Raw genomic sequence first — 144,179 nt, 5'->3', positions numbered from 1 at the left:
CTATTCTCTCATGGCCCCATCTTCTTTCTTGCTCTCTTCTCCTGCCTCTTCCATTCCTGCAACTTTTAGCCTATGTTCAATATCTACTAAGGTTTTCCAACATTTTTCTTCTTTTAGTGTATTAGTTCATTTTCACACTGCTAATAAAGACCTACTGGAGATTGAGTAATTTAAAAAGAAAAGAGATTTAATGGACTCACAGCTCCACATGGCTAGGGAGGTCTCACAATCATGGCAGAAGGCAATGGAGCAGGAAGACACGTCTTACATGGTGGCAGGCAAGAGAGAGCATATGCAGCGGAACTGCCCTTTATAGAACCATCAGATCTCATGAGACTTATTCACTATCATGAAAACAACTTGGGAAAAATTTGCCCCCTCCAGGTCCCCCCATGATACATGGGGATTATTATAATTCAAAGTGAGATTTGGGTGGGTACACAGAGCCAAACCATATCATTTAGTCGTCACTTTTGTTCCCTATAAAGTTAGCTATGTGTCCTAAGAGGCCTAACAAAAGCAAGTTATCTCAATAATTCAAGTAAAAATATATCATACAAACTGGTAAGAGAATATGTACTTCTTTGTGTTATTGTACATGTGTATTTTTAATATAAAAGTTCAAATTTAACTGTCAATATAAGTTAAAATCAACAACAAAAAGTAAATATGAACTCTAATGCTTCCAAAGCAGTGCTACATAACAATTAAAATACATCTGAAATTTTGCACCTCATATATATTTTTTTCTTTTCTTCACTCTACTAGGTAGACAGGTACTAATACAATAAGAATAGTTGATAACAATGAAACAGTAATATCAGTGAAAATTAAGCCTAAATAACTTTTTAATACTCATAGGATATAATATAGTTGACATCATAGACTATTAATATTTTATGAGTATAAGGACACTTAGTCAATTCCTGAAATATAATTAAATGTAAAAAAAAATGATTTGTATTTACTGATGCAGACTGAGCATCCCTAACCCCAAAATCTAAAATCCAAAATGCTCCAAATTTTGCAACACATAAGTACTTAACAGAAACTTTCTTTTATGCACAAAATCCTGACAAACTTTATGTAAAATTACCTTTGATCTATGGGTATAAAGTGTATATAAAACAATAATGAATTTTGTGTTTAGTCTTGAGTTCCATCCCTCAGATATTTCATTATGTATACACAAATATTTCAAACACTGGAAAAATCAGAAATCCAAACTTCTGGTTCCAAGCATGTCAGATAAGGGGTATTTGACCTGTGTGAATCCCAACAACAAATTGGTAATACAATTATTTATCAATATTCTAGGGGATTTTCTTAAAATTTGTGAGTGATTTACATTCACACTTACCTTTATGCTATAGCCTAAAATAATATAAAAATTGAAGAAATGATGTCAAAGTGCTAGAGCAGCTTTGATAGTCTACATGCTGTTACTTTATACTTAGTGAACATGATGCAATAAAGCAGTTGGTGTGTTTCGCAATTGCAAGCTTTTCCCAGTCGTGTTACAGCATTTTACCTCACGTGTGCATGTATGAGTGTGCATATGTGCATTTATGGGTGTTATACTCCTTTTTTTATCAAAAATACAAACATTTGATTGAGAAAATAAAATAGTAAAATCCCCAAGCAATTTGACCCCAATGAGTTAAAACTGAATTAGTTATGTAAGAATAAATATAACATTTTTGGGGGACATGCAATAATTGATATAGCATTTCAGAATTATTTCTTGAATCATGGTAAGTTTTTAACTGAGTGAAGGCACAGATAATTCAAATAGTTATGTCCAAGTAACTTCTATTAGGGCCTTGAGAGGTCTAAAAGTTATTATAAGGAAAGTGTTTTAATGATCAAAGAAACAAACGTTAGAATTTGGAAAAGAACTTGAATTATCCCTAAGTTTGTCACTGTAGCATAGAAGTAATACAGAAAAGAAGCCCCTACAAACTATTTTAATAGGAGTTACTCAAGAAATTAAAGTGTTTAGCATTGGGAATAACCTAATTTGCTCACTATTTCCAGAGTTTCTGGGACAATAAGCTCATTACAGCTGAAAGGCCAACTGAAGGATTTTTTTTTAATGAGAAGACTGTACTTGTCATGACTGGAATAATTGGTAGCATTTTATTTAGAAACTTTTTTTAAAGTAAAACACAATAATGATTCAGCTATATTGCTCTAAAATCTACACTAAAATTAAGCATTTAGTTATATGGCATTATATACCTTTTAATCTTACTGAGAAATAATAATATAAAAATTCTCTTACTTCTTAAGAGTAAAATTGCCATTAACCAAGATTAATAATAGAGATGAAAGTATTAAATGCTAATACACAGAAGACCTATGAGACTTTCAATACACAGATAGCTAATGCCAGACTGTTTTAATAACTTTTTAATTGTGTGTTAATTATTTATTCATTAAATTGTTTATTCTAGTACTTCATCCAGAGTCTCTGGTGGTCCTGGATGAAGGAATTTAAGCCCTTCCTTGCTTGTAAACAACCAAGTAGGCATTTTTATTGCATTTAAATTAGTTGTGATGGGAAAACGTGTGAGAATAGGCATGGAACTCTATCAGACTTCATGAGCTTACACTTACCCCTGAATCATAAATCTCAACATTTAAATGTTAGCTCTAAAATTAATATGATTATGTCGACTTCATTTTTGGACCCAAACTAGATTATATGAATTTATAGTAAATGTATGTCATAGAACTGGGCATGGTGATGCACACCTATTGTCCCAGCTACTCAAGAAGGGTGAAGCAGGAGGATCACTTGAGCCCAGGAGTCCTGAGTTATAATGCACAATAATCACACCTGTGAATAGCCATTGTACTCTGGCCTGGGCAACATAGTAAGACCCTGTTTATAAAAATAAATACATAAATGTATATCACTGGAAGATCAGGACATATTATTTATAATCAGAATTTTCTCTTACATGGAACCATAACTAAGCAAACAATATATCCTTTCTTTTACAGTTACTTATGAGTGAAGGATATGGACTAATACAACATGATCTCTTTCCTTGATGTGATCATGATCTAGTGGAAGATACAGTGGTGAAAACAAAATACTAGAATATGATGAGATAATGGTAGAATATTGTGAATTTACAAAGGAGAAGGCAGAGTTTGGAGATTAATATTCAAACTAGCTTTTGAAGGATCACCAGGATTTAACCAAATTAAAGAAGTTATTCCCAAGGAAATGCCCAACAGCTTTAGAAGATGTTTTAGGAGCAGCAAGATTAAAGGGAATAGAGTATAGGGACATATATACAGAGAAGAAGATAAAACTGAACGTAAGTGTGCATTTCACTAGTAAATAGTAATTTTCATCAATGTTAAATTTTTTATTTTGTTTCATAGATAGCAAACTATGACTCTCAGTTTGTTATCTGCAAAATAAAATTTTAAAATATACTGCAAAAAGTTGGTAAATTGTATTTTCCCTTTGCAAAAATAATTCTTGTATCAAAGGAAAATATGGATGAAAATGCTGATTTCCTTGAGGGTAAGGAGAACAGAGAGAATAGATAAACACTATAGATAAGAGATAGTTAAGGTCTGAGCAAGGAAATGGCAGTGGGGTTGAAAGGGAGCAGGGCAATTTTAGGAAACTCTGCTGAGGTTGTTAACTGATTCTACGTGGGTGCAAAGTGGATAAATTGCCAAGTATAATTCTTAAGTTTTTAGCTTGGGGTTATAATGAAGCTATTAACTAACATGAGGGATTACACAGAAGTGGAATTAATTTTAATCGTGCTGGAGGTGCTTACGTTTTTGTGTCCTAATATATCCAAGGACTTAGATGTGCCTTTTCTTTTCCATTGGATCCTATTACACTGGAGCACTGGGTGGGCAGCACTAGAATTCTAACAAGGACTTTCACTAGTTTTTGTAGTCGAAAAAGTCCCCTGGGTCATGTACAATTTACAGAATGGGGAAAGGTAGTATAAAAAGATCTGAGATTTAGATTTTTGACAAACTTGTGAAATTACCTAACCTCAAGTTTCATAGGGAAGTTAAATTTTCAGTATATCAATTTACATCTATAAAAGTAGAAAGTCATTTCCAAAGAAGTTTTTCAGTCATGCAGAAAAATCAGGAAACATTCAATGTAAGTGTATACACAAGGGTCCAGAGATCAGGAGGTCATAGGAGGCAACGAGAAAAGCACATACCCGTAAGGTGAATGCCAATTACTTGGTAAGTATGCTTGACCTTTGTACTGTGTGATGCTGCACTCAGCACCCAGCAGAGGTGATCATGCACTTTAGAATATCGTTATGCTTGTCACTATACACTGTGACTTTAATAAGTTATGTAGGAACTATGAAAGAAAATATTTATTAAATGGATTATTTAGTTATCAGGGAATAGAATACAACTACTTGTAGGATCATAAACTTCAGAAAATAATTTCAATTTGTATCAATTAGATGACAGCGATCTACACAGCTCATGAATTATTGAATAAAGTAACTTTTGATAATATATAAAGTATAAAAATTCATTTAAGTAATTGCTAATACAATTTAATTTAATTTCAAAATAATTGTCATTAAAATACATTTATTTACTATCAACTTTTTTGTGTTTTAAGCATTTTATATTATCCCAGAAAACAAATTGTATGTTAAGAACAGATTTCACAAAAATAAGTTTTTAGATGTTGTCAATTAGGTTGAGATGCTAACCCCAAATTTTGTGGAACTGAGGCATTCATTAAAAAAATTACAATTAGGTTATTTTTAGATTACAAGTGTTTATTATTTTATTCTCCTACACACACACATGTGTGCGTGTGCACACCCATGCACAAACACACATGCACACATTATGTAAGTATATAAGCAAGGTCCAAATGGAAGTTCTGAAAAACAAAATTTTAAGGAGCCAGCTAATATTCATTTACTTTTGAATTTGCATAATCTTTGTCAATGCTTTGGAAGCATTTATTTGTTCTCAAAATATCAGCCCTGGAAGAGCTCCAGATGTATGAACTAATATTCCACGTAATTTTTTGATATAAAAGAATTAATTTTTTAATGCAAGGTGATTTATTTGGGAAAAGTACTTATTTTGACATTAAGAATAGTTCACTGCAAAGGTGTGTGAGTTCAAACGCATTTTGCATCTAGTCTCTTGGACATTGATGATTATTTCTTCTTTAAGCTGAAGAAGAAAAATAAACATGAAAATTTTAATTTGATTGCTAAAAGATATTTACATTGAAAAACTCTAGGAAAAGAGTAAGTTCTCCTTAAATATTTGATTATAAATGTAATCACAGTCCTTGCAAACAGGAAACTTAAATTTATAAAACGGTACTGCCGTGAAAAAATGTCACCATATAGATTTAAATATTTGTCTCACTACCATCTTGGACATTGGAAAACTGACTCTGTAACTTTTTGCTTTGTTTTGTTTTCTATTTGGCCAATAGAAAGAAAAGAAACCAACATCTAGAAGTGAAATATATTTATTTGTTTCTGGTCACGGAGAATATAAAATTTTTGTAATAACTTCTAAGAATGTTTTGTTAGCAGTTTCATAACTTCGTTATTTACCACGTCATTTTTAAACACTTTGGAGCTAAATGATTTTCTAAATGTCCATGAATACAGAAAACATCTCAGATAAATGATTGGAGACATACTCTGTTTCCTGTAAGTCATTTAAGTGTTTTTTGAACAATTATATATCATTTTTATTTATTTCTTCAAATAACAAAAAATTGTTTCTCATATTTGTGGTTGCATCACCATCAACAAGTACTACTTTGTATGTACTACAATTACTAGAACTAATATTAGCTAATATATATTGCTTCCTATTCTGCGCCTAGGTCTTAATTTATGAAGGTGACTGAATGACAACTGGGAGAGATCAATGCCATGAAAGTTTAACGTTACTCACATTCCCCCCAGAATCTCAAGGTGCAACACACCATGCAAGATCACAAGGGAAGCATCAGATTTTGGTCAGGAAACAGAAGCAGGAGTCAGGGGAAAGGCTTAAGCCAGAGCCTTTAGTGGTGTTTCTGCAGGAATACACAGTTTAGAATTGGCCACTTTGAATAATTCTGGCAGGCTTTGGGCTTTGAGAGTGGTCTCTATGAGAGTGGTTTTCTATATAAGAGTGGTTTGGTACCTGGCACTGAATTGATTTACTGCAGAGAAGATAGTGGTTTGTTGTGTGAGAGATAAGGAGTTGAGGGGATAAAGAGCCAGGGGGGCCTGGCCTTGGATTAGCCAGTTTGATCATAAAAGACATGCTCCAGGCAAGTTGTCTACCACCCCCAAGAATTAGCTAGGAGAGCTAGTCATTTCCCAAGTCTGGAAGGTCCTCAAGAGATGTCAAAACATCATAAAATATAGAAAATAATAAAACATAATGAATATACTTATTCAGTGAAGATACTAAGCATCTTACGGGGGTTATCTCTTTGGTATTCATTTTAAGTGTATAATCCATTATAGTATATAAATATTACATTTCAATTTCAGTTTTCCGATTAAAAACTGAGGCTTAGAGAAGTTACCTTATGTGTTCCAGTCTGCACAGTAAGTATGGTGGAGGAGCATGGGTTCAAATCCTTACCTATATAGCACAAAATTCAGGCTCTTTGTCACTGCACTGTACTGCTTTCCCCAACTATGTAAACATAATATTCTAAAAACAGGCAGATAAGAAATAGTCAATTTGTGGAATATCTCATAGTAAAATTAATAAATAAGATCTAGAAGAAAAACATCCTTGATTGATATTATTAAAAATCCATGCATAAATTTCTCTAGGCATAGGAACCCATGGGGATTCTCATTCTATGTTTTGGAGTAGATATAGCAACCTGAAATAATCAATTTAGATTCTGGCATACAGTTCTTTCCATGTTTTTTCACTCCTTATCCTGGCTATCACTAGTTTGTTGAGTGGTCATAATTTAAATAATTAAAATTGCTTACAAAAGTATTTTGACATATGAGAAAATGATCTTGGTTTAATGTTTCTCCTGTAAATACATATATTTATGTTTACAGAAACCCAACATATGCACACAAACATGCAAAAACTAAGAATAACCTGGACTTATAAGAAAAGGACACATGGGGCATCTTTACACAACTTTAATAAAACTCTATCTTGAAAACTATTGACAGAAATATTTACAAATATGAAACAATTTGTTTTACTTGGCAAGATCATCAATCAATAATGACAATAAATAAATAATTACATTTCACATATTCACAGAAATTTTTCATTGACGTGAAGTTCAAGTAATTTGATTATTATAAAATTTCCTGTTTCAATCAGAATAGGCCATGTTATTCCAAAGTTGCTTGAAAAACAAGATTTATTTATTATTTATATTGTGTGTTCATTATGAATTGTCTGGGGCCTCTGTTTTAATTCCATCTAAATGCAATGGGATGTGACTTCTACCATTTGGAATAACAGTCACCTTGGCAAGGGAAAAGGATCTGATGAGTTCTCCATGGATGCTGAAATGTTTGTACTTGCAAATTACATAGAAATTCTGCAGTTATTCGGTTGTCCAAAGCAAGTTACATGGTCTTGACTAACTCAAGGATGTATGTTGAAGTAAGGGAGATTATTTGTCAACAACCCTAAAAAATACATTTTCGTTTTCACCAAATCAAAGAAGAAACATTAATGATAAACCAAATTTCATGTTAAATTTGTTAAAATATATAAATATATAAAAATCTATTTAAGCATAATAGTAATGCTAAATCTAATGAGGAGTTTTATCTTAATATGCTTTCTGGTGACAAACAGCACTTAGGGCTCCAGGAAAAATCTTCTCCACATCACTTGCTTTATATTTGAAAAGAAAGTTAATTACATGCAAATATCTTGAAATGTGGGTAATGCTGCCACTAGTATTGGAGACAAACAATACTTCAAGTTACAAGGAGGATGTGAACAGCAGAATCTTTTAAATTACAGAATTACAGCACCATTTATTAAATAGGGTTTTTCTTGTTTTTGTCAGGTTTGTCAAAGATCACGTGGTTGTAGATATGCGGCATTATTTCTGAGGGCTCTGTTCTGTTCCATTGGTCTATATCTCTGTTTTGGTACCAGTACCATGCTGTTTTGGTTACTGTAGCCTTGTAGTATAGTTTGAAGTCAGGTAGTGTGATGCCTCCAGCTTTGTTCTTTTGGCTTAGGATTGACTTGGCGATGTGGGCTCTTTTTTGGTTCCATATGAACTTTGAAGTAGTTTTTTCCAATTCTGTGAAGAAAGTCATTGGTAGCTTGATGGGGATGGCACTGAATCTATAAATTACCTTGGGCAGTATGGCCATTTTCACGATATTGATTCTTCCTACCCATGAGCATGGAATGTTCTTCCATTTGTTTGTATCCTCTTTTATTTCCTTGAGCAGTGGTTTGTAGTTCTCCTTGAAGAGGTCCTTCACATCCCTTGTAAGTTGGATTCCTAGATATTTTATTCTCTTTGAAACAATTGTGAATGGGAGTTCACTCATGATTTGCCTCTCTGTTTGTCTGTTATTGGTGTATAAGAATGCTTGTGATTTTTGCACATTGATTTTGTATCCTGAGACTTTGCTGAAGTTCCCTATCAGCTTAAGGAGATTTTGGGCTGAGACGATGGGGTTTTCTAGATATACAATCATGTCATCTGCAAACAGGGACAATTTGATTCCTCTTTTCCTAATTGAATACCCTTTATTTCCTTCTCTTGCCTGATTGCCCTGGCCAGGACTTCAACACTATGTTGAATAGGAGTGGTGAGAGAGGGCATCCCTGTCTTGTGCCAGTTTTCAAAGGGAATGCTTCCAGTTTTTGCCCATTCTGTATGATATTGGCTGTGGGTTTGTCATAGATAGCTCTTATTATTTTGAGATACATCCCATCAATACCTAATTTATTGAGAGTTTTTAGCATGAAGGTTGTTGAATTTTGTCAAAGGCCTTTTCTGCATCTATTGAGATAATCATGTGGTTTTTGTCATTGGTTCTGTTTATGTGCTGGATTATGTTTACTGATTTGCATATATTGAACCAGCCTTGCATCCCAGGGATGAAGCCCACTTGATCATGGTGGATAAGCTTTTTGATGTGCTACTGGATTCTGTTTGCCAGTATTTTATTGAGGATTTTTGCATCAATGTTCATCAGGGATATTGGTCTAAAATTCTCTTTTTTTGTTGTGTCTCTGCCAGGTTTTGGTATCAGGATGATGCTGGCCTCATAAAATGAGTTAGGGAGGATTCCCTCTTTTTCTATTGATTGGAATAGTTTCAGAAGGAATGGTACCAGCTCCTCCTTGTACCTCTGGTAGAATTCAGCTGTGAATCCATCTGGTCCTGGAATTTTTTTGGTTGGTAAGCTATTAATTATTGCCTCAATTTTAGGGCCTGTTATTGGTCTATTCAGAGATTCAACTTCTTCCTGGTTTAGTCTTGGGACAGTGTACGTGTTGAGGGATTTATCCATTTCTTCTAGATTTTCTAGTTTATTTGCATGGAGGTGTTTATAGTATTCTCTGACGGTAGTTTGTATTTCTGTGGGATCGGTCGTGATATCACCTTTATCATTTTTTATTGCATCTATTTGATTCTTCTCTCTTTTCTTCTTTATTAGTCTTGCTAGAGGTCTATCAATTTTGTTGATCTTTTCAAAACAACAGCTCCTGGATTCATTGATTTTTTGAAGGGTTTTTTGTGTGTCTATTTCCTTCAGTTCTGCTCTGATCATAGTTATTTCTTCCCTTCTGCTAGCTTTTGAATGTGTTTGCTCTTGCTTCTCTAGTTCTTTTAATTGTGATGTTAGGGTGTCAATTTTAGATCTTTCCTGCTTTCTCTTGTGGGCATTTAGTGCTATAAATTTCCCTCTAAACACTGCTTTGAATGTGTCCCAGAGATTCTGGTATGTTGTGTTTTTGTTCTCATTCGTTTCAAAGAACATCTTTATTTCTGCCTTCATTTCGTTATGTACCCAGTAGTCATTCAGGAGCAGGTTGTTCAGTTTCCATGTAGTTGAGCAGTTTTGAGTGAGTTTCTTAATCCTGAGTTCTAGTTTGATTGCACTGTGGTCTGAGAGACAGTTTGTTATAACTTGTTCTTTTCCATTTGCTGAGGAGAGCTTTACTTCCAGCTATGTGGTCAATTTTGGAATAGGTGTGTTGTGGTGCTGAAAAGAATGTATATTCTGTTGATTTGGGGTGGAGAGTTCTGTAGACGTCTGTTAGGTCCGCTTGGTGCAGAGCTGAGTTCAGTTCCTGGATATCCTTGTTAACTTTCTGTCTCGTTGATCTGTCTAATGTTGACAGTGGGGTGTTAAAGTCTCCCATTATTATTGTGTGGGAGTCTAAGTCTCTTTGTAGGTCTCTAAGGAGTTGCTTTATGAATCTGAGTGCTCCTGTATTGGGTGCATATATATTTAGGATAGTTAGCTCTTCTTGTTGAATTGATCCCTTTACCATTATGTAATGGCCTTCTTTGTCTCTTTTGATCTTTGTTGGTTTAAAGTATGTTTTATCAGAGACTAGGATTGCAACCCCTGCTTTTTTTTGTTTTCCATTTGCTTGGTAGATCTTCCTCCATCCCTTTATTTTGAGCCTATGTGTGTCTCTGCACATGAGATGGGTCTCCTGCATACAGCACACTGATAGGTCTTGACTCTTTATCCAATTTGCCAGTCTGTGTCTTTTAATTGGAGCATTTAGCCCATTTACATTGAAGTTTAATATTGTTATGTGTGAATTTGATCCTGTCATTATGATGTTAGCTGGTTATTTTGCTCGTTAGTTGATGCAGTTTCTTCCTAGCCTCGATGGTCTTTACAATTTGGCATGTTTTTGCAGTGGCTGGTACCAGTTGTTCTTTTCCATGTTTAGTGCTTCCTTCAGGAGCTCTTTTAGGGCAGGCCTGGTGGTGACAAACTCTCTCAGCATTTGCTTGTATGTAGAAAGCTGAAACTAGATCCCTTCCTTACCCCTTATACAAAAATTAATTCAAGATGGATTAAAGACTTAAATGTTAGACCTAAAACCGTAAAAACCCTAGAAGAAAACCTAGGCAATACCATTCAGGACATAGGCATGGGCAAGGACTTCATGTCTAAAACACCAAAAGCAATGGCAACAAAAGCCAAAATTGACAAATGGGATCTAATTAAACTAAAGAGCTTCTGCACAGCAAAAGAAACTACCATCAGAGTGAACAGGCAACCTACAGAATGGGAGAAAATTTTTGCAATCTACTCATCTGACAAAGGGCTAATATCCAGAATCTACAATGAACTCCAACAAATTTACAAGAAAAAAACAAACAACCCCATTAACAAGTGGGTGAAGGATATGAACAGGCACTTCTCAAAAGAAGACATTTATGCAGCCAAAAGACACATGAAAAAAATGCCCGTCATCACTGGCCATCAGAGAAATGCAAATCAAAACCACAATGAGATACCATCTCACACCATTTAGAATGGCGATCATTAAAAAGTCAGGAAACAACAGGTGCTGGAGAGGATGTGGAGAAATAGGAACACTTTTACACTGCTGGTGGGACTATAAACTAGTTCAACCATTGTGGAAGTCAGTGTGGCAATTCCTCAGGGATCTAGAACTAGAAATACCATTTGACCCAGCTATGTCATTACTGGGTATATACCCAAAGGATTATAAAACATGCTGCTATAAAGACACATGCACACATATATTTATTGCGGCACAATTCACAATAGCGAAGACTTGGAACCAACCCAAATGTCCAACAATAATAGACTGTATTAAGAAAATGTGGCACATATACACCATGGAATACCATGCAGCCACTAAAAATGATGAGTTCATGTCCTTTGTAGGGACATGGATGAAGCTGGAAGCCATAATTCTCAGCAAACTATCGCAAGGACAAAAAACCAAACACTGCGTGTTCTCACTCATAGGTGGGAATTGAACAATGAGAACACATGGACACAGGAAGGGGAACATCACACACTGTTGTGGGGTGGGGGGAGGGGGGAGGGATAGCATTAGGAGATATACCTAATGTTAAATGACGAGTAATGGATGCAGCACACCAACATGGCACGTGTACGTATATGTAACAAACCTGCACATTGTGCTCATGTACCCTAAAACTTAAAGTATAATAAAAAAAATTACAGAATTACAAATTTATGAATATATCAAAGTCTTTCTCTCATATAGCTGAAATCCCTCTACAACTTAGCATTATTTTTCAATAGTGTGAGGTCCCTTATTTATTTATTTATTTGTTGCTTCTTCTATTGTTCCAATTAATGCTACTAGTTCTGTAAATAATATGCTTTAATGCAATACATCAAAAATTGTACCATACAACTGCAGAATACACATCCAGTAGAAACCACACTTTGAATTTTGATCTTTTACTAGGCTAGTGATAATGCAATATGATACTATTTCACAGTGCCCGGCAGTGGCCACAAGCCATTCTCTTTTTCACTTCTTTTAGTGTAGTAATCAATAAATTACATGAGATATGCAACACTTTGTTATAAAATAGAGTTAGTGTTAGTTTTCCCCAATGGTAGGCTAATGTAAGTTTTCTGAGAATGTTTAAGATAGGCTAGGGTAAGCTATGATGTTTGATAAGGTAGGTTTATTAAATGTATTTTTGACTTACAATATTTTCAACTTATGGATTTATCAGAATATAACTCCATTGTAAGTTGAGAAGTATTTGTATAAAAACAGTTGATACAAATAGTTGATAATTATTTTTAGTTAAAATTTATTGAAAATTTATATAGTCAAATACAAGTAAGTTTTATGTATAGATATTCATATTATTATCAAATTAATCTAAACGTGAAAAATTATTACTACATAATTATTGATTTTGTTAAAATGAAGAGAAGATAAACATTTTTTGGAATGCATAATGACTTGTTAAATGCAGCATATTTATTTATTTGCTTATTCAATAACATGAACAAATCATCACAGACATGTATTATAATAATTAATGCTGCTTTTATATTTTGCTTACCAGTAGATAAATCATAGCTTTATTCAAGTTTTTTTTTTAATTTTGTCAATATGGATTCATATTTTTCATAGTAGGTGGATATGTCACCTTTTATGTAACTATTATTTTGATTTTTATATTTTGAATGTTTGGAATTATACTATGTGATCACATTTGTACTTTGTCCCCATTTCTATACAAGCTAGAGGAAGTCAAATTATCTCTTTGCTGATGACATAATTTTATACTTAGAAAACCCTAAAGATTCCTATAAAAGATACTTGGACTTGAAAAATACCTTCAGTAAAGTTTCAGGATACAAAATCAGTGTAAAAATACCAGTAGCAATATTGGATATCAAATTTTGTAACCCATATTGTTGTGTATTCTTAAGATACATATATATGTGTGTGTGTCTTTTAAAAAGGAACGTAAATACAATGGAATAATTAAACATATTATCTCTACTTAATAAAAAATAACAATAAGTTTATTTTTGCCTCATGAAATAGTAAGACATTTTACTCTTTGTTTTTCTTTTCCAAAAACACTCCTCTGAACTGTATCAAGCCTTTAGGACATCCATCTTTTTCTTGATGTATTGGGTAAACTGAATAGGGTCAAAAGTGAAATTCAGTCTGACTTGCAGCTTTGCCCTTATAAATCCTACCTTACACTGACTTCTACTGTCAGTGTAATATGAGGACATTAGTTAAATCTCCTCTGAACAAAAGTGTTTGAACGTGGACTACCTAGACTTTTAATTACTGGCAACTGCAGGTTGGCAGACTTGTATGAATTCATTTCTAGCTGTCAAAAAATGTCCATCCATTTAAGCATAAAGGCTTTTTTGCAGTACAGCTGTTTCTGAATCAGGTGGTTTGCATCCAGGAATTCATCAAATAGGCTATCCATGTCTAAAATATCCACTTCTAATCTTTTCTCATCTTACATAACACTTTTTAGTCTTCTATGATATATCCTTCTGTTACTGAAAACCTTGAATTCTTTTAGTTCCACTAAGATGAGATTTTGAATACCGTATCTTTATTTATGTTCATCGCCTAGAATAAGGGTTGGGTCAAATAGGATACACCATTTGTTTTTGTTAAGACCTGTGATCTAAAATTGTTTGATGATCTCTGAAAAGGCCACAGGGATCCTAGAAAATTTGAACTGACTACAGCTATGTTTTCTGCGTTCTTGGTATGTTTTCACAAAAACCCATTTTGTGAATAAAATCACTCACTTCTTGAAGCATTACTACTTCAGAATTCAAAAAATTTACCCACAATGTTAAAGGAATTTCTCACTTTTTTTTTTTGCTAAAACTGTTGCTAATTTGGAATCCAACTTTGATTTCACAAATTCAAACTATCTCTATGATTTAAAACTATTTTCTCTGAGAATAGATGTTTTATTTATGATGACATCCAATGTGCTTCAGAATATTTTAAAATGAGGATATTTTAGAAATGGATAGCCTATTTGATGAATTCATAGATGCAAATAACCTGATTCAGAAACAGCTGTACTGCAAAAAAAGCCTTTATGTTTAAATGGATGGACATTTTTGGACATGAAATGAATTTTTGGACATTGAAATGAATTCATACAAGTCTGCCAACCTGCAGTTGCCAGTAATTAAAAGTCTCGGTAGTCCATGTTCAAACACTTTTGTTCAGAAATTTAACTAATGTCCTCATATTACACTGACAGTAGAAGTCAGTGTAAGGTAGGATTTATAAAGGCAAAGCTGCAAGTCAGATTGAATTTTACTTTTGACCCTATTCAGTTTACCCAATACATCAAGAAAAAGATGGATGTCCTAAAAGCTTGATACAGTTCAGAGGAGTGTTTCTGGTAAAGAAAAAATGTATTACTGGTAAAGAGTAAAATGTATTACTATATCATAAGTCAAAAATAAACCTATTGTTATTTATTGTTAAATAGAGGTAATATCTGTTTAATTATTCCATTGTATTTAAGTTCCTTTTTAAAAGACATATATTATATATATATATCTCAAGAATATACAAAAATATGGGTTACAAAATTTGATATCCAATATTGCTACTGATATTTTTACATTGATTTTGTATACTGAATCTTTACTGAAGGTATTTATCAAGTCCAAGTATCTTTCATAGGAATCTTTAGGGTTTTCTAGGTATAAAATTATGTCATCAGCAAAGAAATAACTTGACTTCCTCTTTTCCAACTTGGATGCCTTTTATTTTTTTCTGTTACCTGATTGCTGTAGTTAGGACTTTCAGTACTATGTTGAGTAGACATGGTGAGAGTGAACATCCTTGCTTGTTCCAGGTCTTAGGGGAAGTGCTTCTAACTTTTCCCCATTCTGTGTGATGTTGGCTGTATGTTTTTTATAGATGGCTCTTATTATTTTGAAGTATTGTTCCTTCAACGCCTAGTTTGTTGAAGGTTTTTATCAAAAGGAATGTTCGATTTTATTCAGTGCTTTTTTCTGCATCTATTGAGATGATCATGTGGTTATTGTTTTTACTTCTGTTTATTGATTTGCCTATTTTGAAGCACTCTTGCATTTCTGGAATAAAACCCACTTGATTGTGATGAATTATCTTTTTGATGTGCTGTTGAATTTGGTTTGCTAGTGTTTTTTTTTGAGGATCTTTGCATTTATGTTCATCAGCAATATTGACGTGCAGTTTTCTTTTTGTGTTGTGTCTTTGCCTGATTTGGACTTCAGGGTGATATTGTATTTGTAGAATGAGTTAGAGGGGAATCCCTCTTAATTGATTTTTTGGAATAGTTTCGGTAATATTGGTACAATCTCTTCTTTGTATGTCTGGTAGAATTCAGCTGTGAATCCATCTCATCCTGGGATTTTTTTGTTCAAAGATTATTCATTAGGAATTCAGTTTAGTTACTCATTATGGGCTTGTTTAGGATTTCTCTTATTTCCTGGTTCAATTCTTGGGATGTTGTATGTTTCCAGGAATTTACCCTTTTCCTCTGGGTTTCCGAGATTGTGTGCGTAAAGGTGTTTATGGTAGTTTCTGATGGTCTTTTGTATATCTGTGGTATCAGTTATCATTTCTATTGTACTTATTTGAATCTTTTTATCTTGGTTAATCTAGCTAGTGATCAGTTAATTTTGTTTATCCTTTCAAATAACCAACTTTTCACTTTGTTGATCCTTTGTATCATTTTTGTTGGTCTCACTTGTACTTGGTTCTGCTCTGTTCTTTGTTATTTCTTTTTTTCTGTTAGATTTGGGTGTTGTTTGTTCTTGTTTTTCTAGTTCCTAGAGGTGTTGCGGGGAGTCAGGGACCCCAAACAGAGGGACTGGCTGAAGCCGTGGCAGAAGAACGTGGATTGTGAAGATTTTATGGACATTTATTAGTTCCCCAAATTAATACTTTTGTAATTTCTTATGCCTATCTTTACTGCAATCTCCAAACATAAATTATAAAGATTTCATGGACACTTATCACTTCCCCAGTCAGTACCCTTGTGATTTCCTATGCCTGTGTTTGCTTTAATCTCGTAATCCTGTCAGCCGAGAAGGATGTATGTCGCCTCAGGACTATGTGATAATTGCATTAACTGCACAAATTGTACAGCATGTGTGTTTGTACAATATGAAATCTGAGCACCTTGAAAAAAGAACAGGATAACAGCAATTGTTCAGGGAATAAGAGAGATAACCTTAAACTCTGACCACTGGTGAGCCAGGCAGAACAGAGCCATATTTCTCTTCTTTCAAAAGCAAATGGGAGAAATATCGCTGAATTCTTTTTCTCAGCATGGAACGTCCCTGAGAAAGAGAATGCGCACCTAGGGGTAGGTCTTTGAACTGGCCCCCACAGGGCGTACCTGTCTCTTATGGTCGAGACTGCAGAGGTGAAATAAACTCCATTCTCCCATAGTGCTCCCAGGCTTATTAGGAAGAGGAAATTCCCACCTAATAAATTTTGGTCAGACCGGTTGATCTCAAAACCCTGTCTCCTGATAAGACGTTATCAATGACAGTGGTGCCCGAAACTTCATTAGCAATTTTAATTTCGCCTTGGTCCTGTGGTCCTGTGATCTCGCCCTGCCTCCACTTGCCTTGGAGTATTCTATTACCCTGTTAAGTACTTGATGTCTGTCACCCACACCTATTCACACACTCCTTCCCCTTTCGAAAATCCCTAATATAAACTTGCTGGTTTTTGTGGCTTGTGGGGCATCACAGATCCTACCAATGTGTGATGTCTCCCTCAGACGCCCAGCTTTAAAATTTCTATCTTTGTACTCTGTCCCTTTATTTCTCAAGCCAGCGGACACTTAGGAAAATAGAAAAGAACCTACTTGATTTTCGGGGCAGGTTCCCCAAAAGAGGTGCGACATGAAGTTGTTAATTTGAGATCTTCCTATGTTTTTTATGTAGGCATTTAGCACTATAACTTTCTTCTTAGCACTACTTTTGCTGTATCCCAGAGATTTAAGTACATTGTGTCTGTATTTTTTTGGTTTTGAAAATTTGTTTTGATTTCTGCCTTAATTTTTTTTTTTTTTTTTTTGAGACAGAGTCTTGCTCTGTTACCCAGGCTGGAGTGCAGTGGCGCGATCTCAGCTCACTGCAAACTCCACTTCCCGAGTTCACGCCATTCTCCTGCCTCAGCCTCCCGAGTAGCTGAGACTACAGGTGCCCACCACTACACCTGGCTAATTTTTTTGTATTTTTACTAGAGATGGGGTTTCACCATGTTAGCCAGGATGGTCTCAATCTCCTGACCTAGTGATCCACCCACCTCAGCCTCCCAAAGTGCTGGGATTACAGGCATGAGCCACTGCACCTGGCCGATTTCTGTCTTAATTTTATTATTTATCCAATAGTAATTCAGGAGCAAGTTACTTACTTTCCATATTCTTGTGTAGTTTTGAGCATTATTCTTGGTATTGATTTTTAATTTTATTCCACTGTGGTCCAGGAAGATACATGTATGATTTTGATTTTTTTATTTCATTGAAACCATATGCTTTTCTCTAAGCACATGGTTGATTTTGGAGAATGTTCCCTGTGCAGAAGATAAGGAAGTTATCTCTATGGTTGGTGAGTAGAATGTTCTGTAAATGTCTGTTAGGTCCATTTGGTCTATAGTCCAGTTTAAGTCCAGAGTTTCTTGGTTAATTTTCTGCCTTGATGATCTATATAATAATATCAGATCTAGTACGTCTAGTCCCCCACTATTCTTGCATTGTGATCCATGTGTTTCTTAGGCGTAGTAGTATTTGTTTGGTGAATCTGGGTGCTCTGGTGTTCAGTGCATTTATTTTTATGCCTGCTAACACAACATTAATTCTGCAGCCCATGAATCAAGGAGTAATTTCAACTTTCAAGTCTTATTAGTTAGGAAATACATTTTATAAGATTATAGCTGTCATAGATAGTTATTCCTTTGATGGATCTGGGAAAATTCAACTGAAAACCTTCCGGGAAGGATTTATGATTCTAGAGGCAATTAAGAACATCCACGTTTTATGGGAGTAGATCAAAGTATTAACATTAACAGGAATTTGGGAGAAATTAATCCTGAACCCAATAGATGATTTTGAGATTTTGAGGGGATAAAGATTTCAGTAGAGAAGTAGCTGTAAAGAAATAGAAAGATAACTAGAATTAGAAGTAGAGCCCAAAGAGGTGACTGAGTTGCTGCAATCCTATGAATACAACTTGAATGGATGAGTAGTTGCTTCTTATGGATAAGCAAAGAAAGTGGTTTCTTGAGATGGAATCTACTTCTGGTGAAGATACTGTGAACCTTGTTAAAATGACAATGAAGGACTTAGAATATTACATCAATGTAATTGATGAAGCAGTGGTAAAATTTGAGAGGATTGACTCCAGTTTTGAAAGGAGTTCTACTGTGGGTAAAATGCTATCAAATGACATTGCATGCCACATAGAAATCTCTCTTGAAAGGAAAAGTCAGTTAATACAGTAAACTTTATTTTCTTGTTTTAGGAAATAGTCACAGCCACCCCAGCCTTAAGTAACCACAACCCTGATCACTCAACAACAATGAACACTGAGGCAAGACTCTCCACTAGCAAAAAGATTATGACTTGTTGAAGACTGAGATAATTGTTAGTATTTTTTAGCAATAAAGTGTTTTTAATTTAGATTTCTATTTTTTTTATTAAACCTAATGCTATTGCACACTTACATAGCAACAGACTATAGTGTAAACGTAACTTTTATATGCACTGGGAAAACAAAATATTTGTGTGACTTCGAACTAAACTTATCTCCAAGTTATGCCTAGATAGATAGATAGATAGATATTCATGTATATCTATCTCTATATATGTGTACATATATATACTATATATCTATATATAGATATCATTTATATCTATATATGTGTGTGTATATATAGATATACATGTATATATCTACATACATATTCTATATATGTGTACATATAGATATATATATAGCTCTCTATATATTCAAAATCAAAAACTCAAGTTAATATTTTATAGGTATATATGGTTGATGGATGTGTGAAAAAAACAGAGTAGTAAGGAAGTGAATACCACAAAAATAATATTACAGTTACCTATATGTGAAAAGAAACAGAGTAGTAAGGAAATGAATACCATAAAAATAATATTACAGTTACCTATATGTGCAAAGAGAGAATTCTTATTAATAAAGGACAAATAGAAGTTTCTGGTATGTAGTGATGTTTTATTTTTTGACATGGTTGTAGATACATAGAGTTTTTGCACTATAAAGCTACATTTATATGTTTATGCAATTTTGTATATATTTTTCACATTTGTGCATATCACATTACATGTAAAATTTTCATGACAGAAAACGAGAGTCAAAAGTAGTCCCTTGGAAGCCAAGTACAAAAAGTATTTCATAAAAGGGAGTGAGGTGTAATTATTGATTATCTGTAGGTTAGATTGTATTGCTGCTATTTATGGAAAACTGTACTTTCTAATAGAAAGCCCAGAATTTAACATACATATTTATCTTCCCTGAATGTGGGTAGGTCTCTGCTACAGACAGACCTGTCCCTGGAGAAGAAAGAAACAAATTTCCCTCTCTGTGGGCATAGTATTTTATTAATACAGAGCAAGGAGTTCCATGCTTAATATATTCTTCCAAACTTATTAACCTCTTATCCAAAGAGAAAGAGTGGGCACTAAGAGGACTACAGCTCATGGTAGCACGTTTTCAGGAGAGTAACTTCCTAAAATTAGTTATTAAATCAATGGTCAATGGAAAATATGGCCATCCTCCCAAGGGAAAACAAGGTCAGAAGGTCATGGGACCTCTTAAGATTTATTTGTATTTTATTATTCTCTGAGTAAAATCAGATGAGCTATGACTTTTTTTTTTTTTTGAGATGGAGTCTCTTTCTGTTGCCCAGGCTATAGTGCAGTGGAGTGATCTTGGCTTGCTGCAACCTCCGCCTCCTCTGTTCAAATGAGTCTCCTTCTCAGCCTCCCGAGTAGCTGGGACTACAGATGGGTGCCACCATGCTTGGCCATTTTTTTTTTTTTTTTGTATTTGTAATAGAGACAGGGTTTCACCATGTTGGTCAGGCTGGTCTCAAACTCCTGACCTCAGGTGACCTGCCCACCTCGGTCTCCAAAAGTGCTGGTATTGCAGGCGTGAGCCACCACACCAGGCCCAGATGAGCTATTACTTTGTCATGGTATAGATTTAAAAACATGAAATATTTTAATATTTTAATATTTTTTCTGATTTTGTTTAGAAATTAATTGTAAATAATGTGTTTCTTAATTAATTTTAGGTCTTATTATTATTTACATTCCTAATCTATCCCATGTACATATTCTGTTAAGCAAATGGTTACACATTTAATTGTATTATTTTTTATTCAATAGTATTTATTGAACTGCTAATATAGTTCAAGAATTACTCTACATATTGATGTAAATACCACCAGCTTTTTCTTTTCAGGTCAACATTGTTTTACTGTAAATTATACCAGGACCCTTTTGCTAACACATTATTGCTTTAGCTTTTGTGATTCATAAAACAGATGTGAAAAAAAATCAATGTGGTTCTAAAAGTGAACAATACCTCTCAGTCTAAACTACCATCACCATGTGAAACCCATCATTAATGCACAATATTAAAATATCATGAAACCAGTAAGTCTTATTTTATTTTTTTCTCAGGACACAAGGAAAATAATAGAAAGGATTGAAAAGCTATGATTTCTTTTGATAAGTTACTGCTTTTCAAATTAGGTTCATTCTCATCTGATAGTCTAAAGTGAGGTGATTATATTTATTATTATTTTAAATTGTTTTCATAGAAATGTTCCCTACTATATTATATCTCTAGGGAGATGAATCAGTATTTTAAAATATTAATAACTCTTGTTATGTAATACTTAATGCTTTACGTGCTAACCAATTTTACATAGAAAATGATTGGTGCAGACACAACGGAGGAGATGGATTTGATGTGAGATATATCATATAAATAGTTGCTTTATAAAGGAATCACAATAGTATGTGTTATAGAAAATCTTGACTTCATCTTTCTCAACATCCACCTCAATTTATAACAAACTTTTCTAACCTTGTCAAAAAATTATTTGCTCACAAATTACCAACCAGATGTCTTATCCTGAACCTCACCTGAAGTGATTATCTATGGAAAACCTCTAAGGTTATCTTTTTAAAGTTTTGTCACCTGAGAAAATAATGTGTTCTTTGACATAAATGTTGATCTGTGCCAGATATTAAGCATATTGAAAACAAGTAGGTATAGACACAGAGAAAATATGGGATTATTTGTCTGTGGTAAAGCACAATATCACACAAATGTTTACTCAATAACAGGAAAAGGCTGTTAAGCCTGTTAGAAAAAAAAGTTCCGATTATGTTCACATCTATAAATTGAAATAATCATAACTGGTAATTTGATCCTAATTTTGTTTACATATATCAATGTGGAAGTTAAAATTCTAAACATGTACTACAAATTCATTAAAAAATCCATGCTCATGAAGCCTCATATCATTATAGACTCCTTTCCATTTATATTGACACTTGCTTTCAACTGAATCTATAGGCATACTGAATGATCCACCTGCTTACAGTCCCACATACCTACAGAACTAAGTTACACTATTAAGATACTCATACAAATGACCATATTTATAAGTAAATATATAAGCATGTTTTAAAAACCAATCTACGAAAGTCGAAATAGAAAGGAATAATAAATGTACGTTAAATTATGATTATGTAAAACAATGAATGCCCTGTTCTAAATCAGTGGTTCTCAATTATAACTTGACTCTGAGTCACCTGCAGGGCCTGTTAAAACCAGATTCTGCATCCCACCTTCAGAGTTTCTGTATCTTTAGTTCAGGTGTGGGGCTCAAAAACTTGCATTTCTAAAAAGTTCCTAGATAAGGTTGAAGCTGCTAGTTCAATAACTGCATTTTGAATACCACTGCTTTAAAACATTCAAACTGTGATTCCTTTTTTAAAATGTTGCTTTACATGCAACTGTATATAGAATATTAACCATGAAAAAAATAACTCACAGATAATCCTGAATAGTATTCCACATTCTAACTTTCATTTGAGATATCTAGAAACTGAGACATAAGGATATTAAGTGACTCATTCAGCGCATAACTCAATGCATTTTACCCTGAAAATGAATTGTGGATGCATGAGAAGATTCATGGCTATATGGGTTGAAAAGGTGAACAATTAGTAGTAGATAAGAGAAATATTTTGAGAGGTAAGAAAAGATTCAGTGGACTACAGTGACTACACAATATCAGTAAATATATTCTAAATTAACAATGAAAATATTAATTGAAGCTGACTTTTAAGTTTCAGTTTCTACATGTAACAAGATTGAAAACATCAATTGCATCCTTACAGCAAGACAAAAGCTGAACAAATGAAAAATCAAAGACATTTTCTTACTCACTGGAGAATTGAGGACTCTGGGCAAACCACCACCCTGGGATCTATAGAGACAAGAGAATACATAAAATCGCAGTCAAAACCGGCTTATTTGGCCAAAAGCCACTGGAGTCCTACACTATCTGGAACACTTGTATGATTCTTTTCATGAATTCTGAGGACTGTAAACTAGTATGAGAGTAAGAAATTTCTGGGGACCACTGTCTTCGAATACATTTACTTTCATTAGTTCACTTTTGGGAAACCCATGAGGTTCTTAAACCAAGTAAAATCAGAAGCAGAGGAATGAAAACAGTAACCACAGTGAAATAAACCCATATGTTCTCCATAACAAAGGCTTGCGCCCTAATGTAAACACTGTAAGAGCGTTATTGGACATATGGAGCACTGAAAACTCTCATTTACTGTGGGAATACAAAATGGCCTAACCACTGTGGAAGACAGTTTGGTAGTTTTTTCAAATGTAAACCAAGTTTTACCATATAGTCCTGCAATCGTGTTCCTAGGCATTTACTTAAATCATTTGAAAACTATGTCTACACAGAATATATACAAGAATGTTTGTAGAAGTTTTATTCGAAATCACCAAAAATTAAAAACAATCAGGATGCTCTTTGATAGGAGAATTAAGAAACAAAATATGGTACATCCATGCAAAAGAATAATATTCAGCAATAAAAATATGAATTATTAAGCCATTAAGATACGTAGGTGATTCGAAGTTCCTATTTCTAAGTTTTAAAAGCCAATCTGAAAGTCTGCCTATTGAATCTTTCCAATTATATGACATTCTGGAAAAGGCAAAACTATAGAGACAACAAAAATTGGCTTAACTTCCCTATAACATCACCTTGGAGCTTAGGATATCAACATGAATTTTGGAGGGCTACAAATATCCAGACCATGGCATTCTGTAAGTCTGAAACTGTTTACAAATAAAATATATCAAAAATGTTTTAAGCCTCTAGTAAATGGTTACGTTTCATAAATATATTTTTTATCTGAAAATCTTATTTCTCATGTCAAGGTTAAATTGAAATCAGAATCTCATCATTTCCCTAAATACCTGCCATAAATGATGGTAAAACCTACACCCAAATTCTTTAATGCATCTTTAAATTCTCCTGTCTTCTGGAATCAATGCTTAATGGTTTTGCTTTGTGTGTCTCTGTGTTTTTTAATCCTTTTTTCTTTCATCCTAGTCCTCTAACCCTTTTAGAAGCTAAATTTTGTCATTTTAATCTGATGGTAATTACTATATGCTACTCTATTCAGCATCAGACAGGATTGCCTCAGGGAAAAAAAAGAGATAAGTGCCCTGTGGAGTTTAAATAGATTTGTTCTGCAGATATGCCAAACTACATTTTATTTTTAAATCTCTATAAAGTGAATCTGAATCTGTTTCAATTGTTGACTTTTATTGATGGTAAGACTTTTGAATGAGATTGTTTTTTGTTCTACATAGAAAAAAATGAGAAAAAACAACCTTTTGGTATCAGCTACACACATTATATGTCTGATTTTACTGGAAAGTTTACTTAACTAGGCATTTGTGCAGTCATTTTCCTGAATTAAATGGTGATATCTAAATAAAAAACATTTGTATGTTGACCAGTAGCAATTTCTTCTCTAAAGAAGGGTGGTTACAAATTTTAAGGGTAAGTATATGTGTTGCAGTCATTCAAGCTGTATGCTACATTAGACTAATTACATTAACAGAACATATATTTTATTAGATTTAATAGTTGAAAATAGTAGAAACAGAGAAATGAAATCAATAGAATACATTCTTTTTAAAAAAAAAAGTTGGTTAAGATTGAAACCAAGGACTTTTAATCTTAATTATGGGGCAATTTCACCTAATAAAACCTTAATAAAAATAAACAGAACAAACTAGTTATTGGATTATACTTTTCATAAAATCTATTTTCTTCCAATGTTATTTTATTCATTTATTTTTAAAAATTTTATTACTTTATTTTATTCAATAGTTTTGGGAGAACAGGTGGTTTTTTGTTACATGGGTAAGTTCTTTAGTGGTGATTTCTGAGATTTTGGTGCACTTGTTACCAAAGTAGTGTACACTGTACCCAATGTGTAGTCTTTTATCCCTTACCCCACTCCCACACTTCTCCTATAGTCCCCAAAGTCTATTATATTCTTATGCCTTTGTCTTATCATAGCTTAGTTCCCATGTATAAGTGAGAACATACGATGTTTGATTGTCCATTCCTGAGTTACTTCACTTAGAAAAATAGTGTCTAACTCCATCCAGGTTGCTGCAAATAACGTTATTTGTTCCTTTTCATGGCTGAGTAGTATGCCATGGTGTGTGTGTGTGTGTGTGTGCATGTGTGTATATATATGTAGAATATATATAGAGAGCGAATATATGCACATATAGATATATATAGAGAGAATATATATAAATATATAGAATATGCATTGTATATAATTCTCTATATATAAATATATAGATATATAGAGATATATAGATATATAGAATATATATAGACATTCAGAATATATAGATATAAAGAATATACATAGAATAATATAGAATATATATAGAATGTCCACTTGGTTGATGGGCATTCTCTATATAGATAGATAGATAGATCTAGATAGATAGATCTATCTATCTATCTATCTATCTAGATATCTAGATATCTATCTATCTATCTAGATATCTAGATATCTATCTATCTATCTAGATAGATAGATCTATGCATATATATAGAATATATATACAAGTGTATATATATATATCACATATATATCTCATATATATATCTATCACATTTTCTTTGTCCACTTGTTGGTTGATGGGCATTTAGGCTGGTTCCATATTTTTGCAACTGCAAATTGTGCTGCTATAAACATACAGGTGCAAGCGTCTTTTTCATATAATGACTTATTTTTCTTTGGGTAGATAGATACCCAGGAGTAGGATTGCTGGATCAAATGATAGATTTACTTTTAGTTCTTTAAGAAATCTCCATACTGTTTTCCACTGTAGTTGAACTAGTTTACATTCCCACCAGCAGTGTAAAAGTGTTCTCTTTTCACCACATCCACATCAACATCTATTATTTTATTTTTTAATTGTGGCCATTCATGCAGGAGTAAAGTGGTATCTCATTGTGGTTTTAATTTGCATTTCCCTGATAATTGGTGATGCTGGGCATTTTTAAAATACGTTCGTATTTTAATATATTTATTAATGTAATTAATATATTTTTATTTGTTTGTTGGCCATTTGTATACCTTCTTCTCAAAATTGTGTATTTATGTCCTTTGACTATTTTTTGATGAAATTATTTGTTTTTTCCTTGCTGGTTTGTTTGAGTTCCATGTGGGTTCTGGATATTAGTTCTTTGTCAGATGCATAGTTTGTGAATATTTTCTCCCACTCTGTGGGTTGTGTTTACTCTGCTGATCACTTATTTTGCTGTGCAGAAGCATTTTATTTTCATTAGGTCCTACCTGTTTATTTTTGTTTTTGTTGCATTTGCTTTTGGGTTCGTGGTTGTGAAGTATCTCCTAAGCCAATGTATAGAAGAGTTTTTCCAATGTTAACTTCTTGAATTTTTTATAGCTTTAGGTCTTAGATTTAAGTATTTGATCCATCTTTAGTTGATTTTTGTATAAGGGGAGAGATGAGGATCTAGCTTTATTCTTCTCCATGTGGCTTGCCAGTTATCCCAGCACCATTTGTTGAATAGGGTGTCCTTTCTCCCCTTTATTTTTATGTTTATTTATTTATTTATTTATTTATTTTTGCTTTGTCAAAGATCCGTTGGCTGTAAGTATTTGGCTTTATTTCTGGGTTCTCTATTCTGTTGCATTCATCTATGTGCCTATTTTTATACCAGTGCCATGCTGTTTTGGTAACTGTAGCCTTCTAGTACGGTTTGAAGTGAGGTAATGTCTCCAGATTTGTACTGTTTGCTTAGTCTTGCTTTGGCTATAGGGGCTCTTTTTGAGATCCATGTGAATTTTAGGATTGTTTTTTACTACTTCTGTGAATAAAGATGATGGTATTTTGATGAGAATTTGATTATTGCTTTTGGCAGTATGGTAATTTTCACAATATTGATTCTACCCATTCATGAGCATTGTATGTATTCCCATTTGTCTGTGTCATCTATGATTTCTTTCAGCAAGATTTTAGTTTTCCTTATAGAGATATTTCATCTCCTTGGTTAGATATATTCCTAAGTATTTTATTTTATTTTTATTTTATTTTATTTGCAGCTGTTGTAAAGGGATTAAGTTCTCAATTTGATTCTCAATCTGGTTGGTGGTGGTGTAGAAAAGTGCCACTGATTTGTATACATTGATTTGAATCTTTACTGAGTTCATTTATCAGTTCTACAAGCTTTTTGGTTGACTCTATGGTTTTCTAGGTATACTGTCATATCATCATTGAACAGCCACAGCTTGACTTCCTTTTTATCGATTCGGATGCCCTTTGTTTCTTTCTCTCATCTGATTGCTCTGGCTAGGACTTCTAGTAATATGTTGCATAGAAGTGGTGAAAGTTGGCATCCTTGTCTTGTTTCAGTTATCAGGGGGAATGCTTTCAACTTTTCCCTTTTCAGTATAATGTTGGCAGTGGATTTGTCTTGTATGACTTTTATTACTTTGAGGTATGTCCCTTTTATGACCATTTTGCTGAGGGTTTTTATTATACAGCGATGTGGATTTTATCAAAAGTTTTTTCTGCATACACATATCCAAATGATCATATGATTTTTGTTTTTAATTCTGTTTGTATGATGTATCACATTTACTGACTTGCGTATGTTAAACCATCCCTGCATCTCTGGTATGAAACCCACTTGATTATGATGTATTATCTTTTTGACATGTTGTTGTATTCCATTAGCTAGTATTTTTGAGGATTTTTGTATCTATGTTGATTGGGGATATTGGTCTGTAGCCCTTTGTTGTTGTTGTTATGTCCTTTCCCTGGTTTTGGTATTAGGGTGAAAATGGCTTCATAGAATTATTTAGGGAGGATTCTCTCCTTCTGTATCTTTTGGAATAGTTGCAGCAAGATTGGTACCAATTCTTCTTTGAATGTCTGTTAGAATTCAGCCCTGAATTTATCTGGTCCTGGACTTCTTTTTGTTGGCAATTTTTTTATTATGGTTTCAATTTTAGTACTTGTTATTAGTCTGTTCAGAGTTTACAATTCTTTCTGATTTATTGTAGGAGGGTTGTATATTTCTAGGAACTTATCTAGCTCTTCTAGATTTTCTAATTTGTATGTGTAAATGTGTGCATAGTAACCCTGAATAATCTTTTATATTTCTGTGGTATTGGTTGTAGTATCTCCCATCTCATTTCTAATCGAGCTTATTTGGATACTCTCTCTTCTTTTCTTGGTTATTCTCACATGTGGTCTAAAAATTTTGCTTATCTTTTCAAATAAATAGATTTTTGTTTAATTTATATTTTGCATTTTTGTTTGTTTGTTTCGATTTCATTTAGTTCTGCTCTGATTTTCAATATTTCTTTTCTTCTGCTGGATTTGGATTTGGTTTGTTCTTGTTTCTCTAGTTCCTTGAGGTGTGACTGTAGATTGTCTATTTGTGCTTTCAGACTTTTTGATATAGGCAATTAATGGTATAAACTTTCCTCTTAACACTGCTTTTCTGAATTTTATAGGTTTTGATAAGTTGTGTCACTATTATTGTTAAGTGCAAAGAACTTTTTAATTTCCATCTTGATTTCATTGTTGAATCAAAGATGATTCAAGAGCAGAGTATTTTATTTTCCTGAATTTGTATAGTTTTGAGGGCTTCTTCTGGAGTTAATTTCTAGTTTCACTGCATTGTCGTCTGAGAACATACTTAATATGATTTTGATTTTCTGAAATTTATTGAGACTTGTTTTGTGGCCTGTAATATGGTTTATCTTGGAGAAGATTCCATGTGTTGATGAGAAGAATGTGTATTCTGCAGTTGTTGGATACAATGTTCTGTAAATATCTGCTAAGTCCATTTTTTCTAGGGTTTAAATCTGTTGTTTTTTGTTGTCTTTCTGTCTTGATGACCTATCTAGTGCTGTCAGTGGAGTATCAGAGTCCTCCGCTATTATTGTGCTGCCATCTATCTCATTTCTTAGGTCTAGGAGTAATTGTTTTATAAATTTGGGGGCTCCAGTATTAGATGCATATATATTTAGGATTGTGATATTTTCCAGTTGGACTAGTCCTTTAATCATTATATAATGTACCGCTTTGTCTTTTTTAATGGTTGTTGCTTTAAAGTCTGTTTCATCTGACATAAGAATACATACTCCTGCTTGTTTTTGGTGTCCATTTGTATGGAATATATTTTTCCACCCCTTTACCTTAAGTTTATGTGAGTTCTTAAGTGTTAAGTGAGTCTCTTGAAGACAGAAGATACTTGGTTGGTGAATTCTTATACATTCTCCCATTCTGTGTCTTTTAAGTGAAGCATTTATGCCATTTACATTCAATGTTAGCAGTAAGATGTGAAGTGAGATGTTAGCAAGATCTATTGATCTTGCTAGTTGTTGACTGAATACTTTGTGGGGCTTTTATTTCATTGTGTTATCATTTTATAGATCCTGTGAGATTTATGCTTTAAGGAGGTTCTATTTTGGTGCATTTAGAGCTCCTGTTAGTCATTCTTGGTAGTGACAAATTCTCTCAGCATTTGTTTCTCTGCAAAAGACCATATCTTTACTTCATTTATGAAACTTAGTTTTGCTGAATACAAAAATACTGACTCAATATTGTTTTCTTGAAGGAGGCTAAAAATAGGACCCCAATCCCTTCTAGTTTGTAGGGATTCTGCTGAGAAATCTGCTGTTAATCAGATAGGTTTTCCTATATAGGTTAGATGATGCTTTTGCTTCACAGCTCTTAAGATTCTTTCCTTCATCTTGACTTTAGATTAGCCTGATGACTGTTTGCCTAGGCTATGATCTTTTTGTGATTAATTTCCCAGGTATTCTTTGAACTTCTTTTATTTGGATGTCTAGATCTCTAGCAAGGCTGGGGAAGTTTTCCTTGATTATTTCCTTAAATATGTTTTACAAACTTTTAGATTTATATTCTTTCTCATTAATCTCAGTGTCTACTTGCTCTAGTCTATTGTTTAAACTTTCCATGCATCTTGCATTTTTCTAAATGTGTCTTTCATTTGCAGAAGTTGTGATTGTTTTTTCTTTATAATATCGATTTCTCTGGAGAATTTTTCATCCATATCCTCTATTTTTTTAAATTTCTTAAGTTGTTTTTCACCTTTCTCTGGTATTTCCTTGAGTAATTTAATAGTCTACCTTGTGAACTCTTTATCTGAGAATTCAGAGATTTCTTTTTAGTTTGGATCTATTGCTAGGAAGATAGTGTGATGTTTTGGGGGTGTTATAGAACCTTGTTTTGTCATAATACCAGAATTACTTTTCTGGTTCCTTCCCATTTGGGTAGACTGTTTCTTCAAATTGTTCCTTAATATATTTTTAATTGGACTGTTTTTCCCCCCTCTTAAGGAACAGACTAATGTTTACCTTAGCCTAATTTGGTTCTTGGTATTTGTAGGGGTGAAGATTCTGTATGAATTCCTTAGTCATAGAATATCTTTGTGTGCTGGCTTTCCCTGAAGCTGGTTGTAGTGGTTATATTCTTGGTATGCAAGCTACTTCATTGTCTCCTATTGTGTTGGAATAGCAGGAATCTCTCGAATCTTATTTCATTCTCTTGTGGTGTACATTTTGTTTATTTATTCAATTTTTTCCAGTGTTTTATTTACTCAGTTGATGATTCAGGGTTCAGGACAATTGGGGAGGTAACCTTGGGTAGGCACTGGCTGTGGCTAAGGCAGGCAGATTGATGTAATAACCAACAGTGGCCTGAGGTCCCAGCCTTGATGAGGATGGCTGCGGGAGATCTCAGTTAGATGTGCTGAGGTTTTATCAGTGTGATGAGTGGGAACTATCTCAGCTCCCCTGCCCGGTCAGCAGGAAATCTGTTCACCTCGCAGCCTCACTCTTGTTGTAGCATTTCAGCTATTCAGACCAGATAGGCATCTCTTTTCATCTATAGGAATGTTGATGCTCCAAGTAGGGAGGAATTATGACTCTGCCTCTCGTGCAGGCCTGAATCTGGGGTGTGCTCCTCCTGTGGAACTGCTTTCACCCTGGATTTTTTCCGGAAAGGCTGGAACTGCTCTCACCCTGGTTTGTGCCTTCATGCTGCACTGCTTTGGGGGAAGCCCCACCTGTGTCTGCAGTGTGTAGTACCAGAGAGGAACAAGGACCCCTTCTCCAAAGCCCTTAATGTTCACAGAGGCTGCCTGCCTGTTGGGGCATAGGTACAGACTTCACCTGCTGCACCCAGTGCTGCAGTTGTGTCTCTGCTAGAATAAACTACGCACCAATGGAAAGATCTGGAACTCAAGGCCTGCTGTTCAGATACTTTTGTTGTACAGGGTGATCCCTTGATGTGGTGCTCTTCCTCTTCCCCTAGGAATGGGCTTCTTGACAGCTGCACTGTAGTGATTATTATTGCTTTTCTCGGGATAGTCACCCAGCAGGGCTACCAGCTCTGGGCTGGTTCTGGGGAATGTCTGCAAAGAGTCTTGTAATGTGATCTGTCTTCAGGTGTCCCAGCCATGGATACCAGTACCTGCTCTGGTACTGAGGAGAGAAGAGACTGTGAGAATCTTTGGTTGTAGATGTTTTGTGTGCTGGCTTTCTTGAATGCTGATTATGCTAGTAGTGAAATTGTCACATGGACCTCTGGTTAGTGAGGATGCTGCAGTTTGTGGTATTACCTGTTGTTTTCTCCTTCCTGGGAGTAGGATTATTCTGTAATAAGTTGCTATAATGGCCTGAGTTGATTGGCCACTAGCCCAGAGGTGGAGCTTGCAGGAGAGCAGCAGCTGCAGTATTAGCAGTGGGGTATAGGCTTGCCCTAAGTTGGCCGGGGGAAGTATTCTGGTTTCTCAGGGATGAGCAGGACCATAAAGCTTTCAGGATTGCATGTCTTTTGTGTTTGGCTACCAGGGTGGGTAGAGAAATACCATCAGGGTTGGATGGGTCTTAGCTCAGACTCTCCTTGGGCAGGGATTGCCGTAGCCACTGTGGGGGACAAGGGTGTGGTTGTTATGCCAAGGGAGTTATGTTCCAGAGGGGACTATGGCTGCCTCTGCTGTGGCATATAATTTGCTAGGGAAGTAGGGGATAGCCAGTAGTGAAAGGCCTCACCCAGCTCCCACACTGTTGGTGAGTCTGTTCTCACTCCCCTAGTCCCCCGCCAACAATGGTTCAGATCTGGCCAGCCTGAGTGTGGAACTCAAACCTGCCACAGGCTGTAAGCTTCCCCATTGAGCAAGAATGCTCAGCTTTTAGGCGTAACTCCTCCCTGTCTGTCCACAATGTCAACCACGGTTCTTGCACTCATATCTGCAGCAGTTTCTGTTCACCCCTCAGATTCTGCTCAAAAAACTTCATGCCCATTCAAAATTATTACAAAATTCAGCTGGAAGCTTCTTATACCCCATGACCCCTTCCTAACTCCACTGGGTGCCTTCCTCGAGGGCCCTTGTAAGGTGTAGTTAGAGATGGCTTCCCTGGGCTCGAGCTGGAGAATGGAAGTGCCTATAAGGCTCTTCTTGATGCTACTTCTACTTTTATATTTCATGCAGCTCTCTAAATCCATTCCAGCTCTAGGTCAGGTTAAATCCTTCTCCTGTAATCTGGATTTTCAGATTCCCCAGTGGGAATGTGTGTTCGGAGGCAGGTTTTCCCTCCCCCTCGCACTTTGGGAACTCACAGTTTTTGCCTGTCTCATGGAATTTGCAGTGGCGTTGCTGTTTCTTTAAAATAATCTGTGAATTATTTCAGTTTTTCCGGTATGTTCCTGTGATGATTCTTGGAGCAAAAGTTCATAGTGTGAGTCTCCACACATTGTTCTGTCCATCCATGTGGGAGCTGCACATTAACCCTGTTATCTGTCATCTACCCTCACATCTTTTTCTAATTTTAAAGCAATTTATGTTTATTGTGGACAATACAAAAAAAATTAATGATATAATTTTTTAAATTATCATTACCCATATACAAACATTGTTTTAATTTTAAAATATAGTATCTCAATATATTTACAAAAATGTACACACATCTCTTTTATACATGACCATATGTATATTACTATTTACACACAATTTTTCTTTACCTAAATGGACATTTTTCTGTGTCAACAATGTTGTACTTATTTTCTGCTAAATGAATAAATTAATAAACAAAGAAGTAAATGAGAAGACTCATGATTCTTAACTTTTATACCTTTCAGAATTATAGGTAACTATTGACCTGGCGACAAGGAAATTTAACCACTGTCGTTAACTGCTTCTATTGGTATAATCAAAAATTTTAAACTTTTTTTTAAACCTCAGATTAGTATAAAATAAGGGTGTTGGACATATAATCTTGAGGTATTGAAAGAACTGAGTTGACCAATAAAGATTCATGGTGGCAAGTAATAGAAAGCAGTTCTGCTATAATAAGCAGAAACTTAATTCAAAGGATATCATTAAGCTCTGAGAATTCATAGCAAGACTGGAGAATCAGTCTAAGAATAAGGGCAGAGCTAAGGAAACCTAGGTAGAAAATTTGTAGGTATGATGATTGTATTGGTCTGTTCTCACACTGCTGTAAAGAACTGCCTGAGACTGAGTAATTTATAAAGAAAAGTGGTTTATTTGACTCGCAGTTCTGCAGGGTGTACAGGAAGCATGGCTGGGAGGCCTCAGGAAGCTTACAGTCATGGCAAAAGGCAAAGGGGAAGCTAACGTGTCATACTATTGCAGAGCAGGAGAGAGAGAGAGAGAGAGAGAGAAGAGGGAAGTACTACATACTTTCAAACAACCAGATCTCATGAGAACTGTTATCATGAGAACAGCAAGGGGGAAGTTTGCCCCCACGATTCAGTCACCTCACGCCAGGCCCTCCCTTCAACATGCAGGGATGACAATTTGACATGAGATTTAGGTGGGAACACAGAACCAAACCGTATCAATGATACAACTGAAATGTGTGTTTAGAATTCCATTCTGACCTCTATCACTATTACTGGATTTTGCTGCCTTTGGACTTTCCCAGTGCTGCTACCATGAATGATCTCCCCACTTTGATGAAGTCTTTGTGTTAGCTCAGTGGAATTTCAGGTCCTGGGAGGCAGCATCTGACCAGCTAAGAGACTATGTCCACTTTTAAGAGCTAGGGAAGCAAAGTATTTTACATTCATGCAATATAATGCTACTCAAATATCAAAAGAAAGAGAGAAAATAATAAAAAGATTTCAACAAACAGTATTATATATAAATTCAACCCAGAAAAAAATGCTTAAGACAAAAGCTGTAAATTAAAACCCTATAGTAGCTAAAGATTGTTATTAAAATGATTTCATTTCTTGAATAATTATAGTTTTCTTCATCAGGGATGCACTTTTACAATTTCTATGTCTTATCTCCCTTCTTCATGCATATATGCTGCCTTATCCAGACAGCTAATATTTTTATAGAATGGTGCATTTTGTTTCGTTATCTTAGGAGAAATGTGATTCTTTGTCCTCAACATCACAGATAAATTTTGTATAATGTATTCTAGATTTGTCAATAATAGACATGTGACCTTGCACATGTTAACACTTCAGTGTTTCAGCTTTTTTGTCTATAAAACTGATAACGTATTTCCTTCTAGGTTTATTGTAATGTTGCGATAAATCCTTATATGTAAAGTACTTACAATAGTACCTTGCACATAGTAAACACTGTGAAATGTTAGCCATTGTCATGATAATCATGATTATTCTTATTATTACAAAAAAAACCCATGAGGCCAGGCGTCCTGGCTCAATCTTGTAATCCCAGCACTTTGGGAGGTCAAGGTGGGCAGATCACAAGGTCAGGAGTTTGACACCAGCCTAACCAACATGGTGAAACCCCGTCTCTACTAAAAATACAAAAATTAGTTGGGCATGGTGGCACACACGTGTACTCCCAGCTACTCAGGAGGCTGAGGCAGGAGAATCGCTTGAACCCGGGAGGTGGAGGTTTCATTGAGCCGAGATCGCGCCACTGCACTCCAGCCTGGGTGACAGAGTGAGACTCCGTCTCAAAAAAAAAAAAAAAAAAAAAAAAAAACCTCCCGTGAATGTTTATATTTTATAAGAGAATCTCATGGAAGAAAATTCACCAGATTAAATGGGAAATATCTAGATTTGAAAAGGGCATTTTTTTGGCATTGACTTGAAACAGAGTGCCAATTCATATCCTCTCTTCCATCTATTCATGAAGCTTGGCCTGTATTAACTAAATGTATTCTTTATTGTCTGTGCAGTGGACAGGACAAAAGAAAGTGATATTTATAGCCTGAATTGCTAAATTCAACTCTAATTATTTACTGCTTTTGTCAGCTTATCTCAAATAATATTTTAAAAATTAGTATGCTAGACTTCTTTCCCATCATGTGTATTCAGGAGCCATAGGGAGGTTATAAGATGTAAGCCAAAAGATCTGTTATATAATACTTAAATTATTTTTTATACCATTCTTCCTATTAATATTCTTGGATAGCTAACACAGATAAAAAAATTTTTTTAAGTCATAAGGCACATTTCCAAAATTTGATGGACTATTATATGAAATAATATTTTTAGCAATTGAGTTACCTGATAGCATCAGAAGTTTTCAATTTGGTTTATATTCAAAATGTGATTTTTTTATTATAAAACACATATTTTGGGGGGTAAGTCAAAATTCACCCTGTTTTAAACTTAATATTTGAATCACAGAATCTAAAGCAGCACTTTTCTTATATACTATATTAAACTTAATTAAATTAAGTTTGATTACATTTTGCATGATAAATGAATAGATGTTGCCTTTATTTTCTTAAATAAAATAAATATAGATAAAATGTGCCAAAAATACCAAACTTTGTCATTTGGTAAATTCAGTAACCACTATAAAGAAGTTCAAATATTAACTGTTGTAAACCACATTTAATAGAAAAATATTGGTAACAAGATTTTAATTTTTTGCAACTATTTTCTGAAATTTTATTATACGAATAATTCAGGGTTCAGATCTTAAAAAATTAACAATAAACTTCATGGTTAATATTTCATAATTGATGCAATATCAAATATAATATCCATAAATTTTTATCCACAGCATTATCAACTTGGTTTCTCATTTTGCATCAGAGAAAATATATTCCTTTTTTATATCAATAGTTGAAAGGAAAACAAATGCATAGAATTACAAAGAGAAACTAAAAGAGGTAGGTTTTGAGGTAAGAATTAAATAATTTTCTTTATATCAATTAATACAGGGGTATGCATGTTTTGAGAATATACTTTGTTTCACACATTATGAATCATAGCCACTTTTGACTATTAAGAAAAAGACAGGGTTATGATTTTGATGTGTTTGGTGGTCAAAGATAGGAGATGACAAGTAATTTACAAGTTATAGGATTTCCTCTGTTGAGAAGCACAGGTGTTTTAAGACCAGATATTGCACATCCAAATATGAGATTTGTCTTCATTTTCAGATAAATGGGCCTTATTCTGTAGCATCTGAATTGGTCACAGGGAAAAAAGTAAACAAATTGACAAGTAAACACAAATGAAACTTTGATAACTTCTTTCCACCTAGTCTTGTCATCCCTGTGTGCTCCTTCTTAGATACTATACTTTACGGAACACCTGCCCCTAATCTCTTCAAATTATATTTAGGTTCTTCTGAGAAGAAAATTTAGTTACATTTCTGAATATCAAACATAAAAGTTCCTCCATGGACAGTTAACTCATTCTATTCATAACTCCAATTTTTCTGACACTACTGACTGTTTTTGTTTATACTGATCCAAAAGCTGCTAGAGTAAACAAACAGCTTCTGTTATATTAAGACCTAATATTATGTGTGAAATTCATTCGTTAACTCAAGTTAGAGATCTGAATCTTTGACCTTGGATATTTTAAGATTATTATTGAATATTTTAAGATTATTAAGTAGAATCCAGAGTTATAGCATCATCTTAAATAAAAAAAGATGCTCTAGGAGGTTTGAGATGAACTGTTTTGCCACCTAGTCACCTAGGGGCTAAAAGTCCAGAACTAAATCGTATAGAAATTAAAGATATTGTTTTTCTTGGGCACTTGAGTTAGAAGGATGTAATTATATTCTTGATGTATATACATGTTTCTAAAATGTTATGTTCCTAGAGAAGGAAGTGACTACACAGAATTTTATAAGTTTAATTTATTGATTAATTTAACAACTTTTTAGCCAGCTACTGTGTGCCACACCTAGATCTTAAGATTAGGTATATAAAATTAAATAAGGCAAATTAGATGGTTTCATTTATACTGAAGGCAGAACACTTTCTTTGGATGGGAGTGCACACACCTTATGGAACACCTTGGAAAAATGATTTAAGGTTTACTGCAACAAGTCAAGAAATCAAGGAATATTTATGGAATAATACTCTAACTACAGTATTATTCCAGGTACTGTAAACTTTGTCTTTGATAGAAAACATCAGATTTATAAACTGCGCTGTTTGACTCTTAAACACTAGTTTTTGTCTTTTGCTATTACTTACTTATTTTTCTTTTTCTCTCCCCCCTTTTTTTTCTCTTTCTCTACCTCTTTCTGTCTTCCGGCTTCCCACTCCCTCCTTTTTCTTTCTGTGAAGACTTATGCAATTGCTTTGAATTAAGTACCCTTAGAGAGCTTGTTTGGGGAAATATATTAAAGAAAAACATGAGAAAAAATTGTTCTTACTCATTTCTTATAACTGTAGTTATTCTATACAAATTGAATTTCTATTAAATTCATTTTCGTATTAGCTTATCATAGTGCAAATTTCATTTGACTCTAATTAGTATTTGAAAATAATGTTTGATCTAATTTTTTAGTCATAGTTGGGCAATTAGCATTGAACCATTTTTTTCCATTTTATAAATCAATAATCTGATTTTTAGTTTTAAAAAAATTGAAAGCAATTTTTATTTTCTGGATTTAATAAAATATCTTATTCAGGAATCTGCAAGACTGCACAACGGCAAATACTGTGAACTATATTATAATGTAGAGGGTGTTTCTTTTACCCGTTGGAATTGAAGCCTTACAAAAACACAGTGGGATACCCCTCTTTGCATACACAGTGCGTCATATGGTCTTAGCAGACTCCTATTTACCATAAGTGATGGACTGAAAAGGGGATTTCGCTGAGATCAACTCCTCCTGTGCTTAACTGATTGATTGATAGAGTACATATTTAGCTTAATTGCTCAATAATAGAAGCAAAATAGATGTCATTATACATATAGTACTTTCCACTTAATAACTAAAAATCAGAAAAAAAAGGTTTATTTTTCTAAAACTTTGTAAACATGCTTCACAGTAAATTCTGAAGATAAGAAATGCTTAAAATAAAAACAGATACATTTAGTTTTTATGTGTGTGTTTATATGTTATAGATATAGATATAAACACATATATACATAGAGAGTTATATGTATCTCTAACATTTTATTTTTAAAATATGTAGCATTTTCCCCCATTGCCTACTTTGGAATGTGAATACTGGTTTCATATGAGTTTTTCTTTATCCTTGAATGTAAGTTTCACGAAGGCAAGACTAAATTTTATGCTTTAAATGTGTTTACAAAATAAGTTAGCTAGCAGACCAGGCTCAGTAAACACTTACTCAAATAATTCTGTCTTCCCCCTTAGCCCTACCAAATTATCCATGCATTGTGATCTTTTCTCCATCCAAAATGGACTGTAAGAAGATTTCTTTTTCCCCCTGTGGTTTGATTTTGAAAACGGCACTAGTAACTTCCTATAGGGAAATGGGTCAAGTGACTATGTGACAGTCACTGCCTTTCCCTCAGTCAGGGAACTGCCCGCAGGTATTCCATGGGGAGGTAGAGACTGAGATAGTACTTACATGTTGTTCTCAGACTTAAAAACCCTTCTTTGGAGTTCTCCAGTTTGGGAGCGACACAGCTTCTGGGGAATTCCTCAACATGTATTTATTTTATTTTTTTATTTTTTTATTTTTTTTAATATTTTTATTTCTTTTTATTTATAACCATGAAGAATTTTAAAGGAGCATGTATTATTTGGTCTGATATTAAATACGTTCTCATGCTTATGCTCATTAGTATTTTTACTAATTTCTTTATTTTTAATTGACAAAAATATTTATTGGATAAAACATATTGTCTTGAAATATGTATACATTGTGGTATGGCTTAATTGAGCTAATTAGCATATGCATTACCAGACATACTTCTATTTCTACATTCTTAGCAGTTTTCTACTCTCTTAGGAATTTTCAAGAATATAATACATTTTTATTAACTATCGTCATCATGTTGTACAATAGATCTCTTGAACTTATTCCCCCTTTTAATTGAAACTTTCGAAACTTTGACCAACATTTCCCCAACCACTTCCCTCCCTCAACCCTTGATTCTACTCTCTACTTCTGTGATTTTTTACTTTTGTAGGTTCCACATATAAGCGAAGTCAAGTGGTATTCATCTTTCTGTGCTTAGCTTATTTAACTTAAAGCAATGTCCTCCCAGTTCAACCATGTTGCACAAATAACAGGATTTCTTTCTTAGGCTTTGGAGTGGAGTGAATAATATTCCATTGTGTGTGTGTGTTTACATAAGTATACATTATACATATATATTCACATACATACATATTTATACTACATTTCTATATTTATTTATCCTTTGATAGATTCTTAGGTTCTTTCCATATCTTGACTATTGTGACTAATGTTGCAATGAGCATGGCCATGCAGATATGTCTTCAACATAATGATTTATCTCTTTTAAGTAAATACCTGTGAGTGGGATTGCTTGGTCATATGGCACTTCTAGAAGAAAGATAATAAGTGTTGGCACAGATATGGAGAAATGGAAACCTTTGCATACTGTTGGTAGGAATTTAAATTAGAACAGTCAATATAAAATACTACACAGAGGTTCTTCAACATGTATTTAAAACCACTATTTTCTTCTCTGAACATGTAGAATTTATTTCTTATTTATATAAAATTCCACATCAGTCTTTCTAAATCAAGTGACATTTTGTTTTCTTACTTAATGAGATAGAAATTATCTGGAGGAACTCAGTCTCCATGATATAAATTCATATTTTCTCTTTTGTTTCTGTTACCCAGTAGTTTTTTTAAATTTGATTTAAATGATTCATCATGTGTCTCTCAAATCTTTTTTCTTTATTTTCTCCTTTGTTTTTCTTTATTTTTCAATCCTATATAATTACTAGTTTTGTGAAAAAGAAAAATTAAAGTGTTATGTGCATTGATTTCTGTTTTCAAATAATCATATTTAATTCTCTATTTTTAAGAACTTAGTCATAATGTGATACAAACACCAACTTCTCTTTTAAAAAATACTACTATGTTTAGAGATAATACTGTTATTATATTTTCATTTTAAGATAACTTTTAGTGACATTAGATATTTCAGCATGTATACATAAAAGCATTGCTATACTCTACAAGTAGAGCAAAATAAATCCATTAACAGTTGAAAATTGTAACACAAATTTGAGTAAAAATGTTCCTGCTACTACTCATAAAATAATTTTAAAACAGTCTTGTAAATAAACCTTATTTCTATCATTAAGGAATTCTCAGAAACATTTGCTACTAGCATGCTTTCATCAAAACATACTAAATCAGGAGTGAAGAACAGCTTCCCCACCATAATTAGTTAACTTAGGCGGGCAGAAGATGCTCAGAAGAATCAAGAGAAACAATAACCCTGGCACAAAAGGAAAGTAAAATATTTTACATCATTGACTCTTGGGTGCAAAGTAATCTGCAGAAACAAGAAGGTCAAAGTTTGCTACTAGCAAGTCAAAAGTTTACTGGAGTGTCAGCAAAGAATGCCAGTTCCCAGAGGAAATGGGGTATCAACAAAATATTATTCTTAATCCCTATTGTTAATCAGAAAATGTCTATGTTGTACAATATTTCACCACTGTTATCTCTGATGCCTGTCCAGATAGATATAAGAAAACATGTTTATGTGGGAGGAAGGAGATCAAGAAACAGACTTGCCATAGTGAGCCCCTTCTCTTGGAACTAATTATGTAAACAAAATTTTGTATGTAACTTAAAAACAGGTAGAAATTCGTCGAATTATTGTTCTTGATTCTCTTTTGTGGAATCATTATGATTCTTTTACACATTAATTAATTATTAAAAATAATATCAGGAGAGTTATACAGGTGTTATATGGCCTCATTCCAAAATTCTTCAATTTTCTGAACTTTAGGCATAAAACCAGAAATGATGAATCTGTAGAAATATAATTTTTAATTTTTGTCATAATTTTCAAAATTTTCTAATATATGAGGTCATAATGAAATATAAAAATGCCACAATTTTATAACCAATTTAGATACCAAAGAAAGTTTAAGTCACTGGAGAAAATTCATCTACTTGGCCTAAAATATAAGCAACAAGATTGCAGTATTTAACTCTGTCCTGTCTTTTTTAGTATCTTTGTATCAATAGAATTGACTGATTATTTAACTTAATCTACCAAGTAATTCCTTCTAAATATTCTATACTATTTTATCCTATGTAAGTATTATCTCAGTTGATTGAAATTAATAACATCAACTTTTTTGGATCATCTGCTCTATTAAAGCACACATATTTTTCAGAAATTCTCTCTAATTCTTTGAACGTCCTTACAAGGTATGATACATTATCACTCTCAATTTTTAATAAAAAACAGTGATGAATATAGTTTGCAGATAAAGATAGTTCAGTTTGGTTTCTTGATATTACATAGTTTCTAAGTGATATAGGTAAGATAGAAACCCATCTGTATCAGACTCCAAAAACTATATTTTTTTCTTTACCACAGACTCTCAATTGTTACATTTATTTAGTTTAATTATTGACCAAATTAACTAGATGACAATTACTTTTCACCCCTTTTTGTAAATAGTTGAAATAGATACCAGTCTCTTAACTTTGTATCTCAACATCATTTTTTCACTGAGAAATATCTGAATGAAATGCTCATGAAAGGATTAAAGTCTGCACTTGAGCCTGGAGCCAGCAAAAGACATCATCACTAAAAGTATATGCATGACTCGCGTTCATTACCTTTATGGTCCTAACCCAGGATATTTGAATTCACCAGAATGGTCTTAATATGGTATTGTAAGTACCTGGATCTGAAAACCATTAAGCATGAGAGTGTGCTGTATTGGTGATGCCAGTTTGTGGACTCCTTATGTAAATAAATGAAGGACAAGTTAAAAACTGCAGTCACCCATGTGAAATATAAAAGGCTGGCTGAATCCAGCTAAATGTCGAGGTCTAGCCCAGTGTGTGAGATTTAGAGAAATCATGTATTCCAATAAAATCAGAGATACTCCTGAAACTATGAGACTCAATTATAATTTTCTAATTCCACCACTTAAAAGTATTCCAAAAGACTGGTGGTACTAATTGGGTTCTTATGAACCCAAATTCCCACGTAGGAATTTTGCTGGCTTCTATCCATAAAGTCACCAAAATTAAATCTAAATTGGAAATGGTTTTGGGCAGAATTATTAAAATATTAACAAAGGCAGTTGTTCAGATACTCTCACTGGTATATTATAACTTTATGGATCATAAGATTTTAAATGTGCTTGCAACTAGAACTTAGGCAGACTGAACCCTCTGGCAGACAGTAAATACCACTATTTTCATCCAAAACCTCTTGTGTTTTGAGCTCTAAAACTGCTGGATGCAGCCACTTGTACAGCCTATTGGAAGACAATTTCTAATTTGCAATTGGGCATTGAACGAGAATTTTCCTGCTACTTAAGTATATCAGATAACTTTGAGACTGGTAATATCTACCATGTCTTTGGTAATGTTGGAGAAAGAGTCCCAAAGAGAGAGAGCAGCACAAGAATTCTCACTGATAAAGTGGAGATGATATTCAAAACCGTATATCAGAGAAATTTCATTATGCATTCTCACATACTGGACCAGGTTTCTCCCCTGCCTGCACAACTGATGATAGAGCTCTCGAGGGATCTCCCTGACCCCTACCCAGTGTGTTCTAAACCCTATGTTTTCTTTTCAGCAAAGCAAATCATGCTGATTGGGCCACAATTAATGTCTAGAACTGAGAGTTGAATGGCTGTTTTGGAAATTGATTGCAATATACTTGGTGGATAGTGTAAAACCCCAGGGGAAGAGAGAAATCCACATTTTTACACTAGGGAAAGCTGAGAGCAGTTTAAATAACAGGCACATAAGGAGTGAGGCTCCCACTCTGAGAGTAGTGTTTGGACATGCACTAACCCTTGTACTGTAGCCATTATCCTTACAGTATATTGAGACAGGGAGATCCTAGCTGACTGTGTGACAAACACGACTTCAGTTTGATTTACTCAGTTATGGAAGTCTTTGTGGGAATTTACAGAAACAATCAGGTCATTCATGTAGGTATCCTCCAAAAAGGTGAAGTGGGCAGCTAAGGAATTGGAATGCTAGAGAGACTACCTGAGTCAGATACTTACAGTTAGCTTCCCAAGTTCATGAAATGAGTAGGCATAATATGCTTGGACTGTGCACACACAATTGGTCCTCAAATCAGATGAAACCACTAATGTGGTAAGAAATTCTGCTTGTGCCAACAGGAAACCAATCTCCTTAAGATGGCTCTAGGTGGAATTCTTAATGCTCAGGGGCCAGCACCTTGCTGGAGTACTTGACCTACTGCCAGTAGCCCAAGGTGGGGCTATTGATGGGTGTTCTTTAGAATTTCCAGCATTTTTACTCTATGCTTCATTTATTCAGCTTCAGAAGCAACTGTGAAAAATACAGTTAAGGTTTGGAATAGCAAACAGGTTGTTAATTTGGCTCACCAAAATATATTTATTCTAATTAACTTACACACATTACTCTTACCAATGTACAGCAAGCAAGCAAGAAAATATACTTTTAAAGATATATATTACATTTTTAATATCCTCAGAGTAGTTTCACTGAATCCACAATTTTGAATAATGTACACTTATAATAAAATGGGTGGTACAAAAATTTGAGAGGCTGGCCGAATCAATTAAATGAACATGTCCTGACAGAATATGATAGACATAAAGGAAGAACTTCATCAGAACAATTACTACAATGAGGAGATGAGAATGAGGTCTTGAGCAATAATGCAATAATACAACTTTGTATCTGTCCAGTTTTAAAAATGTGTTCTTTGGATTTGCCTGATTTTGTTGCCCTAAGGCAAGGGCTGCATTTACATGTGCCGGGGCAGAGAAAAATTTGATGCATAAGATGTAATATCTATTAGCTAACTTTGTCAGGGAATAGTCCTAAATAAACTTTAGGGTCAGACAAAATTTTAGCCCTTCTAGCTAATTTAGGTATCACTATGATTGTGTCCTGATTACTAAGTGGCAGAAACAGTCTTATAAGTTTTTACCTATCAAGTCCTAAAACTTCTTCCTAGAAATGAGATAACAACAGGATATGGTGAGGCAATTATCACTGATGTTTCTGTCTATGGGTATAGCATTATGTCCAAGCCAGAGTACCCCTTCAAAAAAGGAAGAATGTCAGTTAAGTAATAAAGAAAGAAGAATTCATGGCAAATGGGAAAGGAACTGTATGTTGGTTGTAATCCCAGGGATGAATGCAGCAACTTTAATCCCATAACAGTATCTCAGAGCAAGAGAATAATAGTCTTAACGATGATTAAGGTCTGGTGTTAACTAATGGCATGTGTGGGAAAAGCCACTTGATCTGTAAAGATAGCCATTTGCGCAAAGAATGGAAATTGACTTGCTGATTTATACGCTCTGCCTAAATACTCAATCTGAAGAATATAGAGAAAAAATGTGTTGTACTGTCCTCTGATTCAATCAATTGGAGCTAACATTGGATTCATGATTTGTAGACTCTTTACTATTTTGCTTTTATTGAAATGTATCTTGAGATAAATATTGCACGTGGATCATTTTGCTTAGCTTCTAGAAACAACCTGACAAATTAAGACTGCTGCCAAGTGATGATCAGAAGCCAGTTTATGCCACCTTCCTGGAAGGTCAGTGCTTGACTTGCTCCTTTGAATATACTAAAAGTGAATGAAGATTAAATGCCTTTCAAAAAACTGGTATGGTAGCTGAGCAGCCTCAAGAGATGGAGACTTTGTATTGATACTGTGGCCAAATATCACAAATAACTCTCCTTTTGAGATTCAGACATGCTACTCATGACCCCTCATACCAAGCTGTATTTAGGACAAGACAGCCCAATGGACAGTTTAGTGGGCTACACATTTTATTTGCATGCTATGTTGTACCCATCCTGTTTTATGCTACAAATATCCTGTGGCAAGAACTTATGTAGTGACTTGATTAGAACTGGACATGTCAATCTAGCTGTGATGTTAGAATTTTAGTTGTCTGTTTTAATCATGTTTTTAGGGATCTAATAGATGCACTATTCCAGGAGAATAGCATCAGCTGTCAGTCAGATAGGAAAGATAAAATATAACCTGTGTGTTGGCTAGGCTTGTCACCAAACTGATGAAAAACCAAACCTAGCTGGGTGTGGTGGCTCACGTCTGTAATCCCAGCACTTTGGGAGGCTGAGTGGGCGGATAACGAGGTAAAGGGGTTGAGACCATCCTGGGCAACATGGTGAAACCCCGTCTCTACTAAAAATACAAAAATTAGCTGGGCGTGGTCGCACACACCTGTAGTCCCAGCTGCTTGGAAGTCTAAGGCAAGAGAATCACTTGAACCCAGGAGGCGGAAGTTGTAGTGAGCCGAGATCACACCACTGCACTGCAGCCTGGCGACAGAGCAAGACTCCGTCAAAATAGAAAACAAAAACAAAAACAAAAAAACCTATTAGTAGTTTTGATAGAGAGCTTGTACCATGACTCAGGAAAGACAGCTTGGACTCTGGTGTTGTCAAAGATCTGTGGTTAGTAAGTAAGGCTAGTGACTAAGGCTAACTTGGTACATTTTGGGGAACACTATGGATAGCCTAAACTATGACAAGACGCCACAGGGTAGTATGGCATTCATGTTGCTGTCCAATGTCCCAGGTAATAAGATGAAAACAGAGAAGTCCCAAAAGCAAATGGCTTCTTTTGAGAACGCTTCTGTATACATTGTTCAGAATTTTGTCCAATTAATCCAAACCCCAAATAAATAGTAAAGTGAGACTAATTTTTTTCCTGAAATTGTTTATGAAAGATTCAAGTTATTTAAAAAATACAGTATATTGATCTGTACTGTTTGGATTATTTATGTTTTCTGTTGTTTAAAGACAATGATTTGTATGAGTATTTAATAATTCACCTTCTATCACATCATGAATTTAAATATTGCCTATATACTAAATAATGCTATCTTTTCCAGCTCATATCTATATGCTTTGATGCAGACTCATACATTTTGTTTACTTGACATATACACTTGAATTTCTAACTAAACTTAAAATTTCATCACTTGATGTGTATCTTCCCAATTCATCTCAATCTTTATTCTTCCTCCCCATTTTATAATGGCGCTTCTTCTTATGAGTCGATAATTTTCATTTCTTTCTATCTTGCTGTTTTCTAACATACACAAAGTCCTATAGGTTTTCTATCCAAAACGTTTTAATAGGAATATTTTTAAATATCTAAATTGCTTATCTGAATTTACACTGTAAAATACGATTATCTTGCAGATATACCATCACAGGCTATCAGATTTAAATTTCTGATTTCCTTTTGTCTCTATGTTAATTTTTTTCTCTAAACATTGTGATAAAAATAATTAGAAAACTTTAAAATGTGTTTATCCATTTAGTAACTATGTCTGATCTGAAATAGTATACTTCATATCCCTGGGATTGAAGCAGCTCACATAACTGTGAAATATTTAATCTTTTTAGGTCGATAGAATCTTAGATAAATGGAGGAAGAATCCAAGGTAGGAACAATAAGAACTTTAAGCTTACTATCTCAATTTTTGTCACCCTCAAACCTGTTAGATACTGTTATTATTCCTATTTTATAGATTTGAAACGGAAACACCTAGAGGTCAATGGGCATACCAGAATTCAAAACCATGGCAGAGGCTGCTGTCAGACATGGTAGTGAAAGTAACGTGGAAACAGCAAAAATAGGAAAGTTGAGAGATTCAGGAATCTAAAGCAGAAAATGGAGTAACAGAGACAGGATTTATCTTCCCAATTAAAGCAACCAACAAATAGACAAATATATGGAACAACAGCTGACAAGACGGTAGGCATCAGGAAATGAAAGTCGGATACCACTGAAAGAAACAAATGACATAAGTCCCATGATTGTCCCAGCATGCTGACTTGAGAGAGTTTCCAGGCTGCAGTGCAGGAAGAAGAAATTCACATGGAGCACGGTAGACTCCCTGAGCTAAGCAGATGATGGTCCAGAGAGACAAAGCAAGAGTTTGCAGGATAGAGTACAAGAAAAGCAAGAGCTGCATAGATAGAGAAGTAGAAAAATCTTCAGTTGACATTCTAAGAGTATTCAACTAAGTATTGATCTGCTCATGCATGTGAGGAAAATACCAGAGACCAAAGATAGAGCCATGTGAAATGATAAGAGTTAAGGGTACCTGGCATGCACAAAGAGCCAGGAATCATGCCTGTTTACTCCAGTAAGATTGGAAAACAAACAAACAAAAATCACAGGGAATTTGGGACGATTCATGGAAGAGTCATGTCTTAGAGATATGAAATAATTAGTTCTAGAATGAGCACTGCTTGGGTGAGGTCAAACAAATTCTAAAAGCAAGACCCAAAAGCATCACTCTGTTTGCAAGTAAGTTAACTACATATCAAAACAAAGCTAAAAAATATAAGAATACAAAATTATCCTGCAATCGACAGGTAAAACTGAGAATGTCTAGCATTCAGTAAGTGGGTTATTAAGCCAGACAAGAAACAGCAATATACAACCTTTATGTGATAAAAAAAAAAAAATCAGCTGAAAACTGACACACATATTAGAATTAGCAGATAAAGGTGGTTGAATATTTATTAAATCTGTATTTCATATACTAAAAAGTAAAGTAGAAACACGAAACTTATGAAAAAATTAAACCTCTCGAGATTCAAACTGTAATATATAAGAAGAAAAATATAGTGAGTGGGAATATGACATAAAGCTTGCAGAAGCATAGGTAGGTGAACTTGAAGACATATAATAGAAATTAACCAGGTGAAATACGAGGAGAAAAGAAAACACAAACCTGAGAAAGAAAGAAAGAAAGCGTTAGTGAGTCATAATACATCAACAGTCACAAAATTAATGTACTTGGATTCTCTGGAGGAGAGATAAGAAAAGGCAGAACAGAAAACATATGAAAAAAATGATGGTTGATCTTTTTTTTTTTTTTAATTTGAAGAAATCTATAAGCCCACAAGCTCAAGAAGCTCAATGAACTTCAACCACAAGGTAGTAGAAGGAATCAGCACCAACACACATCGTAATAAAACTGATTAAACAAAGCCAGTGATCCATAAAAAAAAAATCTTAAAAGTAACTAAAGAAGAAAATACATGTTTCATAGAGAAGTAAAAGTAAGAATGCAATAGATTCCTGGTTAGAAACTGTGTGTTCAAGGGCCAGGCGCGGTGGCTCACTCCTGTAATCCCAGCCTTTTGGGAGGCAGAGGCGGGCGGATCACGAGGTCAGGAGATCGAGACCATCCTGGTTAACACGGTAAAACCCCGTCTCCACTAAACATACAAAAATTAGCCACCGTGGTAGCCGGTTCCTGTAGTCCCAGCTACTTGGGAGGCTGAGACAGGAGAATGGCATGAACCCAGGAGGCAGAGCTTGCAGTGAGCCGAGATCGCGCCACTGCACTCCAGCCTGGGTGACAGAGTGAGACTCCGTATCAAAAAAAAAAAAGAAATTGTGTGTTCAAGGAAACAGCAAAGAAAAAAACAAATAAAAACCTGTCATCCAAGAATTCTAGTTTAATAGAAATACCTTTCAAAGATAAATAAATTTTTTTTTTCTGAAACAGAACATGTGAAATAATCACTAGCATATAAACATCTGACAACAATGTGAAAATCCTGTATGCTGAAAATTGTAAAATATTGATGGGTGATATTAAATAAGCCTAAATACATATAAATGGAGAGGCATAATATTTATGAGTTAGAAGAATAAATCTTGTTGAGATGTGAATTCTTCTCAAGTTAATCTACAGATTTGATGCTATCCCAATCAAAATCTCAACGGCTTTTTTATTTGTAAAAACTAAACCTACTATAAATTTCATATGAAAAAGCAAAGGACCAAAAATAGCAAATCAAAGAAAAGCAAAAATGGAAAAGCAGAGGTTGGTGAACATGCATCCATCATAATAGAAATGACACAGAAGAAACACAAACAGAAAAGCGACAAAAAAAAAAGAAAAAAAGAAAAGAAAAGGAAGAAAGCAAGCATTGATGAACCCATGAGACCACTTCAGGAGCCAAAAATATATGTGGTATACCTAACAAAGTTATAGAACTTAGATTACCTTGTTTCAAAACTTACAGCAAAAGTTATCAAGACAACATAGTTTAAAGATAGACAAAGTGGTCACTGGAATAGAACAGAGTCCAGAAATATACACTGTTAGAGCCCAGAAACCAATACTCTAAAATATGGCACTTTCACATGCTGAACTGAAGAAGTCTCAAGCCCTCCAAGAACTCTCCCCTACTCCTGTCTTTCAATCCTCTATCATTCTCTAAGCACAGGATGAAGTTACTCTCTAAAGTTCCTTATGTACATAACATCTAGACCCATCAAAGAAGAAAACAATTACCTCTGGTCTCTTCCCTGAGTTTTCATTAACTGAATGAACTCATAGAGCAGGAAGAAAGACTGAAATCTTTCAATGCACATGGACAGACTTTTGTCACAAACCGTTCTCTGCTCTGTGGGCCCAACATATTTTGTCCCAGGCCACTGTACGTTATTCAAGCCCACTGAATTTCCCTAAAAATTATTAACCCCTTAAAATTATCCACACTTACCCATCATGCTTTCCCCTAAAATGTAGGACTTATAACCATTCGTACCCCATTGTGTGGTGAGGCAGTCACTATTTGATTCTCCCTCAGGCACAATAATAAATTTGTTTAACACTTATCCTATTAATCTGCCTTTTGTCAGTTGATTTTTTTCAGTAAACCTTCCAAGGGTGAAAGGGAAGGTTTCCCTTGGCACCCACAACCCACATATAAATATACAACCAATTTTTGACAAAGGTTAAAAAGAAACTCAGTGGATGAAGGGTTGTCTTTTTACAAAAGGCACTAGACCAACTGGTGTTTATATAAAACAGGTATACTTCAGTCATTACTTTGCATCATACATAGATATTTTATTAAAAATAATGAATCATAAAATTGAAAACTATAAAAGTTATAAAATAAAACATATGAGAAAACCGTGACCCCACCTAGGCAAAGATTTCCTTAGTAAGGCACAAAAATAATAGTATTTTGCCAAAATTAAAATAGTTTGCTCTATAAAACACACAAATATGAAAAGACAAACTATTCATTGGGTGAAAGTATTTACAAATTGTATGTCCCACAAAAGGACATGTATCCAGAATATAACAGTAAGTTTCAAACTTTAATTTAAAAATAAGGCAAATATTTGAAAGAGACACTTGATCAAATAAAATATGCACAAGGAAAATGAACACAATAGTGTTCACTATTGTCACTTCTTAAGGAAATGTAGCATAACGCCACAAAGAGATACTACACACACTTACTGGAGTCATTAAATTAAAGAGACAAATCACACTAAATGTTGGCAAAGATGTGAAAGATGTAGAATCTTCATATACTGCTAATGGGGATATAAAAGGCTGGCAGTTTTTTAAAAATTTCAATATATATATAACATATGTTCTAGTTATTCCAGTATTAGGTATTTACTCAGGAGAAATAAAAGAAAATGTCTATATATGCTTATATATGAAGGTGCATTAGAGTTTTATTTGCAATAGCTAAAATCTGGATATAAACAAATGTTCATCGAAATAAATAATTACAGTGTGGTTTATTCAATGGAATATTAATCAGTGCCTCTGCACATTTGGACTATTATAACAAAATGCCATAAATTGGGTGACTTATAAACAACAGAAATTTATTTCTCACAGTTCTGGAGTCTGGGAAATTCAAGATTCAGGTGTCAGCAGATCTGGTGTCTGGTAAGGCTCCACTCTCTGATTCATGGAGTGGCACCTTCTTGTAGTGTCCTTACATGGATGAGACCAGCTAGCTCTCTGGGTTCTCTTTTCTGAGGGCACAAAATCAGTTCATGAGGGCCACACTCTCATGACTTAATCATTACCTCAAAGGCTTTACCTCCTAATACCATCGCCTTGGGGGTCAGGATTTTAACACATGAATTTTGGGATGAACACAACCATTCAGAAACATTTAGCAATGAAAAAATGCAAGAATTATTGGTACATGTTACAACGTGGGTCTCAAAATAATTATGTTAAGTGAAGAAATACATACTGTATAACTCCAGAAAGCAAATCAATCATTGTCAGAGTATGGTGAGGGTAATTGAGGGGATAGCAGGGAAGGATTATGAAGGGGTGTGGGGAAATAGGGTATGAAGATTATGTTCATTATCTTTATTGTAGTGACAGTTTTACAGCTGTTGCATCTGTCACAAATTGTACACACACACACACACACACACAAACACAGACACACACATATTTCCTGAGTCCAGAACTTGTACTCTACCCACTGTGCTCTGCTAACATTTTAAATCTGCAAAGATGCTGTCTCTCACAGCTGCATTCCTCCCTAATGGAACCTATGTCGGAGTCAATATCCAGAGAGGGCAGTTATTTTCTAAAGGGAAGCTTATGTGATTCCCCATTGCTTAGATTCCATTATTGAAGTGACAAGCAAGGTTGTCACTCACAGCTTGAGATATCTGCAAATCCACTTCATTTTAATCAGTACACGAATTTCTGCAAGAGTTTTACTGGAGGGACATTATAACAGTGTTCTCCTTTGGTCAGAACTATTGTTTACCACTTCCCTGCCACCATTCCAAATCCTGTGTTTTCCTACTTTCCATGACGGCCAAGTGCGTATTGAAAGAGTCTGAACAGTCTCCACCCCAATCTATAGGTATATGTTAGCATGCTTAGAGAAAGTGATGGAAAGATTCAACTGAATTTTAATTGCAAAGCGATACTTCCAGGATTTAGAAGACAGAATTCATTAAGATGGAAGGAGAACTCAGGTAGGTAGAATAATTCCTGACAACTCTGGCCCTTGCAAAATTGCTCCCTGCATGTGAACAGGACTGTGAGACATCACTCCTATGAAACACTTTTTATATTTAAATGAATTTTTTGCAGATGTGGCTAAGGTTATTTATCAGTTGACTTTAGGTTAATCAAAAAGGGGATAATTAGGATGAGTTTGAACTAATCATATAAGCCCTTAAATATTGGTCAGCAGATCAGAGATGGAGAAGTCAAAGATCAGAAATAACAAAGCATTCCCCTGCTGGCTTTGAAGGCACAAACACCATATTATGGAGAGGGCCGTGCAGCAGAAATGGTGCACATCCACTAAGAGGCAAAAAGAGTCCCTGCTTCATACCAGCAATAAAATGGGGATATCAGTCCCAGCTGTAGGAAACTGAATTTTACAAACCAACTCTATGAGCTTGGAAGAGAATGCTGAGCTTCAAGTGAAAATATAGCCCTAGATGACACCACAATTTCAACTACGTAAGACCCTGAGCACAGAATCCAGTCATGAAATGCCAGACTCCTGACTCATGGAATCTATAAGATAAAGAAATTTGTATCGTTTTAAGCTACCAAGATTGTGATAAATTTTATATAGCAGCAGGAAACTAATGAAAATGGTGATTAAACTACAATAGTAATAAGCTTTGACCATATGACCTATCTGAAAGTAATATCACATGTGGAGTATCCCCTTGGATATCCTCGCGGTATGGCAAGATTTAATTCTCAAAATATTAAAAATATGACCCTTATATATTTAGTTATATGTGGCTGAATTTAACTTAATTTGTTAATACTGGAATCAGCAGGGCAAAAAACAAAAACAAAACAACTAATTTAAAGGAGGATATAAACAAAGAACAAAGAATGCTAGAATGAGACGATGGTCAATAAAATACAATACTGGCTAGTCTCCTAGAAGGTAATTAAACCATAACCTTCAGAGATACTTTCTCTACCAGATGAAGAATAATTTTCACATTATCAATTTTCTACAAATTAACCACTAATATAGAGTTTGCTTTCTAAACAATAGTAAATAGCAAGTCAAAAAAATTGGATTCTTCTAGTTCATTAACCCTAAGGAGATTTTATTAGGCAGTGTTCTAATATGACATTGAAATGACATGCAATCCCTTTTCTCCTTTATTTCTAAGTTTTGAATATGTCTTATTAGTGGATACTTTGAAGGTAGGATAAAGTGATGACTAAGAGCTTGCCCACTTACTTTTTTGTAGGCCTGTGTATTATTATGGTTCTGCCAATTAAAGTGACTGCAGATTCACTGTAAGCTGAAAGAAGCCTAGAAATATTCAGAACTTGTAATAATCAACAACATAATTCACTATGTTATAATCTACTTGCGATAACTAAATACAAATTGCATTTCAATAACAACTTCTGAAATTAGTTTATTTGTGCATTTAATAAATATATATTAGTATCAACAATAAAGACTTTCAATTTAACTCTTGAATTGAATGAAAATGTGTAGAAAAGTGATATTCTATACTGCTTGTTTTAGAATTGTACTGAGAAATCTTTACCGCTTTAATATTTTAAGATTTCTACCAATTAATTCATCATTCCCTTCAAGAGCTGTTGCCTCAACTTTCATTTAATGTCTTAATTTAATTATCTCAATTGTCATCCACTTATTGTGATACCACAATCAAAGTTTAGGTTCAATTCAGTAATATTTCTCTGGGAAAGTTGCCATCAATTAATTAATGGCAAAACTTCATCATAACTAAATAAAAATCTATTCTTAACCGATTTACCTACTTTGCTCCTATAATATATTGTACTTACCTTCATGAGGACATAAGAGTACTTGCCTTTTACTGTTTTGTAATTGTTTCCTAGGATATTTCCTGAAAGTAAGGAAATATGAATTACCCATTTTTATTCACAGAATCCACCAGAACATTGTTACCTACTAGGCGGTCCTTAAATGAATAGGAGTAATTAAAGAGACAAGTGAAAGGAAAAATCTTATATTTCAATGAGTGATTTTTGGCCATGTCTATGAAGAAAACAGTTTCTTGAGAAGATTGGAACACCCTACATTGAACTAACTAGCTTTTGGTGTTTTTTTAAACCTGTGAAGCTTTCCTAGTTTGCTTTGTTTTACCTAGTCTTTCTTTTCTTCTGGTCTTAGCACTCTGGAAATCAAAGGCATGTAATTAAGCGATACTTAGGGAATGAAATACCGTTACTTAATTTCCCTTTTGTTTCTTAAATCAACATTATCATTTGTCATTTTAACTCAGTCTAACCCCAATTGATGTATATTTTATACTTATAGTTTAAATGCAATCAATGAACAATAGATGCCTGTGTATTCTAATAGAAATCTTTAAATAGTATAAACAAGTCACTAGCTCAATAATGACAAGTTGCTTACCACAAAGAATGTAGTGTAGAAATTGTAAAGCTTTGTCTTTGTTTACACGTGTGAATTAATATTTTAAAATTTGTTCTTGGAGGATTTTGAACCAGTGTCCCTTTTTAAGCCCCTTTCACCTTGTACTAAATGAGAACATCATCCCTAATATTGCTTTGCTCTTCTCTATTTTCTGTTGAATGAATAAGCCTACCCTTTTTCAAATATGATTATCCTCTTCTTCAGTTTTACTATTCCTGTGGAATTAGATCTCCTTATCAAGTACAGCAGTTCAATAATAGCTTTCCTTAAATAGGTACATGAAGGTCAACTTGAGACTTCCTTCTCCACAGGGATCAAAAAAAGGTATGAAATGCCATTACAGCCTAAATTCTGATTGTCTCTAATCAAGCGGAAGGTATTTTTATAAATAAATCTAGGTTTATAACAGATGGCTTAGCACAAGCAAAAAAGGGAATCAATAAGAAAAGTGAAAACAAGTATCAGTCAATGAATATTAACAGCTTAATATTGAAAAGACCATATGAATTCATAGCAACTGTATATACTATTATTTCAGAACCTTTATTCTTAATAAGAGAGAATATATTATTGTCATATGTGGTGCAGTTGGTTCTTTCAGTAGATGCTTATCTCTAACATCTGTTTTCATACAACGTAAACTAAAGCAATTTACAGACATGACTATAAATAAACAGCATGCTTATATGTCTGCATATTTTGTAAGCCCTGTGAATACACCATTTATTGCTCTTACAACTATCAGAATGCCAAGAATTTTCAGCTCTACCACCTGCAATAGAATTTGTGTAAAATTATCTTTATAATTTCCCAGATGGTAAGATAGAGAAGTATTTTGCACGTTTATGAATTTTTATGGCCTCTGATGTTTTTCTTTAAAAATGGATTGAATTTTTATCTTTGTACTAAATATCTTAATGCCAACAAAGAGCTTAATGATAGAAAAGCTCCCTTGAAAGCAAATTAGAATTCAATTATTTTCAATCTCTATTTATAGGTTACAATAAGCTTTAGGTAAAAATATGATGTGTTAGGTGGTCATATATTTCTGTAAGAATGAATGTCATATTGGACTGACTGCTTTCATTAATTTTGTGAAGATTACAGTCACATTCTGTCTTTTTCATATTCTTTGTTTGTCTCATATAATTGATCGCTTAAGTGAAACTTGACTCTGTCTCTGAAAACATCTTTGACATGAAAATCCCACAGTGAAATATATGTAACTTGGGCTGTAGAGCCATGATTAAGTCATTGGTCAGACCCATAATATCTAATCTCAACAATGCAGCCAGAGCAACACATTTCAAATATATCAGATTATCCTCACTGCTTTCTCAGAACCCACCAATGCTGTCCTAAATTATTCAAGGGCAAGTCCTCAGAAAGACTCTCTATGAGCAGATGCCCTTTCCCTCTCTATACTCACTGACTGATCTCTACCTTGCTCATTCAATTCCAGCAACAAGAGTGTGCTTGACTCTTTGCTCTTGTGGTATGTGTGTTTGTTTTATTATTTTGTTAGCTTTTTTTTCCTCCTGTGTGTGTGTGTGTGTGTGTGTGTGTGTGTGTGTGTGTGTGTGTTTGGTCTGGACTGCTAGACTGCTCATCTCAGGCACATGACAAAACCCATGTCTGGATCCATCACCTTCTCTTTTGGGCCTTAACTGAAATATCACATTCTCTATGAGGGCTTCTCTGTCCACTACCCTGCCTAAAAATGCAACTTCTTTCTCAACATGTTATTTAATGCTTTGCCGCTTTATGTTTTCCTTATCATTTATTATTTAAAATAGTGTGTGTATGTCTGTATGTTTCTTAGTTATGGTGTTTAGTTTCTCTCCACCCACTTGAATGTAAGCTCCAAGAGAGCAGGAATATTTGATTTGTTTACAATAATTACTAAATGGTAAGACCTTGTTAAATACTTATTAAATGAACTAATCAATGAGAGTATAGTGTATTACCTAGTGTGTTCTTATTTATAAGAGTATATAGAGGTAATCCTTAAAATATCTTAATGGAAATACCTGTGTATATGTTCTAGAGAAATTAAGCTATAAAGATGCATTAGTCCTTTGGTTTCTGAATAAATCTAGTAAAATGTTAAATATAAGAGCAGGAGATTGATTGAGCACACACTAAGAAAATTAATGGGAATTTTGATTCTTCCTCCACCAAAGATTCTATGCAAATTCATTTTATTTTATCTTAATTTTGATTCTTCTACTTTGATTTAGACAGATTTTACACAATGGAAAGAAAATCACTTAATGGATGAATATTTTCTTTTGCCTTTGCTTAAATAATAACATTAAATTTGGCATCCAGCTAAATATAAACATGTTAAAAATATTTTTCTTTTCTTCAGCTACATATAAATTTTATTATAGCCTAATCACCTTTTTAAATTATAATAGCTTTTTCTTCCCTTTATTTATGTTTTCTAGAATCTAGAGTTCATCCTGACTTTTCATAAACATCTATGGATTTGAACTACTAGAGAAACCCTGAAGAAAATAAATGTTAATACAGTTTCTATTTTCTTTGTTTATTAAGGACGATTAAAATCTGACATGCCTGAGTGGAGGAGAAATTACTGAGGAATCTAACAGTAGACTTCTTTTTTCTTTGCAGTGGCTCAATTATAGCTCACTGCAACCTTGAACTCAGGCGCAAGTGATCCTCCTGCCTCAGCCTCCGTAGTAGCTAGGAGTACAAGTGTGTGTCACCACACTTGGCTATTTTTTTTTAATTTTTATTTTTTTGAAGTGTCAGTGTCTGGCTATGTTATTCAGGCTCGTCTCAAATTCCTGTCCTCAAGGCATCTTCCCTCCTTGGTCTCCCAAAGCGTTGGGATTACAGGGTTGAGCCACTGTACTGGGCCTAACCACAGACTTTTAAATATAGCATAGCCTCTATATATAATCTAGCCTGACATGCTTCCTGCAAAGAAAACAATCTGAGGCCCCTGAATAATAAAACTAGTTAGTAGCAGATGCAGTCTAAATCCAGGTACTCTATTAGCTTGGTCCCGCACTTTTTTCATCTGATATAAAAGGTAAAATAAGGGACTCAAAGAAACAGTTCCCTAAATTGGTCATATTCAACACTTAGAAAGTAACAGGTTAAAGTTTTTTGTTTTTTTTGTTTGTTAGCATGAAGTCTTAGAACAGAGTCAAAGCCATTAAAGTTTTGGAAAATTAGCTAAAGTTTTGATAACACAACAAATAATTAGATTAAATGAGGACTAATGTTTAAAAAATAACGAAAAATAGGAAAATATAACATTTACTGTATTGACTTTATATTTCTCCTTCCTTTTTTACTAAAAACATGTAATTCTTTTCTCAGTATATATTTTGTTTTAGGATTTTAACAATTACACAACATGTTATATTTTCTTTATACGTATATATATATATATGAATCTAGAATCAATTAAGAAACTTGTTTCATGTATCTTCTCCAAACAATGTGTGAGTTACAATTCTACCATGGAATTCTACCATACACTGTTTTGAACAATGAATTTTAAAATCTGTACGAATCATTATAAAGGTAAAATGTGTAAAAATAGTCTTGATGTGAAGGTCAATATTGCAGATATAATTTTAAATAAAAAATGCAAGCTACAACAAAATGAATTTTAAAAGTTATTTAAAAAGATAACAAGAAAATAGATTTGTTTTTAGTTGGGGTCTCACTCTGTCACCCAGCCTGGAGTGCAGTTGTGCAATTGTTTCTCGCTGCAACTTTGATCTCCTGAGCTTGAGTGATCTTCCTGCCTCAGCCTCCAAAGTAGCTGGGACTACAGGCATGTGCCACCATGCATGGCTAATTTTTTCATTTAATGTTTTTGTAGCGACAAGGTCTGGCAGTTTTGCCCAGGCTGGTCTTGAACTACTGGCCTCAAGCAATCCTCCCACCTCAGCCTCCCACAGTGCTGGAATCACAGATGTGAGCCATCATACCTGGCCAAGCACAATAGTTTCATCAGTATGCAAATGAGAAACTGTTGGAAGAGTTATTTTATAGGTCTTTAATAAGTAATAAGAAAACTGCTATATTATTTCAATTTATTCTTAATGTAAAATTGTCCTACACATTTTAATATTAAAAATAATATATAAAATATTTATGTGAGGGTACCATCAGCAAATGACAGAAGAGGAAGCCTTGGATCCTCCTTTGTTCCACGAATACAACAATTCAGCAAATTCATGGAAGCATTTTCTTAATAGAAAATCAAGAACTAGCCAAGAGGCTTCCGCACCCCAGGTGAGTGTGAAACCGGACACATTAAGGCCAATATGGAAATTTGACACATTATCTCACCAGAATCTGTACCCCTCGTACAGTACCATATAATCAACAGAACCCACCCTCAGGTCTCTGTTTCTCCCTGAAGAGTGAAAGGGATGACCTGCATGTCCAATGCTTCAAATTTTCCAGGGTCTCCACAGAGGAATGATTGCTGTCTTGCCAGTCTCAGAGCTCTGATGGGATCTGAAATAATCTAGCCATTTGGGGAAAATAAAGATGGTAGTTTGGGCGGGCAGTTGCCACAGCCCCTCCCCTGGGTTCAGTCGATAGCTAGCAGATGAAAAATCCCAGCCTCCAGGCTTTCCTTGTAAAATTAAAGATTTGGTTTTAATGAAAATGCCCTAATTTTTCAGGAGCTTCCCAAAAGACTAGTTTCTGTCTTGCCAGTCTCACAGTACTACAACACTTGGCATATTCTAGTTACCTTGGAGCCAGTGACAACAAAGATAATGGTTTGATCTAGCTTGCAACTAGTTGCCACACCCTCCCCCAAGCTTAGCACAGAGCAAACACTAAGTAGACACCAAAACAAATGAGATCCCAACTTTACTCCAGGAGGGAAAGAGTTGTACAGGGTACAAATGACCCAACTTTTCTGGGGGCTTACTGAGGAACTGTTCTCAGTGCTTGTCTTGGACCACTGACAGGACCCGGAATACTGTAGACCCGTGGGGCCAACGAGAACAAAGAAAGTGGGTTTGATTAGCACAAAGGAATGAGAAGCCTACAAGATCCCTGAACAGGCTTATTGGTGAAGACCTTATCCCGTATGAGGCCAGTCTGTGAAGACTAGAAGAGGTGCCTTCTTTGTCTAATGTGCAGACACCAACACAGAGAGTCAAAGATAAAGAAAACAACAGGGAAATATGTTTTAAATAAGGGAACAAAATAAATATCCGGAAACTAACTTTAACCAAGGGAGGTGTATAATTTACCTGAGAGAAAATTCAAAATAACTGTCATAAGATGTTTATTGAGGACAGGAGAAAAATGCATGAATAAAGTGGAAATTTTTACAAAAAGAAAATATTAAAAGTACAAAATAGAAATCATGGAGGCAAAGAAATACAATACCTGAACTGAAAAGAAATCCCTAGAGGGTTTCAACAGTAGACTAGGTCAAGCAGTAGAAAGGACCAGTGAAGTTGGAAACAGATTATTGCTGAAAGAGTGAAGAAAGATTAAAGAATTTATGGGACACCATTAAATGAACATATATTATATATATTCATTTATATATATATATTTATGTATATATAAAATGGTAGTGCCAGAGGGAAAAAGAGAAGTTACCAGAAAGATTATTCAAAGAAATAATGACTGACAACTTACTAAATCTGGGTAAGAAAATAGACATTTGGATAATTTAGGAAGCCCAAAGAAACCCAACTAAAACATTGAGCCACATTGAAATCAAATTGTCAAAAATTAAAGGCAACAAAAAATTCTGGAATTAGCAGAAAAAAGTGACTTGCCACATGCAAGGGATCCCCTTCCTCTCATAAGACAACCAGCAGAATTTTCATCAGAAATCTCACAGGGCAGAAGGGAATGGGATGATACACAGAGGTTCCCTCTTATCCATGATCTTGCTTTTTACTGTTTCACTTATACATGGTCAACTGCAGTTTGAAAATATCACAGTCTTCTGATAGAATGAGAGATAGGAAGACCACAATCACATAACTTTTATTACAGTATAATGTTTTAATTGTTCTAGTTTATTATTGTTAATTAATTATTGTGCATAATTTATGTATTAAATTTTATCATAGGTGTGTACATATAGAAAGAAAACATAATATTTACAGGGTTTGGCACTACCTTCAGTTTTAGGTATCCACAGGATGTTGAGCTACATATCCCCAATGAATAAAGGGAAACTACTGCATTCAAAGAGCTAAAAGAACAAAAACTGCCAAACCAGGATACTATACTTGGCAAAATTTTAATTCATAAGTGAAGGAGAGATAAATACTTTGCCAGGCAAACTGAAGCTGAGGGGATTAATCACTAGACCTGCCTCATAAGAAATACTAAAGAGAGTTCTTTTTTAAATTTTACTTTTAAGTTCCAGGGTACATGTGCAGAATGTGCAGATTTGTTACATAGGTGTACATGTGCTATTGTGGTTTGCTGCACCTATCAACCCGTCATGTAAGTTTTAAGCCCCGCATGCATTAGGTATTTGTTCTAATGCTCTTCCTCCGCTTTGCCTCCATCCCCAACAGGCCTCACTGTGTGTTGTTCCCCTCCCTAGGTCCATGGGTTCTCATTGTTCAACTCCCTCTTATGAGTGAGAACATGAGGTGGTTGGTTTTCTGTTCCTGTGTTAGTTTGTTGAGAATGATGGCTTCCAGCTTCACCCATTTCCCTGCAAAGAACATGATCTCATTATTTTTTATGGCTGCATAGTATTCCATGGTGTATATGTACCACATTTTCTTTATCCAATCTGTCATTTATGGGCATTTGGGTTGGTTACCAGTCTTTGTTATTGTAAATAGTGCTGCAACTAACATACATGTGCATATGTTTTTATAGTAGAATGATTTATAATCCTTTGGATATATACCCAATGATGGGATTGCTGGGTCAAATGGTATTTCTGGTTCTAGATCTTTGAGGAATCACCACACTGTCTTCCACAATGGTTGAACCAATTGACACTCGACCAACAGTGTAAAAGCATTCCCATTTTCCCACAGCCCCACCAGCATCTCTTGTTTCCTGACTTTTTAATAATCGACATTCTGACTGGCGTGAGATGGTATCTCATTGTGGTTTTGATTTGCATATCTCTAACGACCAGTAATGATGAGCTTTTTTTCATATGTTTCTGGGCCACATACATGTCTTCTTTTGAAAAGGGTCTGTTCATATCCTTTGCCCACTTCTGGATGGGGTTGTTTTTTTCTTGTAAATTTGTTTAAGTTCCTTGTAGATTCTGGATATTAGACATTTGTCAGATGGGTAGATTACAAAAATTTTCTCCCATTCTCTAGGTTGCCTGTTCACTCTGATGCTAGTTTCTTTTGCTGTGCAGAAGCTCTTTAGTTTAATTAGATCCCATTTGTCAATTTGGGCCTTTGTTGAAATTGTTTTTGGTGTTTTAGTCATGAACTGGCTAGCCATATGCCGAAAACTGAAACCAGACCCCTTCCTTACACCTCATACAAAAATTAACTCAAGATGGATTAAAAATTTAAATATAAAACCCAAAACCATAAAAACCTTAGAAGAAAACCTAGGCAATACCATTCAGGATGTAGGCATGGGCAAAGGGAGTTCTTTAAGTTAAAAAAAATGATGCTAACGAACAACATGATAGCATAAGAAAGGCTAAAACTCATGGGTAAAATTAAGTACAAAGATAAATACAGAATACTACATAACTCATGGTGGCGTGTAAATCACTTTTGGAGCCAGTGTAAAAGTTGGAAGACAAAAGCATTCAAAATAGCTATAATTAAAAAGAAAAATTAATGGTATACAACATAAATAAATGTAATTTTGTCATCAGTAACAAAGTGTATGAATAAGATAATTAAAACTGTAAAATTTTTGTATACAAGCTTAAGTTGTGATCAGATTAAAATGAACTGTTAAAACTGTAAGATATTTCATGTAAGCCTCACAGTAACTACAAATACAATACCTATAGAAGATGCACAAAGGAAAAAGAGAAAAGAAAACATACCAATAAAAAATTACGAAACACAAAAGAAAAGAGAAAGAAAAAAGAGAGGTACAAAAAATAAGAAAAACAGAAACAAATTAACAACAGTAGTAATTACCTATCAATGATTATTTTAAGTGTAAATTGATAAGATTCCCCTATGAAAAGCTATAGAATGCTTGCTAAATTTCTTAAGTTCCTTATAGAGTCTGGACATTAGACCTCTGTTGTATGCATAGCTTGTTAATATTTTCTCCCATTCTGTAGGTTGCTAGTTTATTTTGCTGTGCAGAATCTCTTCAATTTAATTAGGTCCCCTCGTCAATTTTTGTTTTTATTGCAATTGCTTTTAGGGACTTAGCCAAAATTTCTTTGCTAATGCTGATGTCAAGAATGGTATTTTCTAGGGTTTCTTCTCAGATTTTTATTTATTTATTTATTTATTTTTATATTTATTTATTTTTTTTTTTGAGAGGGAGTCTCCCTCTGTAGCCCAGGCTGGAGTGCAGTGGCGCGATCTCAGCTCACTGCAAGCTCCACCTCCCGGGTTCACTCCATTCTCTTGCCTCAGCCTCGCCGAGTAGCTGGGCCTACAGGCCCCCACCACCACCCCAGCTAATTTTTTGTATTTTTAGTAGAGACGGGGTTTCACCGTGGTCTCGATTTCCTGACCTCGTGATCCGCCTGTCTCAGCCTCCCAAAGTGCTGGGATTACAAGCGTGAGCCACCGCGCCTGGCTCTTCTCAGATTTTTATAATGTGAGATCTTACATTTAAATCTTTTATCCATCTCGAGTTAATTTTTGTATATGTTGAAAGGTAAGGGTCTAGTTTTACTCTTCTGTATGAGGCTAGCCAGTTATCACAGCACCGTTTATTGAATAGCATATCCTTTCCCTATTGCTTGCTTTTGTCAGCCTTCTCAAAGATCAGATTATTGTACATGTGTGGCTTTGTTTCTAGGGTCTCTATTCTGCTCCATTGGTTTATGTGTCTGTTTTTATCCCAGTACCATGCTCTTTTGGTTACTCTAGCCTTATAGTAGGGTTTGAAGTCAGCTAGTGTGATGCTTCCAGTTTTGTTCTTTTTGCTTAGGATTGCTTTGGTTATTTGGACTCTTTTCTATTATATATGAATTTTAGAATAGATTTTCCTAATTCTGTAAAGAATGATGTTGGTAGTTTGAAAGAAATAGTGTTGAATCTATAAATTGCTTTGGGCAGTGTGGACATTTTAATAATATTAATTCTTTCAATCCATGAGCATGAAATGTTTTTCCATCTATTTGGGTCATCTCTGACTTCTTTCAGCAGTGTTTCATCATTCTCCTTGTATATATCTTCAACCACTTTGGTTTGCTGTACTCTCAATTAAAAAATGAACAAAGGGTCAGTTGTGGTGTCTCTCGCCTGGAATCCCAGCACTTTGGGAGGCCAAGGCAAGTGGATCACATGAGATCAGGAGTTTGAGACCAGCCTGGCCAACATGACAAAACACCGTCTCTACTAAAAACACAAAAATTTAGCCAGGTGTGGTGGTGCAGGCTTGTAATCCCAGCTACTTAGGAGGCTGAGGCAGGAGAATAACTTGAACCAGGGAAGCAGAAGTTGCAGTGAGTCAAGATTGCACCATTGCATTCCAGCCTGGGCAACAGACTGGAATCCATCAAAAAAAAAAAAAAATGGGCAAAGGGCATGAACAGACACTTCTCAAATGAAGATATACAAGTGGCCAATAAACATATGAAAAACATGCTCATCCTAACTAATCAACAGAGAAACGCAAATCAAAACCACAATGAGCTACCACATCACACAAGTCAGAATGGCTGTTACTAAAAAGTAGAACACACACACACACACACACCACACAAACACACACACACAGATAATGGTGAGGCTACAGAAAAAAGGGAATACTTATACACTGTAGGTGGAAATGCAATTTAGTTTAGCCACTGTAGAATGCAGTTTAGAGATTTCTCAAAGAACTTAAAACAGAGCTACCATTCAACCTAGCAATCTTATTATTGGGTATATAAGCAAAGGAAAATAGATCATTATACCCAAAAGACACACAGACTAGTATGTTCATCACCTAGCTATTTACAAAAGCAAAGACATGGAATCAGCCTAGATCCCCATCAATGTTTAATTGGATAAAAAAAATTTACATATATACCATAGAATACTGTGCAACCATAAAAAAAGAACAAAATCACATTCTCTGCATCAACAACTATGGAGCTGGAGGCCATCATCCTAGGCAAACTAACGCAGGAACAGAAAAACAAGTAGTGTATATTCTCACTTATAAGAAGGATATAAACATTGACCACAAATGGACAAAAACATAGGAAGAATCAAAACTGCAGACTACTAGAGGGGGTAGAAAAGGAAGGGGCATGGTTTTGGGGTGCAATTGGTTTTTTGGGTGCAATATGCCCTGAAGCAAACCTGCAAATGTACCACCAGTATCTAAAATAAAAGTTGAAATAAAAAAAACAAAACAAACCACTGTGGCGAAATGGATTTTTTTTTTAAGCCAACAACAACAAAAAAGACAAAATGTAAATCTAACTATATGCTGTCTACAATAAACCTGCTTTAGGTTTAAGAACATACATAGCCTAAAAGTAAGGAGTAAAAAAAACATATTTCATGCAAATAGTAAACAAAAGGGAGAAGTCACATAAGTGGTTTTACTTGTATCAGACAAAATAGATTTCCAGTCAAAATTTGCCACAAGAGACAAAGAAGGACATTATAATGGTAAAGGGGCCAATTTACTGAAAGATGTAACAATTATAAATATATATGCACTCAACATCAGAGCACTTAAATCTGTAAAGCAAATACTGACAGAACTGAAGGGAGAAATAGATAGCAGTACAATAATAGTGAGAGACTTTAATAGTTCATATTCCATAATTAATAGAACAACTAGATAGAAAATAAATAAAATAGCAACCTTTAGCAGCAATATACACACAGCCTTCAACTTGCAATGGTTCTACTAATTAATTTTTCAACTTACCATGTGTTTTTTGGAACTTAACTCCATAGTAAGAAGAGGAGAATCTGGTCTTATGATGATTTGACTTATAATATTTTGACCTCATGGTATATTTACCAAGATAATAAGTGCATTTTTGACTTACAATTGGTTGTTCAGGACATAACCCATCTTAAAAGTCAGGGAGCATTTGTAGACCAAATGGACATACCAGATCTTTGCATAACATTCTACCCAACAGCAACTGAATATACATTCTTCTCAAGCACAAGGAAACTTCTCCAGGATAGATCACATGTTAACTTATGAAACAAGACTTAATAATATTTATAAAATCTCAACTCATACCAAGTTATCTTTTCTAACCAAAAATGAATTCTATTAGACATCAATAACATAAGAAGAACTGGAAATTTTCAACTAAGAAGAAATTAAGCAACACATCCTCACCCCTGAATAATCAATGAGTCAAAGAAAAAAATCAAAAGAAAAACTAACAGATACTTCTCAAAAGAAGACATTTATGCAGCCAAAAAACACAAGAAAAAATGCTCATCATCACTGGCCATCAGAGAAATGCAAATCAAAATCACAATGACATACCATCTCACACCAGTTAGAATGGTGATCATTGAAAAGTCAAGAAACAACAGGTGCTGGAGAGGATGTGGAGAAATAGGAACACTTTTACACTGTTGGTGGGACTGTAAACTAGTTCAACCATTGTGGAAGTTGGTGTGGTGATTCCTCAGGGATCTAGAACTAGAAATACCATTTGACCCAGCCATTCCATTACTGGGCATATACCCAAAGGGTTGTAAATCATACTGCTATAAAGACACATGCACACATATGTTTATTGCGGCACTATTCACAATAGCAAAGACTTGGAACCAACCCAGATGTCCAACAATGATAGACTGGATTAAGAAAATGTGGCACATATACACCATGGAATACTATGCAGCCATAAAAAATGAAGAGTTCATGTCCTTTGTAAGGACATGGATGAAGCTGGAAACCATCATTCTCAGCAAACTATCGCAAGGACAAAAAACCAAACACTGCATGTTCTCACTCATAGGTGGGAATTGAACAATGAGAACACATGGACACAGGAAGGGGAACATCACACACCGGGGACTGTTGTGGGGTGGGGGTAGGGGGAGGGATAGCATTAGGAGATATACCTAATGCTAAATGACGAGTTGATGGGTGCAGCACACCAACATGGCACATGTATACATATGTAACAAACCTGCACATTGTGCACATGTACCCTAAAACTTAAAGTATAATAATAATAAAAAAAAGAAAAACTAAAAAATAACTTAAATAACTTGTAACAAATAAAAATAAAATAATAAAACACAAAAACTTATGAGATGCTGCAAAAGCAGACTGCAAGAGACATTTATAGTGATGTATCTACATTGAAAAATAAGAAAGATGTTACATAATCAATCTAACTTTACACCTCAAGGAATTAGAAAAAGAACAAAGTGTTCACAAATCTAGCAAATGGAAGGAAATAATAAAATTATAACAGAAACCGAGGACAAAGAGAGTAGAAAAAAATAAACAAAACTAAGAGTTTGTTTGTGAAAAAGATAAACAAGTTGACAACCCTTTTTCTAGACTAACTGGAAAAGAAAGACTCAAATAAAATCAGAAATAAGAGAGGAAAATTCAGACATTATAACTGATGCCACAAAATTTAACGAAATGATCATAAGATACATGTATGAACAATTATACACCAAAAAACTAGATAATCTAACAGAAATAGATAAACTTTTAAAACTTACACCCTACCAAAACAAAATTATCAAAGTGTAGAAAGTCTGAAAGACCCGTATATAGTATGAAGTTTATAATAGTAAATAACAAACTTCCATTTTAAAAAAGCCCAGGACCAAATGGCATCACTGGTGAATTCTACCTAACATTTAAAGATTTTCATTCCTTACTGTTTGAGGATTGTTTTTTAACAATCTCAAACTTTTCCAAAAATTCCAAAAATTCAAGAGAAGGGAACACTTTCAAATTAAATTTATGAGGCCTGCATTACCCTAACACCAAAGCCTGACAAAGACACTACTAGAAAATCAAACAGTGGGCCAATATCCCTCATAAATATAGATGTAAAAGTTCTTGACAAAATACTAGTAAATGGAATTCAACAGCATCTTGAAAGGATTGTACACTGTGACCAAGTAAGATATATGCCTAGGATGCAAAGATAGTTCAGCATACCAAAATTAACTAATGTGATACAACACATTAACAGATGGAAAGATAAAAATCATACAATCATCTCAATAGATACAAAAAATATTTGATAAAATTATACACCTTTTTATGATAAAAACTTTCAACAAAACTAGGACTGGGAGGAAATTACCTCAACGTAATGAAGACCAAATAATGACAGTCCCACAGCTTGCATTTTATTCAATAATGAAAAATTGAAAAGCTTTTCTCTGAGATCATAAACAAGGCAAGGATGCCCACTCTCACCACTTCTATTCAACACAGTACTGAAAGTCTTAGCCAGAGGATTTAAGCAAGAAGAAGAAATAAAGGCTATGAAATCAAAAAGGAATAAGTGAAATTGTCCCTTTACACATGACATGATCTTGTATATAGAAACCACTCAAGACCCCATTTAAAAACTTTTAGAAATAATAAATGAATTAAGAGAACTTCCCGGATATAGATTCAGTATTTATATATCAGTTGTATTTATATACACTAACAACAAATTCAAAAGGAAACTGTGACAATAATTCCATTTACAATAGCACAAAAAAGTATGATTAAGAATAAACTTAAGTAAATGAGCAACTTATAAACTAAAAACTAGAAAACAGTGATGAAAAATTAAACACAATCCAAAGAAATGGAAAGATATATTTATGAATCGGAATTTTTAATATTGTGAAATTGTCCATGCTAACTGAAGCAATTTATGGATTCAATGCAATTCTTATCAAAATCTCAATAGCAATTATTTGTCAAAAAATCTAAAATTCATATGAAACCAAAAAAGGACACCAAGTAGCCAAATAAATCTTAAGAAAGAGCGGCAAAGCTGGAGGCATCACATTTCCTGATTTCAAGCAATACAAAGCTACAGCAATTAAAAATAATATGGTACTGGCATAAAGACAGACACACAGGTCAGTGGAACAGAATAGAGAGCCCAGAAATAAAACCACACATATACAGACAACTACATTTCAGCAAAGTTGCCAGGAGTACACAATGAAGATAGGATAGCCACCTGAACAAATGGTGTTGGGGTAACTGGAAATTTATATGCAAAAGAAAAATATTGAACTTTGTATTACGTTACAAAAAATCAATTCAAAGTAAAGACTTAAACATAAAATCTGAAACTGTAAAACTTATAGAAGAAAACATAGCATAAAAACTTTATGACATTGGCCTTGGCATTACTATGACCTCACATCTGTTAAGATAGCTATTATCAAAACAAAAAAGGGCCAGTGTTAGCGAGGATGTGGAGAAATTGGAAACCTAATATACTGCTGGTGAGAATACAGTATGTGATTGGTTCGGCAACTACTTAAAACAGCATGGAGGCTTCTCAGAAAATTAAAAATGGACCTACTATACAATACAACAATTCCACTTCTTCTGGCTATTTATCCAAAAGAATTGAAATCAGAATGTTCAAGAGATATTAGCACTCCCATATTTATTTGCAGCACTATTTGCTATAGCTAGGAAGGGAAAGCAACCTAAATCTCCATTGATGGATGAATGATGACATATACAAGAAATATTATCCAGTCTTAAAAAAGAAATTCTGCAATATGTGACAACATGAAGAACCTGGTGGACATCATGTGAAGTGGAATAGTTTAGTCACCAAAGGACAAATATTGCATGATTCCACTTATACAATTAAATTTATAGAATCAAGGAGTGGAATGGTGGTTAACAGGGCTGAGAGGGGGAAATGGGAAATTGTTAATTAATGTTATGAAATATGATTTATACAATATAAGTGATAGAGGTCTTCTGAACAACATTGTGTGAATAGTTAACATTATGTTTTGTACACTTACAATGTATTAGGAGGAGAACTATCATATTGTGTTTTTTCCACAATGAAATACATTTTTTAAAAATTTATGTTAACTGTACAGATTTATATGTCTAATCATGGTAAAGTGAGAATATTGATCTATTGATCCTGATTTAATGAATATCTCATATAAAAGTATATACAATGAGAGCTACATACATATATACGTGTATGTATATTGGTTTACATATCTAACATTTCAAAATTTTTAGACCTTTAGGTATATGACAAATTAATCTTCCTGAATACATGTGGAAAGCCTCAGTAATTTCGATGATGACAATGTTATTTGTAGGCTTTTGGTAACTTGGTTTTAGATTAATTTAAACCTAGCTATGGGTTGTCTTTCTGAAACAGAGGGTAGTTGATACAATGAGTAGCCTCTCCATGTAGTTACTGTTGCAAGTTTGAAAATGGGTTTGTTTCATATATTAGAATAACGTCTCTCTACAGGTTCCCTTTAGTTCATTTTAAAGGTTCCTACCAAACATATCTATGTTAGCATTGTTTCAAGTTTCTATCTAATGTGCTAAAATAATAGAAAAGCTGGAAAATGAGGGATTTTTAAAATCTGGATTCATAGTACTTCTTGTGTGACCTTGCTAGAGGAACTACTCCTATTTTTTCATATTCTAGTACTTTCTCCGTTTTTAGTAGTTCATCATTGAGAGACAAACATAGGAATATCCCACAGATATTTATATATTTATTTTGTGGTCAGCTATGGAGATGAGCTAGATCCCCTCCCAATTAATAAGCTGAAAGTTTAGTCTGATAACATTGCACACCAAAAAAGTACACAGCAAAGTTTAGTACTCACACAAGAGAAACCTAGGGAGAGGAGGACAGGAACAAATAAGTCCAGGCTGGCTTGAGTTAGGTGTTTCAGTGGTTAGAGAGTACACTAGCGAGCCAGCAGCAAAGGGATCCTATGGGCATTCTTACCAGCTTGCCAGATACGAGGCAGAGGGGGAGTGAAGAGGTGAGCATGAAAGCGGCCATAGGTGGGAATTGAACAATGAGAACACATGGACACAGGAAGGGGAACATCACACTCTGGGGACTGTTGTGGGGTGGAGGGAGGGGGGAGGGATAGCATTGGGAGATATACCTAATGCTAGATGACGAGTTGGTGGGTGCAGCGCACCAGCATGGCACATGTATACATATGTAACTAACCTGCACATTGCGCACATGTACCATAAAACCTAAAGTATAATAATAATAAATAAATAAATAAATAAATAAATAAATAAAAAGAAAGCTGCCAGAACCTGAGCGCGGTGGCTCACTTCTGTAATCCTAGCACTTTGGGAGGTGGAGGTGGGTGGATCTCTTGACCTCAGGAGTTCGAGGCCAGTCTGGGCAACATGGTGAAACCTCATCTCAACAAAAAATACAAAATTATCTAGACATGGTGGCTTGTGTGTGTAGTGCCATTTACTTGAGGGACTGAGGCAGGAGGAGGCTTGAGCCCAGGAGGCGGTGGTTACTGTGAGCCAAGATTGTGCCACTGCACTCCAGCCTAGAGACGCAGTGAGACCCTGTCTAAAAAAAAAAATTCTGTCGGCATCAAATATTAAAAATGGAGTCAGATATAGCAATCATATTAATAATATTTAAGGATGAATATACTTTGTAAAGGTATAAGAGATAAATAAAAATTATTGTGCTTACCTGTTTCCTGCCTGTAAACCAATAAATGTATTTTACAAAATTAAGTAAGAGGAAATCAAGATCTCTATTCATTAACAAATTACACATATGCTTCATTCTATATCCAAGTATATTATGATGTCAAGAAAAAAATAAAGAAGTTGGAAAAAATGTTATAGATGTTGAAAGACAAGAAGTCACCTGAATGGGATGTGAAAATAGTCAACACAGCAGGTCAGACAGGAGAAAATTGAGTCAAAATGAAATTAACACAATAGGCTTAAAGTCCATTCAAGAAACAGGAGTAATGACTGACATTAGGACAGATAATATACTCCGGAAGGTAGAAATTAGGAATCGAAGAAATAATGTGTTGCAAATTTTAATTCTGAAGGTAGGAAGCTCACTGATTTTATAAGAAGTGGAATACAAATGGTTTATTCTTTATGCAGCAAAATCCAAGGACTAAGTTTTCCTAATGATATATGACTATTACAGTGTTTTTGTTTTGGTTTGTTTTGACAGCCTGCAAGTGTGTTTACTCAATTTCACTATATTTGAAGCTGTCATCTTATAATGTGAATGGATTTTCTGAATACAGCTAACTCAATAGAATGCTGTTAGCTCCTGAATAACTCTTGACCTGGGTCTTTATATACATTTGCCATTAAACATAATTCAATGGCAATTAAATATAATTATCTAACTTTTGGTAGCATGAACACATTCTCTATAATCTGGTACCACTAAATGGAAGAATTAGTAAGGTTCTTGACTTTGGTGATATGTATGTTCTTGTCTATGGTGACCTCACTGAATCTGGCAACCTTTAAAGCTAATCATCACAAATATTGTAATGCATTTCTCATATCAGCTTCGCTTTAAATATATTAAATGTAGGCCAGGGGGATGATGAAAAGTTACTTAATGGGTACATTGTGTGTTATTCAGGTGATGGATACACTAAAAGCCCTGACTTCACCACTACACCATATATTCATGTAACAAAATTACACTTTTGTCCCATAAATTTATTCAGACAAATAGAAAAACTGTAGACCAGGATTAGATCATGTCTGCTTATTTGATTTCTGCCACTTTTTAAAACATAGGAACAATCAGTAAAATCTGGGAAAAACTGAGTTTATATAGTTATTGTTCATGATTTAGGGACAAAAATTTTGTCATATGGTCAGTAGAAAATAAATGAAGACCATGAATTGAAATAATATAACATTCTATCGTTCAAAATTAGATTACTGTAATGAGGCAATGAATAAAATACAATATTATGTTTCAAGAAATTTGCTTTTGGGGTAGCCTGCAGCCAAAGAAAATTAGCCTATATTTTTTACACAATGCACATGAGTCCAGGTTCTCCAGCTTTCAGGGCTTACCCTTTGAATAATATGTAACAAACACTATCCAAGCCTCCAAACTGACTAACTGCAGAATTTTTCGTTTTGATTTCACTGTTCTTTAGCATCACTTATTTCCTTAATAAATTGTTCACAAGTGATAGAAATCTGATATAGTTTTCTCCTTGTTATATTTTTCTAAGAACCAGTGCTCCGTATTTCTCACTTCACCTCTTTCCTTTTTGTAACTAAGTTCTTTTGTGTATGTCTTAGTCTGTTTGTGCTGCTGTAACAAAATATCCGATACTGGGTCATTCACAAATAATATAAATTTATTTCTCTGAATTCTGAAGGCTGAGAAGTCCAAGATCAAGGTGCCAGCAGAATTAGTGTCTGGTCTGGCACATTCTGGTAAGGGCTGCTCTCTGCTTCCAAGATGACACTTTGTCATTGCATCCTCAGGAGTGGGGGAACACCATGTTCTCACATAACAAAAGGGATAGAAGGGCCAGAGAATGCTCTCTTCAACTTCTAGCCCTTTTTACAAGGGTGCTAAACCCGTTAATGAGGGTACAGCTCTCGTGACTTCATCACCCCCCTAGGGCCACATCTCTTAATCATGTTGTATTGGGGATTAAGTTTCAATATGAACTTTGGAGGGGACACCATCTATCAAACCATAACTCTGCATTTTGCTCCAACCTAATTCCCTAATGTCCAGCATATTCTGAGCTGAAGCACTATTGATAGAGTTTAGGAATACTGTAAGGAAATCACAGTGATGTCACAAAGTCCATTGTATTCACATGTATACACACTCATAGATAACTTGTATCATGCTCCCTAAGAAGTATGTATTCCTTATCTCCTTAATAGTATATTGTCAACATTTCCCACATTATTAAATATTCAGAAACATTATATTAATCCCTACAAATTATTCCATGACATGAAAACACCGTAATTTTTAAAATCATTCTCTAATAGGAAAACTAAATATTTTCTTTATTATAACAAACACTGAGACAAGTATTATGTACTTTACACATTTTTTTACTCTGAAAATTTGGGAAAAATCCACTTTATGAAGAAATAGAATAACAGAAATAATCTAGGAAACTTTTCTGTTACTATGGTTTAATATTTAACTAATGCACTTGATATCACCATTTTCAATTCTACAAATAACTAAAATTAGAAATCAAGACTAGTGTAATTTTTTCAGAGTCCTTGATTGGTGTACTGGTTCTTGTTCACTTTTGTATACAAAGAATACTAAGTGATAAGAAATGATTCTATGTTAATAAGTATTTACACACAAAAAGCAAAAACTCATCACCAAATCAAATGTACTTTTAACATCTGTTCATTCCTCTGGCTATATTTATGTAAATAATATATAAATAAAGAATTTAACAGAAGCTTAGATATTGAAGGTTTGTAATAATAAGAAGAAAGTGAGCCCAGCATTGCCATGTTTAAATCAATTGGTGGTGGAATCTGACTTTTCTTAGTTTAGCATTGTTATTTTATTATACCTCCATGTAGATACCAAAAGTTTGGTTCATATGCAGATGTTTAACCAGCAACTAATAATTCAAAATATCTGGTGAATATCTGGTGATTTCCTTAACTTTTTAATACTATGTTGTTTTTCTGATATCTGTAAATTGGTCTAAAATTTGTCTTGCCCCAAATCTTCTTTTCTGAGGTTCATTATATTCAAAGAGCTACAACACTTGGATAGAGAAGTTTCAAAGACTGATGTGATCCAAAGCAGGTTTTCTGAGGAAGTTCACATATTTCTCTAAATACTTTTTAAATTCTCATTTTTTTTCCATAAGTGCATTTATTTCAAATATGCACATATTTTTCTTAGAAACATTGTTGGCTGACTAATGTTATTTAGTAGTCACACTGGAGTTTATTCCTTATAAAATATTTATCTAATTTTATTGCTTATTGTTATCAAGGAGTTTACAAAACGGATAAAATGAGTAAACTAAATGAGTAAATTTCACATTTCAACTTAAGTTTACAATGTGAAGATTTTTAAGTTTTCTTAATGGAAAAATAAAACGTAAAATCTCAGTTTGATCACTAGAATGAGATGAGATTTGTTGTGACAGTCACTTCAGGAAAGGGAAAAAGCATAAAATTCCAGCTGTTTGGTTAAAAAGGTTTGTCAGAACTGCTTCAAAATCAGTCAAAAAAAGAGCCAGAGTTCTTCATGGAGCTTCCTTTGGCTGATGTAATTAAGAGGTTATTTCCAATGTATATTGTCCATTTGAAGAGCATACGTGGAAGGGGTCCCAAAGGTATTATTATGGCATTATGGGAAGGCTGGCTAGAGGTTAAAAATGCTTAAAATCACTAATCAGAAAAATGCAAATCAAAACCACATGAGATATTGTCTCACTCTAGTTACAATGGTTTATATCAAAAAGACAGACAGTAACAGATTCTGGCAAGGATGTGGAGAAAGGGGAACTCATATACATGGTTGCTAGGAGTGTAAATTAGTATACCCACCATACAGAACAGTATGGAGGTTCCTCAAAAAACTCCACAAGATCCAGTAATTCCACTACTGGGTATATATCCAAAAGAGGAATTAATATAGTGAAAGGATATGTGCACTCCCCTATTTATTTCCACACTATTCACAATAGCCAAAATATGGAATCAATCTAAGAGCCCATCAATGGATGAATGGGTAAAGAAAATGTGGTGTATATACATAATGGAGTATTATTCAGCCCTAAAAGAATGAAATCCTATCATGTGCAGAAACACAGATGGAATTGGAGGGCATTATGTTAAGTGAAATAAGCCAGGCTTAGAAAGACAAATATTACATGTTCTCACTGATATGTGGGAGATCAAAAAGTGGAACCCACGAAGACAGAGAATAGAATGGTGCTTTCCAGAAGCCTGGAAGAGTAGCAGGGAGTGGCAGATGAAAGGAAAAAAGGATAAAAATATGTTTATTACCTTTGAACTGTATACTTAAAAATAGTAAAATGGCAAATTTTATATGTATCTTTTACCTCAATAAAAAACAACATAAAATTTGTTTAAAAGTATATGTGAAAACCACAGTAGTAGTCTCTTTCTTGTTCTTCTATATGATGGTAAATGAAAAGCAAAGACTACCAACATTATTAAAAATTAAACATAGTGTCCTTTCTAGTCTTACTTTTTCAGAATTGCATGTTACTAAGCACATGTTTTATTTAAAAGAATACAAAGTATACAATCAGTTAGTCTTAAACCTGCACTTGGAGTTTGGTGAAAAACCTATGGTGTTGAGTAGAGAGGACATGGCTGGGTATAAGAAAAGCTTGAAGGTAATAGAATAACTGTCTACACTGTGCCAAATGCTGACTTTAACCAGATTTTTTGTTCAGAACCCCAAAAATGATACATACTTATTTTCAGTCAACACCTTAAAATATAAAGTATTTTAGAGAAGAAATTATATTACTCAGAAAATTCAGACATGGGAAAATGGAAGAATGCTTGCAGTATCAACTATTTTGATTGGAGGAGAGAAGGCAGGAGTTGGGAAGGATAAACAATTGGCAAGAGAACTATTGATGGAAGCCTGCTTACTTTCTTATGCTCACACATAACAATATGTAATTTGCACTGATAATTTTATTGATAAAAAACTATATGTTAGAAGTCTTACACTAAGCAAAATTTACAATAATGTCTTAAGTAACGACAAAAACGGTGTGTAAATCATCAGTCCTGTTATCTACCCTTGTTTCACAGTGGCACAAATCCAAATTAAAACAATTGAGTCAATCGTGATCAAAAAGAGATCTCTCACACACACATACACACACAATTCACATCAGTGTCACATCCAAAAAAGAGATGTGTTTTTTGCTTTAGCAAATGCATTGTTGCATTCATTTCCACGACTTATAAGGAGACAAAATTTGTCACAAAGCCAGAATTATTGAGAAACACTGTGCTTAATATATTATTTGCATGTTAAGATTGAGCTCCAAAGTTCTCACAGTTATTTATTTAACCTGATGTGTGTGTGTATGTATGTGTATCTGTCTGTCTGTCTGAATTTTCTGTGTCATTTGAGATACCTTTTTCCTGCTGATTCTTCATAGTAAATCTTTATACTATTCACATGGCATTCCATTTTGTTGTACTATACAAAATAAATAAAACCATTACTTATAGTAAATTCTAATGTCATCTAAACTATAAGCAATTAGCTAGCATTCAGATTTTTATATTATGGTAAAGTGAATAGCACTATAGACTGTTCAGTGACTCATTTTTTGGTGCTTAGTCAAGGGGGACATTTAGAAGCATGCATATCTAAACCTCAACCATTGACTTAATTTTTTGCCTTAATTTTTTAAAGAAAAATAAATCATTTTAGATAGAGTACAAAGAGGTGAATTACAATGCTTGATTGCTACACAGAAAAGTCAATGGAAATAAATTTTCCAGGTGAGGGAGTCAAGTATAGCTTTTTATTTAAAATACTGAAAGAAAGGCATTAAGAGTAAGAAAGACTATAGGTCACTTTTTAATGAACCATGTATTATGGTTGACATCTTGAAAAAAAGGGAGTAACTTTGTTGTCAATTTGAGAATCACCTTAAAAGTGAAACACTGTGCACTTAACCTTTACAAAAAGTATATAATGTAGACGACATTTATTTTTTAAATATTTTTGTGAAATGCCAGCTTTAAAGTTACTGTGCAAAATGCCAACCTGAAATGTTGGGTTAAACGACTTCACTAAACAATGTAACTCAGCGACGTTTCCCTTTCATTTGATCACTAAACTAATGCATCACCAGATGCACAGCTAACATAAAAATATCTAAACATGTTGAAAATAATAATGACGAAATGTGAACTCCTTCCTCAGTGTTGTTTACATCTGGACGAGTAACATTAATGTTGTCTTTAAAAATGAATTGATTTATTGGAATATATGTTAGTTGTTTTAAAAAATCAGTAGCAGAGAATTTCTTGAAATAATTCCTATGAAACACCCTCAATAAAATGATTAAGTGAGGCAGTATTTGAAAGACCTCCTCACCTTTATCCTCTTCCCAATTACTTTTCTTTGCCAAACACAAGGAAACATGTTTGGATTTGGGAACCCCTGGTGTTCCACTGACAGCAATGAGAGAAACTCTGACTTTGAAAACTTCCTTAATGTCCCCTGCCACAAAATCTTTCCCCATATTTTGCCAAACAAAACATGCTTTTTAAGGTATTGTTGAGGTTAGGTGCATGACAAGTATTCAAGACATTGTGAAAAAGATTACTGGGGATGCTGGAGGGAGACTGGAGTCTTGTGGTTGCCTCTTGTAAGATACCTTCAATGGGAGGCTAAGAAGGCGGCCTTGGAATGCCCAAAGGAAGTTGATGCATAACTCTCAGCCAAACAGTTTCTGACAAAAAGCCTAAGGTATACTGCTAAAACTCAAAGGATGGATCTCCACACATCTGACCTCCACATGTCCTCTTCCATCTGAACAGAAAGAAGGAAGGAGAAAGTTTAATATTAAGACTGAAGTTGGAGGAATACTGTCTTGAGTTACTTTTCCCCTTGAATCCAGTTGTAAAATGCAAATGAACGTTAGGAGCCTCTTGGGAAGCTGCATCTGAAAGAAGTAAGCTACTATATAAGATGATAGAAAATCCCAAATTGTCAGGCAGGAGAGGCCACATAAAGGCATATTGATCAACAACCCTACGAAGCCACCAGTTTGGAGTAAATGATCTCGAATATTCAACCACACCAAACCTTCAGATGGCAGACCTAGTAGAATCTGACTACAGGCTGATGAGGGAACTCAAGTATGAACTTTGCTGCCCAACTTTTACCAAATTCTGATCTCTAAAATTTTGACCTAAAAATGTGGTTGTTTTAAGGCATTGAGTTTTGAGATAATTTGTTTTTCAGCAAGAACAATTAGAACAACATTTTTTGGAGTCATATCTGTTTACATGAGTATAAAAATCAAACGTTCCACATCAAAATAATAATGATTACACATATAAACCCAATGAAAGTAAATAATGAGCAGATTATTTGATTGTGAATTTGATTTAATACAGATTCTAATTCTAACAATTGTATTTAATTTTAAACCTCCTACTTGATAAGACAAAAAGAAGTCAAGATGCCAAATTTGGTTTATAATGCCTGACTGAAGGAAACATACCATTAATTCAAAAGGGACAAAAACCTCCTGGTTCTAAATTGACTTATATCTATCTCTAAATAATAGAATTGAACAATATGCATTTATTCAGCAAGTATTTTTAAGACCTATTCAAAGCCAGACATTATCCTGGTAGCTTTATGTAAACTAGACATTGTCCTGTGTCCTGTTCCATGGAAGCTTAAAGCCTTGGAGGTTACGGGAGTAGAAATTCATTTCTTCCAGCTTGTAGTTTGAAATAGTTCAAACTCACTATGGAATTGAAAGAATAGTACAATAAACCTCCATTTATCTTACCTCCTCTATGGACATTTATAAATTAGTATTTTGTTAAACTGCTTTTTTTTCTCTTCCTCCTCCTCCTTCTTATTATTCCCTTCTTTTCTGTTTTCCTTCCTCCTCTCTCCCTGGCCCCCTACTTTTTGGAGGATGTGTGAATAAATTCTAAATAGATAAATTCTAAGTCCAAATATTTTAACTCATTCTAAATATTAATTAATGGAGTATACATTGAAAAGTATTTTCAAATGTAAAAATATGCTCAAAAACTTGTTTAATTTTCAAGACAGAAAAGAGAATATAAAATGGAAAACTCAATTAAATTACCACCCCAAAAAGGAACTTCATATACATTAATTACCAACCCCTATCTCTCCAACTTCCTACCCACTCAGCCTTAGGCAAGAACTACTCTATACCATGTCTCTATAAATTTACACCATGTCTCTATAAATGTTCTCAACATTTCACATGAATGGAATCATATGTGTTTTTTTTTGTGACTGGTTTATTTCATTTAGCATAATGTTTTCAAGATTCAACCATGTTACATTATGTATCAATTCTTCTTTCCTGTTGAAGTCAGAATAATATTTTATAGTACATATAAACCGCATTTTATATATCTATTAATTCATTGATAGGCATTTGGGTTGTTTTCTCCTTTTGGCTATTTGGGTAATTTTGTTATAACATTCATGCAAAAAGTTTTGTGGAGACATCAGTGTTTTATTTCTCTTAGGTACATACTTCAGAGCGAAATCTAGGTCATACAGTAACTCTGTGTTTAATCATCCGAGAGACTAGCTGACTGCTTTTAAAAGAGTGCACCATTTTACACTCTCACCAGCAGTGTTTGATTTCTCCACGTTCCTGATGATACTTTTTATTATCTGACTTTTTTAGTCTAGCCATCTAGTGAATGTGAAATGATTTGTTGCTTTGAATTGCATTTCCCTGATAACTAATGAAGTATCTTTTCATGTGCTTATTATCTATTTGTATGTTTTCCTTGGAGAAATATCTATTAAATCCCTTGCCCATTTAGAAAAAAAAAAACAACTTTCTTTAAATTTAGATTTATGAGAATTTTTTATGTAGTCTGGATAGAAGCCCTTTATGAGATATATAATTTTCAAATATTTTTTCCCATTTTGTGAGTTGGTGTTTTCACTTTTATTTATTTATTTATTTATTTATTTTTTGAAGTGAGGTCTTACTATGTTGCTGAGGCTGCTGTACGTCGGTGTCATCATAGCTCACTGCAGCCTTGAACTCCTGGACTCAATGGATCCTCCCATCTCATCTTGTGGAGGTCATCATACCCAGCAGTAAAGTTTAGCATAAATTTGTCAATTTCTACAAAAAAGTTAACTGATACTCGGATATAAATTGCAATGCATCTGCAGATCAGCTTTAAAAGTGTATCTATTTTATTGTTGTGTTCTAATAAATGAACATCTGACGTTTTGTACTTATTTTGATCTTTAATTTCTTTCCACAGTATTTTATGGTTTTTAAAGTGTAAGTTTCACTTCCTTTGCAAATACATTCCTGTTTTATTCTTTGGGATTCCAATATAAATGAAATTTTAAAAATTGATTTTAAATTTCTCCCAAAGAAGATTCACTCCACACCTCCACCCCACAATCCCCCAAAATAAATTGATTTTTATATTTGTATTGCAAATGTATAAGTATACTACTTACTTTTTTGTACTGATCTTGCATTCTGTAGACTTGCTGAATTCATCTAATAGTTTTTTAAGGGGTTACTTAAAATTTTCATATACAAGATCATGTCATCTCAAAAAGAGATAGTTTGACTTCCTCCTTTCTAATCCTGTTACCTTGTATTTCTTTCTCTTACTAATTGCCCTGTTTAGAACCTCAATTACAATGTTGAATAGAAGTGGTGAAAGTGGATATTCTTTTCTTCTACCTGATATTAGAGGAAAGCATCCTGGCTTTTGGCATTAAGTATAATGTTACCTATGAGCTTTTCACATATGTTAAGTTGGAGAACTTCTCTTCTATGACTAGTTTGTTGAAAGAAACATATCATGAAAGGGTATCAGATTTTGTCAAATGCTTTCTGTGTATATATTGAGATGATCAGGTAATTTTTTTCTATTTTTATTCTATGAATACAATGTATTACTTTAGTTGATTTTTGAATGTGAAACCAACCTTGCATTCTTTAGATAAATCTCACTTGACCATCATTCATAATTATTTACATATATTGCTGTATGTCATAGAATGAAATTAACTTTGTGTCATTGGAAGGTTATAGTTGTCAATCAAAAATTAGGATGTTATGGATGGTGTAGAGAGTATCTATTTGAGGATAGTGATCACAAGGTAAAATACGAAAAGAAAGAATAATAAGATGATAGTAAGATTATAAAGTCAAATAACAATAATAGTGATTGCTACTATTTAATGCATATTAGCTGTGTTCCAAGGATTGTGTTATGCATTTTATATGTATTAATTCATTTATTCCTTACATAACTCTATTAAAAAACTATTATCATTATGTTCATCTAACAGATGAAACAAAGACACAAAGAATTTAAATAACTTGCTTAAGGCCATATAGCAAGACATGCAAGATCAGTATATTTGATTTCTTACTGATGTTAAAAAAAATCTTATAATAGGAAGTTTTAATGAGCTATTTAGGAGATGGTTCATTTTTGATAATGAAAACATACACAGTGTCAACATGATAGGATAAAGGAAAAGAACATTTCTGGAGCTTAATATATAAGGAGCTTGAAGAGTAAGATGAGATATACAAAGAGAATTTAAATATCAAAGAGAAGAATAGAACAGAAGATTAAGGAATATGGGCTAGCTGGTAATGTTTGTGTCTAAAAGAATAATGCCTGAAACTTTGATTGAGGACCACTAAGAAAAATTATAGAGAAGGTATACAGTTAATTGTTGACAATTCCAAAAACTGAGAATAAGTATATATTTGGAAAGCAAGAAGGATACAAACACTGCTCTCAAACTTAAGATATGTGGCACATGAAAAGAAAATAAAGCCTTTCTACCTTAAGGACTGAAGAAAATGGTATATTAAGAGAAAAAAAAATATTTCATCCAAAAAACAGATGTAAAGGGGAAATTCAGAAAATAGTTTTAGAATATGTGGAACCTGATGACTAGGCATTCCAGAGAACAAAATGGGAAAAGGAGTTAGGGAGGAGAGAAGACTTTAATCAGCTAAGATCATAAATTGGACAGAAGGAAACGAGAGTTTAGGATCTAATGGGTAAACAGAGATTTTTCATTCTCACATTGACAAAGATTAAAAAGAGGATGTGAAAGATGGTAAATTTCATTTTACATGTGTATTTATGTGTGTCCTTAGGCAAGAGGATATTGGTCTAAACACTATGGGTTATGGATATAATTGCTTTTTTCCTTTCAAATGGAGATGAATACCTTAATATGGTAAAAAGTGGTTTTGTGTGAGATGTCTCATTTTACCTTTTCCCTGCTAATAATTCTGACTTTTATGCTATTAAATAGTATAAAGAATATCAGGTTTTTGGTCAAATTTGAGTTAAAAACTTTAGAAAGTTCCTGGGAGAATCAGAGAAACTAGATGACTCAGAGGTCATCTTTAGAATTGTCATATGTCAACCTAACAAATGATGTTGATAAATATTAGAAATATAATAAATCGTTTCTCAAAAAATTACTAATTTCTACATCAGCAACTCCACCTCTCTTTTCTTACTTTGTGTCTGGCTGCTTTTTGGCCCTATTACATGGGCAATTCAACTGTCTAACCTGAAATTGAATGGAGATATGCTGGCTTCTTTAATTTATTATTAGGTTGACAGCTAATAAATTATGAAGTAAATAATGCCAAAGAACGTTCGTTTATACTTTGTATAAAGAGGATCATAGGATTGCAAGTAAATTAATTATTGGCTAAAACAGTATATTGATTTTATGCTGTTTTATAGATACGCCAACCTTATGGTGACCATAGTGTTTTTAATTAAACGTAAAAATAAAGAGCAGGAATATTTGAGTCATATTTTTCTTAAGATTTTTTTTAAAAAACATCCAAGCACATCAATGCAGTGAAGTTCTTATGGTGAGAAGCACTTCTCACCATGTACAAACTGTGAAAATAACACATTTCATTAAAATAGGCATCTGTGAGCTAAGCACTAAGTCACACAAGCAAACATAAGCGGGAGAAAGGGAAATCTTTCAAAAAACATATTCCCTGGTGATTCAGTGTCAGCTGCAAATATTCCCTTCTCTTAATCTTTTGTTATCCTAAAGTTCCCTCGGCTGCTATTAGGTAATAACAATGAGTCCTGTAACTTTGAAAACAGATTTTTAAATGTGTGTGTGTATACATATATATATATCTGTGTGTGTGGTGGGGGAGTGGGGGGGATTGTGGGGTGGAGGCATGGAGTGAATGTTCTTTGGGATACAGCAATCCAAAGAGCCAAAGAATAATGAAGAGAAGAGAATTGACCTTATACCAAGAACATTTCCATCAGAAATGTAATAAATAAGCTCTCTCTGAAAGATTTAAGAACTCATGCAGAGGGACTGGAAAAAAACTTGAAGGAGCACATGAAGAAAAATGAAATTTGCTTTAAAAAATATTTGCAAATTTTTTTCAAAAATTTAAATAAAGTGATTTTTCTGCCTATAAAATTAAAATATTTCTTGTGGAAATACAAAGGAGCAGAATACTAAAAGGATGAAAATTAAATTACCCATAATCCTGTATCAGGTGATATTGTCTAAATATTGAGAAGTATTTATTTCATTTTATTTTCATTTCATTTCTCTATAAGCTCATGTTTTGTATACATATAAATGACCATATGTAATCATGGATAACTGAATATATCTCTAAGTGTGTACATTATATATACTTAAATCTGCTTTTATGTATGTATATTGACTGTATCCCAGGTAAAATGCTTTATTTAGTAAATTCAGTGTTCTTTTCTTCCTCAAGTCATCTAATGAGAAATACTAACATCTTTTATAAAATATTTCCATTGTATTGTAATTATAGTTACTATTCTAACTCATTTCATTATCCGGTACCTGTCATTTAGTAACACATTTCCTCCCATCCTTTTTTAAAATTTTTATTTGTATAAATGTATGGGGTTCAAGTGGAATTTTGCTACATGCATAGATTGAGTAGTGGTAAAGTCAGAGCTTTTAGAGCATCCATCATCTGAATAACACACATTATACCCATTAAGTAATTCTCATCATCCACCTTCCTCCCACTTCACCTCCATTTCAAGTTTCCGTTTTCTATCATTCCATACTCTCTTTCTCTGCGTAGACATTCTTTAGCTCCCCCTCATAAGTAAAAACATGTAATACTTTGCTTTCTGTGTCTGAGCTGTTTCACTTAAGATAATGGTTTCCAGTTCCATCTATGCTGCTGCAAAAGACATGATTTTATTCTCTTGTATGACTGGATAGTATTTCATTTTCTTTATTCAGTCATCCATTGATGGACACTAAGGCTGATTTCATATCTTTGCTATTGTGAGTAGTGCTGTGATAAATATAAAAGTATAAGTGTCCTTTTGATATAATGATTTCTTTTCCTCTGCATAGATACTCAGTATGCTGAATCAAATGGTAGTTCTAGTTTTAGTTCTTTAAGAAATATCTATACTGTTTTCCAGTATAGATTGTATTCATGTATATTCTCACCAACCATTTATAAGTTGTTTCCTTTTTTATAAGTTTATAAATGTCCCCTGTTTTTCTGCATCTTTGCCCATATGTGTTATTTTTTGTCTTTTTAATAATAGCTATTCTGACTGGTGCAAGATGATATCTCATTGTTGTTTTAATTTTCATTTCTCTGATGATTTGTGATGTTGAACATTTTTTCATATGCTTATAGGCCATTTGTATGTCTTCTTTTGAAAAATGTCTAATCAAGCCCTTGGCCTACTTTTTAATGGAAGACTTGTTTTTGATGGTGGTGGTGGTGGTGTTAGTACCTGGAGTTTCTTCTAAATACTGGATATTAATTCCCTGTCAGATGCAGAGTTTGCAAATATTCTTGAGCTGGTTATTTTGATCAATATTTAAGCAGAATTCTATTTTCAAGTGGTTGTTTTAGAAAGATACAGTGATATATTTTCTAAAACCTTGCAATATATGTGTAATATCTTCATCAGAAGTAAACAAATAAATAAATCTTTTGATTTTTAATATGTTCCGATGAGACAGTTTTTCAACTCTAAAATTTCAAATGTTGTCTCTTCATCGCTTTCTAGCATTACTGTTGAAGAGGACACTGAAAGGTCTCTGAGGACAATTTAATTTTTTTTGGTCAGAGATAAAAATACTATGTTGGTGCAAAAGTAATCATGGCTTTTGCCATTACTTTTAATGGCAAAACAACTTTACTTTTAATGGCAAAACTAGCAATTACTTTTGCACCAACCTAACATTTCTTTTTTCTTTATGAGAACAGTTATAGACTAAAAAAAATCTTTACATGCCAAGTTTCTTTATTTCTTCCCTCCTTCCTTTCTCACCCTCAGGTCTAGGTTAATAGCAGGTAATTGTGACAAGTCCAGTGTGGGTTACTGGTCATGAAGAATCCATTGTTGATGACATCCCAGAAGAGAACACTAAGTCTTATCTTTCATCTTACCCCTGAACTTCCCTTCCTCTGAAGGTAAAACACATAATATATGCAAAAACATAAATGTTTACTGTGTTGGCTTGTGGTTTGAGGCCTAAAGTTAAGGTTCAATGCTATATACTGCCTTGATATCTGGTAAAATTGAGAGAGACTGGAATTACCTAATAGCAAATTATCTTCCACACTTCTTCTGCAGTTAATGTTCACCAGCCAAACAGCCCTTCTTGTCAAAGAATTGTCAGAGTTTCTGCTTACTCCTGAGGAGTGGGTTTCAGTTCCCTGACAGCCCATTGAGTTATTTAAATAAGGCGATTGTATTCTTCCTTGGGAACCAGGGAGCACTTCACCTTTTTGATAATACAAAGCCTGCATCCCCCTGCCTCTGGCAGTTCACTGTAATCACAAGTGCAACCTCTGCGTGGGCTTGAGTGATATGGGGCGCCCTTCTCTCACAGGCTATGAGCATACATAACCAATAAACCGCTGCCAATCTCATTTTTCTTGCATCAAGTGTTGTGTGTTTGGCCATCCCTATAATCCAAGGGCAGGAAACTCTCTCCTATTAATGGGGTAAATAGGACATGATTAAACCTTGGCCACTCTTATAATTTAAAGCGGTATTCAGGCTTAACTGTGATTCATTTTTTATAATTTTAAATGGATCATGATAATTTTGTTTTCATTCCTTTGATTTTTTTTCTTAATGCCTTCTAATATCCCCTCTGATTGAAAATATTCATTCATTTAACAAATCTTTATTGAGTAATTTTATGCTGAGCACTTTTCAAGGTACTAATGAGATAGTAGCAAATTGAAAAATACAAACTTTATATGTTCAAGTTCAAAAGTAAATTTCAAAAAGAAGTTAAACTAAATGAATTAAAAAAAACTAGGAAGCAGGTAAAGTGTTTAAGAATTTGGCTATTACTGAAAATATAGAAAAAAATCCTTGCTAAAAAGCCTAAAATTAGAGTTCAAAATTGGAATATTATATGCATGTTGGTTTTAAAGTCTCCTCCTGTAAATGTGGTATTATAAATAGAAACTAATGATGGATTAACCTAAATTTGTCCCCAGTACAAAGTTATTTGATACAAAATGCCTGTATTTAACAGACTAAAGGAAATCACAACCTTTTAACTTAGCATGGATAATGAAAAACAAATCACTTAAAATGCCCATCAACTTATTTAACTGTATTTCATGCCAGTATTTCAGGTAATTAACATCCTGCAACCTTACAGAAATTGCTTTCACTTCTACCCATTCATCGTCATTTCAGTTTATGTTCTCATTTATCTGTCTTTTAGTGTCAAATTAGATTATGCTTTGGAACTTGTTTCTGTTTTTACTAAAGTATACTTAAGCAACACTAAAGTGAAGAAATCAATGCAATGCTTATGTGTTTCATTATATACACTAAGCTTTTATTCCTAAGGTTTTCTTGAAAAGTCATTGGACCTTGATATTTTGTAAGTCTCACTATCTTCTGCACAATAGCAATTCTATTGTCCTTTTCATCAATATCATTTGGTTAATAAAGCATCAGTGTTTTCTGACTTTTTCTGCTTATGTTTCCCTGACCTACATAGATTCTTGACTTTAAGGAGAAAATGGATTGCTGGATAAAATATAGGACACTTAGTTGGATTTGAATTTCAGTTAAATACATTTTTAAAATATATCTCTATAGGTATATATTTATATTTGTATGTTCTATCCAGTAATTGGGACAATTATATTTAAAAAACTGTATTTTGAACTGAAAAAATATTATTTTTCCAATCTGAAAACCAAAATTGACTGCATGTCCATTATGCATCTATCTATGCATTTATTGTTTACCAAATCTGACAAATGAGGTAAAATATCTATGCACACCAATAAAGATTATGAAAAGCAAACAAGAAAACACTGATTTTAATACAATGTAAATAAGATGTTTATGCACACACTAATTTTTTTCCATATTATTCTGAACATATATATTTCATGCAAGCAATGCCAAATACACCCCTCTGGCAAAAAAAAAAAAAAAAAAAAAGATGCTTTAGTATCTTATTAAAAAAAATATTGAATCTGGCTATTTTTTACTAATAAAATTTCTTACCAGTCTGAAAGGCAGGATATTGGAGACACTTGATTTGTATCATGATGCATAAAGCCATGTTGTGTTGGAGGCCCAAGAAGCCAAGTTTATGTGACATAAAAATGAGTTAAAACGTCTAGAAAATGAGACTGATGTTTAGGTTGTATGAAGAAACTGAAGAAAAACACCATTCCCCCTACAAACAGCTTAAGAAGCCACCATTTATTCACAAAATGCATTTGCTTAAAGACATCAGAAAACTACTAAAGCTATGAGAAACAGAAAGGCAATTCTGGAGAAGGGAGAAATATGGAGGCATGAGCTGAAGTTTTGCAACTGGTTTATCCCTGGGTTTGTTACTGAACTGAACCTGGATCTGCTTGCCTGTCACACAGAAAAGCCAAATACTGACACCAGGATTTACAGCAAGAGAAAGTAAGGCATTTATTGCAGGGTTCCAAGCAAGAAGAATGAAGAGCTAATATTTAAGACTTAAACTTAATGATGGCTTACAAGCAAGGGTTTTTCAAGACAGAGGTGAGGGGATTTTCAAAGTGAGTTAAGGGCTGGGAAATTTCTGGAACTTCTTCATCCATTTTCTGGTTACAGGCTGGCAGAGGTCTATATGTCAGCAGTTGGCATTTTCCATAAGGTGGGGATCCTAGTTTCTGAAAAACTACTCAAGGCCATATGTCAAGATGTTATCTTTAGTTTCTATAGAGCACTGAGCATCTTATGACTGATTTACTTGGGTGACTATTATTTAAGCTAAAATTATCTTCTTGCTTAGCAGGTTATTAATTTACTTCCCTAATTGCTGGTCACAAGACTAGCTAGCTGCCTGCAATTTCGTTTGAAGGGCCTCAAAGTGTTTTGTTTTGTTTTGTTTTCCTTTTTTATCCATGCCAGGGCAGGGTAGGGGAACCCAGTAGGCTCCTAAGTAGGGTCCCTAATTTGCCTCAATTACATGAAAAACGGTGAGAAAGTCATTGTCCAAATTTGCATACACACTATTAGAGTCTAGAAACTCAAATTTTGTCCAGTTAGATTGTTGCTGTTGGAAAGGATAGAATAGTAGAATTTGTCTTGGTTACACGGGGATGGAGAAATAAAATCAGTGGTTTGTGAGGCCTAAATAATTAGATTTTTCTTTCAACACATTTACTGATCTAAATATTTAAGTTAAACAGAGTTAAATGGCAGGCAGAAAATCCTCTGAAAATTTAAGAAATATGTATTTTTTTGTTCTGCAAAATTATCATTTTAATTATGACAATAATCTTTTTGTTTATTGACTCTTATAGCAAATTCCTCGCTTATTTTCTCTTAATTTCCCTGGGCCACTTGGTTTCACTGTAAAGATAGTGTCCACCATCCTCAAACACTTCAGTATTTATTTCCTATAAATGAAGACAATTTTGGTTGTATCTATGACACAACCATCAAGATCAGGATATTAGTATTGATACATCATCCACTCAAGAATAATTCAATCCTAAAGACATTAGATAAGGCCACACAAGGTTACTAATTATGCTGAGTTTGAGGGAGATGTGATGTCTCATTGCAGTGGCAAAACCTGAGAAGGCTGAGAAAGAGATGTACAAGTGGTAACAAGCGCCGGATAAAGGACAGAAAACCCCAAGCAGAGTGAATAAGTTTGTGCCCAGTTGAAGAGGCAGCTCGGTACATGAAGTCAAAGATTATGCGGAGTAAGCCATAAAAAAAGAATAAGCTCATGTCCTTTGTAGCAACATGGATGAAGCTGCAGGACATTATCCTAAGTGAACTAATTCAGAAACAGAAAATCAAATACTCAAATACCATGGGCTGTCACTTATAAGTGGGAGCTACACAATGGGCATACATGCACACAAAGATGAAAATAATAGACACTGGCAACTCCAAAAGTGGCGAGGGAATGAGGCAGGTAAGGGTTGAAAAAGTACCTATCAGGTACAATGTTCACTATCTGGCTAAGGGGGGGCACTAAAAGCCGCGTCCCCAGCAGTATACAGTATACCCATGTAACAAACATGCCTATGTACCTCTTGAATCTAAAAATTCAATTGAAATCAAAAAAAGCAAAAGTCTTTTGCATGACAGGATGGCCCAGCTTAGGATGGTGAGGTTAAACAGGGCAGGTAATACACACACAAAAAAGATAGGGGTGAGAGATAGACCATTGCAAGTTTCAGAGGCAGACTTGGCTGAGGATGGTATCCACATGATAGGGGGTGCACTGCTGCAAGGAGTCAGAGAGAGAGCAAAGTGAAGAAACTTAACCCCTGGAATGAGACATAAGAGTTCAAGTGAAGTAAGGAAGGTGTCTCCACAGAGCAATAGCTTACATGGGTTGTTAACGTTGTTGTTTATTTTATAATAAGGTTCAAATCACATCCAATCTGAGTAGGTTTGGGTCTCCTTGTTTTTAAATTCGATTTTTTTAACTTTCGTTTCTTTAGATTCAACTTGGTTTGGGATAGAGATTTTGGTAAATCAATAATTAGGTACTTACCATATTTACAAAGCAGATTATATATTTTTATGTGCTTTATAGTCTGTTTTTGATTAATTCATTTGTGAGGAAAGATTTTGCATTTTATTTTAAAAAGTGTATATCATATATTTCTGTGATACACGTTTCATATGATTGAAAATGTGTAATGCCTTGAATATTTTTCAACTCAATAAAATATTAAGATAAATAACATAAGATAAATAAAATGTTAACATATATTATGTAGGAAAGAAATGATAATTATGGGTTTTAATTTTTATTTTGATATTTTAAATTTTAATAATTAAAATTAAATTTAGATAGTGCTGAACATTGTGAACTAGGAACAATCAGGTTATCAAAGTCATCATATTTCTAGAATGCTATCTATAAAATTACTTCATTCTTTCTGTACAGATAAAGAACAGAAACTGTATAACAGTTTTAAAAGACTAATGTTTAGTAACCAATGTGTATTATCTCAAATAATTTTTTGGACTATGTGGGTATTCCTGACGAATATTGCCAACTCTTATCTCAGTTCACTAATGTGCAACATTAATTTTCTAATTCAGAAGAGAGCATTGCAGATGGTTGTATAAATCCATTTGATTCTGTAAAACTCTGATAATTAAAATAAATATGTGATACTTTTTTAGCATTACAGCAAGTTGAAAACAATTACTTATGTATTTTTAATACACAACTAATATTTTCTAACAATAAAAAAAGATGAAAATATAAAATATTTAGAAATGTTTATAAAGAATTATTCATAGGCATTCCAAAAGCCAAGTTTATATTTATGCACAATTAATTATAATTTATTAAGGAAAATTAGGGGAAATTATCTCTACAGGGGGAGATTTATTTTAAAATAAAGTATATGAGAATAAAACAACAAGACCTAAAAAAATACGTTAAAATAAAGAGTCACATTTTGGCAGGGAAGGAAAAACATGGGAGACGAAAACAAGAAACTCAGATGGGTCCATAGATATCCTTGTCTATCTAACAACTAATATGACATGTGAGGTGTGGGAAAAAGTTCTCATGTATGTGAAATTGGAGTCTCAGAAAGAAAACAGAGAAACAATGAGACAAAACAAATATTTATAAAAACACTAGGTAAGGAATTTCAAATGCTAATGAAATACAGCAAACCACAGATTCAATAAATTATTTGAACCCCAAACAGGACAAAATTAAAGGGAACCACATATAGGCCCAACATAGTCGAACTGCTGATAAATTAAAAAAGAAAAGCTTAAAACCTGTTAAAGAACAATAATCATTAGTTTTAATAGGGTTGGAAAATAATCTGCTAGCCTATAATTCTATACTTAGCAAATATGCTTTTTAAATATAAATATAAAATAATTTTCAGAAAAAAATTCATGATTATCAAAAATTAAGATAACAAATATATGTTGAGACTATTTTTAAAATGAATTCTTTTGACAGAAGAAAAATATCCCAGATGCAGCCATAAAAGTACATAAATGAAAGAAGGGCAAAGAAAGAAATAGAATAACTTACCAAGCTAATGAAGATAATGTCTCAGCATTGAGTTTAAGATATGTGTGGAAATAAAATACATGACAGCTGTTTCAGCAGTCCACAAGACCACTCACATCTTCAGTAATTTACTAGGACTCACAAGCTCAGCATATAGTTTCTTCCATGTTTCAAATTTTTACAGGTAACATGGTCAGGATACTCAGTTTGTTCAGTTAGGGAAAAAGACACAGTCTGAGTCTCAAGTAATATATATTCAGGTTTCCTATACTCTATTCTTCCCATGAGGGATCACACAGAGTGTACTGTCTTTACAGCAGGAAAAATACACCACATATGCAGTGTTTCTGCCTAGGGAATCCTATTTGAGACTGAGAGTTTAGGGTTTTTTATTGGGAGCCGGTCATGTGGACATATTCCAGTGAACTTCCAATAGCCCAGACTCTAAGAAGAGAAGGAGTTGTTCACCATAAATCATATTATAGACATAAAGAAACAATTTATCAGTTAGGAAATATTTCAGAAACTAACATTCCAGACACTAGCTAAGGGCCAATTTTGTAAGTAGGTCCTTGCAAAGATCTCAGCTTCAGGCCTGCTGTAATTCTCTTCTAGATAATAATAGTAGTACAAAAAGTGGGAAGAGTCAAAGAAGTTAAATTGTTACAAGATATTTTATTGCTCAAAAATTGATAACAAACGTTGTAATCTCTAGAGTAACAATTAAAGGAATAACTAGCGATTGTGAACCCACAACATAATGGATGAGAAAAATAAAATAATATATAAATACCTGGTTGATGCAAGAGAAAGAAATAAATAAAAGAAAAAATTAAACTGGTTCCATAAATAACACAGAGCAAGTTGGTATATAAACCCCAGGATATCACATAGTCCACCATCAGATGAAGATTCTCACACTGGAAAAATAATCAGATAAAAAGACAAACAAAACAGTCCAAAATCCAAACTTATGGTGCTTATTTAAAATATACTTAAATATTCTTAAAGATAAAAAAGTTTAAAGGCAAAGGAATGAAAAAGATATACCATATAAACACACCAAATACAGAAAACTGACAATGTTAACATCACATAGTAGAATGCATCCACAGGAATGTGTAACAATCCCCAATTTATATGCACTAAATACTGGATGTACAGAAAACATATAGAAATAGCATTAAATGATATTATCTGTTATTGTAAATTATTAGAGAGACATTTAATAAAATATATGTAAGACTTCTACATGGAAAACTAGAAAACATGATTGAGAAAATTTTTATTGTGTCCTAAATAAGTGGAGAGAAACTCCATGTTTATTGATTAGAAGGAATAATGCTGTAAAAATATCAATTTCCCCAAAGACACAAGGCAAGCCCAATAAAAATTCCCCAAATAGCCAAAAATAGAAAAGACAACCTCATACAAAAATGAACAGATCTGGAGGATTATACTATAAACATAAATCTTAGAAAAATCTATATTAATTAAAACTGCATGGTACAAGTATAAACAAATAGAGCAGTGAAACAAATAGTAATATAGAAACTGGCTATATATGTATTGTCATCTGATTTAGACAGTGTAATGGGAAAAAAGATCATCTTCATCTTTTCTTTTTCAAAGTTTTTAAACAATACGTAACATTTATATATTTATAGGATAGAATGTGATATTTTGATATATGTGTACATTGTAAAAATATTAAATTGATTTAATTGACATTTCTATCACCTCACTTACTTATCTTTTTGTTTTTGTGGTGAGAGAACATTTAAAATCTACTCTTTTAGCTATTATGAAATACACAATACATTATTATTAACTATGGTCACCTTGCTGTGCAATAGAACACTAGAATGTATTTCTCCTACATAACTGGAACTTTGTATCCTTTGACCAACGTCTCCACTTGGCCAGTCCCAACTGCCTTCCCTGATCCATTGGTAACCACCAGTATGGTCTCAGCTCGTTCACATTGAACTTTTCTCGATTCAACATATACGTAAGATCATGCGCTTCTTGTCTTTATGCTGCTGGCTAATTTCATCTACAATATTATCCTCCAGGTTCATCCATGTTGTTGAAAATGGCAGTATTTTCCTTGTTTATTAAAGCTGTTTTGTATTCCATATGTATGTACCACATTTTTTTGTCCATTCTTCCATTATTGGACACTTAGGTTGCGTCCATATCTTGTCTATTGTGAATAATACTGCAATGAACATAGGAATACAGATCTCTCTTTGACATTCTGATTTAATTCCTTTAGATTTATACTCTGATGTCTCTTTTCAATTAATACTGCTTGATCAGGTGACTGGAAAAGGCCATATGGGAACTTTCTAAGATGCGGTGTATGTTTCTCATTTGACCTGGATTATAGTTACACAAATATATACACCTGTAAAAACTTGTCCAGGTGTTCACTTAATATTTGTGTAAAATAATAAAACTATTCTTTATGAATTACCATATATTTAGGTTAATATATTTAAAGGTATTTATTTCATGTGGAGTGAATCCAGCAGTGGTAACATGTTCAAAGTTAAGTCTCATAGAGAGCCTCTGTCACTTAGTACCTAGAAATGGCCTCACTGTGCACAGTGAAGAATTAATGTCCCAAAAGACAGTTATATTGATATAAAACAACACTAGAAATTGAATATGTATTCTGTCTAAATGAGAAGACTAAAAGAGTATTCAGATTTTCTCTTAGGAGGAACTATTCTGTGATAATTATTGAGACATATTTGGGACCCATCCCTTGGGGGAAAGTTGTAAGTGGTAACTATCCAGTGATTGGAGTCTCGGCAGAGTGCCAGAAACAACTTTGAACATGTAGAGGTTGAGGAACATAACAAATTTACATGCTGTGAACAGCCCAAGTGTTAAAATTGAAATTCTGGAATGGCAATCAAAAAGCATAACTCATTTCCACACCCGGATGTTTTAGGAAAAATTGAAAAAACTGAAATAGACAAAGGAGATTCTTGGTTGTTCTGCCTAGTGCTGTTCTGCTTTCTCTCCACTGTTCATTGTCTTTGAACTATTTTAGGAGATTGTAACTATAGAAAATTGATAATAATGCAAATTATTCTTCTTAATAAAAATGTAAGTGAATTTTGTCCAGTTAAATGCAATTGATTATTGGTCTGTGGATAGAGAATATTTTGTATCTATTGAAAATTTGTTTCACCTTTCATGACTACCTATTTGTGTTCATTCAAATCATTCTCTTTGAATTCACTTTTTAAGAATTAAATAAAGCATTTTATATATGCCCATTTTATATTTGCGTAGGAGTAATGATTACATCTTTTCTAAAAAAAATGATTGAGGAAGTGAAAGAAAAGGCTCTTAAATTTTCAGTACTATCAAAATTGTGCTTTGGAGTTCTGGGTTTAAAATAGCAGATTAAAGATGCATCTGTTTCCTTGTCCTTTTTAATATCACACGTAAAATCTTATAAGAAGAATGAAAAATAAAATATAAGAATATTATAAGAAGAATGAAAAAAAATAAAAACGGAAGGACTTGTTCTTTTTAAATTAAATCTTTTTTCAGAAATAAATTTCCAGGCCCATGACTGAACCAGAAGAGTTTGCTAACTATTCAAAATCTAAATAATTCTACTGTTAGAGACGCTTTTTTTTTTTTTTTTTTGAGACCGAGTTTCACTCTTTTTGCCCAGGCTGAAATGCAATGGTGTGATCTCTGCTCACTGCAACCTGTGCCTCCCGGGTTCAAGCGATTCTCCTGCCTCAGCCTCCCGAGTAACTGGGATTACAGGCGCATGCCACCATGCCCGGCTAATTTTTGTATTTTTAGTAGACACGGGATTTCACCATGTTGGACAGGCTAGTCTCGAACTCCTGACCTCAGGTGATCCACCCACCTCTGCTTTCCAAAGTGCTGGAATTACAGGTGTGAGTCACCACGCCTGGTCAAAGATACATTTTTTGTAGAATATAAAATGAAAGTGTATATTACATCTTTTTTCCCATGTCAGGATAAACTTAATTCCAAACCTAAACATTAACTTTTACACACACAAAAGAGTAACAGACCAAATCTGCCATATATAATGACGAAAATACAAGTCAAACTGATTTTATTCTAGGAAACTGTTTAGCACATTATTAGATTTAAATACAAATAAAATATGATCACAACAGATGCAGAAAAATTGACAAAATGATAAAATAGATAGAATTAAAATACCATCTAAAGGTAAAAGCTTTTAGAAAACTGGAAATTATTTGAAGAAAAGTCATAGCTGAGTAAAAAGTGTCTACAAAAACCTATACAAAACATATGATTTAATAGTGAAATGCTGAAAGGGTTCATTTTTAAATGAGGTTTTAAAAACCAATAATAGCCCCACTATTAACAATTCAGTTTAACACTGTCTCATAGATCCTATCAATGACATTAAGAAAAAAGTAATAATAATTCAGTGAGAAATAAAAAAAGAAAAACAAATATTATATTTTGCAAAATTATATGATCGTATGTACATTTTTAAAATATCTCATATAGATTTTAAAACTTAATATGTAATTCTGCTTTTCTATATAGATATATAAACAAAATATATGACACAGGTAGGAAGATAACTAGAGATGAAACCATTGGAAAATAATAGCTAAAACATGATTTAATGTAACATAACAAATCAAATACTTAGGAATAATTTGAAGAAAAACTATCTTAATATCTCTATGTGGAAAGCAATGAAACAACAAAATGAGAAAATTTTAGAAAGATCTAAATAAATATTCATATATAGCATAAACATTTTTTGGAAAAGTTGTCATTGTAAAAATGACAATTCATTGAAAATTTATTTATGGTTTGTTTCAGTGCAATTTCATTGAGAATCCCAATGCTTATTTTCATTTTTAATAACTGTATGTATTGTTTTCTTTTGTAGAAATTGACAAGCTGATTCTAGTTTGTAAAGAAATGCAAAGGCCAACTGTAAGCATGACACTTTTTTTTTTGAGATGGAGTCTCGCTCTGTTGCCCAGGCTGGAGTGCAATAGTGTGATATTGGCTCGCTGCAACCTCCGCCTTTTATGTTCAAGCAATTCTCCTGCCTCAGCCTCCCAAGTAGTTAGGATTTACAGGCACTGCCACCATGCCTGGCTAATTTTTGTATTTTTAGTAGAGACCGGGTTTTACCATGTTGGCCAGTCTGGTCTCGAACTCCTGATCTCAGGTGATCCACCTGCCTTGGCCTCCCAAAGTGCTGGGATTATAGGCATGAGCCACCACACCCGGCCTGGCATGACACTTTTAAAAAAAATAAAGATGGAAGGACTTGTTCTTTTGTGTATCAAGCCCTTTTATCCACTTTCGGTAATAAAGATAGTGTGCTATTGGACAAAGATAGACAAGTAGTTCAATGCATATATGATCACTTGATTTATGATCAAGTACAACTTAACCAATTAGCATGTAAAATAATATCCAAATTTATTTGTAAATTTGGAAATATAAATTTTAAAATGTCAAAAAGGTATCTCCGCATATCTTTTAATGGTGATATTAATTTTCCTTATTTCTTTTCTTTTTCTTCAGAAAAGCTAAAATCAACACTTGATACTAAGTATTGGCAAGGATCAGCACAACAGGCATTCCCATACCCTGCAAATTGGGCTATAAATTGGTACAATATCTTGAAAAAAAAAATTTATCCAAATACTTAAAAAAAGATTTATTCATTTAATATCTGAAATTACTTATATTTGGTAGCCCAGTAATCGCACTCCTAGTTATATGCCTAACAGAATTACATGCTCACATGCATTTTTAACGTGTGTGTGTAATTATGTTAGAGTCATATGTCACTTAACCATGGGGATGTGTTCTGAGAAATGTGTCATTATGTGATTTCGTTGTTATGCTAACATCGTAGAGTGGACTTATACAAATTTAGATGGTATAGACTAATACATGTGTAGGTAATGTGGTATAGCCTTGATATGGTTTGGCTGTGTCCACACTCAAATCTTACCTTGAATTGTAGCTTCCATAATTCCCACGTGTTGTGGGATGGACCCGGTGGGAGATAACTGAATCATGGGGGCAGTTTTCCCCATACTGTTATTATAGTGAATAAGTCTCATGAGATCTGATGGTTTTATGAGGGGTCTCCCCTTTCGCTTGGCTCTCATTCTCTTTTGCCTGCTGCCATGTAAGATGTCCCTTGCTCTTCCTCCATGATTGTGAGACCTCCCCAGCCAAGTGGAACCGTAAGTCCATTAAACCTCTTTTTAATTGTAAATTACCCAGTCTCGGGTATGTCTTTATCATCAGCATGAAAATGGACTAATGGTAATTTTTGTCTATCTAAACATATCTCAACATAGAAAAGATACAGTAAGAATAGAGTAGAAAGCCAGGTGCAGTAACTCATGCCTGCAATCCCAACACTTTGGGAAGCCAAGGTGAAAGGATTGCTTGAGGCCCAGAGTTCAAGACCAGCCTGGACAACATAGCAAGATTTTGTCTCTACAAAATAAATAGCTGGGCATAACGGCATGCACCTATAATCTCAGCTACTTAGGAGGCTGAGGTGGGAAGACTGTTTTGAGCACAGGAGTTCAAGGTTATAGTGAGCTATGATCATGCCACTCCAGCCTGGGCAACAGAGCGAGACATTCTCTCAAAATTAGCATAAAACATAATAAATGGTACACCTGTATAGAACACTTACCACAAATGGGTCTTGGAGGTCTCCATTTGCTGTAAGTTGCTCTGAATGGAGTCAGTCAGTAAATGTGAAGGCCAAGGACATTCCTGTATACTCCTGTATATTTTATAAACACTGTATACTTAGGACACTCTAAATTTGTTTAAAATTTTTATTTCAATAATAAATTAACTTTAGTCCACTGTCACTTTTATACTTTATAAATTTTTAAATGGTTAAAAAATTTGGCTCTTGTAATAGCACTTAGATTAAAATGCAAACACTGTGTAGTTTTACAATTATATTTTCATTTTTATATACTTTATAATTTTTTTCCTATTTTTCTTTTTTTAATTTTTTAAGTATTTGGTTACAAACTAAGACACAGAAACACATATCAGCCTAGACATACACAGGGTCAAAATCATCAATATCACTGTCTTTTGCCTCTACATCTTGTTCCACAGGAAGGTCTTCAGAGGCAGTAACATGCATAGAGCAGTCATCTCTGCTCATAGCAGTGCTTCCTTTTGAAAAACCTCCTGAAAGACCTACCTAAAACTCTTCTTAAGAAGGTGTGGCCTTTATGGTGGAATGATCGATGTGAATGTTCATTGCAACACTATTCACAAAAGCAAAGACATGGCATCAACCTAAATGTCCATCAGTGACAGACTGGGTAAAGAAAATGTGGTGGATGTACACCGTGGAGCACTATGCAGTCATAAAAAGAACAAGGTCATGTATTTTGTGGAAACATCGATGGAGCTAGAGGCTGTTATCCTTAGCAAACTAATACAGGAACAGAAAACCAAATAGCACATGTTTTCACTTATAAGTTGGAGCTAAATGACGAGAACTCATGAACACAAAGATGAGAACAGCAAACAATGGGGTCTGCTTGAGAGTGGAGGATGGGAAGAGGGAAAGGAGCAGAAAAGATAAATACTGAGTACCGGGCTTAATACCTGAGTGGTATAATAATATGTACAACAAATGCCTGAGACACAGGTTTACAAACCTTCTCATGTATCCCAGACCAAAAATGAAAGTTAAAAGATAAAAGGTGTACTCTTCAGAAATATGTTCCTACTGTTTTTCTTGGTTTAATTCTTTTTATCATAGATTTGCTTGTAAACAGATAATGTGCCCTGAATGCTCCTCTCTATTAATGAACATTTTTCAGCGTTGGGCCCGTATATTCAATATTTAAGGTGCTTGTTGAGGTCTGCAAAAGCTTCTGATAAACTCTTCACTGTGAATTTTCTTGGGGGTTCTTCTTTTTCTTTTCCTGCGGTTTCCTTTTCTCTTGCCTTTTAAGCTATGTGTTCCTTTTCATATATGTGGTCTATTATTGACCAAAGCGTCATTACACAGTGCACCATTGCAGTTACTTTTTATTGACTACATACTGTGTGCCATAGATTTTAGCAAGCACATGATATGTAATCTTTTCAACACTGTTAAAAAGTTATTTCCATTCATATTAAATTTGAGAAAAATTATATAACTAGACTAAGTCTACTCTGATTGTAAGTAGCAAAAGCCAATCAATTCTCCTAAACCTAGTACTCTCTGCCTTTTGGTTTACTTATTGCTTCATTATACAGATATTCAGTGCATTGAGTTCTAGGTTGAACTCACTGTTAATATTTCATTCGATTTAGAAAAAGTAAATGGTTTACCCACATCATGGTAACCCAAGCTTCAGTTTTGTGAGACTGTTTATATAGTATACTACCTATATTACAATAAAATATAAAAAGAATAAAAATGTATTGACTACTCATTATGTTACACTAAATAGACAATATATTTTTGTATGCTTCACTATGATAATTTTGCACCTTTTATTCCTTATAATCCTTTGTCAAAAGATAAAACTTCTAGGTTCATGAAGTTTACATTCCAAATTGGTTCTTCAGTCAGCATCTGTGACTAACATTGTGACAAATCAACTAAAATTCAAAGGTCAATATTTCAAGTTGCACTTTTATTACTGTCACCTTACGAAAAAGAGCTTCTGATAATTTAACCTGTTGCTCTATTAAGTAAATTTATCTTATAGAAATATTATAGAATTTATTAAAATTCAAGGGGAGCTGGGATCACGATTAATGCCCTCTTATTTTGATTATTTATGAGGTGGAAAACTAATGTCCTACATGTACTCCCCTATGTGGATAACCAAGTGCTAAAGCACTTGCTTTGGAAGATATTTTAATTACCATTTTTTTACATATATTTGCTAAATATTTAAATTTTATATATTTTCCAGAAGAAAAAGATGAAGAATAAGAAATCCTTTATTATTTATTTTTAAAGGGGAGATGTGTAAGAAGTCAATAATAAAGATTCATGATTTACATGTATATTGTTTTCAAAGTCTGGATTCAGAGAAGCAGGCATCTTATAAAAAAAATTTACAGAGACCGGGTGTGGTGGTTCACACCTGTAATCCCAGCACTTTGAGAGCCTGGGGTGGGTGGATCACGAGGTCAGGAGATCGAGATCATCCTGGCTAACATGGTGAAACCCCGTCTCTACTAAAAATACAAAAAAATTAGCCGGGCGTGGTGGCGGGCCCCTGTAGTCCCAGCTACTCAGGAGGCTGAGGCAGGAGAATGGAGTCAACCAGGGAGGTAGAGCTTTCAGTGAGCTGAGATCGCGCCACTGCACTCCAGACTGGGCGACAGAGCAAGACTCCGTCTCAAAAAAAAAAAAAAAAAATTTACAGAAATTTGACTTCACAAAATAATCTCTAAATCAAACACTTTTTTTTCTATTTGAATATTTCCCCAGCTTCAACAGACTCACTCGTTTCTCTAGAATGTCTTCTTGTAAAAACCTGTTGACTGAATCATTTATCATAAATTCTGATTATCATATTTTTCTGCCATTTGCATAAAGTGAAATATTCAATCCATCTGAATCTTAGTGCCATCTCTGTAAGAAGAAAATAAGATGTATTTCTAAGTCAGGTAATGAAGATTAAATGAGTTTGCATATGAAAAGTGCTTAGTAATATGCCTATCATACTTAGGTTAAACTGCGTCCTCATTCAAATATGCAATTTTCTGCCCTTCTTTAATGCCTTTACTGTTCATGCAAGAGACCATAATATGGTGCCCACCTATGTTTTCATTCTCTGAAATAGTATATGTTTTCTAAAACTTATAACACATGGACAGAAAATCATGAATACAAATAATTGTAACTGATGGATATGTCAATTACCTAGATTTAATTATTCCAATTTATATTCATAAATAAAATCAACTTTGTACCATGTAAATATATAAAACTATAATTTTTCAATTTTCAATTAAAACATTAAAAGTTAAAAAATTAAAGAATATATGAGAATGTAAAAAATAGCTATGTCAATGAAATTATTTAAATAATAGTGGAAAATATTTGTATATATTTAAATAAAGGGCAAAATTTTTATTTTTTTATTGTATCTTGCAGAAACTTACTACAATAATCAATTTAAAATAATTTTAGATTTCTGTATTCTATATTCACCAGAAGCTATACCAATTAAATGTTTGTGTTACTCTCAATTATAAATGCAGTCTTTAATGCATCTATCAAAATAATCTGCTAATAGAGATTTGTTAAAAATTACATATTCAAATTATTTGAGAATTATTTATTTAACTTTGTGTATTCAATGATTTTCTAACTGTATTTTCCCCAACTTTGGATGGAAGGTAATATCTGCACCAAAGTGGATTTTACATTACTCTTTTTGATTACTTATTTTCCTCAGATTGAAGCAATTAATAATTAATAATTTTGCCCATATTTAAAAGCTAAATTGACTTACCTAATAAATAATATCAGTTTTCTTTCTGAAATAGTTTTGCTTGATTTTTATTCTTCTCTGTGACTATTTTACATTTTAAAAAGTTGTACTCAATGGAAATAATTAAACAAGCCATTATATTACCATCTGTTGTGCGTCACAATCATGTTTTACTGTGGCTCACTGACAAAATTTGTGTGAAACTGACATATTATGCTTTAATGCAGTCACAATCTGAGAAGATAAAATTACCTGAAATAAAATCATGAAAAGAACATCATTGCTTTTAAACACATCTAATCCTCTTCCAACTACACTACTATTTTTTATTTCATTTAAAATTGATTGTGTTGATAATATAATAACTAGGAAGATTTTTAAAAAATTTTAAATAGCAATGTGTTAAGCAATAGGGACATTCCAAATTTGATTTTTTTAAATTTCTGTTTAATATTTGATGTTTTACTTAGAATATATGAATATGTTTTTAATTTTATAGCTGAGATTTTTCTATCAGTTAAAAATATATTGTATACTAAACTTTTTTCCCTTCAAGTTGAAGGACTCATGTTTGTATTTGAATATTTTAAATATTATTATAAGATTTTATCATCTGCTTTGTGAATTGCTTTCAATTTGAATATAAAAATTATGCAAGTAGATTTATAAGGAATCAGTGGTTAAATTATCTGGTTACCCAGAAAGATGAAAAATTAGGTCAGGCTACACAAAAAGGGCTATGAACAGAAGTAAGATAGAGGTATATGAGTCTGAAAAGGTGATACTTAATTGAGATAAGGAACTGCTGAAAGACAGGAGAATTTTATCCCTATAAGGGGGAAATTACAGCCAGTGTGGAAAAGGTACCTATAATTGAGAATGTTTTAGAGGAGTACTTCACAGAGTTGTCCACATATGAAAGAAATGTGGCTTCCACTGAGTTCTCCGTAACTATTCAGAGGATAAATAATAATGGCCAAATGAATTTGGCTGGTGGTTTCAAAGAGGCAATTCATCTCATTGGGACTGATATGGAAATACTCTACCTTGGAGTTCATTCAACTCCTCTTTTTTTCTTTTTTATTTGAGATGGAGTCTCACTCTGTCGCCCAGGCTGGAGTGCAGTGGTGCTATTTTGGCTCACTGCAACTTCTGCCTCCCAGGTTCAGGTGATTCCCCAACCTCAACCTCCCCAGTAGCTGGGATTACAGGCACGTGAGCCACCGCGCCTGGCCAACTCCTCTTTCTTTCTAGTGTAACCAAGAAGGATAAAACTAAGGGCTGTCTTTCATCTCAAAGAGATAAAAGATAATAGAAGTTCTCCTGAATCAAATGGGAATAATGTGATTAAACTACATGAAAATTAAAGAATCGAAGAGGTTGGATAAATAGAATAGCCAACAAATATAAAATTTTACCAGAAGGAGCCAACAACTGATAAAGTTATGAGAAACATTAAATAAATGATAATGTTTAAGAAACAAGTAGATATAATGAAAAGCTCTTTTATAAGTGTCCAAGATAGAGACAGAAAACAGATACAGAAATAAACATTCCTAAGAAATAAAAAAAACTTGAATATAAGTGACATATTATGTTAAAGTTCCAAATAGGATAGATTTTAAAAAATAGTTAAAAACAGTATCTTGAAATTAACTCACATCCTATTACCTAATAAATCATGTCTTGATTTCAACAACAAAAAATATATAAGACATGTTAAAAGGCAAGGAAAATGCAAGAGGCAGAGGCGAATATCAGGACCACACTCAGACATGACACTAATGTTGGAATTATCAAATAATCTAATATAGCCATGAATAACATGGTAATGTCTCAGGAACAGACAAATAATGTAAGCAGAGAAATAGAACTCTAAGAAAAAATCAAAGGAAATGATAGAAATAAAAAATCTTGTTACAGCAATGAAGAAAGCCTTCAAAGTGGGCATGAGGCAAATGGACATGACCAAGGAAGAGTCAATGAGTTAAAAATAGGTCAATGGAAATTTCCAAAACTTAATATAAAAAGAAAATAAAAAAATAATAATACCAAACACCAAAAAAACCCACAAAGTAAAACATCCAAGAGCTGTGAGGCAGTTCCTTTTTTTTATTTTTTGAGTTCTGGGTGCATGTGCAGGATGCGCAGGTTTGTTACATAGGTAAATGCATGCCATGGTGGTTTGCTGCAACTATCAACCCATCACATAGGTATTAAGCCCAGCATGCATTAGCTCTTTTTCATAATGCTCTCTGGCCCCTGCCCTCTCCCAACAGGCCCAAGTGTGTGGTGTTCCCCTCCCTGTGTCCATGTGTTCTCATTGTTCAAGTTCACTTATAAGTGAGAACATGCGGTATATTGTATCCTGTTCCTACATTAGTCTGCTGAGGATAATGACTTCCAGCTTCATCTATGTCCCTGAAAACGACATGATCTCATTTCTTTTTATGGCTACATAGTAGTCCATAGTGCATATGTACCACATTTTCTTTATCCATTCTATCATTGACAGGCATTTGGGTTGATTCCTTGGCTTTGCTATTATGAATAGTGCTGCAATGAACATATGTGTGCATGTATCTTTGTAACAGGATGATTTATATTCCCCTGGGTATATACCCAGTAATGAGATTGCTGGGTCAAATGGTATTTCCAGTTCTAATTCTTTGAGGAATTGCCATGTTGTCTTCCACAATGGTTGGACTAATTTACATTCCCACAGTGTAAAATTGTTCCTATTATTCTGCAACCTTGCCAGCATCTGTTGTTTCTTAACTTTATTAATAATCACCATAATGCCTGGCCTGAAATGATATCTCATTGTGGTTTTGTTTTGCATTCCTCTAATGATCAGTAATACTGAGCTTTTCTTCATATGTTTGTTGACCACATAAATATCTTCTTTTAGAAGTGTATGTTCATGTCCTTTGCCCACTTTGAATGGGGTTGTTTTTTCTTGTAAATTTGTTTAAGTTCTTTGTAGATTCTAGATATTAGACCTATGTCAGATGAATAAATTGCAAAAATTTTCTCCCATTCTGTAGGCTGTCTGCTTTGATGATAGTTTTGCTGAGTGGAACCTCTTTAGTTTAATTAGATTCCATTTGTCAATTTTTCCTTTTGTTGCAATTGCTTTTGGCGATTTCATCATATAGTTTTGCCTGTGCTTATGTCCTGAATGGTATTGCTTAAATTTTCTTCTTGTGTTTTTATAATTTGGGGTTTTACATTTAAGTCTTTAATCCATCTTGAGTTTATTTTTGTATAAGGTGTAAGGAAGAGGTCCAGTTTCAATTATCTGCATATGGCTAGCCAGTTCTACCTGCACCATTTGTTAAGTAGGGAATCCTCTCCCCAATGTTTGTTTTTGCCAGGTTTGTTGAAGATCAGACAGTTATAGATGTTAAGTGTTCTTTCTTAGTTTTCTAGTCTATTCCATTGGTCTATCTGCTGTTTTTGTACCAGTACTATACTGTTTTTGTTATTGTACCCTTGCAGTATAGTTTGAAGTCAGGTAGCATAATTCCTCCACCTTTGTTGTTTTGCTTAGGATTGTCCTGGCTATATGAGCTCTTTTTTGCTTCCATATGAATTTTAATATAGTTTTTTTTCAAATTCTGTGAAGAATGTCATACATAGTTTAATGGTGATAGTACTGAATCTATAATTTACTTTGGGCAGTATGGCCATTTTCATAATATTGATTCTTCCTATCTATGAGCATGGAAGTTTTTCCATCTGCTTGTATGTTCTCTGATTTCCTTGAGTAGAGGTTTATAGTTCTTCTTGAAGAGGTCCTTCACTTCCCTTGCTAGCTGTATTTCTAGGTATTTTATTCTCTTTGTGATAATTGTGAATGTGAGTTCATAGCTTTTTTTTTTTGAGACAAAGTTTTGCTCTTGTTCCCCAGGCTGAAGCGCAGTGGCATGATCTCAGCTTGCTGCAACCTCTGCCTCCCAGATTCAAGCAATTCTCCTGTCTCAGCCTTCTGAGTAGTTGAGATTACAGGTGTGCACCACCATGCCTGGCTAATTTTTTGTATTTTGAGTAGAGACGGGGCTTCACCATGTTGGCCAGGCTGGTCTCAAACTCCTAACCTCAGGTGATCCACCCACTTTGGCCTCCCAAAGTGCTGGGATTACAGGCATGAGCCACCATGCCCAGCCGTGAGTTCATTCTTGATTTGGCACTTGCTTTGCGTGTTCTTGGTGTATAGGAATGCCTGTGATTTCTGCACATTGATTTTGTATCCTGAGACTTTGCTGAAGTTGGTTATTAGCTTAGGGATCTTTTCGGCTAAGTTGATGGGGTTTTCTAGATATAGGATCATGTCATCTGCAAAGAAAGTCAATTTGACTTCCTCTCTTTCTATTTGAATACGATTTATTTATTTCTCTTGCCTGATTGCCCTGGCCAGAACTTCCAATACTGTGAGAGTGGTGAGAGAGAGCATCCTTGTCTTGTGCCAGATTTCAAAGGGAATGCTTCCAGCTTTTGCCCATTCAGTATGATATTGGCTGTGTGTTTGTCATAAATGGCTCTTATTATTTTGAGATATGTTCCTTCAATTCCTAGTTTATTGAGACTTTTTAACATGAGGGGATGTTGAATTTTATCAAAGACCTTTTCCACATCTATTGAGATAATCATGTGTTTTTTGTCTTTATTTCTATTTATGTGATGAATTATGCTTATTGATTCATGTATGTTGAGCCAGCCTTGCATCCCAAGGATGAAGCCAGCTTGATTCTGGTGGATAAGCTTTGTAATATGCTGCTGGATTCAGTTTGCCAGTATTTTATTGATGATTTTCACATTGATGTTCATCAGGGATACTAGTCTGAAGTTTTCTTTTTATGTTATATCTCTGCCGAGGTTTTGGTATCAGATGATACTGGTCTCATAAAATGAGTTAGGAAGGAATCCCTTCTTTACAGTTGTTTGAAATAGTATCAGAAGTGGTACCAGCTCCTCTTCATACCTGTGGTAGAATTCAGCTATAAATCCATCTGGTCTTGGGCTTTTTTTTTTTTTTTTTCAGTTGGCAGACCATTTATTACTGCCTCAACTTCAGAACTTATTATTGGTCTATTCAGGGTTTCAACTTCTTCCTGGTTCAGTCTTGGGAGGGTGTATGTGCCCAGGAATTTATCAATTTCTTCTAGATTTTCCAGTTTATTTTCATGGAGGTGTATATAGGATTTTCTGATAGTTGTCTGTATTTCTGTGGAGTCAGTGGTAGTATCCCCCTTATCATTTCTGATTGTTTATTTGAATCTTCTGTATTTTCTTCTTCTTTATTAGTCTAGCTAGCAGTGTATTTTATTTGGTTTTTTGTTTTTTGCTTTTTTTTCAAAAAAAAAAAAAAACAGCTCCTGAATTTGTTAATTTTTTGAAGGGTTTTTAGTGTGTCTATCTCCTTCAGCTCCACTCTGAGCTTTGTTATTTCTTGTCTTCTGCCAGCTCTGTGGTTTGTTTGCTCTTGGTTCTCTAGTTCTTTTAGTTGTGATATTAGGGTGTCAATTTGAGATTTTTCTAGCTTTTTGATGTGGGCATTTAGTGCTATAAATCTCCCTCTTAACACTGCGTTAGCTGTGTCCCAGAGATTCTGGTATGTTTTCTCTTTGTTCTTATTAGTTTCAAATAACTTTTTTGAGATCTTTCTGCCTTAATTTTATTTACCCAGAAGTCATTCAGGAGCAGGTTTTTCAATTTTCATGTATTTGTGTCATTTTGAGTGGGTTTTTTAATCTTGAGCTCTAATTTGATTGTGCTATATAGTCTGAGAGACTGTTTGTTATTATTTCAGTTTATTTTTCTATTTGCTAAGGAATGTTTTACTTCTAATTATATGATCAACTTTAGAGTAAGAGCAATGTGGCACCAAGAAAAATGTATATTCTGTTGATTTGGGGTGGAGAGTTGTGTAAATATCTTTCAGGTCTACCTGGTCCAGAGCTGAGTTCAAGCCCTGAATATCTTTGTTAACTTTCTGTCTCAATGATCTGTCTAATACTGACATTAGAGTATTAAAGTCACTCACTATTATTGTGTGGGGATATAACCCTCTTTGTAGGTCTTTAAGAACTTTTTTTTATGAATCTGGGTGCTCCTGTATTGGGTGCATGCATATTTAAAATAGTTAGGTCTTCTTGCTGAATTGAATCCTTTACCATTATGTAATGCCCTTCTTTGTCTTTTTTGACCTTTTTTGGTTTAAAGTATATTTTGTCAGAAAGTAGGATTGCAACCTGGTTTCTTTCTGCTTTTCATTTGCTTGGTAAATTTTCCTCCATTTATTTATTTTGAGCTATGAGTGTGTCATTGCAAGTGAGATAGGTCTCTTGAATACAGCACACCAGTGGATCTTGTCTTTTTATCCAGCTTGCCATTCTGTGTTTTTTAATTGAGGTATTTGGCCCATTTACATTTAGGATTAATAATGTTATGTGTGAATTTGATCCTATCATCATGAGGCCAGCTGGTTGATTTTGCAGACTTGTTAATGAAGTTGCTTCATAGTGTTGTTAGTCTGTGTACTTGTCAGCCTGCCTTATTTCAGCAAGAGAGTCTTCAAGTTCTGATAGTCTTTCTTCCATTTGGTTGATTCAGTTATTGATACTTACAGTTGCATTGTGAAGATCTTGTGTTGTGTTTTTGAGCTTCATCAGGTCATTTATGTGCCTCTCTAAACTGGCTATTCTGATTAACAGCTGCTGTAATCTTTTATCATGGTTCTTAGATTTTTTGCACTGGGTTAGAACACAATCCTTTAGCTCAGCAAAGTTTGTTATTACCCACTTTCTGAAGCTTATTTCTGTCACTTCATCCATCTCAGCATCAGCCCAGTTCTGTGCCCTTGTTGGAGAGGCATTGCAATCATTTGGAGGAAAAGAGGCATTCTGGTTTTTGGAATTTTCAGTGTTTTTTCCTCAATTTGTGGCTTTATCTACCTTTAATCTTCGAGGCTGTTGACCTTTGGATACAGTTTTTGTGGTCTTTTTTGTTGATTTTGTTGTTGTTGCTTTCTGTTTGTTTGATTTTCTTCTAACAGTCAGGACCCTCTTCTGTAGGTCTGTTACTGTTTGCTGGGGGTCCACTCCAGACCCTGCTTGCCTGGGTATCGCCAATGTAGGCTAGAGAACAGCAAATATTGCTGCCTGTCACCCTTTTTGGAAGCTTTATCCCAAAGGGGTACTGACCTCATACCAGCTGGAACTGTCCTTTATGAGGTGTCTGGCAACCTCTCTTGGGAGGTCTGACCCAGTCAGGAGGCATGGGATCAGGGACCCACTTAAGGAGGCAGTCTGGGTGCCTCTTAGCAGCTTTTGTAAACATTTATGTAATTTTTTATGTAGGCATAGGTTTTCCATTTTTTGGTTTATATATTAGTAGTGCATTTGTCAGTTTCTATAATAACTCTATATTTAATCATTTGAGAAACAATTAGAATGTTTTCCAAGGCAGCTGTACCATTTTACAGTCTCACCAGCAGTGTATGAGGGTTTTAATTTTGCCACATCCTTGCTTAAAATCTTTTTAATCTGGCTTTTGATTCTAGCTATCCTAGTAGGAGTGAAGTGCTACCTCATTGTGGGTTTTGTTTGCATTCCTCTGAGACTGATGACGTCAAACACCTTTGTTTGTGTTTACTGGCCATTTCTATACATTCTTTAGAGAAATGTTTATTCCAATTCTTTAGCCATTTTTAAAATTCGTAAGTTTTAATTACTGAGATATAAAGGTTCTTTATATATTCCGAATATGTAAGTGTTCATAGAGAGCAACAAAGCTAAAAAGGCAACCAGGGATCATGGGTTATGGCTGATAAAACATGGAGCTCCTAGAAGCTAGATAAATATGGAGTCAGTAATATTGCTTGACATGTCCAACAACAACAGCAACTAGAAAAAAATTCAAAAATGAGTGAGAAGCATGCTTTCTGCCACCACACTTGAATACCATAATCCCTCATCCAGTCTCTAGATCAAAGTCATTTCTGGGACATAGAGACCATATTGTGAATGGGAAATTATGTTCACTGGAAGAAGGTGACAGCAACCATTTGACAAATACAGACAGTAATCATTACTGCAGTTCTCTCTTAAAATGACTGCTATTTAGTTACTGAGTAAATTTACATTGAGTAAAGTTGAACACCCCATTTTTCAAAGACTTTTGGAATTGAGATGTACACTGACTGTCAAAAATGTCACCTAAGAACCAGCTTTGAGATATGCTCGTCTAGTTTTGCAAATTTAGACTCTGCTAGACTAAAGATTTGGGATATGGGTCATTGAAGAATATGAGGAGACAGAGTGAAGTTTCTTTGACTTTAACACTGTGGCTGCTGTCTGGTCATTTTTTTGTTTCTCATTGCAAGAAGGAAAAAAAACAGGACTACAGTTACAGGGGTGATTCTTCTGAATTTTTATGAGGGGATTGGATTGGGAGGAACATGCCTGGAATCCAGAGGAATCACTAGGATATCTTCTTAGATATTGTGAATAAGCAATTGTGCAACTATGCATGATTTAGACATTCACAGATGAAGACCCCTTTATCTTATTGGGCAGACAACCTAGAAGAGAACAAGTGCTGGAAGTATGTAAGGAGATTTTAAAATAAGCAGTAGAATAAGGAGATAGAACCTCACTAGTAGTAGCTTAATAGAACAAGGAATGACTGCCTTAAGACTCTTTGTGATTGGTCCTAGTTGTGATTGGTTCCCACCAGTGACAGGACAGAGGGACTTACTATGCATCACCTGCAGATCTAAATAGTATAAGAAGTGGACCATATCAGTCACTTTTGTGTCATATCCATATTACCTTAGAATTCTCCATTGGCTGCTTATTGGCTACCCCTGTGCTCTCTGTCTCCAGAGATGCTTTTGATCATTGGTCTGTGCTCTTCTCATATGCAAAGCAGGACAGATTTCAGGACTGCCGCCCAGTACCTTGAGAGTAGACCCTCAAACAATTGCATATGGAAGTTAGCTTACAAATTTTTATTAATAAATAATAACTACTTGGTTATTTATAAATAACCCTCTATCCTCATTTGGAAAACTTCTAAGATTCTTGGCATACAAGGATGCCAAACAACTGGAGTAGAGTGAGCTCTAGTTTCCCATAATAATGATTAGCTTAATAACACACCTTAATTGACTTGTTTCTAATTCCCTTGTCAGCTCTCCACACATCACTTAATGTTTTTATATATCATCCCTCTAAAAAACTACTTGTGTTTACATCTTTGTATGACAAACCAAGAAACACTGAGAGTCACATGACAAAATATGCTGATATATAATTCTATTACACTAGAAACCAAAAGATTGAAGGACAATCTGGCACAGAAGGTGTATTGATCAATGTTATATGCCAGTTTGGCTAGAGTATGGTGGCAGCATGTTTGGTCAAACAGTCGTCCAGATATTGCTGCCTGTGATGGTATATTTTAAAAATATGATCAACTTTTAGATTAGCAGATAGTAAAGCAGATTACTCTCCATTATGTAGGTATATCTCACTCAATCTCCTAAAGACTTTAAGAGCAAAGTTTGAGGTTTCCAGAAGAATAGTTTGGACTCAAGACTACAACATCAACTGTTTTCTGAGTTTCCAGTCTGCTGGTGGCAAGTCCTGTGGATTTTGGACTTGCCAGTGACCTCTCTTACATACACACATACACACACATATAAAAAGGTAGATGTAATATATAATAAAATGTATGACATATATATAAAAATATAATATACAAATGTATATATAAATATTTATCCCATTCATTCTTTTTCTCTGGAAAACCCTAATACCTACGGACAGACAAGATCAGAAATATTAGGCTGATTAAACATTGTTAAAAGTTAATATTTGTAAAACTTGACTAAATGAAATGGCAGTGCCCTCCTAGATGTGCTACTAGACGAAGGTCCTAAGACCTGAGTTCATGAAGTAAAAATGCTACTTAAGATTGTTTTGAGATCCTGCTTATAAAACAAAAGGCTTGACATTCACCGCAAAACACCTTCTAGTGTTGAAACGAATGTCTGCAGTATCAAATCTGAGCAGTGGAATTAGTGCCTGCTTCATTCAGTATTTCCCAGTGGACCCAAATTATGACCAATCCTGTGAATGCTCTGTATACACATCTAAAACACGGGCTCCCAAAGTGGTCTAATACCTTAATAATATAATATAGGAAATACTACCTCTGAAGTCAGGAAGCCTGAATTCTAATTTCATCATTGTTATTGCCTAACTATGTCATCTGGATCCTGCACTAAAGTTCTCTGACTCAGCTTCTCAAAACAAGCGACCTCTGTAATCCCAGCCTTTAGCTATTGTAATAATGAGAAACACTAAGACTTGCGAAAATTTTTAACTCTAATTATGACTTCTAAACTTTCCCAGGTCCTACATGTGAGAAATTCTGTCACATCTCAAAACAGATACCCACTGTTGCCAGGTAATATATTCTATACTCATTGAATTATACATTGTCTTCTGTATGTGTGTGTATATATACACATACTTATATCAAACATATAATCATGCATGTAAACATAAGATACACATATTAATATAAACCTAAAACATGTACATATAGTCATTAAAAATAATATCCCAGTTAGTTATGGATAGCATCACAATAATAAACATCCAGTTAATACTGTTTGTTTTCCTCTCTTAGCTATTGTTATTTGATGGGTTTATAGAGATAGTATATTTTTCACTTTTTAATATGAAACATGGTGATTTTTTAATGCTTATTTGAGACCTGCTCTTTTGTTTACACTTCTTTGTCTTAGAAGTGTAATCATTTTCATAGCTAAGCAAATACATTCAGCATCTTGAAAAGTTTCCCAAAAGATGGCAGTTCACGCAGCTGTATTCAAAGCACTACAAAAATATGTTGCCTTTTTTGTGTGTCTAAGTAATGGAACAATACAAAAAATGACTAGTTAATTATAACATACAATGTTTATATATAACAATTTGACTTGTCCCAAATCACTCATTTTCAGAGCAGCTGTTAGGAAGACACCTTATTCTCCATCTAACCTTTCATTTTATAAATACATTTTACATAAAAGGAGGGAATTATCTGTGTACAGACAGTGCATTCACTCATAGGAAGGAGGTCACTTCAGAAAGTTCCACAATCAATTTCTCTACTTTGAAAATACTACTTGCTGCCATTGCTGCCATATCCACAACAACTAGTCTCTTTTTTCTCGTTAGTAAAGAACCCTTGTTTTGTTTTTCGGTTTTGGTTTTTTGTTTGTTTGTTTTTGTTTTGTAGATGGAGTTTCACTCTTGTTGCCCAGGCTGGAGTGCAATGGCCTGATCTCGACTGACCGCAACCTCCACCTCACAGGTTCTAAGCGATTTTCCTGCCTCAGCCTCCCGAGTAGCTGGGATTACAGGGATGTGCCACTATACCCGGCTAATTTTGTATTTTTAGTAGAAATGAGGTTTCTCCATGTTGGTCAGGCTGGTCCCGACCTCAGGTGATCCACTCGCCTCAGCCTCCCAAAGCACAGGGATGACAGGCATAAGCCACCACACCTGGCCTAGAACCCTTGTTTTTAATTGTATATATTGTACCTGGGACTAAAAGTCTGCATTTCTCAGCCTCCTTGGCAGCTGGATGTGGGCATATGACTAGCAAGAGATAACTAAAAGTGTTTCATAGAACTTCAGGGAATGTTGCTTAAAGAGAGCTGGTGCAGCAGGGAAGGCCTCCTCTCTACCTGGGCCTTTACCTGTGCCTTTCCTCCTTAGGCCAGCAAATGGCTCAGACATGAGAGTTGGAGCCCCGGGAGCCAACCCAGACTCTGAGGGGAGCTACAGGATGAAAGTCATGTGTAGAAGGGTGGAAGATGACAGTCTGGGGCCTCTGATAGCCCTGAACTGCTACCTCCAACTTGTTTCTATGTGAGAGAGAAATAAAACTTCACATGACTTTTAAAAATAGAGATTTTCCATAAACCAGCACCCAGTTTTCCCCATTATTAATATATTATACTGGTATAGTACATTTGTTAAAATTATTATCGATAATAATTATTGATAATATAGTATTATCAATATATAATTATTATCGATAATAATTATTGATAATTTATTATCGATAATAATTATTGATAATATATTATTGATAATAATGTTATCATCTAAAAAACATACTTTATTTAGACTTTTTAGTTTTACCTGATGTCCTTTTTCTGTTCCAGAGCTCTGACCAGAATACCACATAACATTTTGTAGTCATGTCTCGATAGGCTGCTATTGGCTGTGACAGTTTCTTGGAATTTTCTTGTTTTGGATGACTTTGACCCTTAGTTCATATTAAGGTTCACTGTGGATGTTTAACATTCTATAGATTTGAACAAATGTGCATGCACTTTTATGGTTTCATATAGTTTATTTTCACTGCCTTAAAAATTCTCTATCTTCTGCTTATTCATCTCTACCTGCCCCAATCCCTGACAACCACTAATATTTTTACTGTCTCCATAGTTTTGCCTTTGCTAAATGTCATATAGTTGTGATTCACACTGTGTGTACTTCTTTTCAGATTGGTGTCTTTCACCTGGTAATATGAATTTAGGTTTCCTCCCTGTCTATTCATGACTCGATAGTTCATTTCTTTTTAGCACTAAATAATATATCATTGACTGAATGTACCACAGTTTATCCATTCACCTACTGAAGAGCATTTTGGTTGCTTACAAGTTTTGGCAATTATAAACAAAGCTCTTGGAAACATTCATGGGAGGGCTTTCCACGGACATATGTTTTTAGCTCATTTACAGGACTTTTATATTTTTTCAGTGTTTTCCACATAGATAATATCATGTGCAAACAGTTTATCACTTTCTTTCAAGTTTGAATAAAAATTTTTTTAAGTCTAAAGTACCAAGGACTTTCCAGTACAATGTATTGAGTGGAGAAAGAGGACATCCTTGACTTGTTTTTGAATGTAGGGAAAAATCCCCAGTTTCACATCATTAAATAGGTTAGCTATAGGGTTATTTTTTTAACTGATGTGTTTTATCAGGTTAAGGAAATTTCCCTCTGTTTTTAATTGGTGTTTGGTTTTGCCAGATATACTTTCTTCGTCATTTGATGTGATTGTATGATTTTTCTTTTTTTGTTGTTGTTGTTTTTTGATGTGGTGGATTGCAATGATCATCTCAAGACATTTAATCAGCTTGACATATCTAGAATAAATCTCACTTAGACATCGGATATACTTATTTTGTACATTGCTGAAATCAATTTGCTAATCTTAAAAGAATTTTTTATATTTGTATCAATCTTTGCCTCACGTATTTTACGATTCTGCTGTTAGATATATACAGCTTTTGGGTTATCATGCCTTCTTGCAGAATTGACCCTGTTACCATTATGTAATGCTCCTCTTTGTCCCTATTTTTCCTTTTTCTGAAGTGCATATACCTACTATAGCTTTCCTTAGATTTGTGTTAATGTGGTATATATTTCTCCATCCATTTACTTCTAACCTACCTGATTGTTTATATTTAGGAAATTTACAATATACAACAAATAGTTGTGTTTTGTACTTTTGTCTGTTTATCTAGGTTATTCACACTTAAATTAATTATTGATATAATTGGATTCTTATACAACATATTTATAAATGTTTTCTATTTGCTTTTCTTGTTTGTTTTCCCCCTTTTTCTGCCTTCTCTGTTTGTAAAAGCAAATATTTTATGATTTCATTTTAGCACATCAATTACAGTTTTTAGAAATATTTTGTAGGTTACCCTAGAGTTTTCCAATATACATTTTTAACTGATCTAAGCCCACTTTGAAATAACTCTCTACCACTTCATGTGTTGTACAAATATAAAAAATAATCCTCAACTTCTCCAATTCTTTCTTCATGGGGTTGCTGTCATTTTTTTCATTTATTCATATATTGTAATTATCCAATACATTGTTACTTTAAATAGTTACCGTTTAGTTTAATTAAAGCTAATGAAAATTTTTAAATTACCTTTTTTTCTTCTCTGACACACTTCCTTCTTGAGTGACGTGTGGTTAGAAAATCTGAGTTTCTAACCATATCCTTTTTCCTCTCCCTGAAAAACTTGTCTAAACTTTCTTGCATGGAAGGTCTGTTGAAAATAAATTCTGTGTTTGTTCTTTTTGGAAATTCTTTCTTTTTTTTTTTTTCACCTTTAACTGGATATTGAATTTCAGAAGATGTTTTGCCTACACTTTTTTTTTTCCATACTTTAAAAGTTGCACTTTAATCTCTTTTTATTTGTTTGGCTCTGATTAGAAATCCACTGAAAGTATGTATCTTACGTAATTCTATACAGGTTAGATGTTTTAATTCTCTACCATCTTTCAAAAATGTGTGTTTTTTTGTAATTTGTATATGTTGTGGTTAAATGTACACTTTTTTCTACTTTTATTCTTGGTTTTGAATGTTAAATCTTTTGAAATTGGTCCTTACTATTTAAAAATTCTGTGTAATTTTTTTTTAAATCATTTTCTTTATGTTCTTCAGTTTGGGAAGTTTCAAGTGACGTACCTTCAATCTCATTAATTCTTTTTAATTTACTCCCTCTGTGAACTCTACTAATGAGTCCATCAAAGGTGTTTTCTTTTCTTTTTTTGAGACGGAGTCTCGCTGTCTCCTGGGCTGGAGTGCAGTGGCACCATCTCGGCTCACTGCAAGCTCCGCCTCCCAGGTTCACGCCATTCTCCTACCTCAGCCTCCTGAGTAGCTGGGAATACAGACGCCCGCCACCATGCCCGGCTAATTTTTTGTATTTTTTAGTAGAGACGGGGTTTCACCGTGTTAGCCAGGATGGTCTCGATCTCCTGACCTCGTGATCTGCCTACCTCAGCCTCCCAAAGTGCTGGGATTACAGGCGTGAGCGGCCGCGCCCGGACTTTTTTTTTTTTCTGATGGAGTTTTGCTCTTGTCACTCAGGCTAGAGTGCAATAGTGTGTTTGGCTCACTGCAACCTCTACCTCTGAGGTTCAAGCAAATCTCCTTCCTCAGCCTCCCAGGTAGCTGGGACTAGAGGCGTGCACCACTAAGCCTGGGTAATTTTTATGTTTTTAATAGAGACGGGTTTCACCATGTTGGCCAGGCTGGTCTGGAACTCTTGACCTCAGATAATCTGCCCACCTCAACCCCCTAAAATGCTGGGATTACAGGCATAAGCCACCAGGCCTGGCCTAAAGGCATTCTTAATTTCTATTATAGTGCATTTTATTTTATTTTTTTGATATTTCTTACTGTTTACATCTGTTTACATTAGTCATCTGTTCTTACATTCTGTTGTTTTAAATTAGATCCCATACTGTATTATTCATGGTTTATTAAAAGCCCTGTCTAATAATGAAAACAACTGTGTCATATCTGAATTTTTTTCCTGCATAGTTTGTCTCTTTAGAATAATTTTTTTTTTTTTTTTGCTTTTTAGTACGACCTGTAATTTTTGTTAAAAATTTCAGTGTGTATAACTTTGTTATTCTAATGGCAAGAAGCTGAGCTGTGTTTAACACATCTTGCAGCTGTAAGTGCTAAATAATATTCCTCTGGTGTCCTTGTTTTGGTTTCTTTGCAGTCTTTAGGTTTCCCTAAGAACTCCTGCTTCAATAGAGGCTGCACTTTCAGCTCTCTTAGATGTAATCTCTGTCATTGTACTGGAGTCCTGGAAGCATGGGGGTAAACTATGAAGGATGGGAAGCAGTCTGTAATCTTATGATTAAACCACAGACTTTTAGTGGGAATGCATTTCTGGGCTATAACCTTCACAAATGTTTCTTTGTTTCTCCCACTGTTTGTTGAGACAGGAAGACTAGAGGGACTTGCAGGGGAAAAGTCTTCCCCCAAGCTTTGATAAAGTTTCAGTAGAGCCTCTTTTCTTCCCTTAAGAGTACAACTTAGCTGTATAAAATCCTCTGGATATATTCCATAAAGTTTACTCTTTTACCACCATTACCAGTGCCCTGGCCCCACCAGAGCAATGGAGTCCTGGTGAGATCTTTCTAATCTCTTCACCATCTAGCACAATTCCTGCAGGTTAAACAGTGAAAGTGTGGGGACCCTTCTAAGACTGCAATCTGTTATTTTCACAATTTTATTTTAGTCCGCACAGGTTCTAGCTTTAAAATTTCTGCTTAATGTTTTCTACAAGTTTATGATTCCAACAGTTTCTGCTCTAGGGAAGTTGATCTCATTTGTGACTCTATATTAGCCTGTTTCTCTAGAGATCAGGGTAACAGTTTCCTGTGCAAATTCAGTTCTCTAGGGGTTTAAGAAAATTCATTGTTTTTCACTTTGTCTAAACCCTTATTACTGTAAGCATGCTGTGAACACTTTAAAGCTCTTTACATGGTGAAACTGAAACAGGAGGCTTCGTTATATTTATGGTGAGACAAATAATAGCTATCACTGTTGAGAATAATAATATTGAGAACATGACAGGCTTCAGATCTTATAAAATTTTATAATCTTGACAGGCTCCTCCATCTAAAATTAAATTAAAACTTTTAATCTCCTTAACATTCTGTGAAATTATTTAAATGCACATTCAATGGAGACTAATGTAAGCAATTATGATGAAAAGACAACAAAACATCAAGGTTTGGGGATTGAAATAGGCTTCTGCAGATCTACCATCAGCCACTGTCATTTTGTTTGTTAAAAGTGGCCAGGTGCCGTGGCTCACGCCTGTAATCACAGCACTTTGGGAGGCCGAGGCGGGTGGATCAGGAGGTCAGGAGATCGAGACCATCCTAGCTAACATGGTGAAACCTCGTCTCTACTAAAAATACAAAAAATTAGCTGAGCGTGGTAGCGGGTGCCTGCAGTACCAGCTACTGGGGAGGCTGAGGCAGGAGAATGGCATGACCTCGGGAGGCAGAGCTTGCAGTGAGCCGAGATCACGCCACTGCACTTCAGCCTGGGCGACAGAGAGAGACTCTGTCTCAAAAAAAAAAAAAAAAAAAAAAAAAAAAAAAAAAAAAAAAAGTTAGGATAGATAGAAATGAGGTCATTTTTTTTTTAGAGGTGAGTTCAAATTTCTGCTTCTTAGATTACTTCCCTGGAGAACAAATGTCAATTATAAACTTTTTTTTTCAGTGGCAACTCTCAAAATTCAAAGCGTTAAACTGGTAGTGGGAACTTGAAAATTTCCAGGTATAAAAGTCCAAGTGCTTTTTCAACCGAGTCAAGAAGACCATAGAAAATGCAGAATAAGAAAAGGTTATAAATGTATGAAGCAAACAAAAACACTTCCAAAAATTGTTAGGAGAGTCTTGGGAAAGCTAATATTTGCCCTCTATAAGCACTCAACTTGCAAAGATATTTTAAAAAGAAAAAAATTAAATAATTACCAGAAGGAAGAAGAAATAAAGATAAAATAAATGTATTCAGCTTGGTTTCCATGATTAATTTTAAAATATTAATATTAATTTTGTGTTAGAAAAAGTCTTGTCCATTTAGTGAAAATCTATTACAAATTCTGTCAATTTAACCACAATTTTAAAGAGAATAAGAGGCAGGTACAAACCTCATATAAACAAACTTTTTTTTAGGTTCTTGCAAGCAATGTACAAAGGATTTGAAGAAGTGCTCTAATACCAAAAACTATCAAAAATCCAGCTAACACTATTTTCTCATGAAGTATACAAAGGTTTACTGGCCAACACAGTAAATTTAAGCTCAATATGCATGTAGTCCTACTAGTAATATGCACCTTTCCCTTTTGATTTTTGATGAGCTATTCTGCAAGGCTTTCAAAAAGCCAAGAAAACAATGTAAATAAAGCAATATCAGTTTACAGACAGCATTAATGTAACCAAATGCCAAGTTCAGCTGCTCACTGTTTGCAATGTTGAATAACAAGGATGAGGTTAGGTAGAAAGAAATTGACTTTATTTTCTAAAGCTAGAAATGGGGAAGTGGTTTAGGTTCTTTTCTTAATGGAACCACCTCAAATATGGGGCAGAAAGCAAAGGTTTAAAAAGGGAAGCTTGGCATTAGGGGTATGCATGGGGGGTGAGGTGGTGCAAGCCTACATGACTTGTTCCTATGATTTGAGTTATTGCTACGTCTGGTGAATGGGCTGGCACCATCACAGGCACAACTGGAGTGTAAATTAATCACAGCCTTGAAGTGTTCTGATGGTAGGGTAGAATTTCACAGACACCTGGATTGTTTCAAGACTCCATCTCTGGAACTTCTAAGAAAACATAGATAAGCTAGCAGTGCAAGGGGTGTCTGGTGAAAGACAGCAAAGATCATAATCACTTCTCTAAGGGGCTAAGTAAGCAGTGAGCACACATGGAAAACAGGAAAAGAACGGAAATGGAGAAACAATTTTTAGGAAAAGAGGTACTCAGTCACATTAGTACTATTTGACATTTTTGTTTAAATTTTGTTTTAATTATACTATAAGCTTTTAATGAAAAAAACAGAAAAATATAAACAGAGTTTTTACCAGATATTTGTATACTTCTACAATAACCGTAAGAAATAGATTCTAAGATAGTTGCATGGAATACAAAAAAAATCTCAATTTTTAAAAGATAAAATTACTTACAGCCTAGAAAACAAATATACACTTCTGTGTGTACATTCTAAAAAATTCTTCTTTGCATTGTTACCAGTACAAATGAATTCACCTTAAAAAGCCCATAAAATTCCACATAATTATTGCCAAACATTGTAACTAAAAATCTCAAAATACTTTTAATTTAAAATTATCTATGCTTTAATTGGGCATGTTCATGTACTCAAGATTTAGATAAAACAAACCAGTATAATAAAATTATTTTCTGGTTAACAATTGCTCTTTCATTAACAATTGTCCCTTTCTTACAATATTAGCTAACAATTGTTTAACTTAAGTATATTTTGTGGAAACATTTGCACCTAATAAGAAACAAAATATCAACTATAAAATAAGGTTTCGCTCATAAATTTCTTTCTTAGGAATAGACTTTAGTTAAAAAAAATTGTGTTCTTATTTACAATTTTAGAGGCATAATGTAGTCATATATCTTACAATGTAAGGCAAAAATAAGTCTGTAAAAAATATAATCACTTAAAACAATAATTAAAGTGACTCATATTTACTATGAATAATTATTTATATAATAAGATATTCACACCTACTTATTGAACATCATATGTCTTTTTTTGGGCATAAGTTAGTTTCCTAAAGGCTTCTGATGTCCCACTGGCACAAAGGTGTAGAGGAAAGGCTAGCTTTTGTATACAGCAGAAACTATTCACCATGATCTAAATAATAGCCAAAGAAACAGTGAGGATGAAAGAAGAAAGGGCAGAACTTTTTGGTTTTGCCTCAGATTTAACCCTCTGTAATTTTTCTTTTTTTTGTTTGTTAAAAGTAATATTATAAGTGTGATTAGATACTCAGACTGGTTCAGAAAAGCAATTTTAAATTAGTGTACAGTTGAAATAAAGTATGTTCACAAACCGTGTTGTTCTCAATCATTTTAGTATAATACACTAAATCAAGTATCTGTAGGGAGGATGTCAGCAGGATCTAGTTAGTGTTGCAGCTCTTTCGCTCCCATCGTTCGGTAAGTTCTGAGTTCTTGTTCCACACCCGAGAAGAATGTGGTACATGGGCACTGGAGAGTGAGTAAGGCAGAGTAGAATTTGTTGAGTTACAAAAGAGCTTTTGGCAGTGAGAGGGGACCCAAAAGTGGGTTGCCAGTCACAAGACTGAGTTCAGGGGTTTTTATGAGCTTGGAATGGGGAAGTGCATGCTGATTGGTTTGTGGGTGGGTATGGAAAAAGCACCATTCAGAAAGAGGCAAGATAGTGTATACAGTTAGTCAAGGGAGGGTAGGTATATGTAAAATAGGTGAAAGTAAAAGACCAATTGGGAGAAAGGAAGGCAAATGGGAATAGGAGTTCTCACTCTGGTCCACGGATTTTATCTGGAGCTGGAAGTTTAGTTATCCTTGGCTTGAAGGTTGCGTTTCACCAGGAACCCATCCTTGTCTGCCTAGGAATTTGCCTGCCTCCTTTAACTATCACTAGCTCATCTCATTTCACATCTATTAAATACTTTGTTTATATTTCAAAATTATAATCTTCCAATAAGTACTGTCCTATAGAAACATTTGAAGCTAGCTAGATAGCTATTAATATATTTTTGCACTTTTAATAAGTTATACCTTTTATTCAATAATTTTCACCACTCATTGCATTTTTCAGACCCCATATGATGTGTCATGCACTCTACCAAGTGGGAACCAAGTGATGTGATGAGCAGGCAAAACAGTTTAACATGTTGAGTTGTAGGGTGTGACAAAATTGAATTTTATCTGAGCCCTGTGCTCTTAGAAAACAGCGACAATTAAGAAACCTACCAAAAGTCTTGTTCCCGGACCAAACCAAAGATTGGGCTGCTTGTTCTCACAGTCCAATAATGAGATCTAGACAAAGTGGAAAAGAAGAGAGTTTATTTCTGTAACCGGGTACAGGGAGAAGGCCAGGAAAAGTTTGCCAGACCAACTCCAAACTACAAAGATTTTCAGTGCTTATATACCTTCTAAGCTACATAGCTACATGTTAGCGTGCATTCATCTGAAGACACAAATGATTGGTTCTCTCTAATCTATAACTAAGGTCTGGGTCCTGGATACCTTCCTCCGGAACTTCCTTAAATTTGCTTATTCTAGATAGTTCCTGGTTCTGGAGGTAATTTCCTTTATCTTATGTCCAGCTAAGGGGGGCAGTCTGAAGGGTTTCTTCAGACACCCAATAAAACTTGTTTAATCTTAAACAGGTCCTGTTAAGAATTCCTTCATTATCTTGTCATGCTTCAATGCCCAGTAAAGGCCTAGGCAAAACTCCTGGTGGGCTTTTGTTACATTCGAGCCTTTGTATAGGGGCACTGGCTCTTTCCATCTTTAACATTTAACCTAACCTCTCAGTCACTGCTGAAACCATTGTCATAGAGGCCTGCCTGTTCAGCTGTTAGTGAGACTTGGCCTGCCATAGTTTATGTTTCAGAAAAGGGCTTACTGCAAACATCCACTCTTCACCATATGATTTAGAAGACTTACAGATGCTCTCTTAATAAATCTTGACAAGGCTCAACAAGACAGACTTTCCAAATTTTCCCTCCTTGTCTCATAAGTGAGTTGAACTGTTTTGTCTCCACTAATCAATTAGAACCAAATGCTTATTAATCAAAGTTTAATTAGATTTATCTTCTCCTTCAAGGCCCTAAACTTTGACTGGCTCTCACCTTAAGCCAGCACACAATTCCTCTTTAATGACCCTGTCTGAGAATAGGCTGGGCCTCAGGTAAAAACATTCATATGTACTGTCCCATCATGCCCCTTTACTCATCACACTCCTCCATCCAGGGTTCTTTCTAGCCTTGTTTACTCCTCCCTGTAAAAGAAACGTCTTTTTTGCCTAACCAATAAGATGCTTGCAGATCTCATTGCATATCTCAGAGCTATTGTTATAGCTCACTACATCTTTTTCTTTCATCATTTCCCTTTCCCCTTTCTCTCATTTTCTCCTTCCCCATTTTTTAGTGATAAATAAAGGTTAGGAGGTACAACTACAACACATTGAAGGATCAAATACAACTTCTTGAAGAAAATTAGTAAGGATAAGTGTTACAGGCAATAGAGTAGCATGTTCAAAGAGGACATGATGCCCTTGCGGGAGAGAATGGTAAACAGCTCCATGTGACACTAACATCAGGTAACAGTGGGAAAAATAAGACTAGGGAAGAAAACAGGGAAGATTACCTGTATCTCAATCTATATTGACATCTACGCCTTTATCTATGTGTCATCTATATTTGTGTCTATATCTCTCTAAATGACTATGAATATCAGGCTAAATGTTTCGATATTATCTCAAATGTAATAGAAAGTTGAAGTATTTTTAGCAGAGAAATAATGTAATATAATGTATGTCCTTTAAAAAAGGATAGTCTTTTTAAAAGGTCACTCAGGATCAGCTAGTAATATATTTTTAAGGTTGAGAGACTGCAAACAAAGAGGCTATATGAGGCTAGAGTGTTATCAAGAACAGCAGTGATTAGTCTTGCACTAAGATCATAAGTGACAGGGCATATCAAAAAGGATGGATAAAATTTAAGATGTAGAAAGCCATGTTTCATACTCCAATTTATATGGTTGCAAAATAATTTTATAATATATATATAACATATGTATATATATACACACACACACACACTATTCATGCATAATATGTAGTAAAGCAAAGTAATTTTCTAATGTGATTAAAAAAATATTTTTTTCTGTGCCCCTGACTTGAAATTTAAGAGAGTATGATTTTATGGTGTGTGTGTGTATTTGTATATGTGTCTGCCTGGGCATGTATGTTTGTGTGTGTTTTCTTTTCCAGGGTAATCCTTAGCCCAAGAAATTAATTCTATTTGCTTTTACAAAGCATTTTTCAAACACCTCTACTTTTTTCAAAAGTTGATTATAATCTTGAGGATAAAAGCCTGTAAATTGTATTATCTTTTTCAAAAGCAGTTTTAAAATTATTCAACTATAGTAGATTTAATGTAAATAACAGGTTTAATGTTAATAGTGGAAAATTCACCAGTATAAAGAATAAATAACACATATATTAGAAAGTAATGCTCATAATTGCCTTTATTTTTAAATAATCAGTTTCAGATTATACTTTTGCTACAATTGCATATTGTGAGTAATATATAATCACTGGATATATATCAAGCATTTTGTTCTGGACATATTTTTTAATTTCCGTAACAACTACAATAAAGTTTTTAAACTTCACTGCAATCAGAATAGGGTTTTACATTTATTTAGGTAGTCTGTTTATTTTTAATGATTTCAATAATGTAATTATTAATTGGAATGGGTTTCAGTCTCAGAAATTATGTTTTTGTTCCTTATGGAAAATAAGGCTTACAACTAATTTCCATCAGTTGCTATCTTACTTTCATACTGTGTGTCAGCCTCAGTGTTTACTTGGTGTTCAGCTAAGTGTTAAATGGAATCAATTAAATAGAAGTTTCAAGTAAAAAATTGATAAGTTTTATTGTTGAAATGTGCATTGTATAAATTTTTTTTTTGTATTACACAGATTATAAACATACTTGGATCATTTCAACAACTAAATAACAGATTTATTTGATCAGAAGGGAAATTCAGCTTAAATACGACCTTCACAAGAGCTATCTGGTAGATGCTCATGTATGGAATTTTTTTGATAAATTGATATTATTGGTCAGCAAAGCATTTTGTTGTTTAGATTTTTCTTTTGTTTAATTAATTTATTATTTACAAGTTAATAAATTAATCTTGCGAACATCCTATTTTGAAAGAAAGTTTAATTAATCATATAAAAAGTTAATCAGTACCTACTTTTGGAAATAATGCCCAAAGCTATGGGAAATACAAAGAAACACAAATGGGTTGGGGCAAATATGAGTTTATGAATAGCAGCACTATCATGTGGAATATAAGTTACACATATATTTCTTATTTCAAAGAGGAGGTTGTCATGTTTTTGCTAGTTGTGTTGTTGTGGGGGGAATCCTGGTGGATAGATTACTAAAGTAATTGGGATTTCGCTTGTGTCTATGACTAGGGATAGGCTTTTGATAGGTTAAAAAGATGGCATAGGGAATAGCAAAGACATTTTGAGCAAAAGCACAAGTGAATATGTACCAGGTATGAAAAAACAATAATTCATTTTGATTATACAAAATTAATCACACATTAGTGTGATTACTGATATGAATGAAACATATTTTATAAGTTTCAGGATACAAAAATTAATGTTCAGGCCAGGTGCGGTGGCTCACACCTGTAATACCAGCACTTTGGGAGGCCAAGGCTGGCAGATCACCTGAGGTCAGGAGTTCAAGACCAGTGTAGCCAACATGTTAAAACCCTGTCTTTGCTAAAAATAAAAAAATGAGCCGGGCATAGTGGCGAGCACCTGTAGTCCCAGCTACTCAGGAGGCTGAGGCAGAAGACTTGCTTGAACCCGGGAGGCAGAGGTTGCAGTGAGCCAAGATTGCACCACTGCACTCCAGCCTGGGCAACAAGAGTGAGACTCCATCTAAAAAAAAAAAAAAAAAAAATCAATTTTCAAAAACAGTAGCATTTCTATCCTTTCAAGCTGAGAGTCAAATCAAGAATTCAATCCTATTTACAATAACCACACAAAAAAATTAAAATACCAAGGAATACATCTAACCAAGGAAGTGAAACATCTCTGCAAGAAGAACTACAAAACAATGCTGAAAAAAATCACAGATGACACAACCACATGGAAAAACATTCCATGCTCAGGGATTAGAAGAATCAATATCATTAAAATGGCCATACTCCCAAAACTGATCTACAGGTTCAACGCTATTGCAATCAAACTACCAATGCCATTTTTTATAACTAGAAAAAACTATTCCAAATTTCATATGGAATCAAAAGGAGCCAAAATAGCCAAAACAGGCCTAAGCAAAAAGAATAAAATTTCACATAGAATCAAAAGGAGCCAAAACCCTAAGCAAAAAGAATAAAACCCTAGGCATAACATTACCCAATATCAAAGTATACTGTAATGCCACAGTAACTGAAATGGCACAGTACCGATACGATAACAGGCACATACACCATTGGAGCAGAATAGGGAGCCTAGTAATAAAGCTGCACACCTACAGACATCTGATCTTCGACAAAGTCAACAAAACTAAGCAATGGGGAAAGGACTCCCTATTCAATAAAAAGTGCTGGGATACCTGGCTAGCCATATGCAGAAAAATGAAACTGGACCCCTACCTGTCACTATATACAAAAATTACCTTGATGTAGATTAAATATTTAAATGTGAAACGTCAAACTATAAGAATCCTAGACATAAACCTAGGAATGTCATTCTAGACATCAGCCTTGGGAAAGAATTTATGACTTAGTCCTCAAAAGCAATTGCAACAAACCCAAAAATGGACAAGTATTGTGTAATTAAACTAAGGAGCTTCTGCACAGCAAAAGAAACTATCCACAGAATAATCAGATAACTTACAAAATGGGATAAAATATTTACAAACTACACTTTCAGCAAAGATCTAATATCCAGAGTCTATAAGGGACTTAAACAATTGGACAAGCAAAAAATAAAAACCCCATTAGAATTGGGCAAAAGACACTTCTCAAAAGAGGTCATACAAGTGACCAACAAATGTGAAAAAATGCTCTCCATCACTAACCACCAGAACAATGCAAATTTCAACCACAATAAAATACCATCTCACACCAGTCAGAATGGCTATTATTAAAAAGTCAAAAGCAACAGATGATGCAGAGGCTGCAGAGAAAAAGGAATGCTTACATTCCCACACTGTTGGCGTGAATGTAAATTAGTTCAGCCACTGTGGAAAGCATTATGAACATTACTCAAAGAACTTAAGTTGAAATTACTACTCAACCCAGCAATCCCATTACCAGGTATATATAAAACAAAATGTTCTACTAAAAATACACATGCACTCATATGTTCATTGTGGCACTATTCACAGTAGTAAAGACATGGAATCAACCTAGGTGCTCACCAATGGTGGATTGAATAAAGCAAATTTTATGTGTATATATATATATATATGGAATGGAATACTACCCAGCCATAAAAAAGAAACAAAATGTATTCTTTATGGCCTTTGTGGTAACATGGATGCAGTTGGAGGCCATCATCCTAAGCAAATTAATGCAGCAACAGAAACCCAAATGCAGCATGTTCTCACTTATAAGTGGGAACCAAATATTGGTACTCTGGACATAAAGATGGCAACAATTAACACTGGGACTACTAGAGGGAGAAGAGAATGGAGGTTTGAAAAACTCACTATTGGATACTATGCTCACTATCTGGGTGACAGGATCAATAGCACCCCAAACCTCACTGTCATGCAATACACTCAGTTAACAAACCTGCACATGTACCCTCAAATCTAAAATAAAAGTTAGAATTATTTTTAAAAATTATTTTATAATAAAATAGACAATAACTTGATTGACAGAGCGATGCAAATGTTATTTATTAGGCTGTGGAGGGTAACTGATGGTAGGAAGTAGAAGGAGAAGGAGGAGGAGGAGGAAAAAGGGAAGAAGAAATAGGAGAAGGGAGAGAAAAAGAGTATGGTGTACTTGTAAAGCTTAATCTGTTAGCAGTTAGAGGTTCTGATGAGAGATGAAGCGGGTTGATTGGAAGGCTATAGTAATACCACAGATTCCAGGTAACAAAGAGCACATAGTGATGGTGTAAAAGAAATGGTGGGTAAGATTCAAGCATATGATACCAAAGGGACCTCATTTTTTAAAGTCATAAACTAGTATTTTTGAGCCCCTCTTAGGTCCCAAGACATTAGGATTAGAACCAAAGGGCAAAGCATTTTTTTTCTCCCAAATAGATGATTAGCTAAACCCACAAAAAAGACTTTTTGCTGAGATTGGATGGTTAACTTTAGTAAATGTTGGGCAAAGAAAACTGAGAAGACAAAGGTTACTGTGAGATTCTGAAACTAATGTCTAAACTACCATTATTAGGAAAAGAATGGTAAGTAGGAAAAGCACATTTGGCCAGAAATAATGACTTTTGCTTTAGACAAGTTGATTTGCATATTTAGACTAGTTTTTTAAATTTCAATCTAGAATTTTAAAGAAAGTTGGAAGCAGGGATAACTTCTCTACTTGATCTTACCCTGAAATATTGAGGCCACTGAGGCCTTTTAGTTAATTTCCTTGTCTAGCTGACTATACTGTGTAGATCACTTCTCTCATTTCTACATAACTGTATGTTTAAGATCTGTTTATTATTTCTGTCATCTTCTGAACTCCTATGAGTATAATATTTGGTTACACCTATTTAGTAACTGCTATCCATCAGCCACCTGCTTTTTTACATAATTCATATAATCTTGGTACTTATACAATCTTCCAAATTCTTTTATGTGTTTTATTTATAATTGAGTAGCAATAGAAATTTTATGTGATATTTTCCAGAGTACAAAAGAATAAGCTCCCACCACGGACTTACCTAACAAAATGTCTAAGTTGATGTGCTTTTAATAGGCCTCTCTCCCAGGTAATGCTAACAGACCCACTTCTCTATGATTATTATTAATTATGCATATAATATTGATGATTATTGTGAGTAGGAGAACTCTAAATAAAAGTAACTATTTGATGGAACAGTTGTTTCATGCTTACCTCTAGCACAAATCAAAGTACCATTCAAATATAAAAATTAAAGCAAAGATACTTGTTCTTAAACTGGAAGAGCTTTCTTCATTTAAAACAAATTTTTAAGTTAGGAAAGTATTTGTTTCTTATGAAAGTCTAAACAATCATTACTACTATGTGTTTTAAAATATTTTAAAGAAAATAATGAGATTATATTAAATTTTTGTAATGCTTTATGGCCCCACCCCCCATTGCAGGAAGAGACTGTGAAGTACTTTTCAGAAGCTCAAATAACCTTGATTTTAGAGAATCATTGAGTGTCATAACTGTCTCATTAGGCAAACTGTTCACTCACTAGTTGATTGTCATTGCTTTAGGGAGATAGAAATTATTCTTTGTCTCTTTTGATTGCAATGTTCAATATAATTATCCTGAATTGAGAAAGAAGTTAAAAAAATAAAAGATGATGTAATTATCTCTGATGTCTTCTTTCCAAGTATAACAATAAGGATACCTCTATAAATAATCTATCTAACTTTAACTTTGCCTGGATGATAAATGTGGAATCTAGACAGGAGATTATGAAAAACTATGTTGTTTTTGAAAAATAGCAGTGAATGGTTTGGATGCATGCGACTTAACTAGAGGAAGAATGTATCTAGGTTTCTATATATGAATATTTTATTTTTGATTTGTGTTTTTAAATCATTACGTTCTAGGGAGAATGTAAGTAATCTCATTTATTAGATTCCATTCCACTCATCATATTTGAGCCAAATTTAATATATGTCAAAACTGATAGTTCTGAAAAAAGTTAGTTTCAACATCTTCAAAATGTGATGCTCTGTTAGGTGCATATGCTTAAGGATTATATCATTTCGCAAACTGGGTTATGTAATACTTCTCTTTTTACTTGATCATTTTTCTTCTTCTTAAATTCATTTTGAAATTAATATAGCTACTCTAGCTTTCTGTTAAGTAGTGTTGACATACTCCATCCTTTCCTCTGAACCTATTTGAGTCTTTGTATTTAAAATTAGTTTCTGATAGAAAACATATAGTTGAGCTCTTTTTTTTAAATTCAGTTTAACAATCTCTGTATTTTAAGTGGTGTGCTTAGACTATCCACATGTGTAATGATTATTTATATAACTGAATTTATATCTGCTATACCTGCAATTGTCTCCTACTTGTTGGATTTGTTCTTTGTTTCTTTTTAAGCTCACTTGTTCTGTCTTTTCTTATTTGAGCATTTTATGTGATTTCATCTATCTACCGTCTATCTGTCTATCTATCTATCTATCTATCTATCTATCTATCTATCTCTTTTAGAAGTTGACTATAGTTTACAATATTTATTTTTAAATTATCTTAGTCAACCCATAAATAACACTGTACCATTCATGTATAGTGCAAATACCTTACAGTGAGAAACAAAAATAAAATCCTAAGCCTGTCAAGCCCTACAACTGACTGAACAGAACCTCTCTTGGCCAGCGGGGCCCCAGAGAAATCTTAAAGACTGAGTTCCTGGCAATGACAGGATAAAAGTTAGACACGCTTCATTATGTTCATTACTTACTAGCCTTTAACTAGAATTCTTTCCTAAAGAGTAAGCAGAAACCAGCTCTGGAAAACAAAAAAAAATGAAGGCCTCATTCCTTTATTACCTTTAGCCGATCATCCGAGGTCGCGACTAGACTCCCTCTCTGTAGTTCTGATGTGATGTCTCAGTAGTTTCACAATGCATTCCTTGCTATTCATAAACACTGAGCATCACCTTGAGACTAGTTTTGGCCAACTCAAAGAGGAGGATTTGCAATGAGAGTTTGTGTGCCCTGTGCTTCACCTTTGATATAAGAGGGCTGAAACTCCACCCTAGGATCATGCTGTAGCTGCAGTTTGACCATGTGACCCATGAAGAGGCATGAAACTCAAATGTGCATGTGCATGTCTCTTCTTTCATAAATATTCATGACTCCTCTCAGAGCTTATTAAATACGTATATTTGGCCATCCCACTCAGCACAAAATCTTGTTTTCTCTTTCCTGCCCTGGAAGTGCTTGCTCTGGACTTCTACTAGAGGCTATACTTCCCAGCTTGCAGAATGGCTAGCTTGCAGGGTACAATTCTTTAAGAGAAATAAAGCTCTCCTTTCCAATTCTATAAACATTGTAATTCCTCAACTGACAAGAACATTCCCAAATATTCCCTCCTATTCCTTATTACATTGTTATAATTCATTTTATTTGTCCATATACTATGATCCAAATCCAACACATTTTTACTATTATTTCTCCTTCATTTTGAAGGATAATTTTCCTGTATAAAGCTCTCAATGTTGACATTTTTCCTTTCAATGCTTTAAATGTTTCACTCCATTCTATTCTTGTTCGAACATGGTAAGAGTGTGGATTATGGAAAACATAAATTCTAAAGAGTTAATATTAGGAGACAAGATAGAGGTTTGGAATCACAAAAACAGAAAATGATTCTTCTCTAAAGACATTGTGACAAACAAGATGTGAAAGCTACAGAATCGTGTTGTAGCTACCTACTGCTGAATCATAAAGCATAACAAACTTAGTAGCTTGGACAAAGACAACTCTTTATTTTTCACAATTCTGAGGATTAACTTGGTTTCTCTACTTCATATATTATTGACTTGGGAGTAGCAGTGTCTGAATGGTCCAAAATGGACTGGCATGCCATTTCTGACTGGCAGTTAGTGCTGGTTATCACCTGGGAGGTCAGGGAGCAATATTAGCCAGAGAGGCTTATTTTTTTCTCCACTTGGCCTTTCCTTGTGGCTTGGGATTTTTCCATTTTTGGCTTGGTTTCTAATTTCAATGGCTAGGTTAAAAACAACTTCACATTAGTGGCTTAAAACAACAGGCTTAGTAGTTGGCTCACAATTCTAAAATTTAGATAAAGATTAGTGGGAGAAATTCATCTTTGTTCCACGTTGAATCACCTAGGATTATTAATTTGGAACTGAAGGATCCACTTCAAAATAGCCTTACTCAGAAGTCTAGCAAATTAGTGCTGTCATCTGAGGCTGAAACAAGAGTCTCCGTTCTCCTTCAAGGATCCTCTCCGTGTGGTGAGTTTGAGCTTGTACAGGCAGAACAGTGTTTCTGGATAGTCACCTATTTACATGGCAACTGACTGCCCCTGTCTTCAAAAGCAAAACTGCAAGGCATCCTTAAAGTCTTTGACAAAATGTGTGTTCAACATCCTTGTTCAATTATGTTGGATTATCTTCTTATTAATGAGTAATAAGTGTCTTTCATATTCTATATACACAGATTAATTTTCAAATCAATGTTTAACAATATTCTTCCCAGTCTCTGGCTTGTGATTTCTTGTCTTTTTCATTGTTTTTTTTTTCAATATTCTTGAATTATAATTAACATAATAAACTGCATAATTTAAATTGACATATGAATACACCTGTGAAATCATCATCATAATCAAGAATATGAACATATTCATCCCCTCTCCACTTTCTTCATCACGTCATTAATGTTCTTCCCCTCCCAAGGCAATCATTGATCTTTCTCTGTCCCTATAGATTGAGTTGCTTTTTCATGATCATGTTTTTTCTTTTTACTAATATGTTCAAATAAATTACTTTTTTAATTGCTAAATTAACCTCGCATTCTTGAGAAAAACACCACTGGGTCATGTTGTATTCTATCTTCTTTTTTAATATATATGTTACTGGATTTGATTTTTTAATGTTTAAAAAAATATTCACACATATTCTTGAAGAACATACTTCATAGCATTTTTCTTATATTTGCCTGTTTAAAATATTGAGGTAATTCAGCTCTTTAAGAAGTGTTCCCATCTCTTCTAATTTCCTAAAGAGTTTATGTAGAATTATTTTATATCTTCCTGAAATGTTTAATGGAATTTAGTAGTAAAGGCTTCTGGGCCAGGAATTTACTTTGTGGGGATATTATCAGCTATGGGTATTTTAAATTGTGCATTTAGTTGAAGCTTTTGGAAAAACTTGAATAAAATAATTTATAATATTCTCATTATCATTTTAAAATTTGTTGGTTTTAAAGTGATAAATCTTCCTTATTTCTGATATTAGTAATTTATATATTTTTTCTAATCAATATGGATAGCAGATCATCAATTTCATTATTCTTTAATGAATGGATTAAGAAAATGTGGCACATATACAGCATGGAATACTATGCAGCCATAAAAAATGATAAGTTCATGTCCTTTGTAGGGACATGGATGAAGCTGGAAACCGTCATTCTCAGCAGACTATCGCAAGGACAAAAACCAAACACCACATGTTCTCACTCACAGGTGGGAATTGAACAATGAGAACACTTGGACACAGGAAGCGGAACATCACACACTGGGGCCTGTTGTGGGGTGAGGGGGAGAGAGGAGGGATAGCATTAGGAGATATACCTAATGTAAATGATGAGTTAATGGGTGCAGCACACCAACATGGCACATGTATATATATGTAACAAACTTGCACGTTGTGCATGTGTACCCTAGAACTTAAAGTATAATAAAAATATATATATTTAAAAAGCTGGAATATAAGTTTATTGATTTATGCTTTATTTTTAAATATTTTGTTGATTACTAATATTTATTACTTTCATCTTTCTGTTTATTTTAAAGTTTAATTAGTTCTTTTTTGTTCTTATGGTAGAAAATTTGAATATTAGTTTGAAAATTTTTTTATTTTGCAATATTAGCCTTAAAGGTTTTGCCTTTTCCTCTCAGCACTCATTAGGTGAATAAACAATATTCCCTATACCTATAGAGTGGAATACTACCCAGCATCCTCTCACATACAAAGAAAGAACAAATTGCTGATAGACACAGATGTCCATCAATCTCAAAAGTCGTCATGGTAAGTAACTGGTAGATATCAGACTTAAAAGATTGCATGATTGCATTTATAGAAAATATCCTGAAGGCATGAAATTATAGAAAAAAAAGCAGATCTATGCTTAACTGGGATCAGGGTTGAGAGTGAGGAGTATTAGCTTTTGAGTTCTTTTTGTTTTTGGCTATTATATTGAATGTTTACTTTATGCTACTGTAAACATTCAAATACATATAATCATTCAAGTGCAAACACAAATAGTATATGGCTATTATATACTACTGTGAACATCTAAATACCAGAGGGTTTGTAGATACATTTTTACTTTAGAGTAGAAACCTAGAAATGTAACTTAGGTCATATGTTAAGGATATATTTAACTTTAGGAAAAACTCTCAAACTGTTTTCAATTTGACAGCACTGTTTTACTTTGCTGTTGGCAATGCATAAGAGTCTACATTGTAAATCCTATCCTTGTTTGTCTTTTCAAATAAAGCTATTCTATTGAGTGTGTACTGATCTGCCAAAGTAGATTTAACTTTCAGTTTTCTAATAACAAACGACAGTTACATATTTTTATGTGCTTATTAGTCACTTCTTCTGGAAATTATTTTCAAATATTTATGCTCTTTTTATTGCATTACTGATTTTCTTGTTAGAAATCTGTTAAGGGACTCTTTTTAGTTCTAGATAAAATGGCTGTATCAATGATAAATGATTTGCAAATATATCTTCTAATATATGGCTTTCTCTTTTGTTTTCATTATGGTATCTCTTGATTAAGGAAGATTATAATAGTGATGTACCCCAGTTTACCAATATTTACTTTTATAATTTTTGAATTCTTGTTCTAATAAATTCTTACATATCCAAAAGCACCAAAAGCTTCCTATGTTTTCTTTTTTAAAATTTATTTTTATTTTTTATTTTTTTTGAGACGAAGTCTCACTCTGTCACCCAGGCTGCTAGTGTGCAATGGTGTGATCTCGGCTCAGGACGACCTCTGTCTCCCTGCTTCAAGTGATTCTCCTGCCTCAGCCTCCCAAGTATCTGGGATTACAGGCATGCACTACCATGCCCAGCTACTTTTTGTATTTTTAGTAGAGATGGGGTTTCACCATGTTGGCCAGGCTGGTCTCAAACTCCTGACCCCAGGTGATCCTCCTGCCTTGGCCTCCCAAAGTGCTGGAATTAAAGACGTGAGCCTCTGCACCCAACCTTCCTATGATTTCTTCTAAAAGTTCTGCAGTGTTTTATAATACCTACAGATTTGTTATCTAGATGTAAATTTTGTGGATCGTTGAAGAAAAGTCAATGTAAATTTTTTTAATATAAATATTCTTTAATTTCACCACTATTTCTGGGGAAAAATATCCTTTAGTAATGGTATTACTTTGTTAAAAAATCTTTACCATTAAGTGTGGGTTTATCTCTAGATTCTCAATTCTGTTCTATTGCTGTACCAATGTCTATCTTCAGGCAATTAAAATAATGTCTTGGTTTCTATAAATTTTTGATAACTCTTAAATTAGATAAAGTTAATCTTCCTATTATGCTATTTCTAAAATTGTCTTGGATATTTCAGCTTTTTCAAGTTCATATACATTTTACAACTACCTTTTCAAAATCTACACCCAAAAAAAAAAACCTGCTAAGATTTTTATTGGAATTACACCGGATCTGCAAATGAATTTAAATGAAATTGCCATGATAACAATTTTTCTTCTCCAGTCTTTGAACATGATATCTCTATATATTTCAGCTTTCTTTAATTTGTCAGCAATGTTTTATAGTTCTCAGTGATTAAGTTTTGAAAAAACCATTTTTAGATTCATCACAAATTGTTTTTAAATTTTTGACATTATTGTTTTTTATTTTTTTCAAATTACGTTTTTGGATTATTTATTGTTAGCACAAAGGAATGGTTTGGATTTTTTTATATTGTTATTGTATTCTTAAAGCTTTGCTAAATTCACTTATGTTTATTGGTAGCTACTTTTCAAGATTATTAAAGAGTTATCAGTGGTCAAAGATACAATAATTTGAGCAACAAAATAGGTCAATTAGTGTTGGATTATAACTCAAAGTATACAATAAATATTCATAAGTGCATAGTAATATAGCAAATGATTGAATACATGTTTTAAGTGAAGGAAAGTTGACAGGCTGCCAGAGAAAATATGCAAATGGCAAATAAGTATATAAAAAGATGCTTAATGTTATGTCATTAGAACATTGTAAATTAAAACAGATACTACTACACAGCTATTAAAATGGCTAAAATGCAAAACTTTAAAAACATCAAATGCTGATGAAGATGTGGAGCAACTAGAGCTTTCACTTATTCCTGGAAGAAATACAAAGTGGTACAGCTACTTTAGAAGAAAGTTCAGCAGTTTCTTACAAAGCTAAACATAGGCTTACAATATGATACAGCAATTATGCTCTTTGATATTTACTCAAAGGAATTGAAAATTTATATCCACCCAAAAACCTGCACACACAAGTTTCAGCAGCTTGATTCATAATTCACAAAAAAGAAAGCAAACAAGGTGTCTCTCAATAGATGAATAGATCAACAAGTGTGACATATCCATTCAATGGAATATTTTTCAACTATAGAAATGGACTTATCAAGCTATGAAAGAACATGGAGTAACTATAAATTCATATAGCTAAAATGAAAGAAGCCAGTGTGAAAGCTATTGTGATTGTTAGTTTTACATGTCAGCATGACTCGGGCAAGAGGTGCGTGGATATTTCGATAACATTATTCTGGGAGTGCTTGGGAGGTGTTTCTAGATGAGATTAACATTTGATTCAGTAAAATAAGTAAAGCAGATTGCCCTCCCCATTGTAGGTGGACCTCATCCAAACTGTTTAAGGCCGAAATAGAATGAAAGGCAAAGAGAAAATTATCTTTCTCTGCCTGACTATCTTTGAGTGTGGACTATCATTCTTCCGCTACGTTTGGACTCTGATTCATACTTGAACTAGAACTTATACTATTGGCTCTCTTGAGTTTTCAGCTTGTCGACTGCATATCTTGGTACTTCTCAGCATATATAATTGCATGAGCCAATTTTTAAAAATAATCTGTATCTCTCTTTCTCTCTCTCATTTATATATATATATATATATATATATACACATATATATATACACACATAACCGAGCTTTCCAAAAACAGGTAGATTTACCCTGCACATACTGTATGAGTCCGTGTATAAAATTTCAAAAGTATGTTCAATTATACTATATATTGTCTATGTATTCCACATGGTAGATACATATGTGTGGTAAAAGCATAGGGAAAAACAATCAAATGATATACACAATATTCAGAATAGTTATTAGCTTTTCAAAGAAAGAAAGTGATTGAGATTGGGGCAAGAGCATACAAGTTTGCCAAGACATAGGTTACAATTAATTTATTAACCTGTGTGGTAGACACAGGTGTGTTTCTTTCATAATTTGTCATTACATTCTACAGATATTCTACAGATAGCCTAATATTCTTGGACTTATTTTCCATGTTCTGTTCTAAATGTTTTTATATAACTCCTTACATCTGTATAAAAATTGAATGAAGTAGTTCCCTCTGTTACGCTCATGCTACCAGTGTAGAAGCTGCAGTTCAGTGAGGCTAAGTCAACTTCCTGGTATTACACCTCTAGTAAGTGACTAAGGCTGTGTTCAAACCCAGGCAATCTGGCTCCAGAGCCTCCACACTGAACTATTGTATTATGTATAATCTAAAGAATGACTACAAAATAAACAAGACTCAAATAAACAAATGCCTAGGTTTATATTAATGTTGGAATCTCTTTAAGTGCTACAAATATACAAGGTTTGTAGTAGCGAAGTAAGGACTTCAGTGGTTTCTTCACAAAGCAATATTTCACGCAGTTTCCAATGGTTTATCTGGAGATAGTTCACAATATGTAATTGAAAGAAAAAAAAAAAAAAACTCTGTTCTTAACTTTCTGTGAGATAGCAGTAGAATAGCACAGTTTTCAGATATCAGCATTCTGTTAATGCACATTAAAGACAAACAAACACAAAAGAACCATGGAAGATAGAAGATAGTTTCTTTCATCACCTGTGGGTCCTATTCATTTCACACAATTGTGCTTACCACAGGAGAGTGAGACATCGTTCTGTTGTCTGTGTGGATGGAAACTGCTGCTTTATGTTCAGACTTTGTGTCATATATATATATATATATATTCTGTAAATGTATGTATGTGTATATGCAAACGTGTGAATATACATACAGATACAGTATACATGTAAATGTATGAGTATGCATTTTGTTTTGTTTGCTCAAAAAATGAAACTAATTTATTTAGATAACATGCTATTTCTTATTATTTTTTAGTAGCAGAAAGGCAGTAGGTCAGAGTAGAAAAAGAAAAATGTAGATGTGGCAAGTTAGTCTCCAAAATCAGAGAGAGTTTTTAAAATGCCAACATGTTTTGTGTTACCTTGAGTAACTCACCTAAATAATCTGCCATTTTTATCTCGTGTAAAATAAACATTTAACTATTTTAGTGGTGGTGTAAGAATTAAAATAAATAATAGAAGTTTATGACCTAACAGTTTTTCTTTAACCTTCAATGTAAGTTCATTGCATTCCCTGTATACTGATACTACTGAATCATTTTTCCTGAAAATATTTAAATGCTGTTGTATATATTTTTCTTTGCTCTGAATAACTTAAAATGTTCTAAATGATAATCACTTCCTATTATGTCACACAGTATGTCAATGAAAATTATTAAATCCCAAGAAGGAAGCCATCTTCAGTTTGGAATTTCTATTGATTGATAACTTCTGAGTTTGTCTTAGTAAATAGCATACTTCACCTTTAGAAAATGAAGTAGGTATTATATTTTACAGAGTTTTATGGACATAGAGTTTATAACTAATCCAATTAGATAAAAAAATACATATATAGAGAAAGAAACATTTCAAAAAACAATAAAATACCAGTGAGGTATTGGAATAAGTCTAAATAATAAGCACTTTATATATCAGACAAATAGGAAAAATAAATTTATAAATAATAATTTGGTAAACAGCAAATTTTATCCACAAATATGTGATAGGTGAGGGGTACCCACATATTTAGGAAAAAAAGTGTTTTAATTTATCACTTGGAAAAATGCCTTTGCCACTCAACTCTAACATATGCTGAGGAAGGGAAAAATCATGTAGGGGATTTTTTTAGTTTCACTTATATTGGAGAACCTGATTGCAAGTAAATTTTACAGAAGGATAACTGCTAAAAACAACTGTGGAAAATTACCATGGGTTGTCATGTTTGGAGATGATTGTCATATCACTTAAGTCTTACAAGCTGTTTTTTCTACACACCTTATTAAGAGTGCTGGATGAAGGAAAGCTATCATACCACTTCATCTGTAACTTCACCGATTTTTTATGATATTAACTTATACTGACATAAAAAGTTTATATTTATATATAAGTATACATATTTTGTCTATTAGTGCAATGATGACAACTTTGGAACCACATAGAAGGGTTTTATTTTTTAATTTGTATTTAAATGGCTATTTTAAGGCATACTTGATTTATGTTGAACTAAAAGTGTTGAATTAAACAATTAATATAGTCACAAAAATTTATGGACAGCTACATGAAATATTTTGTTTTGCCCACATTAATGATAATTTAATAACAAAAAGTCATTGGTTCTCACGAAGTGCCCTTTACATAAAGCAACAGCCTGAAATATTTTGTTTAGTTAAATCAGGTTATAAGTTGATATGGTCTAAAATTATATCACTATAATTTACCATCTGGACAAAAATTCAAACTTCATCTGAAGGATCAGAAAGCAGTTGATACTTTTTACACACCACTTGTTAATGGAAAGGGGAATGCAGACAACAATATCCGTACGCTATAGCTATTCATTAGGGAAGGGCGTACAAAAAAGGAAAAGTGTCTTTGAAGAGATCTGTTTTATAAATCCTAGCACACAGCTTGTTTTGAGATGGTAAAAATGGCATAAAAAATTTGGACTAATTCAATTATTTGAAATTATGCATAATTGGAGTAAACTTAATGCTTTAACATTAAGATTAAATTTTTCTCTAATATTTCTAATGAGCGCTTTTAAACTATTTGCATGCACAATGGGAAGCGCTTTAGATGGCTATATTTAGTCTTCATGACAGCTATAAGAGTTAAACGTTATAAATCATTATTTACAAATAAAGAAGCATAGCCAAGAAAAAAAAAGAAAGAAAAACGAAGTCAGTAATGTTAAGGGAATTAATTACATTACTGCGAACAGTAAGTGCATAGACAACATTCACACCTAAACCTGCTGAACTGCAAGAGCGTTGCTGACGCATTTCATCTAGACGACCGGTTGGAGCAGTAATGAAAGTAGAGGTGAGAGTACACCACAGAAGATTCCCTCAAGCTTCTTCAGGGTACGCAGAATCCAAATCACTCATTGTACAGTTGAACTCATCCCATTGATTGCCAGAGGGTAAAGGCTTATTTTGTGCTTTTTTTAAATATAAAATTGTCATCATCACGTGTTTAAAATATTAATTCCAAATTCCTACATAAACAATAGATATCAAAGCCGTTAAAGCTCTATCAACCAGCTTCCCTCACTTTTCCGGGATCCTACTGCACAAATTAATCCTAGGAATAAAATGGAACAAGCTTCCTGTTAACTTTCTCCATGTAAAATACTGCAGGATTCATAATCTTAGGCTACACAATAGATTTTTGTAAACAGTTTCTGTAACAGCACACCATGGTAACTAAATTAGGTTTATCTCATTTTGAGGACTAATTTAAAACCAAATTCCTGCAAAAGCTCTTAATTATTCAAAGTTATTGGCAGTTGTACTAAAGGGCATTTTTGTGGACATAATATTTGTGGATACAAGTCACTCATAAGTTTTGATTCCACCACAATAATCAGTCTATGGCAATACTGATTGATGCTAGGGCTTTTCATGTAAAATAAAATTGTACACAATTTTTTTGTAAAAGTCAAGGAATCATAGGGTCCTTACTTTTACATTAAAGATAACTAATTTAAAGCCACTCACAGATTATAATTGTCTGAGCCAAAAAAAATTTACGTTTAAATAATGAATTATTATTTTCTTTTTATAGACATTATACCAAAATTGTGACAATATATAAGAAATATTGTACGTATTAAATATAAAACTTACTAAAGATATTAAATTACTCCTTAATATACAATAATGCCTTGATATAATATATGAAATAATGCATCATTTTACATGAGTATTCCTGTGATTGAATCAATAATATCAGTTTAGAAAACACAATGATGAAAAAATCCTCTGGGCAACACAGGTAGTGTCTTAGTTTATTTCACAGTAATCTCAATGCTCCTTTTCATCTAACAAGGTTGATTAAAAGTTACAACCTCAAAAAAAGCCAATGGAATGCTCACTGGAATTTTCAGCTTCACAGCACTAGTCAATTAGCTATGTGTTGATCACTGTTTGAAAGCAAGTTGAAATGTGTCCTGGCAAATTATTGAACAAATGTTCCAAATGACTAAAGCATTCATCCTTTCCAAATTAGACTATGCAATCCTTTTATACTGAGGTTCATATCAAGCCCTTAGCCTCTAGAATATCATGTAAGCTCTCCTTGAAATGCCCTAAAATATAATTTTTATAAACGAATGATCATAGACACTCCAGGGGAAAAGGCATGTTGCCTTAGAATTAAAAAGGAATTTCAAATGCACAGAAAGAACCTTGATGAATTCATTAGTTGTAAAGGTTGAGAGAAAGTGCTGTCCCTCATAGCTGTTGTAGTGTACGGTGAGTGTAAATTTTGCATGTGTTTTACTTAAAAGAAAAAGAGATATTCATGTTCTTCTTCCTGTCGTGACCTAAATTTATAACTGAAAAAGCTGAACAGACACCTGATACACCCAATTTTTCTTGGTTTTCACTTTCAAAAAACATTTTCATGGTGAGTGTTTTTGCTTCCTTGCCATTTCACTTGCCACTAGTTTATTTTTCTTGTTAATGGAGAGCATTGTGTTGATGAGCTATTTTATTCACAGACAAGTGCCTCAAAATTGTGACTTCAACAAAGAAGTAAATCAAAATAAGTACCACAATTTATAGTGCTTAAGTTAAAACTTCTTAGGATATAAACTTGTTTGCATTCTTATTGAGAATGAGCCCAGACTTTCTCCCCCTGCAATAAAGAGAAAAACAGAAAAAAAAATGAGAGGAAAGAGAGATATAGCAAGACCCAAGTATTTTCTGATTTCTTTTGGGAATGGAAATAAAAGTGAAATGTAAGCATATCTCTGACCATGGGAATATTTCAACATTTCACAAGAAATGTTTCACAAGAAGGGTAATTTCTTTTTAGTATTTATTAACTAATAGATACAGTATTAAAGATCAAGAAGTAAAATGAGAGTGAAATATATTAAAACTAGCTGATATTATATGTAACAATTAATTTTGAACATATTCTTCCTTAGAACTATTTGGTGGCATCTTTACAAAAACAGTGATGAGGCCAAATTTTTGAGTAGGCAAAACATGTTCTAAAAATCTATGGAAGCCATTTCAAATATCCTCTCTTCTCTTTAGTCACCATTCTATGTGCATGTCTTCTAAGTAGAAATAATTTTTATTTTACAGGTTGACATTTTGGTTTTTGTTAATATTCAGATATCTTTAGTGTGGTATAACATTAGGTGTTTAAATTAACTACTTATTTTAGAACAGTTTTAGATTTATAGAATGTTGACTGTCACAATCATCTAGAGAATTTTCATATACCCCACATTATACATTAGTAAGGCATATTTGTCACAATTAATGAACTGATGTTGATATAGGACAATTTGTTAAAGTTTATACTTTATTCAGATTTCTTCCATTTTTCTCCAAAGAAGTTTAGTCTTTTCTGCCTTATAAAATTATTGAATCATTTATGTATATTTATATGATTTCACTTTATTTATTTTATATTTTGTGTTTTAATTCAATACTACTTTTTATTGTTTTTGTGTAAATTGTTTTAGCTTTGGCCATCGGGAGCCCTTTCAGTTGGTCTCTGTGTCCCTTTGACAAATTCTCATTATTCCTGTGTTTTTGTTTAGCTTATTTGTTTTTAGCACTTTTCTACTTTCTGATTCTATAAG

At 34.0% G+C, this 144,179-nt stretch overlaps 1 long non-coding RNA gene across 1 annotated transcript; it reads left to right on the top strand.

Moving 5' to 3' along the window:
• Positions 1–45,124: 45,124 nt before the first annotated feature.
• LOC134760974 (uncharacterized) lies at positions 45,125–134,666 on the top strand. The gene is made up of 5 exons (XR_010139108.1): positions 45,125–45,203; positions 47,051–47,088; positions 55,161–55,210; positions 86,117–86,253; positions 134,348–134,666. It is a non-coding gene; the product is annotated as an uncharacterized LOC134760974 (long non-coding RNA).
• The last annotated feature ends 9,513 nt before the right edge of the window (positions 134,667–144,179 follow it).

Source organism: Pongo abelii, chromosome 2 (genome assembly GCF_028885655.2).
Source record: "Pongo abelii isolate AG06213 chromosome 2, NHGRI_mPonAbe1-v2.0_pri, whole genome shotgun sequence".
NCBI classification, from domain to species: domain Eukaryota; kingdom Metazoa; phylum Chordata; class Mammalia; order Primates; family Hominidae; genus Pongo; species Pongo abelii.
This window is presented reverse-complemented; position numbering and strand designations above follow the sequence as displayed.